Source organism: Somniosus microcephalus, chromosome 8 (genome assembly GCF_052327205.1).
Source record: "Somniosus microcephalus isolate GS21.2 chromosome 8, FLI_Smic_1.0, whole genome shotgun sequence".
NCBI classification, from domain to species: domain Eukaryota; kingdom Metazoa; phylum Chordata; class Chondrichthyes; order Squaliformes; family Somniosidae; genus Somniosus; species Somniosus microcephalus.
This window is the reverse complement of record NC_140994.1, coordinates 132,744,668-132,888,846: the sequence shown is the minus strand read 5'-3', so window position 1 is coordinate 132,888,846 and position 144,179 is coordinate 132,744,668. Positions and strand designations below refer to the sequence as shown.

Below are 144,179 nucleotides of genomic sequence, written 5' to 3'. Positions count from 1 at the left end.
CCACAAACATCTCGAATTTAAAATTCTCATCCTTACGTTCTAATCACTCCATGGCCTCGCCCCTCCCTATCTCTGTAACATACCAGCCAAGGACATTGAACATGTGTTTGGAAAGAGATAGAATTGAGGGATATAGTGAGAGGTTGGGTAGGTAGGGTTTAAGGATATGTTGAGAAGGTAAGTCGGATTGAGGGATCTGATGAGATGGTGGGTAGGTGGGGTTGATATGGTGAGAAGGTGGATGGGTGGGGTTCAGGAATATGGTGAGAACATGGGTGGATGGGATTTTTCTGTAAAAAGGACAGGCTGTTGGGCTCTAATGGCCTTTTCCTTTCCCTAAATATTCTTCTGAGTCTAATCATCTACATTTACAATGGAATCTTACCACACTACAGATTAGTATTCAGTGTGGTTACTTGTTCAAGGTACTCCTGGTAAATGTGTAACGTTGTAGAATTTATCTGACTAAGGACTGGCGCACTGAGGTTTAAAGCTTAATGCAGATCTAGCAAACAGAAACATGCCTTTGTTCAGTCTCCTGCTTTAAACAATAGGCTAATTGTGGTCTGTGGTTTCCTGAGCAGTGACCACAATGAAGAACAGGCTCCCAAGAGCACCATTTATAGCTGAATTATAATTTCAGTTTGGAGGGAGGTGTTGTAGCTGAAAAATGAGTGCTGAATTATCCAGTTCAATTGCATTTTGCAGTTAAAGGGCTGGATTTTCCACTTATGTTCCCAGCAGCCTTTACATTTCTGATGATCATAAAATACTGCAAATTTAGAAAGGGGAAAACAACTGCGCAGCCCATTGAAGTTCATCCCTCCAGCAACCTCTCCCAGTGAAGGATCCATGTATCATCAGTCCAAAATAATGGCACTTTCCTCTGGAGGATCTGATCAATCTCATAACGGGTGCACTCAGGATTCTGAGAAAGACATTCACGCGTTCATCTCTTGCCAGGCAATCAGTCCAGAGAACATAGACCTCAAAGTCCACCACTCAGTCCACTTTCACAATAGCAAAATACTGCGGATGCTGGAAATCTGAAATAACAACAGAAAGTGCTAGAAACACTCAGCAGCTCAGGCAGCATCGAGGAGAGAGAAACAGAGTCAAGGTTTCGGGTCGAGCCCTTTGTCAGAACTCAGTCCACTTTGAAGGGTTTAGTTTTGTTGAAGCTAAAGAATATTTGAGATGCAGACCATGCAAAAGGGGCTCCTCCGAACTGCAAATGATGCACTCCATCAATTTCCTGATGGCGTAAAGGCTTCCTTTATGTGGGACAAACTAAACTGCTGCTATCAGTTTGGTGTAACCAGTAAGCTTGAATGGGACTGAACCTTTGATGCAGTGGTGGCATTCCCGCCTCTGAGCCAAAAGGTGCAGGATTCAATCCCCGCTTCAGACAGTCCAGGCGAGTAGAGACCAGAGCTACAGCTCTGAATTTAAGGTTGACGCCCAGCAGGATACTCACGTCTGATGGGTCTGGGTGGCCCCCTCTCATCGCATGGGTTGTGGGAGCCTGTAAAGCCCTCCTGGCGTATAGGGCCAGCCACCCTATGGGCTGGTATAAAGATGGTTACGGCCGTGGAAGGAGCGTCAACGCTATGGCCCATCAGACTGTTAAACAGCCTGCGAATCCTTCCATTACTTCATACTGTTCTCCAAGGGAAGAATGCAAAGATATGACAACAGCAACTGCATTTATACAGCACCTCTAATGTAGCAAAATGTCCCAAGGTGATTCACAGGGGCGTTATCAAACAAAATTTGACACCCAGCCACATAAGGAGATATTAGGACAGGTGCCCAAAAGCTTGGTCAAAGGAACGTGTTAAAGGAGGAGAGAGACAGAGAGGTAGGGAATTCCAGAGCTTAGGGACTAGGCAGCTAAAGGTACGGCCGCCAATGGCGAAGCCATGAAAATCAGGGGTGCACAAGAGGCTAGAATTGAAGGAGCGCAGAGCTTGGAGGATTGTAGGGCCAGAGGAGCTTACAGAGATAGGGAGGTGCGAGGCCATGGAGGGATATGAAATCAAGGATGAGAATTTTAAAATCGAGCCGTTGCTGGATTGGGAGCCAATGACAGTTTAAGGTGTTTGGCAGAAGAACCAAAGGCAACATGAGGAAAAACTTTTTTATGCAGCGAGTGGTTAGGATCTGGAATGCACTGCCTGAAAGGGTGGTGAAGGCAGAGTCAATTGTGACTTTCAAAAGAGAATTGGATAAGTACTTGAAGGAAAAAATTTGCAGGGCTACGGGGAAAGGGCAGGGGAGTGGGACTAGCTGAAGTGCTCTTGCAGAGAGCCGGCATGGGCTCAACGGGCTGAATGGCCTCCTTCTGTGCTGTAACCATTCTATGATTCTATGATTCTATGATTCTATGACAGCAACAACTAAGTTTCGACACAACCCACAAAATGTTTATCAGTTCAGAAAGACTCGAGCCATGCATGGTTCTACCAGTTATAACAATGGGCACTCTTGCCTGCCATGCCAGCTGCTTTTAAGCTTGAATATTGCTTTTCAAACAAGGGGTCAGTGGCATTGCTGAGAACTGGCCCAAAGTGTAGTTCCAAAGTAACTGCTAAGCAGTCCATTGATTAACTTTACATCAACCCAATCAGAATCTACATTATTTCTCCCTCACCAATCTCCCTCCTTTCACTCCTTTTTTAACTTGTTCGTAGGATGTAGGTGTCGCTGCCAAGGCCAGATTTATTGTCCATCCCTAGTTGCCCTGAGAAGGTGGTGGTGGGCCTCCCCCTTGAACAAGGGTTGCCAACCCTCCAGGAATGTCTTGGAGTCTCCAGGAACTAAAGATTAACCTCCAGGACACTGCTGCAAGCAACCTGGGAGAAAAATCATAGGAGCATTAAAAGTAAAATTGTAATTCGTTTTATTTTTTTTAACACTTTTGTGTATTGGTTATAAACTTATTGGAGATCGGAATTAATGGCTGTTAGACTGACACCAAAAGTTATTCAATTGGGTAACGAAGAGTCTAATTGCTTTTCAATCGATGTGGGAAGGTCGTGCTCCACGAGGATGGTCATGTTGGCCAACCAATAGTAGGAGAGTGGGAGGCGGGGCATTCGGCGGCTGGAGGGCATGCGATGAAACCTCTCAGAATATGTCCAACCAGAGTTGGCAACTCTACTTTGAACTGCTGCAGTTCTTATTGGTGATGTTGCCCCTATGATTGTGTTAGGTAGGGAATTCCAAACTTTTGACCCAGAGGTGATGAAGGATTGCTGATATATGTGTAAGGCAGGATAATGTCTGGTTTAGAGAGGAACTTTGAGGTGATGGCGTTCCCATTGTATTGCTGCTCTCGGCCTTCTCGGTGGTAGAGATTGCCAGGCTGGGACCTGCTGTTAAAGTAACCTTGGTGAGTTGCTGCACTGCATCTTGTAGGTCGTGCATACTGCAATTACAGCACGCCAGTGGTGGAGGGGGTTGGATACTGAGTCCAGTGGCAGGGCCACCAATCAAACAAACTTCTCAGTCCTGGATGGTGTTGAGCTTCTTGAGTTTTGTGGTGGCTGCACCCATCCAGGTGAGTGGTGGGTATTCCATCACACTCCTGACTTGTGCCTTAGAGAGGCTTTAAACAGTCAGGATGGCAATCACTGCAGAGCACTTAGCTTCTGCTCTGTTCTTATAGCCATGATGTTGATATGACTGATCCACTTAATCCTCTGGTCAATGGTGACCTGATATAGATGGTAGGGGACCTGTTTAGTCATTCTCTTGTTCGAGATGGCAAATAAATGGTGTGATTGTTACCTGCAACATATCAGCTCAAGCCTGGGTGATGCCCAAGTTCCACATGGCCTGGTTCATTATCGAAGGAGACGTGAAATGAGCTGAACACTGAAATTGTCAGTTAACAACTCCATCCTGCCCTTATGACTGAGAGAAGGTTGGGCAATGGCACTTCTCTGAGGAGCTCCTGCAGTAGTGTCCAGGGCCTGCAATGACTATCCTCCAGCAACCACAACCATCTACCAGTATGCCAGGTATGACTCCAGCCACTGGAGTGTTTTCCATTTGAGCCCCATTGACCTCAGTATTACTAGGGCTCCTCGGTGTCACACTGAATCCAATGTTGCCTGAATCCAACACAGAGAATGTTCTAGAATGTCTGATTTTTTTCACCATCAATGAAAGAAAGAAATAGAAACATAGAAACATAGAAAAATAGGAGCAGGAGTAGGCCATTTGGCCCTTCGAGCCTGCTCCGCCATTCAATATGATCATGGCTGATCCTCTATCTCAATACCATGTTCCCACTCTCTCCCCATATGCCTTTTGTGTCTAGAAATCTATCTATCTCCTTCTTAAATATATTCAGTGACTTGGCCTCCACAGCCTTCTGTGGTAGAGAATTCCACAGGTTCACCACCCTCTGAGTGAAGAAATTTCTCCTCATCTCGGTTCTAAATGTCCTACCCCATATCCTGAGACTGTGACCCCTCGTTCTAAAGCCTCCAGCCAGGGGAAACATCCTCCCTGCATCCAGTCTGTCTAGCCCTGTCAGAATTTGATATATTGGATTTATATAACATCTTTTATGACCTCAGAATGTTCCTAAATGCTTAAAGCCAATGAAGTACATCTTGAAGTGTAGTCATTGTTGTAATGTCGGAAACGCGGCAGCCAATTTTGCACACAGCAAAGTCCCACAAGCAGCAATGAGATAATGGCCAGAAAATCTGTTTTAGTGATATGGATTGAGAGATAACTATTGGCCAGGACACCGGGGATAACTCCGTTACTCTTTTTCGAATAGTGCCATGTGATCTTTTACGTCCACCTGAGAGGGCAGACGGGGCTTCGGTTTAACCTTTCATTTGAAAAAGGGCACCTCCAAAAAGTGCAGTGCTCCCTCACTATTGGTTACAGAAGGGAAAAAGCAGGTGGCAGTGCTTCCCAGATATACCTAACCATGCCTCTACCTGAAGAAACAACTGAAAGCCTGCAAGTTTCCCTGATCCTGCAAGTCACTGCAGAAGATAGCTTTGACAAGGAGTGGAGGTCACTGGGAGCACTGCGGGTCCGTGCGTGACTTCTGATTTCCATCCAATTGAAACCTCCCAAACCATGCGGCCTCCACCACCTAGAAGGACAAGGTAACAGTGCATGGGGACGCCATCACCTACAAGTTTCCCTCCAAGTCACACACCATTCTGAATTGGACATATATCGCCGATCCTTCATCATCGCTGGTCAAAATCCTGGAACTCCCTCCCTAACAGCACTGTGGGAGAACCTTCACCACACGGACTGCAGCGATTCAAGTAGAAGACCCACCAGCTCTTCAAGGGAAAATAGGGACAGGCAATAAATGCTGATGATGCTCACATCCCAATAATTAATAAAAAGAATGGATGGACAATCAAGGCCTGTGAGCCCATGGTTCCTGGACCAACACTTCCTACAAGTGTTGATTCTCATTGGGAGGGACTGATCAGGGGATCACTCTGTGCAGAATAAGTACTATGTTGTGTGAGAACATACCATATGAATAACAACATATTTATTCACCCAGCATATGTCAGCCATGGCTCAGTGGTAGCACTCTTGCCTCTGAGTCAAAAGGTTGTCATTTCAAGCCTCACTCCGGAGACCTGAGCACATAATCCAGGCTGATATTCCAGTGCAGTACTGAATAAATGCTGCAGTGTCAAGTACTGTCTTTCGGATGAGACGTTAAACCAAGGCCCCATCTGCCCCATCTGATCCCATGGCACTATTTGAGAAAGAACAGGGGAGTTCTCTCCTATGCCCAGGCCAATATTGTTTCCACTGGGAACTTGGCATTGTAATCAGGTGTGAATCTGAAGAGGTCTTCTTCCGCTTCTTGTCTAAGGTCAGGTTGGATGGCTTCACAACCAAACTAAACTGCACAGATTGCGATGGTGCAAAGCCAACGTCACTTCACATGTTGGCTCAGTTAGCAGCACTCTAGAGTCAGAATCAGAAGTTTGGGGATTCAAGTCCATCTTTAAAATTAATTGATGTATTCTCGGGATGTGGGTGTCACTCGCAAGGCCAGCATTTAATGCCCATCCCTAGTTGCACTGAGAAGGTGGGGGTGGGCTGCCTTCTTCCTGTTTATGCAGTTAAGAGTCAACCACATTGGAGTGGGACTGGAGTCACACAGAGAATCATAGAATCTTATAACACAGAAGAAGGCCATTTAGCCCGTCGTGCCTGTGCCGGCTCTTTGAAAGAGCTATCCAATTTAGTCCCATATAGGCCAGACTTGTAAGGATGGCAGGTTTCCTTCCATGAGTGACTAATTAGAATCATAGAATCATAGAAACTTACAAGTCAGAAGGAGGCCAATCTGCCCGTTGTGCCTGTTCTGACTCTTTGAAAGAGCCTTTTGTCCGTAACCATGTAAGTTGCTCAAGTACCTGTCCAACTCCCTTTTAAAATGATTAATGGAAGCAGCTTCCACCACCTTTTCAGGTAGAGCGTTCCAGATCCCAACTACTCTCTGATTGAAACATTTCTCCTCATGTCCCCTCTCGAGCTTTTGCCAATGATTTTAAATCTGTGACCTCTGGTTATTGACCCACTCGCTAGAGGGAATTGTTTTTCTCTATTTATTCTATCTAAACCTCATCTTGAAAACCTCTATTAGGTCACCTCTTAACCTTCTCTGTTCCAAGGAGAACAATCCTAACTTTTCCAACTTCTCCTCATAACTGAAGACCCTCATCCCTGGTAACGTTCTGGTAAACCTCCTCTGAACCATTTATAAGGCCTTTACATCTTTCCAGAAGTGTGGTGACCCAGAATTGTCCACAGTATTCCAACTGAGGCCTAACTAGTAATTTATAAAGTTCTAACATGAACTCTTTGCTTTTAAATTCTATGCCTCTATTTATAAACCCTAGTAACCCATATGCTTTTTTAACCACCTTATCAACTTGCCCTGCCACCTTTAAGGATTTGTGTATATGGACACCAAGGTCTCTCTGCTCATCTACACTTTTCAAAATCGCTCCATTTATAGAATACTGTCTTTCCATATTAGTCCTCCCAAAGTGCATCACTTCACACTTCTCCACATTGAACTCCATCTGCCATGCTTCTGCCCATTTCACCATCCTGTCTATGTCATCCTGAAGTCTACAACTGTCCTCACCAATATCTACTACTTTGCTAAGTTTCGTATCATCTGCAAACTTTATTTTGCTGCTCCCTATACCCGAGCCTAGGTCGTTTATAAAAATTGAGAAGAATAATGGGCTCAAAGCTGACCCTTGGGGAATGCCACTACAAACCACCTTCCAGTCTGAAAAACATCCATCCTCCACCCTCTGCTTCCTGTCACTCAGCCAATTCCGTATCCACACTGCCACTTGGATGGGTTTTTACGACAATCCGACAGCTTCATGGTCACTTTTACCGATCCCAGCTTTTTTTATTTCCAGATTTTTGTTTTAATATTAAACTGAATTCAAATTCCCAAACTGCCATGGCGGCATTTGATACCAGCTTGAAACGTGGCAATACATAACAGAAATCCACGCACACATAATCTCGGCTGATTTTCCAGCGCGGTACTGAGGGAGGGGTGGCTTTTTGGAGGTGCCGTCCTTCAAGTAACTGATGAAAGGTCATCGACCAGAAACGTTAACTCTGTTTCTCTCTCCACAGAGTCTGCCCGACCTGCTGAGTACTTTCTAGCATTTTCTGTTTTATATTTCAGATTTCCAGCATTCGAAGTATTTTGCTTTTGTTAGGCTGAGATGCTGTCCGCCTGTTCAGGTGGACATTTAAGAGATTTTATTTCTGTCTGTCAGCGTTGGCGAATCAGGTAAGTCATCTCTGGTGGTGCTTCTGCCTTGGCAAGACCCACGTGACTTGGCGGATGCCATTCCCAGAGCAATATCTTTCACTCACGGAAGCTGAATTTGAAGCTGATCAGACCCTGGTAAGGGATGAGCTCCCTGTGTTTCTCCATGACTCAACCACTGAAAGCTCAAAGAAGCCTTTGATAACAAGTGATCAGTTGTTGCAGCAAGAAACACTCATGGGTCCCTAACTCTCGAAGCAATAAGTGAATGGTCATTATTATTTGATCAGTCAGGGCCATCATTGTAATCTCTCCTGAGAAGCAGTGGGCTTTGATTAACAGTTTGAAATTGCAGAATCCCACACGACTTTGTTTTACTAAGATCAGTATCATGCGTTGGGTGCAAAAAATATAAAGCTGATAATGCCTGCAATGTTGTCCATGAATATTGCACACACAAACGCACACACGCACACACTCACAAAATATGCAGACAAGAGAAAGAGGCTGAAAAACATTTTCAAAAGCTTGTTTGCAGCCTCACTAACGCAAGCTCCTTCGAGAAACACTTCAACCCACCTACGGAGAGCATGGAAGAAATCTGAAGTATGTGACCGAGGCTCAACTTGAAAAATAAATGATGGATTTTGGCTCTGAACCCTGGCGTTCAACCTAGCTTTGTTTTTTTAAGAGCTTCAGAAATCCATGTGTAGGACAACGCCAAAGTTTAAAAGGAGCAGGAGAGAAGGCAAGCTCAATCGCCAAACATTGGTTACATGATGCCAAGCTTCACTTTGGTTTTAAAAGGGAGACTGAGGGAGATACCTGCTTCACAGCTTCAAGGTCCTGGGGAAGACTGCGTTAGAGTAGGAGATGAGCGGTGTGTCTTCACTACTGTGAAGTTATGCTGCCTTGAGACAATAAAGGTGGCTCTTTTCCTAGAGGCACTGGCTGGGAATTTCCTTGGAGCCACTCTTGCCATAGCTTTACTGGAAGTGTGAGAAAATTTCCGGCCGTTATTTTTGAACTTGTTAGCAATTGTTCTTCAACTGACCGGCTTGCTAGATCACTTCAGGGGGCATTAAGAGTCAAAGACATAGGCTGAAATTTTGCTGGCGCTCAGCGGACAAGGTGGGTGGCGGGTCAGCTTTTAAATTGAAAATGATTGACAGCGGGTCGGGAACACACTGTTAAAATGCACAAACTGGACTTTCCCGATGTCGGGTCTGTCAGAACTGAGCAGATCCAACAGGCAGCGGCGGGAGAGAGCTTGTTTACAGCCACTTATCAATGGCTTTGTTCCCAGGTTTTTGGATTTGACAGGTCGCCCACTGGTTTCCCACTGTGCTTAGACCTCGTCTATGAAGCTGAGGCAGGAGGTCAGTGGCCATTGAATCAGCTGATGAGTTGACAGCTTCAAATGTCAAGTCAAAGCTCCCAGCTGATTGAAAAATGTTCCCTTAGCCACCAGCTTCTCTAAACTGCATTTCCACTACAGATTCACCATGCTGCAAGTCTTTACACAAGTCTCCACCCAGTCTGACCTTATTACCTCTCCCACCATTGACGGATCGCTTCTGTCATCTCTACTTCATCTGCTATCTATTCCATCAGTAATGGTGCACATTATACTTGGGAAAACTTTAAAAGACAGCAAAAAATAACAAAAAGATTGATTAAGAAAGGGAAGATAGATTATGAAAGTAAATTAGCAAAACATATAAAAACAGATAGTAAGAGTTTTTATAGTTATATAAAAAGAAAAAGGGTGGCTAAAGTAAATGTTGGTCCCTTAGAGGATGAGACCAGGAAATTAATGGTGGGAAATATGGAGATGGCAAAAACACTGAATGAATATTTTGTATCAGTCTTTACAGTAGAAGACACTAAGAATATCCCAACACTGGACAAACAGGGGGCTAAAGGGGGGGAGGAGCTAAACACGATCAAAATCACTAAGGAAGTGGTACTCGGTAAAATAATGGGACTCAAGGCGGATAAATCACCTGGACCTGATGGCTTACATCCTAGGGTCTTGAGGGAAGTGGCGGTAGGGATTGTGGATGCATTGGTAATAATTTTCCAAACCTCCCTGGACTCGGCAAAGGTCCCAGCAGACTGGAAAACTGCTAATGTAACACCCTTATTTAAAAAGGGCAGTAGACAGAAGGCTGGAAACTATAGACCGGTTAGCCTAACATCTGTGGTAGGTAAAATTTTGGATTCCATTATTAAGGAGACAGTAACAGGACATTTGGATAATCATAGTTTAATAGGACAAAGTCAGCATGGTTTTATGAAGGGGAAGTCATGTTTGACAAATTTGCTGGAGTTCTTTGAGGAAGTAACATATAGGGTGGATAAAGGGGAACCAGTGGACGTAGTGTATTTAGACTTCCAAAGGGCATTTGACAAGGTGCCACACAGAAGATTATTGCTTAAGATAAAAAATCACGGGATTGGGGGTAATATTCTGGCATGGATAGAGGATTGGCTATCTAACAGAAGGCAGAGAGTTGGGATAAATGTTTCATTCTCAGACTGGCAATCAGTAACTAGTGGTGTTCCGCAGGGGTCAGTGCTGGGTCCCCAACTCTTTACAATCTATATTAACGATTTGGAGGAGGGGACCGAGTGTAACATATCAAAGTTTGCAGATGGTAGGGAAAGTAGTGAGTGAGGAGGACATAAAAAACCTGCAAGGGGACATAGACAGGCTAAGTAAGTGGGCAGAGATTTGGCAGATGGAATACAATACTGGAAAGTGTGAGGTTATGCACTTTGGCAGGAAAAATCGTAGAGCGAGTTATTATCTTAATGGCAAGAAACTGGAAAGTACTGAAGTACAAAGGGATCTGGGGGTCCTGGTGCACGAAACTCAGAAGGTTAGTATGCAGGTGCAGCAAGTGATTAAGAAGGCCAATGGAATGTTGGCTTTCATTGCTAGGGGGATAGAATATAAAAATAGGGAGGTATTGCTTCAGTTGTACAAGGTATTGGTGAGACCGCACCTGGAATACTGCGTACAGTTTTGGTGTCCATACTTAAGAAAAGACATACTTGCTCTCGAGTCAGTACAAAGAAGGTTCACTCGGTTAATCCCGGGGATGAGGGGATGGACATATGAGGAGAGGTTGAGTAGATTGGGACTCTACTCATTGGAGTTCAGAAGAATGAGAGGCGATCTTATTGAAACATATAAGATTGTGAAGGGGTTGGATCGGGTGGATGCGGGGAGGATGTTCCCAATGATGGGTGAAACTAGAACTAGGGGGCATAGTCTTAGAATAAGGGGCTGCTCTTTCAAAACTGAGATGAGGAGGAACTACTTCACTCAGAGGGTGGTAGGTCCATGGAATATGCTGCCCCAAAAAGCTGTAGAAGCTACATCATTACATAAATTTAAAACAGAAATAGACAGTTTCCTAGAAGTAAAGGGAATTAAGGGTTATGGGGAGCGGGCAGGAATTTGGACATCAGTCTAGGTTCGGATCGGTCATGGCCCTGTGGGTAGCGGAGCGGGCCCAGGGGCCGTGTAGCCTGATCCTGCTCCTATTTCATGTGTCTAATTCTGTTGGATTCAGGAGATTGTTCTGTGATAGTGGATTGGCGGTTAGGATCAGATCAGCCACGATCTTATTGAATGGCGGAGCAGGCTCGAGGGGCCGATTGGCCTACTCCTGCTCCTATTTCTTATGTTGTTATGTTCTTATGTTCTCTCAGCTTGGTCCTCAGAATCACACCACGATCAGCCCGAACACCAGCATCACCAGGCACACCAGCAGCACCAACAACAACACCAACCTTCTCTACAATCAATTGATGCTGCACAGGACACAGGGCATCAGCATCCGAGCACAGTGCTGCCCAGGACACCAGGGATAGCCTCACCATGGCCAGATTTACTTCACTTGATGCTGTACACACTGGCTGCCACATGATGCGTCAGGTTGGCACCACCCCACACCAACACCATAAAGTATCCTTACAATGCCCAAGCCATTCCTTTCACACTCATCATCATTGCGGGGAGTACCATTATGTCTCACCATTCACTTCACTAAGCCACTTCCAAAGGTGCACACAAATCTGTCTAAAAACGCAAAGCGTTGAAAATAAAGTTTTCAATGTTTGATAGCACATTACAGAAACTTCACATGAACATTGGCTCAAACACTCAAGTGCCTGCCCTTGGGTGTTGTTAGTTGGTATGATTGGACTAGGATGAGGGTGAGTGTGACGGGTGGCTAGTGAGATGGGGATGTGATAATGTTGATAGAGAGGGATAGGTGGAGGTGCAAGGTAGGTTGGTGTGAGTAAGGATGTGCAGGAGTAGGGTAGGGAAGGCAGAGTGATGGGGATGTGATGAGTGGCACAGCAGGATGGAGTTGAGTGTGGCTTTGCAGTAACGTTTCGTGATCTACTGAGATCATTGAAAGGTTTGCGCCACTGCAGCCTGGTCCTCCTGATGACATCCCTGCTTGTGTCCTCCTGTGCATTGTGCAACCAGGCTGCGTTGGTCTCCTGGGGAGGTCTCTTCCACCCGTTGGAAGGGAAGAGAACCTTCCTGCGTGCTGTGACTCCCTCCATAAGCATATGGAGGGAGTCATGGAAGAGCCTGGGTGCAGCCCTGCACCTCTGTGCAGTGCTTGTCAGTGTTTGCAGCACCTCAATGCTGTAAAACACTGACAGCACAAATGTCAAAATCAATTTGCGCACGGTCCCTTTAAGGAAACTGGCTGATGACGCATCACCAAATGACGTCATCTGACCCGCTTCCTTCAGTTGGCCGGACAATGCGCTGGGAGGGCTTAACAAGCTCAATCAGAGGAAAGTCATGTCGGAGGCCGGGATGCAGATAGGAGCGGGGCCCGGACCCGCCACCGATGTCGCCCACCATGGACCCGCCGAGGTAGGGAAAATCGCAGCTGTAGTGTGGGATAGAGTCACTTGTAGACCAGACTAGGTTAGGGCGGCAGGTTCCCTTCCTTGAATGACATTGGTGAACCAGTTGGGTTTTTATGTCAATCTGGATGTTTTCATAGTTATTTTCCTGGTATCAGCCATAAATTACCAGATTTATCAAATTCAATTTCCCAATTTGCCAAGGTGGGATTTGAACTCATGACCTCTGGATTACTGGTCCAATACTTCCAATACACTACCACTCCTATAAAACATCACCTTCTACAACACAGCATTCCCTCCGTGCTGCATTAAAGTCCATAGTGGGGCCTGGACCCACAACTTCTATGAATCAGAGATGCAAATGCCACTAGTTTAATCAACATGATACAAGTGTGTGGGATGATGTATTTGGAGCTTAGAAAGAACAAGAGTGGAAAGTTCAGAGGAACAATGACCACCAGCTGTTTTTGTTTCCAATGTCATTCCTGCCCAATGTCAGCTGTAATGCCCTCCCCTTCCTGTTGACTAATGTCCATTTCTAAAAACCCTTCCTTCCTCCCCTTTCAACCAAAGTTAGTTTTAAACCTCCTCCCACATTCCAACCTACACATTACTCATGTTAAAATTCTTCATCACTCACTCCTACATTTCTCTGCTGGAATACTCCTCTGGTCATATTAAAGTAGAGACAGGAGCGAGCTCTCAAAGAATGAGTCGAAATATCATGGAAACTCCTCAGACAGAACCATACATGATCACGCAGAAGAAAAATTAGGAGATCTTTGGGAGACTTCCAACACTAATTTAGGTTAGCTGTGCTTTTCATACGTAAACATGCGAATATACAAATATGCGAAAACTAACAGATAGAAAAAGACCTATTCGTCTATTTAGAATTTCCCATATAGTTGTGATGCCTGGTGCATGGTATGCTTTGTTCTATAGTGAATTGTTCTGTGAATACAACCTAGAACCCTGCTTGCTTTAGCTATAGCTTCATGGCCTTGTTCATGAACCTTTAGAGATTGATGCACTAAAACACACCGATCTCTTTATCTCACCACTGGCTTTAACTCTGTTCCCTGTTGGGAGTAAGTATATTTGGCATTTAATCTTGAGGCATATCATCCCCCAACACCTACATCTAAATCATTAATGAAAATAAGAAATAGCAAAGGTCCTAACGGGACACCACTGGTAATTAGTCTTCAAGCAGATCCAAATCCATCGAAAACCACTTTCTGCCTCCGGGCATTCAGTCAATTCTCAGTCCAGCACAGCAGATTATCACTAATTTCAGATGATTCTATCTTGTAGAGAAGCCTCTTGTGAGGCACCTTATCAAAGGCTGTCTGAAAGTCCAGGTAGACAATATCTGCCAGGTTACCCTCATTCACTAACCTGGTGAACTCCAAAAACATTCAATACAATATTGTAAAAATTGGAACTATGTTAGCATCAAACGTGAGAGAAAGTTGGGGTAGTATGATATGTTTGACTCCTGATTTTATTGCCGTTAAAATCCAATCCAGAAAGGAATTATATTTTGGACTGCCCCTTCGAGCTCAGCGAAGGTTTTATCTCCTGTGGGAAGCAGTGAAGGTGATTCACTCTGATGATGTCAGCTAGGAGAAGCTTCTTGGAGTTCATCTGCTTCCTACCACTGTTATCAATGCACTCAAACCCATTCCATTCAGCTGTTTGGTCTTTCCTTTTTGCATTGTCCAACAAGACAGATAATGGGGCTTAGTAATGTTACTAATAGTAACTTTCAAAGGGGAATTGGAGAAATACATGAAGTGGAGAAAATTGCTATGGGGAAAGCCCAGGGGAGTGGCACTAATTGGATTGTTCTTTCAAAGAGCCGGCGCAGGCAAGGTGGGCCGAATGGCCTCCTTCTGTGCAGTAAGATTCTGTGATTCTGTGATTCTATGATTCTTTGAAGCCAGGCTCTTTGAACAATGGCTGATTTACCCAGTGCTCAGCAGAGGACTTTTGCAAGGACATCAACGGGGAGAATGTGGAAAGTCCGGGGAATAACATTGATCCTTGATGGACCTACCTGAAGCACAACAAGTTCATTCAAAAATATGCTATGATATCTGAGAACCTTCCAGGCCAGGTGTTGTACCCTATAAAGAGCCTGAGGAGAAGCTGCTTGTTTTATTGTGTTACATGCAAGGCCCTGTTGAGCGTTATCTTTTGTATCATGTTATAAGTGAAGACCCATACAGTACCATCATTGGTATTAGGAACATAGGAACATTAGGAATAGGAGTAAGCCATTTAACCTCAGGCCCATTCCGCTATTCATGGCTGGTCTGTACCTCAACTCCATTTACCCACTGAAGCTCCATATCCCTTGATACAAGAAAGAACTAGCATTTATTTAGCACCTTCTATGACTTCAGAAAGTTCCAAAGCAGTTTACAGCCAATGAAGTACTTTTGAAGGGAAGTCACATTTGTAATATAGGAAACGTGGCAGCCAATTTGCACACAGCAAGCTCCCATGAACAGTGGGATAATGATCAGATATTATGGGCTAGAAAATCGTTATAGCCAAGGAATGTCCTAATATCTCCTTATGTGGCTTGGAACTCCTGTGAAGCACCTTGGGATGTTTTACTATGTTAAAGGTGCTATATAAATGCAAGTTGTTGTTGTTGTTGTTGTTGTTGCAAGCACCATCACAGAAATGGGCACTTGGCATACAGTAAGGGGCTGAATTACAGTGGTCTGCACTGGGCCATTCACCAAGCAGAGGAGCAGTAACAAAGGGCAGATGGGGAGAGGAGCAGGTCACCACTCTCCGGAGGGAGCGCTCCTGTCGTAGCTCTGCTACACAGAGCACAGTCGAGGGCTTCCAGGCGCCATCCTTTAAAAGAAGACTGACAAGTGGGCACCAGCTATTGCCCTATGCATTGAACTGTTTGCTTCCACACCGTGTCGGACAGTGTAGAGGAGTTCACTTCTAACTTATATGGAGTCCTCCCGCACGGGTTAGATGCAGATTATAACTCCCCCTACAGTGCCCCAACAATTTTCCTCAGCCACAATCCTTACTACACTGGAATCATAGAACCTTACAGTACAGAAGGAGGCCATTTGACCCATCATGCCTGTGCCGGCTCTTTGAAAGAACTATCCAATTAGTCCCACTCCCCTGCTCTATCCCCATAACCTTGCAGATTTCTCCATTTCAATTAATTCTCCATTTCAATTCATCCACTTTTGAAAGTTACTGTTGAATCCGCTTCCACCCCTCTTTTGGGCAGTGAATTTCAGATCATAACAGCTTGCTGCGTAAAAAAATTCTCCTAATTTCCCCTCTGGTTCTTTTGGCAATTATCTTAAATCTTTGTCCTTTGGTTACCGACCCTCCTGCCAGTGGAAACAGTTTCTCGCTATCTACGCTATCAAAACCCTTCATAATTTTGAGCACCTCTCGAATCTCCCCTTAACATTCTCTGCTCTATGGAGAACAATTCCAGCTTCTCTTACTCCACATAACTGAAGTCCCGCATCCCTGGTATCATTCTGGTAGATCTCCTCTGCACCCAGATTCATCGAGTGTGATCATTTTTTCTTGGATTCCCTCACCAGGGCCTCATGCCAAGCATGGATGGGGTGGGGTTAGCAACTGGGTTGAGACTGCCCAAACTCATTTCATGTAGGAACCTTACAGCCCAGCGGGAGAGGAAGCTCTTATTCCTTCAGTCGGGGCTGAATTTGACCCTAACCCCCTGGAAGTGAGAAGACAAAATTCGAACCGGCACTCCTCCCTCAGGACATATCCTGGGTTCTGCTTTGGACGCAGAATGATATTGAGAAGCCTCACCTCAATTATTGTGGATTGTATTGCAAGCACAAAATGGTTGTGGCTGAATCATTTCTTGTCCTTTCTTAAAGGCTTGATTGTCAGAAGACATTTAAATTCTCTGTAAGCCCTTTGTACGATGAAAAAGACTCATTGCAGCTGTGAGAAACACCATTGTACAGAGGCTCTCAGCTGCTTTGACTTGTGTTTTTGCACTGCTGCTGTACAGTTCATGGCCAATTACCTTCCAAGAAACTGGTAATGGTTCAATAGCTTATTGCTACACATAACAAGAGAAGGCATGTGCCACCCAAGCTCTGCTGTATAGCTGCTCTTTGAGAATGGTATTGGAACAGATAGACTCTCAGATTTTTCATGCCGTCATTGCTAAAGAGTCGATTCTCCGAGAGAAGTGTGAGGTGATGCATTTTGGCAGAAGGAACAGAGAGAGGCAATATACACTTAATGGCACAGTTTTAAAGAGTGTGCAGGGACAGAGGGACCTGGGAGTTAATGTGCATAGGTCCCTGAAGCTGGCGGGACATATTGAGAGATTGGTTAGCAAAGCATATGGGATCTTGGGCTTCATAAATAGAGGTATTGAGTACAAAAGTAGAGAAGTTATGCTGAACCTTTATAAAGCGCTGCTTAGGCCACAACTGGAGTATTGCATCCAGCTCTGGTTACCACACTTCAGGAAGGATGTGAAGGCCCTTGAGAGGGTGCAGAGGAGATTTACCAGAATGGTTCCGAGGATGGGGGATCTTAGCTACAAGGACAGGTTGGATTTGTTTTCATTAGAGCAAAGGAGGTTGAGGGGTGATTTGATAGAGGTATACAAGATTATGATGGGTTTGGATAGGCTGTTCCCACTAGTTGATGGTACAAGGACTAGGAGACACAGATTTAAGGTTTTAGGCAAGAGATACAGGGGGTCGTGAGGAAAAACTTTTTTACGCAGCGAGTGTTGATGACCTGGAATTCGCTGTCGACAGAAATGGTGGAAGCGGAGACACACAGGGGGAAAAATTCGGTTGCTTTGTGCCTCCCGTTATGGGGCGCAAAGCAACTAGCACCCAGGTGCAGCGCTGCCAACGCGTCCCGCGAAATTCAGCAGGAGGCTGACGGTGGCGCTAACTGTTAGCACCCTGCGGCCCTGCGCCAATGGCGATGACGTCATCACCATGTGCAGCACCCCGCTCGCGCCCCGGCTGCGATCATCGGTAGCGCCCCCTGACTTACCGTCGGATGCTATGTCTGACGGGGTCAGGGGGGCCTACCTGAGGCTGGGGCGGTGCTATTTAAAGGCAAGGTGCCAGGCGGCCATTTTTGTTGCTGGCCACCTGCCAGCACCTGCCTCTGCTCCTGTCCCCGGCCTCCTTACCCGCCGCCCCCCACCCTCGTGGAGTGCCAGCTGCGGTCTACGAGCCCGGCACTTCTCTTCGGTGCCGGGCTCTTTTGCCGGCACTCCCGATCCCCGGGGGCTCAGCTGGGCCCCAGGTCGCGCTACGCAAGGCCCCTCCCCTTTAAGAAGGAAGGCCTGCAATACCGCGGTGTGACGTGCTGCAGCGAGTGGTGCTGTGGCACATCATGCTGCAATATCCCCTTGCAGCGCCCCAAGAGGAAGGCGGGGCACGGCAAAGTTAGCACCCCAAAGGGGGCGCAACTCAATTTTTCGCCCCCAATGTTTTCAAGGGGAGACTGGATAGGCACTTGAGGGAAATAAACTTGCAGGGCTACAGGGATAGAGCTGGGGAATGGGACTAACTGGATTGCTCTACAGAGAGCCGGCATGGACTCGATGGGCTGAATGGCCTCCTTCTGTGCCGTTATGACTCTATGATTCTATGATTCTATGACTATGAGAGAAGCAGGAGTGACAAAGGACCCGTGACAAATACTTTGTGTTGAACCTCCGTGGCACCTGGGAACATTATGTTAAGTCCCTGACAGAAGTGAGGACCTTATAAGAATGCAAGGAGGTATGGAATGACGAGAGACCATTCGCACTGTGGGGACTCTTGCCAAACATAGGGGTAGAAATTCACCTTGGGCAGCATCGCCAAACAGTTGGTATTGCTTGTGCCGTCCGTTACACAGCCCGCTTGATATTCAGTTCTACTGAAGTCAATGGAAGGGAATATCATGTGGGGAGTGTAACAGGCGGCTGATTTGATAAAGCTGTTTTGCGTTACCGCCCAAGAGGTATTTCTATCCCATAGTGTAGTTAGGAGCACCTCTGCAAAAGGCATCCTTGCCCCAACCAAACAATCATCTGCATTCCGGTTGTGGTAAACTAGATGTTGGGATGTATGTAGAATTCACACATCTGTTCGGGTAAATGGAAATATTGCACACAGACCAGAGATTGTCAGGTTGGACTACTGAGTCAGAAGGCTGTGGGTTCAAGTCCCACTTCAGAGTCTTGAGCACATACAGCTAGGCTGACACTTCAGTGCAGTGCTGAGGGAGTGCTGCACTGTCAGAGGTGCCATCTTTCAGATGAGACGTTAAACCGAGGCCCCGTCTGCTCTCTCAGGTGGATGTGAAAGATCCCATGGCACTATTTTGAACAAGAGCAGGGGAGTTCTCCCCGGTGTCCTGGCCAATACTTACCCCTCAACCAACATCACTAAAAAACAGATTATCTGCTCATTTATCACATTAATGTTTGTGGGACAAAATAACCCCTCGAGTTAAATACTAAGTCCCCCGTGACTGGAGCGTGTGAAGGTCAGGACACTGTCCTCAAATAGAATGAAGTTTCAACAGAAAAAAAAAGATACTATGAGAAACAAAAGCCCAAGTGGCAAATAAGGAATTGGTGCAGGTACTTAGGGGGCTCCCCTAGCCCATGTGTTGAAATCCCCTGTCGACCACGAGGGGATTTTTAAAAACATTTTTAACTGCATTCTATTTTTAAGCTGTTCTATGGTCCCTGTATCACATTATGAGCTGCCTCCCTTCTGTAACTGCAGATTGACAAGTACTGTTAGAGAAAGGAAAATTTATATAGCACCTTTCAGGATCTCAAGATGTCCCAAACTGCTTTACAGCCAATGAAGTATCTTGAAGTGTAATCACTGTTGTAAGGTAGGAAACACGGCAGCTAATTTGCACACAGTAAGCTCCCACAAACAGCAATGTGATAATGACCAGATAATCTAGTGATATTGATTGAGGGATAAATATTGGCCAATAAAGGGGGAGATCGTGAAACTCCCTGGTTCTGAGAGGGTGTAATAGCAGGTATATTTCCCAGGGAAAAGGGCCAGCAGGAATTTGGGGTGCATGCCCCTTTAAATTCTGAAGCGCAGGTGTCATGAACCGATCAGTAGACTGGGCAGAACCGTTAATGGGTAAAAATACAGATGAACATTGGGAAGTGTTCAAAGATGTATTTGGTTCAATACAAGACCTGTACATACCACTAAAGGGCAAGAGCTCTACTTATGTAATTAAACAACCTTGGTCAACAAAAGAGGTGAGAGCATGAAACTAAAAAGCTTATTCAAATACAAAGAATAGTGGAGATCCCATGGACTGGGAGAGATGTAAAGAACAGCAAAGGGATACAAAGAAACTAGTTAGAACTGCAAAAAGGGCTTACGAGAAAAAAAAATTGTGAGGGATATCAAGGACAAGACTAACGGTTTTTAAAGTTCTAATTAAGAGGAAGAGGGTGGCTAAGAGTACTGTGGGCCTCTGAAGGACAGACGTGGGTTGTAATTGAAAATCAGGAAATAGCAGACTTGCTAAGTACTTACAATACTTTGTATCCATTTTCAGAGTAGAGGGAGAGGATAAAGTACCAAAGAACAAAGAAAAGAGGAGGAACTTATTAGATTTAATATAAGTAAAAAACATGGTAATGGAGACAATAATGTGGCTAAAGAAAGAGACATCTCCAGGACCTGATGGTTTCCAACCAAGGGAATTAAAAGAAGTAGGTAAGGAAATTGTAGATGCTCCAGTCATGATCTTCCAAAACTCTCTTGATTCAGAAATTGTCCCCTTGGATTGAAAAATTGCCTATGTCACTCCATTATTTAAGAGATAAACTAGTAAATTATAATCTAAAATTATAGACTTCAAGAGGACATAGACAGGCTGGTGGAATGGGCAGACACGTGGCAGATGAAATTCAACGCAGAAAAGTGCGAAGTGATACATTTTGGTAGGAAGAACGAAGACAGGCAATATAAACTAAAGGGTACAATTCTAAAGGGGGCGCATGAATAGAGAGACCTGGGGGTACGTGTGCACAAATCATTGAAGCTGGCAGGGCAGGTTGAGAAAGCAGCTAAAAAAGCTTATGGGATCCTGGGTTTCATAAATACGTAGAGGTATAGAGTATAAAAGCAAGGAAGTTATCATGAACCTTTATAAAACACTGGTTCGGCCTCAACTGGAGTATTGTGTCCAATTCTGGGCACCGCACCTTAGGAAGGATGTGAAGACCTTAGAGAGGGTGCAGAAAAGATTTATGAGAATGATTCCAGGAATGAGGGATTTCAGTGGATAGACTGAAGAAGCTGGGGTTGTTCTACTTGAAGCAGAGAAGGTTGAGAGGAGATTTGAGAGAGGTGTTCAAAATCATGAGGGGTCTAGACAGAGTAGATAGATAGAAACTGTTCCCCATTGGCGGAAGGGTCGAGAACCAGAGGACACAGATTTAAGGTGATTGGCAGAAGAACCAAAGGCGACATGAGGGAAAACGTTTTTATGCAGCGAGTGGTTATGATCTGGAATGCAATGCCTGAAAAGGTGGTGGAGGCAGATTCAATCGTGGCTTTAAAATTGGATAAGTACCTGAAGGAAAAAAAATTAAATAAATAAAATTATAAAAGATGTAATAGCAGAGCACTTGGAAAACAGTGACAGGATCGGACAAAGTCAACATGGATTTACAAAATGTAAATTGTGCTTGACTGATCTACTGGAATTTTTTGAGGATGTAACTGGTAGAATAGATAAGGGAGAACCAGTGGATGTGGTGTATTTGGACTTTCAGAAGGCTTTCGATAAGGTCCCGCATAAGAGATTAGCGTGTAAAGTTAAGGCACATGGGATTGGGGGCAAGGTACTGACTTGGATAGAGAACTGGTTGGCGGACAGGAAGCAAAGAGTTGGAATAAACGGGTCTTTTTCCGAGTGGCAGGCAGTGACTAGTGGGGTACTGCAGGGATCGGTCCTAGGACCCCAGCTATGCACAACATATATTAATGATCTAGACGAGGGAACTAGATGTATTATCTCCAAGTTTGCAGATGACACAAAGCTGGGTGGGCGTGTGTGCTGTGAGGAGGATGCCGAGAAACTCCAGTATGATTTGGACAGGTTGGGTGATTGGGCAGATGCATGGCAGATGCAATATAATGTTGATAAATGCAAGGTTATCCACTTTGGTGGCAAAAACAGGAAGGCAGATTATTATCTGAATGGCAGTAGATTGGGAGAAGGGGAAGTGCAACGAAACCTGGGTGTCCTTGTGCACCAGTCACTGAAGGTAAGCATGCAGGTGCAGCAGGCGGTTAAGAATGCAAATGGTATGTTGGCCTTCGTAGCGAGAGGGTTTGAGTACAGGAACAAGGATGTCTTGCTGCAGTTGTACAGGGCCTTGGTGAGACCACACCTTGAGTATTGTGTGCAGTTTTGGTCGCCTTATCTGGGGAAGGATGTTCTTGCCATGGAGGGAGTGCAGCGAAGATTCACCAGACTGATACCTGGGATGGCAAGAATGACGTATGAGGAGAGATTGGGTTGATTGGGCTTATACTCACTGGAGTTTAGAAGAATGAGAGGGGATCTCATTGAAACTTATAAAATTGTAACAGGACTAGACAGACTAGATGCAGGAAGAATGTTCCCGATGGCGGGGGAGTCCAGAACCAGGGGTCACAGTCTAAAGATAAGGGGTAAGCCATTTAGAACAGAGATGAGGAATTTCTTCACCCAGGGAGTGGTGAACCTGTGGAATTCTCTACCACAGAAGGCAGTTGAGGCCAATTCATTAAATATATTCAAGAAGGAGTTAGATATATTTCTTTAGGCTAAAGGGATCAAGGGATATGGGGAGAAGGCAGGGACAGGGTACTGAATTTGGATGATTAGCCATGATCTCATTGAATGGCGGAGCAGGCTCGATGGGCCGAATGGCCTACTCCTGCTCTTATCTTCTATGTTTCTATGTAATTTGCAGGGCTACGGGGAAAGGGCAGGGGAGTGGGACTAGCTGAATTGCTCTTACAGTGAGCTGGCATGGGTTCGACGGGCTGAATGACCTCTTTCTGTGTTGGAACCATTCTATGATAACATCTGTGGTGAGGTAGTTACTAGAATCTGTTACTAGCGGCAGAGTGACTGAGCACTTGGACAAATATGAACTGATCAAAGAGCCAGCATTGATTTGTAAAGAGTAAGTCATGTCTAACGAACCTAGTTAAAGTTTTAGAGGAGGTAATTAAAGCGGTAGGTAAGGGAGTTTCTATTGATGTTATTTATATAGATTTCCAGAAGGCATTTAATAAGGATCCACTCAAGAGACTGTTAACAAAAATGAGAGCGTATGGAATTGGAGGCAACCTTTGACATGGGTAGGGAATTGGTTAGGAGGTAGGTGACAGAGAGTAGGGATAATGAGTATGTACTCAAATTGACAGGATGTGGCTAGTGGTGTTCTCCAGGGATCTGTACTGGGGCCTCAGCTTTTCACTTTATTTATGTATGACTTGGATGAAGGAATAGAGAGCCATATATCTAAGTTTGCTGATGACACTAATTTAGGAGGCACAGTAAATAGTGTAGATGGGAGCAGAAAGTTGTAAAGGGACAATGATAGATTAAGTGAGTGGGTAAAACTGTGGCAGATGGAGTTCAATGTGGGGAAGTGTGAGTTCATCCATTTTGGACCTAAGAAAGATAAATCAGTGTATTTTCTAAATGGTGAGAAGCTAGGAACTGTGGAGGAGCAAAGAGATTTAGGGGTCCATGATGCGCTATCAATTACTCATAAAAGACAGAGAGTTAGGAGAGTAACTAAAGGCTTTTATTAGCAAAGAACAGAGCATGCCTCTCGTGGTCGACTGGGTTCCAAGAAGGCAGGGGGCTGCAGGTCAATCACCTTTATACCTGGGCCTGTGGGTGGAGCCAGCCGAGACATGTTGAGGCATGCATAGGTACAACAGTGTGCAACAACAACAACAACAGTGAATAACAATAACAGTGGTTTACCACATTCACCCCTTGTTTAAAATTGAGTCCGGTGGGGTGAAGTGTACTAAAAGTTCGTGTAAGTAAGTCTATCAGGTGGCCTTGTATGACGTCCTGATCGTCGTGGTGGCGGCGGTGATGGTGCAGCATCCAACGTTGAATCTGGCGTCTCATTGAGTGGTTGGGTGGTCAATGACGGGTCCTGGGGCTGCGGCATGCCGTCTAGCGGGGTTGGGTTGTGGGTAGTGGTGGATGGCAATGGTAGTGTTTCAGGGGCACCCAAAGGTGCGAGATCTCGTGTGGGGGCTGTGTCCTCCCGCCCGTCCGGGTACGCTATGTAAGCGTACTGGGGGTAGGCGTGGGTAGTGGTGGGTGGCGAGGGAGGTGTTTCGGGAGCACCCGAAGGTGCGAGGTCTCGTATGGAGACTGTGTCCTCCCGCCCGTCCGGGTACACCACGTAAGCATACTGAGGGTTGGCATGGAGGAGGCTCACCCTCTCGACCAGGGGGTCCGTCTTATGGGACCTCACGTGCTTCCGCAGTAGGACAGGTCCTGGAGAAGTCAGCCATGTCGGTAACGAGATCCCCGATGTGGACTTCCTGGGGAAGGAGAACATTCTCTCGTGAGGGGTAGCATTGGTGGCTGTACAGAGCAGTGACCGAATGGAATGGAGCGCCGCAGGGAGGACTTCCTGCCAGCGAGAGGTCGGAAGGCCCTTAGATTTCAAGTTTAAAAGGACTGCCTTCCAGACCGTCGCATTCTCCCTTTCCACCTGGCCATTCCCCCGGGGGTTGTAGCTGGTGGTCCTGCTTGTAGCGATACCTCTCGAGAGCAAGTACTGCCGGAGTTCTTCGTTCATAAAGGATGAGCCCCTGTCGCTATGAATATAGCTAGGGAAACCGAACAAGGCGAAGAGGTCATTCAGACATTTAATGACCATGGTACTGGTCATGTCTGAGCAAGGGATGGCAAACGGGAAACGGGAGTACTCATCAATTATGTTGAGGAAGTACACATTGCGGTCGGAGGAGGGGAGGGGCCCTTTAAAATCGACGCTCAGCCGTTCAAAGGGGCGCGTGGCTTTGATCAGGCTTGCTCTGTCTGGCCTATAAAAATGCAGTTTGCACTCGGCACAGATTTGGCAGTTCCTGGTCATGGTCCTGACCTCCTCGATGGAGTAGGGCAGGTTACGGGATTTGATGAAGTGAAAAAACCTGGTGACCCCTGGGTGGCAGAGGTCATTGTGGAGGGTCTTCAGTCTATCGACCTGCGCGTTGGCGCATGTACCACGTGATAGGGCATCTGGGGGCTCATTGAGTTTCCCGGGCCGGTACAAGATATCGTAATTGTAGGTGAAGAGTTCGATTCTCCACCTCAAGATCTTGTCGTTCTTGATTTTGCCCCTCTGCTTATTATTAAACATAAAAGCTACTGAACGCTGGTCAGTGAGCAGGGTAAATCGTTTTCCGGCCAGGTAATGCCTCCAATGTCGCACAGCTTCCACAATGGCCTGGGCCTCCTTTTCGACAGAGGAGTGTCGAATCTTGGGGCCCTGGAGGGTCCTTGAGAAAAAGGCCACGGGTCTCCCCGCCTGGTTAAGGGTTGTAGCTAGGGCAAAGTCGGATGCGTCGCTCTCCACTTGGAAAGGGATGGACTCATCCACTGCGTGCATTGTGGCCTTCGCAATATCTCCTTTTATGAGAGTGAAGGCTGCACAGGCCTCTGCTGTCAGGGGGAAGGAGGTGGACTTGATGAGGGGTCTGGCTTTGTCCGCATAGTTGGGCACCCACTGAGCATAGTACGAGAAAAACCCTAGGCATCTCTTCAGTGCTTTTTGGCAGTGGGGGAGGGGGAGCTCCATAAGGGGGCGCATCCTGTCGGGGTCGGGGCCGATGACTCCGTTCTCCACTACACAGCCAAGAATGGCAAGGCGCTTGGTACGAAACATACATTTGTCCTTGTTGTATGTTAGGTTCAGCCGCTGGGCCGTACGGAGGAATTTCTCTAGATTAACATCGTGGTCCTGCTGGTCGCGGCCGCAGATGGTGACGTTGTCTAGATAGGGGAAAGTGGCCTGGAGCACGTTCTGGTCAACCATCCGGTCCATCTCCCGTTGGAAGACTGAAACCCTGTTGGTGACGCCGAAGGGAACTCTGAGGAAGTGGTAGAGACGACCGTCAGCTTCAAAAGCTGTGTACTGGCGGTCCTCAGCCCTGATGGGGAGCTGGTGGTATGCCGACTTCAGATCAATCGTCGAGAACACCCGGTATTGTGCTATCTGATTGACCATGTCAGATATGCGGGGGAGTGGATATGCATCTAGCTGGGTGTAGCGATTGATCGCCTGGCTGTAGTCAATAACTAGGCGCTGTTTTTCGCCAGTCTTCACTACCACCACTTGTGCTCGCCATGGGCTGGTGCTACTTTCAATAATCCCTTCCTTCAGGAGTCTTGCTACCTCGGATTTAATGAAGCTCCTGTCCCCGGCACTGTAACGCCTGCTTTTGGTAGCGATGGGCTTACAGTCGCGGGTGAGGTTAGCGAACAAGGAGGGGGGGGGGACTTTAAGGGTGGAGAGGCTGCAAATGGTGCGCGGCGGGCAATTTAAAAGCTGCTGGCTGCAGACTGTGAGTGGGGGGAGGGGTCCGTCGTACGCTAATGTGACACTCTTAAGGTGGCACTGAAAATCCAACCCCAGTAGAACGGCAGCGCAAAGATGGGGCAGGACCAGGAGTTTAAAATTTTTGTATTCTGTGCCCCTTACTGAAAGGGTCACTACACAGTAGCCACCGATGTCTGCTGACTGGGCTTTGGAAGCCAAAGAGATCCGATGTCGCGTCGGCAGGACCGGGAGAGAGTAACTGCGCACCGTGTCGGGGTGGATAAAACTTTCCATGCTCCCGCTGTCAAAAAGGCAGGTAGTGGCGCGGCCGTTTACCGTAATGTCCATCATGGACCTGGACAGTTGATGAGGGAGAGATTGGTCCAGCGTCACGGAGGCCAGCGTATGGTCGAGCGAGTCGATGTGGTCGTCAGATGAGGCGGTGGTTGAGTCCGGGTCCCCCGTGGTTGAAGTTGGAGACGTCCGAGATGGCGGACAAAATGGCGGCGCCCATGGTCCTGATCCCCACGTGGCTGGGGGAGCCCAAGATGGCGGACAAGATGGCTGCCCCCACGATTCGCACGCGGCGCTGCTGGCATTAGCGGTTTTACCTTTGCAGGCGCTGACATAGTGTCCTTTCTTCCCGCAGCCGGAGCAGGTAGCGTTTCTCGCCGGGCAGCGTGCTCCGGGGTGTTTTGCCTGGCCACAAAAATAACATTTCTGTGCTTTGGACATCGCAGCAGCAGTTGAAGGTGGCGGTCCCATGACCCAAGGTTGTGGCGTCCACGTTGCGGAGCGGTTAGGGGAGAAGGCGTCCATATTCCTGTGGGCCGCGTCGAGCGAGAGCGCGAGGGACACTGCCATTCTCAGGTCCATTTCTCCCTTTTCCAACAGTCTCTGCCGGGAGTAGTCGGACCTTAGACCCGCAACGAAAGCATCTCGGATCAGTCCCTCCGTGTGTGCTGCGGCTGATACTTCTTTGCAATCGCAGTCTCGGCCGAGTAGCCGTAGTGCCTGTAGGAAGGCCTCCACCGATTCCCCGGGCTGCTGTCTGCGGGATCTTAAGAGGTGCCTGGCATAGACCGTATTTACCGGGCGTGCGTATTGCCCTTTTAGCAGATCGATAGCCGCCGCGTAGGTCATCGCGTCCTGGATTATTGTATAAACTTGGTGGCTCACCTTTGAGGCCAGGATTTCCAACTTGTTTTCGTCCAGGGTCACAGTTGAGGCTTGCAGGTAGGCCTCGAAGCAACGCAGCCAATGCGCGAATTTGGTAGCCGAACCCGCTTCTTGGGGGTCTAGGTCCAGGCATGTTGGTCTGAGGGCTCGCAGCAGCTCCTGCTGCTCAGCGTTTGGTGCAGCAGCCTGCTGTTCAGCGTTTGGTGCAGCAGCCTGCTGTTCAGCGTTTGTCGACATTTTGTTTTTGCTAATAAAATTGATGCGCTATCAATTACTCATAAAAGACGGAGAGTTAGGAGAGTAACTAAAGGCTTTTATTAGCAAAGAACAGAGCATGCCTCTCGTGGTCGACTGGGTTCCAAGAAGGCAGGGGGCTGCAGGGCAATCACCTTTATACCTGGGCCTGTGGGTGGAGCCAGCCGAGACATGTTGAGGCATGCATAGGTACAACAGTGTGCAACAACAACAACAACAGTGAATAACAATAACAGTGGTTTACCACAGTCCAAAAACAGAAATTAAATAAAATGGCTAATGGAATGTGGGCTTTAATCTCAAGAGGGCTGCAAATGGGTAGAAGTTACGTTACAGTCATATTAAGATCTATTGAAGTGTTTAAGATGACTAAAAATTTGATAGGTAAATAGAGGGAAACTATTTTCTCTGGTGGGACAGTCCAGAACAAGGATGTGTAACTTCAAAATTAGAGCCAGGCCGTTCAAGGGTGATGTCAGGAAGCACTTCTTCACATAAAGGGTAGTGGAAATCTGGAACTCTCTCCCCCAAAAAGCTGTTGAGGCTAGGGGTCAATTGAAAACTTCCAAACTAAGATCGATAGGTTTTTGTTAGGCTAGGGTATTAAGGGTTACGGAACTGAGGCTGGTAAATAGAGTTATGATACAGATCAGCCACGATCTAATTGAATAATGGCCTGGATTATGTGCTGGAGTGGGTCTTGAACCCACAACTTTCCAACGCAGAGGAGAATGTGCTACCAACTGAGCCACAGCTGACACATTATCACAAGCAATGGTACAACCTAGAGTTGTCAGAAATGTAAATGTCCGACATATAGCATGACCAAAATGTGCACTGCATACTTCTCATTAAACGTGGCACACAAATTCATTGCGCCATTAGCATCGGTGAAGTTAAGCTTATATATTGGCTGTTTGATGTGTGTTCACAGAATCACAGAAACCCCACAGTGCAGATAGAGGCCATTTCGGCCCATCGAGCCTGCACCGACACATATCCCACCCGATCCCCGTAACCCGTACACCAACACATATCCCACCCTATCCCCGTAACCCCACGTATTTAATCCCCCTAACACTAAGGGTCAATTTATCATAGCCAATCAACCTAACCCACACATCTTTGGACTGTGGGAGGAAACCGGAGCACCCGGAGGAAACCCACGCAAACACGGGGAGAATGTGCAAACTCCACACAGACAGTCACCCAAGGCCGGATTCGAACCCGGGTCCCTGGCGCTGTGAGGCAACAGTGCTAACCACTATGCCACCGAATCTTTGAAACACTGTTGTATAACTATCAGGAAAACTGTTCAGGCTGGGGCTATTTTCTCTGGCAAAGAGAAGACGGAGCACTGACCTCGTAGAGGCTCTTAAAATTATGAAAGGGTTTGATAGGTTAGACGTAGAGCAGATGTTTCCACTTGTGAGGGAGTCCCGAAATAGGGGCCATTATTATAAGACAGTCACTAATAAATCCAATAAGGAATTCAGGAGAAGCTTCTTTATTCAGAGAGCGGTGAGAATGTGGAATATGCTATCATGGAGTGGTTGAGGTGAATAGCATAGATGCATTTAAGGAGAAGCTCGGTAAGTACGTGAGGGAGAAAGGAATAGAAGGATATGTTGATGGGCTTAGATGAAGTAAGGTGTGAGGAGGCTTGTGTGGAGCACAAACACCAGCATAGACCTGTTGGGCTGAATGGCCTGTTTCTGTGCTGTAAATTCTATGTAATGTCATTCTATGTTGTGTGGTGTGGCTATGAATGAATAGTTTAAAATTCAAAGCAACAAGAAACAAAAGAGCTTCATTCTTGTCTTGAAGCAGTAGGTGGAATGAAAGGCATGTATTCTGAGAACACACTGGTTGCAGGGAGACAGCTCCCTCTATCTTTACTATGACCTTCTCATTACTAATGCTCTTTTCACAAAAGGAGCTTCACTCAGACTGTTTAAGGGCTCTGTTTTTCTGATCAGCAAAGTCCACATACTATACATTCCTCTGTCCCCCCACGTTGAGGCAAACATTTCAAACGGAGGCTTCTAAAACCAAATGAAGCTGAGTGTTTCAAATAAACAGGTTTAATATCAACATTAAAATAGCAGAGAAAAGAATTTCATGTAAGCGGGTTGGCACGTTATCACACAAAATTGGATAGCTCCCGAAAAAGGACATGGGGATCGCGATGCGTGATTATAGAATCATAGAAAGTTACAGCACGGAAGGAGGCCATTTCGGCCCATCGTGTCCGCGCTGGCCAACAAAGAGCTATCCAGCCTAATCCCACTTCCCAGCTCTTGATCCATAGCCCTGCAGGTTCGAGCATCCCAAGTGCACATCCAAGTACTTTTTAAATGTGGTTAGGGTTCCTGCCTCTACCACCCTTTCAGGCAGTGAGTTCCAGACCCCCACAATCCACTGGGCGAAGAAATTTCCCCTCAAATCCCCTCTAATCTTTTCACCAATTACTTTAAATCTGTGCCCCCTGGTTTTTGACCCCTCAGCTAAGGGAAATAGGTCCTTTCTATCCACTTTATCTATGCCCCTCATAATTTTATACACCTCAATAAGGTCTCCCCTCAGCCTCCTCTGTTCCAAGGAAAACAGACCCAGCCTATCCAGTCTTTCCTCATAGCTAAGATTCTCTACTCCCAGTAACATCCTTGTAAATCTCCTCTGTACCCTCTCTTGTGCAATCACATCTTTCCTGTAATGTGGTGACCAGAACTGCACACAGTACTCTAGCTGAGGTCTCACCAAAGCCCTATATAATTGCAGTAAGACTACTTGGGGGAACCTGCACCCGTTCAATGTAATACAGGCAGCACTCCAACTTCGTGCTGCCTGCTCCTTATAATGATTTCTGTATGCAGTCAGCGCTAACTGTGCTGTTCATTGGCTGCACGCATCAGCAGGAGGCCCAATATCAATAGTAACTTGCACTACTTAAAGCTAGCCTACACCTCTTAAAGGGGAGGTGCATTGTGGCAGGAGCAGGAGCTAGGAGTTGTTCCGCAACTGAATCTGACCTGAGAGACAGTGAAAAATGGCTGACCTTGGGACAGAGTGGGCACCCAGGTTTTCGGATGTTGCACTGAAGGTCTTGGCGGAGGAGGTGGAAAGGAGGAGAGATGTCCTGTATCGTCAAGAGGGCAGGAGGCTCTCTAGGCACATGCTAAGAAGGCAGTGGGAACAAATAGCTGTGGAGGTCAATGATAGGAGTTTAGCCCCAAGGACCTGTATGCAGTGCCGCAAGAAGTTTAGTGACCTCACGTGAGTGGTCAAGGTCAGTGAAAGCATCTTCAAATGCCATATCCAACCAACTGCACCACGAGCCTCAGCCACTGCTCAATTCACCACACCAACAATCTCTATCAATCAGGACTCATAGCTAACATTCCTGGCTTCACCTGACCCTCACACACTTAGCACTGTTGCAACCACACACCCATATCTCACAGCATGCACACTGCCAGCTATTCAACCATGACAGCCACATCATTCAAATATATTGCACAACACTCACTGACACACGCAGAAGATGGTGGCGCACAACCCGAGGCAGCAAGAACAAACCAGAGGGGGAGAGTCACGCCTGTATGATCTAATCCCCATGGAGGGGAAGGTGTTGGCCATTATGGGAAGTGCCATTGCTGAGGCCGTGGGCATCAGCGGGGCTAAATCCATCAAAGATGATGGTATCCTCATACCTAATCCTCCTTCTCACATCTCACTTCCCCCTCATCACCAATTCTCTTCTGACTTACAAGCTGCAGGTAGTGTAAGAACCTAAGAAATAGGAGCAGGAGTAAGCAATTTGGACCTTCAAGCCTGCTCTGCCATTGAACAAGATCATGGCTGATCCTCAACTCCTCCTTCCTGCATATCCCCACATTCCTTGACTCCCTTAAAATCCAAAAATCTATCGACCTCTGTCTTGAATATACTCAACGACTGAGCATCCACAGCCCTCTGGGGTAGAGAATTCCAAAGATTCACAACCCTTTGTGTGATCAAATTTCTCCTCATCCCAGTCCAAAATGACCAACCCCTTATTCTCAGGCTATGAACCCTAGTTCTAGACTCCCCATCCATGGGAAACATCCTCCCAGCATCTAACCTATCAAGCCCCTTAAGAATTTTACATGTTTCAATGAGATCACCTCTCATTCTTCTAAACTCTAGGGAATGTAGGCCTAGCCTACTCATTCTCTGCTCATAGGACAATCCCCTCATCCCAGGAATCAGTCTAGTGATCCTTCGTTGCACTCCCCCTAAGGCAAGTTTATCTGTCCTTAGGTAAAGAGACCAAAACTATACACAGCACTCCAGGTGTGGTCTCACCAAAGCCCTATATAATTGCAGGAAGACTACTTGGGGGAAAAATTCGGTACCTTAGCGCCTCCCGTTAGCACCAGCACTAAAGGGGCTCCAGAGCATTATCCCCGGGGTGAGGCAAATCCAATGCTGCATGCCAAATACCCCCTCCCCACAGTGTCGCCGCTAACAGTTATCGCCAGGTGCCTCAACGTCAGGTGGATCGTGACGTCAGTGAATGTGCAATGCTCCCTGAGCGCCCGATCTGCAAATTTGATTGTCACCACCTACCTTAGCATCTGGGATAAACAGTGACAGGGAGAGCTGGTATGAAGCACCAAGAAGTCAGCTCCAGGGACGTTATTTAAAGGGATCATCAGTAATGATTCACAGCTGTAGGTTAGTGGAATTTCAGTGCTTTCTTAAAAAGAAACTGCTACACTTGGTTACATTAATGGGGGCTGTACAGGCAGTCGGCCTCGCCCACCAGAATCTACAGCGGAGGGAGTGCAGGCAGCAAGAAAGATTGGAACATGTGGCCAGAGGGAGGAGGAGGGCCATCAGGGCTCTCAACAGGAGGCCTTACCCTCTGAGGGTATTCCAACAGCACTTCTCCTACCTCCAATTAAGTGAGGAGCAGTGTATTAGAAGGCTCTGCCACCTCCTGCAACCAGACTTCCAGCCTCAGACCAGGGCAACCATGGCTCTCTGTGGCAGTCAAGGACACCATTGCCCTCAATTTCTTTGCCAGTGTATCCTTCCAGTCTGCAACAGGAGACGTAGCTAACATCTCGCAGTTCGCCGTCCATCACTGCATCCGGGAGGTCATAGATGTTCTCTACAGTAGGAGAAGGGACAATACTTCCTTCCCCATCACCAGAGAGAAACAGGATGAGCATGCATGTGGCTTTGTCGGGATAGCGGGATTCCCCATGGTGCAGGGCGCCATTGACTGCACCCACGTGGCTTTGCGGGCACCTCATAACAATCCTGAGGTCTTCCGTAACTGCAAAGGCTACCGCTCACTTAATGTGCAGTTGGTGTGCGACCACGGACAGCTAATCCTCAATGTGAATGCCCGCTATCCTGGCAGCAGTCACAATGCCTTCATCCTGTGCCAGACCGGTGTGCCAGCACTCTTCCAGCCACCACATCAAGCTTGCGGCTGGCTGGTCGGAGACATGTGCTATCCGCTCTCCACCTGGCTCATGACTCACCTCCACAACCCCAATACTCCTGCTCAGCACTCATATAATGAGAGCCTGCTGCCACCAGGAACATCATCTAACAAACCATCGGGGTGCTGAACCAATGGCTCCGCTGCCTTGACCACTCGGGAGGAGCCCTCCAATACTCGGCTGAGCGGGTGTCCAATTTCGTGGTGGTCTGCTGCATCCTCCACAACTTGGCCATCATGAGGGCCCAGCCCTTGCACCAGGTATTGCGGGACCACCTCAGGAGGAGGAAGAGGAAGAGGAGGAGGATGACGATGAAGCGGATGAGAAGGAGGAGGAACAGGAGCGAGGGAGGAGGCAGCCATTCAATTGGCCTTCTGGAAGGGCGGTCCGTGACCGCTTCATCAGCCTGTGGTTCCAATGAATTAGTCCCAGATCCCCGTTGCTCACCACATCCCCATCATTCCATCCCTGTCGCAGGCCACATCACAGCACAAAGCTGAAATGAGAGACACCACAAAATAATCCAATCTAAATTAATAAATTTATCAAAAATCAGTGAACACATATTTACACCAAAAATATTAACTATTCACTCTGTGCAATCCCTTAGTGCCCCTCGTTACTGTGCCTTTGCCTACTCTCGTGCACCTTTGAAGTGTTGGCCCAGTGGCTGCAGCACGGTGGGTGGAAGGCTGCTGAGTGTCTGTGTGGGAGACTTCAGATGGCCTTGCAGGACGTCCTCGACCAGCTTTGGGCCTGAAGGCCTGGCTGTAGACTGTATCACCTCAGCATGGGGGGCAGTAGTCTAGGCTAGCTGGATGACAGGCAGCGACAAGGGCAATGGTGGAGTGGCAGTGGTGGGAGCAGGAATGCTGTCATCCTGAGAGAGAACAGCAGGTTCCTGCTCCACTGACCCACTGCCACTCCCCCGGGGCAGCACCTTAGCATCCTTAGCAATCTGTTGGAGCTCAGATTTCTGGCCTGCTGCGACATTGTGAAAGCCTCGGTCGATGGTGGTAGACCCAGTCACAATGACAGCAGTCAGAGCTTGCGTGGCATCAAGCTGAGACTGCATGAGAGCAGTCTGAGATTGGACGCCACCAAGCATAGACTGAATTACAGCACTAAGATGTTGCATCGCTTCCACCTGTGCTGCAATGGAAGCTGCAAGATCGTCCATCATACGCGGCATCAGGTCTGGGTCACCACGGTCTCTGGGAGTCTACCATCCTTTGCAGACTGGAAATGATGGGCTCCATGGTGTGTGCAGAGCTCTGTGCAATGTTGGAGGCTGACTCCTCCATGCTCCTTATCATTGCAGAGAGGCTCTCGGGCAACCTTGACATTGCACCTATCATCTCCGTGTGCATGCCCATCACCCTTCTTCTAAACGCCTCCCCCTCGAGGTCCTCATCTGAGTCCTGTGCAGCAGAACTCGCACATGAACCCGTCCTCCTGGGAGCTGACTCCTAAGCTATCCTTTCCCCCTGGCCTTGCTGCAGCCCACTTGTCCCCAGTGCCTCACCCTGTGCAGATCCCGCTACTACACTAGCCTCTAAAGAACACGTAGTGCCAGTATCTGAGCTGGTGCATGCGGGTGAGACATGCAGTGACGCGGTGTGTTCTTCCTCCTCCTCCTCCTCCTATTCTCCTGCCTCGCTCTCTACGGTGCCCTCAGGGACAGGCTGCTCAGGTGCTTGCTCAATATCTGGAAGCATAAAGGCACAGGAGTCGGCTTAAGGTGAGGGCAGGAGGGCAGGAAGGGAGAAATGCTTGCACACAGCATGATTAGCTGGAAAGTGCGAAACATTTGTGGGGTGAGGGGGAAGTGGGATTTGAGAAGAAGGAGTAGGGATGAATATACCGATGTTGTCCCCAAGGGGTCAACATCACCGGTGGCCACAGTGCTCACCACCTGGCACCCAATAATCTACAGCACTCTATTATCCAGCGCAGACAGTGGTTGGGTGTCGGCTTGTCCCCCGCCTGTGCGCTCCTGCTCCCTCCTGTTGTGAGTCACCTTGGCCTGCAAGAGAAAAGAAAGTGTGTGAGTGAGTGTGTTTGGGTGATGTGCCTGTCATAGTTGAATAGCTGTCACTGTGTGCGAGGTATGAGGTGTGGGTGTGAGTGTTGGTAGGTAGAGATTGTTGGTGGGTGAGTGCTCGGGGTGTGGTGCTTTGGGCAGTGTGTGAAGACTGTGGTTCAGATGGTTTTATGTATCATTTGTTGAAGCATTGACTCACCCTGACCACCCAAATGAGATAGTTAAATTTCTTCCTGCACTGTGTGCGGGTCCTGGGGACCACAATGCTGCCCGAGACATGCTGGGCTACCTTCCTCTATATATAATAACAACAGAAAATGCTGGAAAATCTCAGCAGGCCAGGCAACATCTGTGGAGAGAGAAATAGAGTCAACGTTTCAGGTCGAAACCCTTCGTCAGGGCTGAAAAAACACCAGAAATGAAACAGATTAAAAGGCCAGTTTGGGGGCTGGGAAATGGGGATAAAAGAACAAAAGAGAAGTGAAGAGACATTAAGAGGTATTCAAAACCTGACAAGATGGTGATAGAACTAGTAAAGAGACAAAAGACGGCTCTAGATTAGGTGTGAAATGCGCTGGCAGAATGAGAGACAGCTGCCATGTCGGAGAGAATAAAAGGGGGAAGGGCACAAAATAAAGGTGTGGATAAAAAATATATGTAAAAACGTAATGGGGCCCTCTACATGCTGCGGAAGACTTGCGGTGAGGGCCTCCTGCCACTTGTCGGGTAGAGCACTGCCCTCCGTCTCTCCACAGCGAACACCAATGCTTGATCGCAGAATCTGCAGGCTCTTTCCCTGGGGCATGGATCTGCCATGAGTACAGCTGCTTTACTCCTCCTGCTCCTTCTCCTTGACCTGCTGCTGCTTGCTGAGACAGCTGCACAGCCAGCAATGCTGAGAATGAGGTTCTGCAGCATCAATGAACCTCTCTTTTAAGTATTAAAAAATCCTGTGGCAATCATGACTTGCGATTAGACTGCACCTGATATTGGTCCACCCTTTGAGTGTAACACCAATGAGCTTGGGTTTATAAAGACTTTAATTAGACTCCAATCATTTCTTTGAGAAGTGAGCATGTATTTTGCGTGCAGTCTAAAGCATTAGTGCCTGGCGCTAATTCTCCAACTTTTCTAATGATACCGCCCATTCCTGGGCTATAATGAATTTCTAGCCCCTTCACTCTTATAGTCCAAGCCCTTTGTAATAAAGGCCAGCATACCATTTGCTTTCCTAATTGTTTGCTGTACCTGCATGTTAACTTTCTGTGATTTGTGTACAAGGGCACCCAGGTCCCTCTGAACACCAACATTTCCCAATCTCTCACCTTTTAATATATATATTCTGCTTTTCTATTTTTCCTACCAAAGTAGATAACTTCAAATTTCTTCACTATTATATTCCATCAGCCACATTTTTGCCTACTCACCTAACCTGTCTATATCCCTTTGCAACCTCTTTGTGTCCTCCTCACAGCTTACTTTCCCACCTAGCTTTGTAATGTCAGCAAACCTGGATATATTATACTCGGTCCCCTCATCTAAATCATTTCTCCTCTCCCCTCAGCACAACTCAAACCTTGTCCCTTTTTCATTTCAGATGCCCAAGAACTGCAACCTGACCAGGCAATGGTGGAAGAGATGGAAGACAGTGACGATGAATACACACCATCACTTGATTTCACACTCTCAGCCATCAGCTAAGATACTAACTCTGCACGTATCTTAGAGGATGTATACAAGTGGGATCTGCACATGGTGAGACACCGGGCACAAGTCCGCTGCAGCCAGGGCAGGGGGCAAGGATAGCGCAGGTGCCAGCTCGCCAGAATGCGAGGTCGCACACGAGTTCTGTTGCAGAAGGCGCAGATGAGGACTTTGATGGGCTAGGCTACAGACAAAACTATTGGGTGCCTGCCAGCAAGCCTGCATTTAATGTCAAGAAGCATAGAGGAGTCCAGCACCAACTTGGCATAGGACTTTGCACCGAGCTTGGAGCCCATCCTTTCCAGCATGGAACTGGTGGCCAACTCTATTAGCGAACTTGTGGACCCAACCATGATACAGCATCTGCTGGCCGATCTCTCATCTTCCATTGCAGCACAAGCTGTTAGGCAGCCACCAAAGTGCTGCAGTGGAAGCTCCAACTGCTGCCATCATGGCTCTGGATACTAGTGTTCAAACAGGCTTCTGGGGTGTCACAGCAATCCAGCAATCTGTTCTGCAATAGATTACTAGGATTGCTGAGGCGCCGGCCCGGGGGAGTGGCAGTGGCCTCATGGAGGACGAACCTGCTGTCCTCTCAGGATGACAGCATTCGAACTCCCACAACTGCCACCCCGCCAATACCCTTGCTGTTCCCTGTCAGCCAGCCAGCCCAGACTGCTGCCACCCATGCCGAGATGGTGCAGTCTGAGTCAGCCAGCCAGCCCAGACTGCTGCCGCCCATGCCGAGATGGTGCAGTCTGAGTCAGCCAGCCAGCCCAGACTGCTGCCGCCCATGCCGAGATGGTGCAGTCTGAGATGGTGCAGCTACTGGGGTAACACCTCATAGGAGCACTATGACAGGCTAAGGCACACGGAAGACAGACACTATGGGCTACAATTTGGGCCTTTGCGCCTCCTGTTAGCACCTTTGGCGCGGTGATATCAACGCCTCCCGCTAAATTTGGTGGGAGTTTTGTGGCGGCGGTAAGACAATCTCCTGCGCCCAGAGATCATGACATCATTGCCGTGCGCAGCGCCCCAGTTGCGCCCCAGCTGAAAAATTCTCTCTCGTCCCCTGCTTGTGCGCCTGCCATTAACAATGACAGGTAGAAGAGGCAGCTTTCAGTCGGATGTCCCTGGAGGAGCGCTAGTTATTTGTATCCTTTCATGGGGGCTGTACTGGCACTGGACCTCGCCCTCCAGCTTCAATGTCAGAGGTAACTGAGGCACAGAGAAAGAGTGCAAAATGTGGCCAGAGGTAGGAGGGCCAACAGGGCTCTGAACAGGAGGCCTTACCCACCCAAGGTATTCCGGCTGCAGTTCTCCTACATGAATTTCACTGAGGACCAGTGTGTTAGAAGGCACCGCTTCAGCAAGGACATGGTCACAGAGCTCTGCCACCTCCTGCAGCCAGACCTCGAGCCTCAGATCAGGACCACCACATCTCTCTCAGTGGCAGACAAGGTCACCATCGTCCTCAATTTCTACACCAGCGGATCATTCCAGTGTGTGACAGGCGACATCTCCAACATCTCCCAGTTTGTCGTCCATTGCTGCATCCGCGAGGTCACAGATGCTCTGTACAGAAGGAGAAGGGATTACAATTCCTTCCCCATGACCAGAGTGAAGCAGTGCGAGCATGCATGTGGCTTTGCCAGGATAGCGGGCTTCCCCATGATGCAGGGAGCCATTGACTACACCCACGTCGCTTTGCAGGCACCTCATAACAATCCTGAGGTATTCCGTAACCGCAAATGTGCAGTTGGTCTGCGACCACACATGGCGAATCCTAACTGTCAATGCCCGCCATCCTGGCAGCAGCCACGATGCCTTCATCCTGTGCCAGACCGGTGTTCCAGATCTGTTCCAGCCACCACATCAAGCTTGCAGCTGGCTGCTGGGAGAAAGGACTATCCACTCTCCACCTGGCTCATGACTCCCCTCCGCAACCCCAACACTCATGCCCAGCACTCAGATAATGAGAGCCATGTTGCCACCAGGAACATCATTGAGCAGACCATCGGAGTGCTCAAGCAATGGTTCCACTGCCTTGACCATTCGGGAGGAGCCCTCCAGTACTCGGCTGAGCAGGTGTCACTTTTCGTCGTCATCTGCTGCATGCTGCACAACTTGGCCATTATGAGGGCACAGACATTGCCACCAGGCTTAGCCGCACCACCTCAGGAGGAGGAGGTGGAGGATGAATGGATGGAGGATGAGGAGGTGGAGGATGAGGAGGTGGAGGATGAGGAGGAGGAGGAAGAAGAGGAGCAGGAGGAACAGGAGGACCAACAGCAGCGACGGAGGAGGCAGCCACTCAATCGGCGTTCTGCAAGGTCGGTCCGTGACCGCCTCCTCAGACTTCGTTACCAGTGACTTCGAGCCCTCTTTCCGGTTGCTGAGCACGTCACCATCATTCCATCACTTTGTGATTCCATACCACACCCCAGAACTCAAATGAGACACAGCACCAAATCTGCAACATTCCAGTAATAAATTTATCAAAAACCATTAACCACATATATGCAACAATATTGACTAATCACCCTTGTACAAACCCTTGCCTCTCCTTTTTACAGCCCCCTTTCCTAATCTAGTGCTCCTACGTATAAATTGACTGCCACTATAAATTCAAATCTTTCTTTCTTTCTTTCTTTACGTAGTGTCTCCCTAGTGGCTGCAGCAGGGCTGGTGGAAGGCTGCTGAGTGTCGGTGCCAGAGACTACAGATGGCCTTGTAGGATGCCCTCGACCAGCTCTGGGCCTGGAAGGCCCGGCTGTAGACTGCACCACCTCAGGCTGGGTGGCAGCAGTCTGAGCTGGCTGGATGAGAGGCAGCGACAAGTGCAATGCTGGAGTGGTAGTGGTGGGAGCAGGAATGCTGTCATCCTGAGAAGACAGTAGGTTCCTGCTCCACTGACCCACTGTCACTCCCCCGGGGCAGCACCTCAGCATTCCTACCAATCTGCTGGAGCACTGATTGCTGGCCTGCTGAGACACAATGAGATCCCCGGTGGACTGTGGTGGACCCTGCGATGATGGCAGTAGTCAGAGCTTTCATGGCATCAAACTGAGACTGCATGAGAGCAGTCTGAGACTTGATGGCAGTAACCATTGATTGCATTTACAGCACTAACACGTTGCGTCGCTTCCACCTGTGCTGCAATGGAAGCTGCCACATCGCCCATGACACGCGTCATGAGGTCTGGATCTGCACGGTCTCTCTGGGAGTCCACTATCCTCTGCACAGTGGAAATGATGGGCTCCATGGTGTGTGCAGAGCTCTGTGCAATGTTGGAGGCGGACTCCTCCATGCTCCTTACCATTTCCGAGAGACTCTTGGGCACCCTTGCCATTGCACCTATCATCTCGGTGTGCATGGCCATCATCCTTCTTGTGAACGCCTCCCCATCGAGGTCCTCATCTGAGTCCTGTGCAGCAGAACTCATGCGCGAACTTGCCCTCCGGGGAGCTGGCTCCCAAGCTACCCTTTCTCCCTGGCCTTGCTGCAGCCGCTCGGATATATTAGTAGGGAGGTGTCTGATTGTGGACTTAGCAAATAGCACCCTTTGGCAGGCTGAGGAGATAGAGATAGAGGAACTGGGGTAGTGATCCCAAGATTCAGGGAGATCTGTGTGATCACAGAGGTAAAAGGATATGGCTTGAAAGAACTATTCCGTAATTTATGCCTTAAGGTACAACAGTAGAGAAAGCGAACGAGGTGGCATTCGCCAAACATAAACATGATTGTGGAAGAATGAAAGGAGTGGTGGACATGCAGGGACCTGACCTGCTCCATTCACTAAAACAGTATTGTTTTCCCCGGGAAGCAAACGAGCACATTAGAATGGCAATAGACTCGATCCTTCAGCAGGGTGTCTTGCGCCCAATATTGTGAGTGCCTAGCATGACTGAAAGCTAGCTTGTACCTCTTAAAGGGGAGATGCATTGTGGCTGTTGGTGGAGCTGAGATCATTCTGAGCATTGTGCTGTGGAAGAATCAACCATGCTGACCATGAGATAAAGCGTGCATCAAGGTTTCCTGAAGCTGCACTGGAGGTCTTGATGGAAGAGGTGGAAAGCAGATATCCTGCAATTGTTCCCAGGAGTTTTTCGGGGGCAGGCCTTTAATGGGCTGTGCGGCCCAATCAAAAGTCCGTGCGTGCGTGTTTTTCTCAATTTAAAAGCCGCTCACCGGCTGTGTGGAACCCCTGGAGCGCTGCGCAGCTTAAAGGGATAATTGATGTCCTCAGAACATAAGAATTAGGAGCAGGAGTAGGCCATAGGGCCCCCCAAGCCTGCTCTGCCATTCAATAAGATCATGGCTGATCTTCGACCTCAACTCCACTTTCCCGCCAGATCTCCAGATCTCTTGATTCCCCTAGAGACCAAAAATCTATCTATCTCAGCCTTGAATATGCTCTACAACTCAGCATCCACAGCCCTTTGGGGAAGAAAATTCCAAAGATTCACAACCCTTTGAATGAAGAAATTCCTCCTCATCTCAGTCTTAAATGGTCGACCATTTATCCTGAGACTATGCCCCCTAGTTCTAGGCTCTCCAGCCAGGGGAAACAATCTCTTAACATCTAACCTGTCAATCCCCCTCAGAATCTTGTATGTTTCAATGAGATCATCTCTCATTCTTCTAAACTCCAGAGAGTATAGGCCCAATGTACTCAATCTCTCCTCATAGGACAATCCTCTCATCCCAGGGATCAAGCTAGTGAACCTTTGTTGTACCGCTTCTAAGGCATGTATATCTTTTCTCCATTAAGAAGGCCAAAACTGTGCACAGTACTCCAGGTGTAGTCTCACCAAAGCCCTGTACAATTGTAGTAAGACTTGCTGGGCGAGAAAGTCATTATAGCCCAGGAATGGGCGGTATCATTAGAAAAGTTGGAGAATTAGCGCCAGGCACTAATGCTTTAGACTGCACTGTGTGTGGGCCCTGGGGACAACAGTGCTGCCCGAGATGTGCTGCGCTACCTCCCTCTACATGGTGTGGAAGACTTGTGGCGAGGGCCTCCTGCCACTTGCCAGGTAGTGCACCGCCCTCCATCTCTCCACAGCGAACACCAATGCCTCAAAGAAATGATTGGAGCGCTAATTCAAGTGTTAAAGCCCAAGCTCATGGACGTTACACTCAAAGGGTGGATCAATATTGCGTTCAGTCTAATCGCCATCAGCCATCTAATCAGTCATCATTGCCAGCGGCTTTTTCCAGTTCTTAAAGGGGAGGTTCATTGATGCTGCAGAACCTCATTCTCAGCATTGCTGGCTGTGCAGCTGCCTCAGCATGCAGCAGCAGCTCAAGGAGAAGGAGAAGGAGCCGGAGGACTGAAGCAGCTGTACTCATGGCAGATTCACGCCCCAGGAAGAGAGCCTGCAGATGCAGTGATCAAGCATTTGAGGCATAGGTGTTCGCTGTGGAGAGACGGAGGGCGGTGCACTACCTGGCAAGTGGCAGGAAGCCCTCGCCACAAGTCTTCCGCACCATGTAGAGGGAGGTAGCACAGCACGTCTCGGGCAGCACTGTTGTCCCCAGGACCCACACACAGTGCAGGAAGAAATTTAATGACCTCATTCGGGTGGTCAGGGTAAGTCAATGCTTCAACAAATGCTACATACCACCATCTGAACCTCAGTCTGCACACACTGCCCAAAGCACCACATCCCCAGCACTCACCCACCAACAATCTCTACCTACCAATACTCACAGCCACACCTCACACCTTGCACACAATGACAGCTATTCAACTATGGCAGGCACATCACCCAAACACATTGCTCCACACTCACTCACACACTTTCCTTTCTCCTGCAGGCCAAGGTGACTCACAACAGGAGGGAGCAGGAGCGCACAGGCGGGGGACAAGCCGACACCCAACCACTGTCTGAGCTGGAGGATAGAGTGCTGCAGATCATTGGGTGCCAGGCGGTGGGCACCATGGCCACCGGTGACGTTGATCCCCTTGGGAACAACAACAGTATGTTCATCGCTAGTCCTTCTCGCATCCCACTTCCCCCGTACCCCACAAGCGTTTCGCACTTTCCAGCTAATCATGCTGTGGGCATGCATTTCACCCTTCCTGCCCTGCTGCCCGCACCTTAAGTTGACTCTTGTGCCTTTATGCTTTCAGATAATCCGCAAGCACCTGAGCAGCCTGTCCCTGAGGGCACCAGAGAGAGTGAGGTGGAAGAAGAGGAGGAGGAGGAGGAGAAAGACACCATGTCACTGCATGTCTCACCCACAGGCACCAGTTCAGATACTGTCACTACGCATTCTTTAGGGGCTAGTATAGTAGCGGGATCTGCACAGGGTGAGGCACCGGGGACGAGTGGGCTGCAGCAAGGCCAGGGGGAAAAGGTAGCTCAGGGGCCAACTCCCTGGGAGGCGCGTTCGCGCACGAGTTCTGCTACACAGGACTCAGGTGAGGACCTCGATGGGGAGGCGTTTAGAAGGAGGATGATGGGCATGCACATGTAGATGATAGGTGCAATGGCAAGGGTGCCTGTTGACAATGGTAAGGAGCATGGAGGAGTCCGCCTTCAACATTGCACAAGAATCTGCGCACACCATGGAGCCCATCATTTCCAGTCTGCAAAGGATGGTTGACTCCCAGAGAGGGCATGGTGACTCAGACCTGATGCCACATGTGATGGGCGATCTGGCAGCTTCCATTTCAGCACAGGCGGAAGTCACGCAACGCCTTAGTGCTGTAATGCAGTTTATGGTTGGTGCCACTCAATCTCAGTCTACTCTCATGCAGTCTCAGCTTGATGCCACGCAAGCTCTGACTGCTGCCATCATGGCTGGATCAACCACCGTCCACTGGGTCTTTCACGGTGTCGCAGCAGGCCAGCAAACTGTGCTGCAACAGTTTGCTAGGGATGCTGAGGTGCTGCCCCACAGGAGTGGCAGTGGGTCAGTGGAGCAGGAACCTGCTGTCCTCTCTCAGGATGACAGCATTCTTGATTCCACCACTGCCACTTCGCCATTGCCCTTGTCGCTACCCGTCATCCAGCCAGCCCAGACTGCGGCCGTCCATGCTGAGGTGGTACAGTCTACAGCCCCTTCCAGGCTCAGAGCTGGTCGAGGGCATCCTGCAAGGCCATCTGTAGTCTCCCACACGGACACTCAGCAGCCTTCCACCTGCCGTGCTGCAGCCACTGGGCCAACACCTCGTAGGAGCACTGGAGTAGGCAAAGGTACAGTAATGAGGGGCACTAAGGGATTGCACAAGGGTGAACAGTTAATATTTATGTTGTAAATATGTGTTAACTGATTATTGATAAATTTATTAATTCAGTTTGGATTATTTTGTGGTGTTTCTCATTGCGCTGTGATATGGCCTGTGACAGGGATGGAATGATGGGGATCTGGGGCTAATTCAGTGGAACCGCAATCTGAGGAGGCGGGCAGAGACCGCCCTTGCGGACAGCCGATTGAGTGGCTGCCACCTCCCTCGCTCCTGTTCCTCCTCCTCCTCATCTACCTCTTCCTTCTCCTGAGGTGGTCTCGCAATCCCTGATGGCAAGGACTGGGCTGTAATGATGGCCAAGTTGTGCAACATGCAGCAGAAAACGAAAAAATGGGACACCCACTCAGCCTAGTACTGGAGGACTCCTCCCGAGCGGTCAAGGCAGTGGAACCGTTGTTGATTACCCCGGTGATCCGAGCGATGATGTTCCTGTTGGCAGCATGGCTCTCATTATATGAGTGCTGGGCAGAAGTGTTGGGGTTGCGGAGGGGAGTCATGAGCCAGGTGGAGAGCGAATAGCCTTTGTCTCTGACCAGCCAGTCGCAAGCTTAATGTGGTGGCTGGAAGAGTGCTGGCACACTGGTCTGGCACAGGATGAAAGCACTGTGGCTGCTGCCAGGATAGTGGGCATTCACACTGAGAATTTGTTGTGTGTGGTCGCTCACCAACTGCACATTAAGTGAGTGGTAACCTTTGTGGTTACGGAAGATCTCGGGGTTGTTATGAGGTGCCCACAAAGCCGTCAATGGTGCCTTGCACGATGGGGAATCCCGCTATCCTGGCAAAGCCACATGCACGTTTGTCCTGCTTCTCTCTGATGGTGGGAAGGAAATGTAGTCCCTTCTCCTACTGTAGAGCGCCTCTGTGACCTCCCGGATGCAGCAATGGACGGCAAACTGCAAGATGTTCACTATATCTCCTATTGCTGACTGGAAGGAACCACCTGCGAAGAAATTGAGAGTGATGGTGACCTTGACTGCCACTGAGAGAGCCGTGCTCATCTTGATCTGAGGCTGGAGGTCTGGTTGCAGGAGGTGGCAGAGTCCTGTGACCACCTCCTTGATGAAGCGGAGCCTTCGAATACACTGCTTCTCGCTTAATTGAAGGCAGGAAAAATGCTGTTGGAATACCCTCGGAGGGTAAGGCCTCCTGTTGAGAGCCCTGATGGCCCTCCTCCTCCTTCTGGCCACATGTTCCATCTTCCTCGCTGCCTGCGCTCCCTCCGCCGTAGATCATGGAGGGTGAGGTCGACTGCCCGTACAGCCCCCATTAATGTAATGTAGCAGCTTGACATGTTGTGAGAATAAAAAGCACTAACCTGAGAGCTGCGGCTCATTACTCCTGATCCCTTTAAGTAGTGCCCCTGGAGCTGTCGGGGCGAGGTGCTAAGGCAGGGGGCGCTAATCAATTTTGCAGATCGGGCGTCCAATGAGCATTGCATGTAGCAGTGGCGCTACGGAGGTGCCGGATTTGGCATGCGTTGCTGGATTCGCCTCGCCGCAGCACTACTGCCTCAGAGCCCCGTTAGCACCTCCAGTTATGCGCTAACTGGAGGTGCTAAGGTACCGAATTTCTCCCCCTGCGAATTTTGCAGGGAGCAAGGGAATCAAAGACAGAGGTGAAAGCGCAGTTAAACGAATTGACAATGGCAGAGATGTCATAATGAGTGGGGGGGCCAGCACTGGGGAATTGAGGAAGAGTAAAGTTATAGGGTGAGTTTTTCCTCATGGACAGCTGGTAAAAGTTGGGTGTCATTAAAAACCCAACTCAGTCACGAGCGTGGTGTAGGAGGCTAGGAGGATGTGGGTAGTAAAACAGTTAAGGGAGTGATCAGATACACAAAGGCAAAATACTGCAGATGCTGGAAATCTGAAATATAAAGAGGAAATGCTGGACATGCTCAATGAGTCAGGCAGCAGCTGTGGAAAGTCGATGACAGTTCTGATGAAAGCCGGTGGATTGTCACTAAAAACCCAACTAGTTCACTAATGTCGTTTAGGAACGGAAACATGTCGTCCTTGCCCGATCTAGCCTATCCAGTCCCATCCACAGGTGGTTTGACTTGCAGTTGCCCTCCAAAATGGTCTAGCAAGCCACCCATTTGCATCAAGCCACTACCAGCAGTTCAAGAAGAAGGCCCACCACCACCTCAGGGCAACTAGGGATGGGCAATAAACACCAGCCTTGCCAGCGCCATGTATGTGGCATATAAGGTGGGTGTCAGAGCAGTTCATTATGGTTGAACACTATGAGGTGTGCAACAGAAAGCTTCCTGAAATCCAGAAACTAAGCTGTGACCGGAGTTACCCGTTAGCTCCCGTTACCAGGACAATGTTGCGCATGCGCGTTGCTCTAGAAATGGCCGGCAGAGCCATGTTGGCATGGTGCCCAGGCTGCAGGAGCTGGCTCAGCTCATTGCCTATAGACATCTTCTTTCACCCCGTCCCATTTTCCTTCCAGGTCTGACAGTCTGTACGGAGCCGGTGAAATTGCCTGGTCACTGGCGGCTCCCATTCTGCATCCTCAGGCCACAACACGTCACCGCCTCCTGAGCCCACGTGCAAGTATGGTGTGCAGCAGCTGCCATAAAAACAACACGCTGACCATTGCGCGAGAATTCGAACCAAGTCTAAGGCGAGTCCGTGGTTTCTGGAACTCAGGATCCAAAAAATGCAAGGAACGTAGAAGAGGGACGAGGGGGGAAAGAGCAAACAACCGCTTACACCTGCAGGGGAATCAACAATACAACAGTTATAACTGCAAAATTTGTATAGGAGAATGATTGTCAGAATTGGCAGCTTTAGATAAAGGGCCATTTTCTTCCTGTTTTAAAGTTATTGCACTCTTTTTCTTTCTACCCCCTCGTCTCCTTTCATTCTTTGATCTCCTCAGTTGCACAGCACCATCTGTTTGCATCGACAGGAGGCATGGATTTGAGATGAGGTATAGATTTTCCTTGGCAAGTACAATGAAATATATGACAGAAACACAAACAATGTATGATGGTTGTATTACAGATGTTTGTAATCTACCACATTGAGTCAATTGGAAAGCAAAAGGAGTCCAAAATCCAAACTACTTTTTCTCCTTCAATGACTTTTGAACTCAGTTGTTGAACATCAGACCCACAACCCACGCATGCAGAAATCCTTATTTTATTTTCCTTCATGTGATGAGAAGTGCAAGGCGCCTATTTCTTATGTTCTTATGTCAGTAATCGGTTAGTGACTGCCGAATGTGCTTCCTGTCTGGGAGCAAAGGTCGTAGAATGCGCTTTCTGTCCAGGAGCAAAGGTCAGCGTGGGGTCGGGTCATTGTTGCTAATAGGATAGTGGAAATCTGGAATTCTGTCCCCCAAAAGGCTGTGGAGGCTAGAATCAATTGAAATGCTCAAGACTGAGATTGATTTATTTTTCTTGGGTACGGGTATCAAGGGATATGGAGCAAAGGCTGGTAAATGGAGTTGAGGTACAGATCAGCTATGCTCGAATTGAATGGCAGAACTGGCTTGAGGGGCTGAATGGCGATCGGGCGGGCTGTACAATGGCCCGTTTTATGCCACTGTTGAAATTTAAAATGAAGCCAACCAGATTCCCACACAAAATTGTACGCACATCAACGATTTTCATCGTGGAATGGGAGCAACACAGACAAGGCAGGATTTATTGTCCAGCTCTCATTGCCCTGAGAGCAGGTTGACAATGATGGCATGTCTACATGGTTTATTAGGTGCTTCCTCTCGTCTCCTGCCGAATGTACTGAAGGGAGCGATCGGGAGAACCCGGAGGAAATTCTCGGTGCATAAATCCTATGGTACGCTCACTGACTGAGGCAATGAGCGGCAGATTGAGAACCCGTCGTCACTGTCGACCTGCAACTTACAATTTAATCTTTCAAATATATCACATATAAGGAAAAGCTGACGTGAGTTGCTAGTTGCCATTTCATCGACAATATAACACATATTTCTGGTCGGCCATTCCTTGTATGGAGAGGATGGACATACTTGGCAAACAAAGTTACAAGTTTCACCCTCTCGCACTTCTGAATGAAACGGCTCCCTTGAGCTAACTGGAGAAAAAGGCGTCAGTTTAGACATCATGCTAGTTGACACTTGCAGTTATATTGTAAGTTGTAACAAGTTTAAGGCAGATTTCAGAAAGATTTGCCAGAAGGTTGAGATCTCGTCTGGATTTGCTCAGACCAGAAAGTATTGCACCTTGTTGTTCCTATAGTTTAAAGAAAGGCTTCAAGAAGAATTGCCAACTGTACACAGTGCCCTCTGGCTCCATCGAGGGGGTCCAGCTCTGGTCGGCAATGTCAATGGTAACGCACGGCATTTCCTGAACTTGCTGCAGCAGGATTTTTCTGACCTGCCCCATGATGTGCCTCAATAATTCCGAGACTCGATGTTAGCGAAACAAAACAAGGCTTTTATTAACTTAGAAGGTAACACGCAGTGGAGAGAGGTATCTTCCATCTGGAGGTCTGCAGTACTGGATATGAGGCCAGACTGAGCTTGCTTACATAGGGGCCAGGTATGGGCGGAGCCCTACACACAATACATTACAATATACAATACAATGGTGAGGAGACGGAACTGAGGTAAGGGAACTGAAACCTGAAACCAACCACAGTCACAGGCAGTGATGAATGGAATATTTCATCACATTCACCCCTTCTATAGATTTAGTCTGCTCAGGGGTTTGATAGTCCTCTGTGACCGACGTGGCTGTTGTGGTGTCGCGGGTGTCGGCTGGGTGTCCCCGGTGGCCTCCTGGGTCTCTGCCGGGGGTGCCGCCAGGGTTGTTGAAGGGGTAGTTGGTGGGGGTGCCGTTGGTCGATGTTCTTCCGGGGGTGATGAAAGAGTAGTGGGTGGGTGAGAGTCGCTCTGATCGTTGTTGTTGCTATTGCCGTGGTTGTTGTCGTTACCGGCTGGGGCGACGCCTTTTATGGACACGGTGTCCTCCCTTCCGTCGGCGTGCCGGACATACGCGTATTGGGGGTTGGCGTGGAGAGGGTCCGTCTTGTGGCCCCTCACATGCCTTCGCACGAATACCGGACCTGGGGTGGAGAGCCATGACGGCATGGATACGCCTGAGGTGGATTTCCGGGGAAAGACAAACATTCGTTCATGAGACGTGGCATTAGTGGCAGTACACAATAGCGACCGTATCGAATGGAGCACATCTGAGAGGACTTCCTGCCAGCGGGAGATAGGGAGGCCCTTGGTCCTTAGAGCTAGAGTGACTGCTTTCCATACTGTCCCGTTCTCTCGCTCCACTTGACCGTTACCCCGGGGGTTGTAGCTGGTGGTACGGCTCGTGGCGATCCCCCTGGACAGCATGTACTGGCGTAGCTCTTCACTCATGAAGGACGCCCCCCTATCCGTATGGATGTAGCTCGGCATACCGAACAGGCAGAACAGGCTGTTGAGGCATTTAATGACCGTGGCGCTGGTCATGTCTGGGCAGGGGAAGGCGAATGGGAAACGGGAGTATTCGTCCACGCTGTTCAGGAAGTAAACATTGCGGTCGACTGACGGGAGGGGGCCCTTGAAATCTAAGCTGAGCCGCTCAAAGGGCCGTGTAGCTTTGATTAAGTGGGCTCTATCTGGGCGGTAGAACTGAGGCTTGCACTCAGCGCAAGTGCGGCAGTTCCTGGTCAGAGACCGAACTTCCTCAATCGAGTAGGGTAAGTTACGGGACTTTATGAAGTGGAACAGCCGCGTGACCCCTGGGTGGCAGAGGTCGTTGTGGAGGGTCTGTAGCCGATTCCCGGTGGCGCTGGCACACATCCCTCGTGAGAGGGCGTCAGGGGATTCGTTAAGGGCCCCTGGCCGGTAAATGATGTCATACTCGAAGGTGGAGAGCTCGATCCGCCACCTAAGAATCTTATCATTTTTAATCTTCCCCCTCTGTTTATTATTGAACATAAACGCTACCGACCGCTGGTCGGTAAGTAGGGTGAAGCGTTTGCCGGCTAGGTAGTGGCGCCAGTGGCGCACTGCCTCCACGATGGCTTGGGCCTCCTTTTCTACGGAGGAGTGTCTGATCTCGGGCCCTTGGAGGGTCCTCGAGAAGAAAGCTACGGGCCGCCCCGCCTGGTTGAGGGTGGCCGCCAAGGCAAAGTCAGACGCATCACTTTCCACTTGAAAGGGAGTGTTCTCGTCCACTGCCTGTAGCGTGGCCCGCTCAATATCCTGCTTAATGCTTTTGAAGGCGGCGTGGGCCTCAGCAGAGAGCGGAAAAGAGGATGCTTTCAAGAGGGGGCGGGCTTTGTCGGAGTAGTTGGGGACCCATTGGGAATAATAAGAAAATAACCCCAGGCACCTTTTCAGGGCTTTGGGAGTGTTGCGCAGGGGCAGCTCCCGTAGGGGGCGCAATCGGTCGGGGTCTGGTCGATTTCTCCATTCTCCACCACGCTGCCTAGTATGCAGAGATGCGTGGTGTTGAAAACGCACTTGTCCTCGTTGTAGGTGAGGTTGAGTTTTTGTGCGGTTTTCAGGAACCTCTCGAGGTTCGAGTCGTGATCCTGCTGGTTGTGACCGCAGATGGTGACGTTGTCGAGGTAGGGGAAGGTTGCCTGCAAGTGGTGGTCATCGACCATGCGGTCCATCTCCCTCTGGAAGACCGAGACCCCATTCGTCACCCCAAAGGGGACTCTGAGGAATTGGTAGAGGCGTCCGTTCGCCTCGAAGGCGGTGTACGGGCGGTCCTCTGGTCTGATAGGGAGCTGGTGGTACGCTGACTTGAGGTCGATGGTGGAGAACACCCGGTATTGGCCGATTTGGTTCACCATTTCTGATATGCGGGGTAGCGGGTAGGCGTCTAGTTGGGTGTACCTGTTGATCGTTTGGCTATAGTCGATCACCATCCGTTTCTTCTCGCTACCCCTTACCACTACCACTTGGGCGCGCCACGGGCTGTTGCTGCGTTCAATAATGCGCTCTTTCAGGAGCCTGTCTACCTCGGTCGCGATAAACTGCCTGTCCTCCCAGCTGTACCTCCTGCTTTTGGTCGCTATTGGCCGGCAGTTAGGGGTAAGGTTCGCGAATAGCGAAGGCGGCTTTACCTTCAGGGTAGCCAGACCGCACACTGTGAGGGGCGGCTGGGACCCACCGTACTTGAGCGTGATGCTTTGGTGGTTGCACTGGAAATCCAGGCCCAAGATCACGCTCGCACATAGATTCTTCATGATTAATACTTTAAAATTATCGTATACAGTTCCGTTAATGGACAATTGTACCATGCAGTAACCCAGAATGGTCGATGTCTGGGTTTTATCAGCCATAGAGATGGTACCCTGAGTAGGGACCACCTTTAGGGAGAGTTGTTGTGCCAGTTCAGGGTGGATAAAACTCTCCGTGCTTCCACTGTCAATTAAACATTTAACCCGGCACCCGTTTACCTCGATGTCCACCATTGATTTGGATAGCGGGTGCGGCCTGGTCTGGTCCACTGTGACCGATGCCACTGTAGGGCCCTGATCGAGACAAGATGGCGTCCACGCTGTCTGCTCATGAGATGGCGGACCCCACGAGGTCGGGCAAGATGGCATCCAAGATGGCCGCTCCCACGGCGCACACGCGGCGGTGGCGGGTTTTCCGGCGGGGTTCCCTCTGCACACCTTCCCGAAGTGCCCCTTCTTACCGCACTTAAAGCAGGTGGTGCCTTTCGCCGGGCACAGGTTTCTGGTGTGCTTTGGCTGCCCGCAGAAGTAGCAGTTGGGTCCCCGACGTGTCGCGGCTGTCGTAGGGCTTCTGGGGGGAGAGCGGGGCCCCGACGGTGTCGGGCTGCCGGGCGGGGAAGATGCCTTCCAAGATGGCGGCACCCTTGGTGCACACGTGGCGGCGTGGACGGCGCGGGCTGAAGAGTAGGCGTCCGAGTTTCTCTGGGCCACATCCAGGGATCGCGCGGTGTCCGCAGCCTGTTTCAGGTCCAATCCCGTTTTTTCCAGCAGTCTCTGCCGGATGTAAGTGGAGCTGAGGCCTGTGATAAAGGCATCGCGAACAAGCTCATCAGTGTACACTGCGGCTTTTACATCTTGGCACTTGCAGTCTTTGCCAAGCATTTTCAGGGTGCCTAGGAACTCCTCCACTGATTCCCCAGGTCGCTGTGCACGAGTAGCGAGCAGATGCCTAGCATACACCTCATTCGTAGGCTGCTGGTAATGCGCCTTTAAGATGTCGCAGGCGGCCAGGTACGTGTCGGCGTCTTGGATGAGGGGGTAAACCCGGTGGCTTACCCAATTCCGCAGAATTCCGAGTTTCATACTCGCAGCGTCTGTAGCGTCTTTGACGGCTGCGGAATTGTCCAGGAAGAATTCCATACACATAAACCAGTGTCCGAAGCGTGCTGATGCGTCCGAAGCATGCTGGTCCAAATCCAAACGTTCGGGTTTTAGGAGTTGATCCATTGTGTTGAAAAATAAGTTAATAAAATTGATGTGCCTCAATAATTCCGAGACTCGATGTTAGCGAAACAAAACAAGGCTTTTATTAACTTAGAAGGTAACACGCAGTGGAGAGAGGTATCTTCCATCTGGAGGTCTGCAGTACTGGATATGAGGCCAGACTGAGCTTGCTTACATAGGGGCCAGGTATGGGCGGAGCCCTACACACAATACATTACAATATACAATACAATGGTGAGGAGATGGAACTGAGGTAAGGGAACTGAAACCTGAAACCAACCACAGTCACAGGCAGTGATGAATGGAATATTTCATCACACCCCATCAGCAAACAGAGGAGCCCCACAGGACTTCCAAATGCTGGTTCACTTGCATTTGCCACTCATGGTCAATGTGCCAGCTTTCTGTTTCTTTTTACAGTAACAGTTAGTGTATGGAGCCTTCACTGATACTTTTCCCTGTTGTGGTATTTGAGAATCTGGCATTACCATTGCTGTTAGATCCGTGGTTCAGTGGATAAATAATTATACGGATGCTGTACTTAAACAAACAACAGGTCTTTACTGGAGGAGGGTCATCTCTAGACTGGAGTACAGAGGCATGCGCACAGCTTATATACCGGTGTGGTTACTGCCGGTACTACAGTATACAGGAGCTGTAAAAAGTAGTTCTGATTAAAGCACATACACTACAATTCCTCCCTTTTTAGATTAAGAATACCCCCTTAATATTCAAATAACAATTACATTTTTACATTTACATTCAATAACAAAAAGTCCATTTATAGATTCAGTCTTTGGGGCGGCTTCCTGACCCTTTCGGGATAGCGCCTTTCCGGAGGTTCTTGTTCTTGGTGCAGAGGCGGTTCTGACCCCTTTTCATCGGGTAGTTCATCGGGTTCCACTGCTACTGGGTCTGAAGTAGATGCTACCGGTATGTCGGGTTCATCCCCAGGTACTCGAGACATGGGGTTGACGCCTTCCTGTGACGCTAAGATCTGATCGACGTGGCGTCTCACAATGTTCTCCCCGACATCCACTGTGTACATTAATGGCCCCTGCCTTGTACATATCGTTCCGGGTTACCACTTCTCTGTTCGATAGTCACGGGCCAAGACTGGTTGCCCTACATTAAAGCTCCTTGTCGGCTTCTCGTTGATGTGCTGGAATTGTTTGTCCTCAACATTTCTTCGCACATTTGGTCTGAGCAAATCCAGACGAGATCTCAACCTTCTGTTAAAGAACATCATGGCCGGGGTCTGGTTGGTAACTGCATGTGTCGCGTTTCGGTAGGCTAATAAGAAATTGTCCATCTTATGCTGTAGTGGAATTTCCTCATTGCACATGGCCTTTATCGCCTTCTTAAAGGTTTGTACGAACCTCTCAGCCAATCCATTGGTGGCTGGATGATACAGGGCGGATGTGTAATGCCTTACCCCATTCCTTTTCATGAATTTTTGGAACTCGTCGGACACAAACTGTGGTCCATTATCAGAGCAGATCTGCTCTGGCAAACCGTTTCTGGCAAATATGGTCCGTAGGACTGCAATCGTTTTCTCTGTAGTGGTTGAAGACATCTTTATCACCTCAGGCCACTTTGAATGAGCATCCACTGCTATTAAGAACATTGAGTCCATGAATGGACCAGCGAAATCAATGTGCACCCGTTGCCATGGAGAGGAGCGCCGCTCCCATGGGTGTAGAGGGGCATGTGGTGGTGCATTTTGGACCTTCTGGCATCCTAAGCAGCTCTTAGTTAGGTCTTCGATTTGTTGATCGATTCCCGGCCACCACACATAAGCCCTAGCAAGGCTTTTCATTTTCACTCCCCCCAGATGACCTTCATGTAGCTCCTTTAGCACTCTCTCCCTTAACTTGGGTGGAATCACCACTCTGGATCCACACATCACTGTCCCCTGGCATACTGACAGCTGTTCTCTTTTGGATGAGAATGCTGGCAACAGTGAGTCACCATGTGTTGGCCATCCCCTCACCGTCAATTCATGTACCCGTGACAGCGTCAGATCATTGCGGGTCTCCTTCTCTATATCCGTGTTTGTTACTGGCAATCGTTCAATTATCGACGAATAAAATATCTCGATAGGGTCCACTGCTGGTGCTTCCTCCACCGTAGGCAGTGGCAGGCGCGACAGCCCAGTGTTCCCATGCTGTTTCGTGCCTTTATATTCTATTTCATATTGATTCGCCCCTAGAAACAGGGACCATCTTTGTAACCACTGTGCAGTCATTACTGGCACGCCCTTCTTAGGATTAAAGATGGAGACAAGTGGTTGGTGGTCAGTCAGCAAGGTGAACTTCTGCCCATGCAGATAATGGTTGAATTTTTTTACTCCCCATACTAGGCTGAGGGCCTCCCTGTCAATCTGGGCGTAGTTGCGCTCGGCTGAGGTTAGTGACCGAGATGCAAAGGCCACTGGCCTCTCCAACCCGTCTGGGAATTTGTGCGACAGCACCGCTCCAATGCCGTAGGGTGATGCATCACATGCCAAACGAATTGGTAGTGCTGGGTTGAAATGGGCCAACACCTCTTTTGATGTGATCAATTCTTTACACTTCTGGAAAGCTCGTCTACGTTCGTCATCCCACTTCCATGGTACCCCTGTTTGCAGTAGGGTGTTCAGCGGGTGTAGTACCGTAGACAAATTTGGTAAGAACTTGTGGTAATAGTTTACCAGCCCGAGGAACGACCTCAGTTGTGACACATTTTCCGGTGCTGGAGCCTTGACTACTGCCTTAATCTTGTCAGGGGGCTTATGTAACCCCTCTTCATCGATGACGTGGCCGCAATACGAGATCTGTTTCTGGAAAAACTCGCACTTGTGGCGATTAGCTTGTAGCCCATATTCCTTTAATCTGGCGAGCACCTTCTCCAAGTTAGCGAGGTGATCACCGTCATTTTTACCCATGACCAAGATGTCATCCAAATAACACTGGGTCCCTGGAATCCCTTGCAGGACCTGATCCATCGCCCTTTGCCAGATAGCCGGAGCCGAGGCTACTCCAAACACCAGCCGGTTGTATTGATAGAGACCTTTATGGGTGTTGATCATAAGGTAATGTTTCAAAGCTTCTTCTACCTCCAGCTGCAAGTACGCCTGGGCTAGATCAATTTTGGTGAAGCGTTTACCACCAGATAGCGAGGCGAAAATATCCTCAATTCGTGGAAGCGGATATTGCACCGTGTGAAGGACTGGGTTCACTGTCACCTTAAAATCCCCACAGATGCGGATCTTCTTTGGTTCCCCAGGCGTATTACTTAATGACCTCTTCATTACAGGGACGATGGGTGTAGCCCACTCGCTCCAGTCCACTTTGGACAGTACTCCTGAATGTTCCAACCCTTCCAGCTCTGCTTCAACCGCTGGTCTGATCGCATAAGGCACTGGTCTGGCCTTCAGAAACTTTGGGCTTGCATTTTCCTCTATTTTAATTGTTGCTGTTATTCCTTTTAGTGTTCCTAATCCCTCCTGGAACACTTCTTTTGCGTCAGTTAGCATTTTTGACAGTCGTCCAGGTGTGACGTCGTCATCCTTTTTGGCCTCCACCTTCAGTGCCTGTATGGAATGCCAATCTAAATGTATCTTCCGGATCCACTCACGTCCTAGCAGTGGTGGTCCTCCATTTGGCAATACATATATATCCATTTTAGGTATTTCCTGACCTTTATATGTCACTTTCACCCTTATTTTTCCTTTGGGGTAGACTTTTTGCCCTGTATACGTCTTCAAGACAATCTCTGTAGCTTTCAAGGGTATGTGTGAAAATAGCCACTTGTAGTCTCTTTGATTTATGACTGTTAGAGCTGACCCTGTGTCCAATTCCATTTCCACTTGGACTCCGTCTATCTTGATTGTAACCCAGATAGTCTGGTGATCCTCTATTTCGGTTACATTATGTAGTTTCAGACATCCCAGCTCCTTGCTTCCGGAGTCTGTGTCACTTTTCTGTTCGTCTGAACCACTGTCCATCACCTGGTGTACCTTTTTGTACTTCTCCTGTGGAGATTTCTTACTGTTGGTTTTCTTCCCAGACCTGCAGACCCTTGCTATGTGTCCTGCTTTCCCACACTGTCTGCACACTTGGTCCTTGAACCAATAATCTTTCTGGTCATGTGTTGTTCTGCCGCAGCGATAGCACTTCCCTGTTCCATAGGTCATTTCGTTGGTGCCGTATTCTTGCGGTCTCCGTTGTATCTCTGCAGCGCCCCTTGCGGCTGCTTCGTGTGATACTGCCATACTGAAAGCTTTGTCCAGCGTAAGGTCCTTTTCTGATAGAAGCCGTTTCTGGGTTCCTTCACTTTGTAGCCCACACACAAACTTGTCCCTTAACGTGTCTGCTAGTCCCGCTTCAAACTGGCAGTATTTCGATAGCTTACGCAGTTCTGTTAGGTACTCAGCATTGCTTTCGTCTTTGTGTTGGTTCCTTTTATGGAACTTAAATCGTTCTGCTATCAGCAGCGGTGTGGGGTTTAAGTGGTCCTGTATGATTTCCACTATGCTTTCAAAATTCTTGTTTACCGGCTTCTCTGGGGTTATTAGATTTCGCAGTAATCCATAAGTTTTTGCACCCATGGAATTTAACAGAACCAGTGCTTTATTAGCATCTGGTACTTCATTCGCCCTGCAGTACACCTCAATACGTTCCATATATGTCGCCCAATCTTCGACTTCATTGTCGAACGTAGAGATACTGCCACTCTTCGGCATCCTTGGTTGTGCGTTAACTATCACCAATGGCGCCTCCCGCGCTTCCCCTTCTTCTCCGCTGGCACAAAATGGCGTCTCCCGCGCTTTCCTTCCTTCCCGCGCTCGCCCGTCTTCTCCGCTGCGGCTTCGCAAAATGGCGTCTCCCGCGCTCTTCCTTCTTCTCCGCGGCTCAATAGCGCCTCCTGCGCTCTCCCTGCTTCTCCGCAGCTCAATGGCATCTCCCCTTGCTTCGCCCCGCGGACCCTGATCAGCCCGTGATCCCTGGCTGTGCTCTGCGCGTTCTTCTCTTGATATTTGTCGACGCCGCTCAGTCTAGAACCCGGCTGTTTCTTACCCTCTCTCTCTCCGGTTTTTGCAGCATTTTTCCACGACGCTGCTCCGTGATCAACCCCCGGCTGCGCCCTGCTCTCTTCACCCTTTTTCTTACCCCGTCGACGCTGCCCGGCTCTCTCTCTCTGCCGTCGGTCGGCTCCAGCCACCGCTGCTCGGGAAGGGTCTGCTCAGGACCTGTCGTCGGTCTCTTACTGCTCGTTGTGGCTGGGGAACCAAGCCCGGCTCTCCACAGCCTCCCCAGCGAAGTTGGATCTCTGCCTGACGGCTGGGCGGTTGCTCGCGGTCGACGCCCGTGTTCCTGGACTCAACTATTTTTTTTTTTTCTTTTTGTTTAATGTTGCAGGTAGATTTGCATCAACACTCGTCGCCACTGTTAGATCCGTGGTTCAGTGGATAAAGAATTACACGGATGCTGTACTTAAACAAACAACAGGTCTTTATTGGAGGAGGGTCATCTCTAGACTGGAGTACAGAGGCATGCGCACAGCTTATATACCGGTGTGGTTACTGCCGGTACTACAGTATACAGGAGCTGTAAAAAGTAGTTCTGACTTAAAGCACATACACTACAATTGCCATCACCGGTTTGGCCAGAATTACGAGCAATAACAGGGTGCAAAACAAAAGCAAAACATTTTCCCAGTGCAAAATTATTTCCATGGAACAACATCAACAGGAAATACTCCAGGCAAAAAGGGGAATTAAGAGCACTTTCCCCAAAGCATACAGTATGTCCACTGGTCATTAGCTCCTGACTTGCATCATTTTTAAATCCTTCTCAACCTTAGTGACAGTCTAAAGTCTTGGGCCTTCACCTGGGTTTGTCACAATTAAAAAAAAATCATTCTTGGGATGCAGTCATCGCTGGCAAGGCCAGCATTCATTGCCCATCCCGAGTTGCCCTTGAGAAGATGGTGGTGGTGAGCTGCCTTCTTGACAACTGCAGTCCGTGTGGTGAAGTTGCTCCCACAGTGCTGTTAGGCAGGGAGTTCCAGGATTTTGATCCAGTGACGATGAAGGAATGGCAATAAATGTCCAAATTAGGATGCTGTGTGACTTGGAGGGGAACTTGGAGCTGATGGTGTTCCTATGCACTTGCTGCCCTTGTCCTTCTAGGTGGTAGAGGTCACGGGTTTAGGAGGCACCGTCAAAGGATCCTTGGAGACTTGCTGCAGTGCATCCTGCATATAGTACACACTGCAGTCACGGTGCGCCAGTGGTGGAGGGATTGAGTGTTTAAGGTGGTGGATGGGGTGCCAATCAAGAGGACTGCTTTTTCCTGGATGGCATCGAGCTTCTTGGGTGTTGTTGCAGCTGCACTCATCCAGGCATGTAGAGAGTGTTCCATCACACTCCTGACTTGTGTCTTGTAGGTTGTTCAGAGGCTTTGGGGAGTCAGGAGGTGAGTCACTCACCGCAGAATAACCAACCTCTGACCTGCTCTATTAGCCATGGCATTGATGTGACTACAATTACAAAAAACTGCTAATAGTTAACTGGTGGTAAACAGTCTCATGTCTCACTTGGTGAGAACAAGTTCAAATGAATTTCAAATTGTTGAATCAGCACAGTATTTGATGTCCCATTGACATTTCTTCTCAGCGTGTTGCAGTTCTTACATTTTCCCTCATTTCTTTACTTCTGGGAGGAAATTTGATGTAAGCATTCCAGACACGCAGAGTACGATCCCAGGATGCAGTAATGTACTGGAGATAGAGTACAAAAGTGTTTAATAGTTAATCGGAGGGGAGATTTAATAGAGGTGTTGAAAATTGCGAAGGTTTTTGCTAGATTAAATAGGGAGAAACTGTTTCCACTGGCAGATGGGTCAGTAACCAGATGCCACAGATTTATGATAATTGGTAAAAGAACCAGGGGGGAGATGAAGAGATTTTTTTTTACACCGTGTGTTTTTATGATCTGGAATGCACTGCCTTAAAGGGTGTCAACTCTCTAAAAGAGTTATCAAAATTAGTCCCACTCCCCTGCTATTTCCTCATAGCCCTGCAATTTTTTCCTTTTCAACTATATATCCTATTCCCTTTTGAAAGTTACTATTGAATCTACTTCCACCACCCTTTCAAACAGTGCATTCCAAATCATAACAACTCGCTGAGTAAAAACAATTCTCATCTTTCTCCTGGCTTTTTTGTCAATTATCTTAAATCTGTGTCCTATGGTTACTGACCCTCCTGCCACTGGAAATAGTTTCTCCCTATCTACTTTATCAAAACCACTCATAATTTTGAACACCTCTGTTAAATTTCCCCTTAACCTTCTTTGCTCCTAGGAGAACAATCACAACTTCCCTAGTTTCACCACATAACTGAAACCCCTCATCCCTGGTGCCATTCTAGTAAATCTCCTCTGCACCCTCTCCAAGGCCTTGGCATCCTTCCTAAAGTGATGGCCAGAATTAGCAGAGGTCTAACCAGTGTTTTATAAAGGTTCAGCATAACTTCCTGGCTTTTGTACTCTATGCCTCTATTTATAAAGTTAAGGATCCTGTATGCTTTTTTTAACAGCCTTCTCAACTTATCCTGCCTCCTTCAAAGATTTGTATATATGAGCCCCCAGGTCTCTCTGTTCTTGCACCCCCTTTAAAATTATGCCATTTAGTGACAGCTGTGGCTCAGTTGGTAACACACTTGCCTCTGAGTCAGAAGGTTGTGGGTTCAAGTCCCACTCCAGGGACTTGAGCACATAAAGTTAGGCTAACACTCCAATACAGTGCTGAGGGAGTGCTGCACTGTCGGAGGTGCCGTCTTTCGGATGAGACGTTAAACCGAGACCCCGTCTGCTCTCTCAGGTGGATGTAAAAGATCCCATGACACTATTTTGAAGAAGAGGGAGTTTCTTGGAGACTTCGAAGGGGAGTTATCCCCGGTGTCCTGCCAATATTTATCCCTCAATCAACATAACAAAAAAACAAATTATCTGGTCATTTTCACATTGCTGTTTGTGGGAGTTTGCTGTACGCAATTTGGCTGCCACGTTTCCCACATTACAACAGTGACTACACTCCAAAAGTACTTTCATTGGCTGTAAAGCGCTTTGAGATGTTCGGTGGTTGTGAAAGGTGCAAGTCTTTCTTTCTTTCTATACTGGCTCTCCTCATTTTTCCATCCAAAATGTATAATTTCGCACTTCTCTTCATTAAATTTCATTTACCCATTTCACCAGTCTGACTATGTCCTCCTGAAGTCTGCTACTATCCTCTGCACTGTTTAGTGTCTTCTTCAAAACTTTGAAATGATGCTGCTATACCCAAGTCCAGATCATTAATATATATCAAAAAAGAGCAGTGGTCCTAATACTGACCCCTGGGGGATATCAGTGTATACTTCCCTCAGTCTGAAAAACAACCATTCACTACTACTCTCCTTTCTGTCTCTCATCCAATTTCATATCCATGCTGCCATTGCCTCTTTAATCAAATGGGCTTCAATTTTACTAACATGTTTTTTAAGTGGTACTTTATCAAACGCCTTCTGAAAGTCTATATACACAACATCAACTGCACTACCTTCATCGTTATTTCATTGAAGAACTCAATCTTAAGTTAGGCAGATATGATTTGCCTTCAACAAATCTGTGTTGACTGTCGTTTATTAACCCATGTACTGCCAAGTGACAATTATGTCTCGGTTTATTGTCTTGAGAAGTCTCCCACCACCGATGTTCGGTTGACTGGCCGGTAGTTACCTGGTTTATCTCACCCCTTTTTTGAACACGCCTGTTAAAATTCCCCTTAATATTACCCGGGAGTATTTGATGGTACAGTGTAGAGGGAGCTTTACTTTGTAACTAACCCCTGCTGTACCAGACCTGGGAGTGTTTGATTGGACAGTTTAGAGGGAGCTTTACTTTGTAACTAACCCATGCTGTACTGGACCTGGGAGAGTTTGATTGGACAGTTTAGAGGGACCTTCACACTGTATCTAACCTGTGCTGTACCAGACCTGGGAGCGTTTGATTGGACAGTTTAGAGGGAGCTTTACTTTGTAACTAACCCATGCTGTACCAGACCTGGGAGCGTTTGATTGGACAGTTTAGAGGGAGCTTTACTTTGTAACTAACCCATGCTGTACTGGACCTGGGAGAGTTTGATTGGACAGTTTAGAGGGACCTTCACACTGTATCTAACCTGTGCTGTACCAGACCTGGGAGCGTTTGATTGGACAGTTTAGAGGGAGCTTTACTTTGTAACTAACCCATGCTGTACTGGACCTGGGAGAGTTTGATTGGACAGTTTAGAGGGACCTTCACACTGTATCTAACCTGTGCTGTACCAGACCTGGGAGCGTTTGATTGGACAGTTTAGAGGGAGCTTTACTTTGTAACTAACCCATGCTGTACCAGACCTGGGAGCGTTTGATTGGACAGTTTAGAGGGAGCTTTACTTTGTAACTAACCCATGCTGTACCAGACCTGGGAGAGTTTGATTGGACAGTTTAGAGGGAGCTTTACTTTGTAACTAACCCGTGCTGTACCAGACCTGGGAGAGTTTGATTGGACAGTTTAGAGGGAGCTTTACTTTGTAACTAACCCATGCTGTACTGGACCTGGGAGAGTTTGATTGGACAGTTTAGAGGGACCTTCACACTGTATCTAACCTGTGCTGTACCAGACCTGGGAGAGTTTGATTGGACAGTTTAGAGGGAGCTTTACTTTGTAACTAACCCATGCTGTACCAGACCTGGGAGCGTTTGATTGGACAGTTTAGAGGGAGCTTTACTTTGTAACTAACCCGTGCTGTACCAGACCTGGGAGAGTTTGATTGGACAGTTTAGAGGGAGCTTTACTTTGTAACTAACCCATGCTGTACTGGACCTGGGAGAGTTTGATTGGACAGTTTAGAGGGAGCTTTACTTTGTAACTAACCCATGCTGTACTGGACCTGGGAGAGTTTGATTGGACAGTTTAGAGGGAGCTTTACTTTGTAACTAACCCATGCTGTACTGGACCTGGGAGAGTTTGATTGGACAGTTTAGAGGGAGCTTTACTTTGTAACTAACCCGTGCTGTACCAGACCTGGGAGAGTTTGATTGGACAGTTTAGAGGGAGCTTCACACTGTAACTAACCTGTGCTGTAATTGCCCTGGGATAATGGATGCCAGAAATAGAAAAGTGTTCTATTCCCAACACTGACACCCATCGTTGCTGAGCAAAAAATGCACAAAAAAGAGTCATAGAAGGGGTAAGTATTGGTCCTGAAAGGGCCGGGTTACCTGGGTTCTCTCAGGAATGTGGATGATGGAACGGATTGAATCAGTGTGTCCAATGTTTCTCTGCACTTGTACGAAAGATTCGGGGTCATAAACTCTGAGGAAATATTTATTAGCGATAATTAAACAGAGCTGAAAAGGAATTGTAAAAAGATCAAAAGGACGTCCTTCAGAAAGCTTGGTTCAAACTCAATAATCTAGAAGAAGAGCTCTTCGACCTGTGCCTTTAGGACCACATATGGCCCCCAGCTGAAGGCACGACGGCCAATGGTGCAGCGATGAAAATCGGGGAGGTGCAAGAAGCCAGAATTGGAGGAGCGCAGAGATCTCGAAGGGTTGTAGGGCTGGAGGATGTTACAGAGATAGGGAGTGGCGAGGCCATGGAGGGATTTGTAAACAAGGATGAGGAATTTAAAATTGAGGTGTCGCTGGACCGGGAGCCAATGTAGGTCAGCAAGCACAAGGATGATGGGTGAATAAGACACTTTGATAGCATGACAGATAGCTTGTGTGCCTCTGGGAATTAACCATTTGTGAACTGAAGCTAACTTCGTAGTAAGCTTATCATATAAATTCAAGCAAAAACAGTTCAGCCCAAATCAGGAAAAAGCTTACAAATGTTACATACGAGTTAGGAGCAGGAGTAGGCCACTCGGCCCCTCGAGCCTGCTCCGCCATTCAATAAGATCATGGCTGATCTGATTACTCCACATTCATTGAATCATAGAAAGTTACAGCACGGAAGGAGGCCATTTCGGCCCATCGTGTCCACGCCGGCCAACAAAGAGCTGTCCAGCCTAATCCCACTTCCCAGCTCTTGGTCCGTAGCCCTGCAGGTTCGAGCATCCCAAGTGCACATCCAAGTACTTTTTAAATGTGGTTAGGGTTCCTGCCTCTACCACCCTTTCAGACAGTGAGTTCCAGACCCCACAACCCTCTGGGTGAAGAAATTTCCCCTCAAATCCCCTCTAATCTTTCCACCAATTACTTTAAATCTGTGCCCCCTGGTTTTTGACCCCTCTGCTAAGGGAAATAGGTCCTTTCTATCCACTTTAATCTAGGCCCCTCATAATTTTATACACCTCAATAAGGTCTCCCCTCAGCCTCCTCTGTTCCAAGGAAAACAGACCCAGCCTATCCAGTCTTTCCTCATAGCTAAGATTCTCTACTCCCGGCAACATCCTTGTAAATCTCCTCTGTACCCTCTCTAGTGCAATCACACCTTTCCTGTAATGTGGTGACCAGAACTGCACGCAGTACTCTAGCTGAGGCCTAACGAGTGTTTTATACAGTTGAAGCATAACCCCCCTGCTCTTGTATTCTATGCCATGGCTAATAAAGGCAAGCATTCCGTATGCCTTCTTAACCACCTTATCTACCTGGCCTGCTACATTCCCGCCTACCCCCGATAACCTTTCAACCCCTTGCTTATCAAGAATCTATCTACCTCTGCCTTAAAAATATTCAAAGACTCTGCTTCCACCACCCTCTGGAGGAAGAGAGTTCCAAAGACTCACGACCCTCTGTGAAAAAAAAATTCTCCTCATCTCTGTCTTAAATGGGCGACCCCTTATTTTTAAACAGTCACCCCTAGTTCTAGATTCTCCCACAAGAGGAAACATCCTCTCCACATCCACCCTGTCCAGACCCCTCAGGATCTTATATGTTTCAATCAAGTCACCTCTTACTCTTCTAAACTCCAGCGGATACAAGCCTAGCCTGTCCAACCTTTCCTCATAAGACAACCCGCCCATTCCAGGTATTAGTCTAGTAAACCTTCTCTGAACTGCTTCCAACGCATTTACAGTTAAAGGGCAGAAAGTCGCAGGCTGGGAGAGGGGAGTGAGCAATTTCCAGAAAAGTGCCACAAGCGTGCACAATCTGGAAAGTCTCCTGACACATTTCCTTCTGTCACTTAATTTTAGCAAAAATTTGGCATAACAGTTACATTTTATAATCAAATCTACATTTTTGCTCAAATGAACTGAGGAAAATGTAGCCATCCATTCCTAATCCCAATTAAATATTCAGGAACTGCCTTTTTATGCCCCCTGCAATTTCCATAAGGTGCTGATTCATCCTAGGGTATGCTTGCACTGAAGCTGATGACTCCCTGGTACCTTGCCCAACTGGTCATTCTCCATGTGCGAGTCTAGATAATCATAGTGATCGAACACATCACAGCGGTGCCCCATTCCACCTTCACTGATGTGCACTCGTTCCAGGGGCTTCCAGGGTATGATCCCCATTGCCAGCCCAGACCAGGTGTTGAACCGGACTCCCTGGATGGGGCTGTGAATGTACTGACTAACCCATTTGGTGGATCTTGACTATTCATTTCTAACCACACGCCTCTGAAACAGGCAGTGAGTATAACGTACTAACCAATGAAACAGTCAAATTGAAATGTTACTATAACATGTCCTGGTATAGTTCTTAATAACAGTGCTAATCCATCAAGTCTTACCTCATGATTTCCTGAATCCCAGCTATAATGCAGCCATTGACTTGATCGATGCAGAGGCAATTAACTGCTCCGTACGTGACCAGGATCTGCTCACATTGTGTTCCATCTTCACTCTTTTATAAATAAACAGTCACGTAACTGATGAGAAACATTCACACGATCAGTGTCCTGTAACTGTTCACACAGGGCGGTTACAGTGCTGTGCCAGTTTTGAAGACCATCATTTCACAGGTAGCCCACAGTAGGTTGAAGAAGAGGTGTTCCATGTATTGCCCATATCTGCTCACACTCAAGTGCCAGCCTTGACTCAGTGGTAGCGCTCTTGCCTCTGAGTCAGAAGATTGTGGGTTCGAGCTTCACTCTGGAGCCTTGAGCACATAATCTGGTCTAGCACTCCAGTGCAGTACCGAGGGAGTGCTGCACTGTTGGAGGTGCCATCTTGTGGATGAGTCAGTAAACTAAAGCCATCACAGGTGGATGTAAAAGATCCCATGGCATTATTTGAAGAAGAGTAAGGGATGGGCAAAAGACCAGAATTGGAAGAGTGTAGAGATCTCTGAGATTTTAGAGCCAGAGGAGGTCACAGAGATAGGGAGGGGTGAGGCCATGTAGGGGTTTGTACACAAGGATGAGAGTTTTAAATTCGAGATGCTGGTGGACTGGGAGCCAATGTAGGTCAGCGAGCACAGGGGTGATGGGTGAATGGGATTTAGTGTGAGTTAGGATACGGGCAGCAGAGTTTAGAATGAGCTTCAGTTTACGGAGGATGGATGGTGGGAAGCCAGCCAGGACAGCATTGAAATAGGTGAGTCTAGAGGTAACAAAGGCATGATTGAGGGTTTCAGCAGCAGATGGACTGAGGCAGGGATGGAGACGGGCGAGATTACGGAGGTAGCAGTCTTAGTGATGAAGAGGATACGGGGTTAGAAGATCAGCTCAGGGTCAAATAGGACAGCGATGTTGTGAACAGTGTGGTTCAGCCTCAGACAATGGCCAGGGAGAGGGATGGAGTCGGTGGCTAGGGAATGGAGTTTCTGGCAGGGACCGAAGACAATGGCTTCGGCCTTCCAATATTTAATTAGAGGAAATTTCTGCTCATCCAGTTCTGGATGTCAGACAAGCAGAGTGACAAATCAGAGGCAGTGTAGGGGTCGAGAGAGGTGATGGTGAGGTTCGAGAGGATTAACCTGGAGTCTCCAGGAATTAAAGTTAATCTCCTGGACACAGCTGCAAGAAACCCCTGAGAAAAAACATGGAGGCATTAAAATTTATCTTTTGAATTTTCTTTCAACTCTTTTGTTTATTAGTTATGAAAATAAAGGAGGTGGAAAAAAAGGCTGCCAGATCCATCCAATCGGCTAATGAAGAGTCACTTTCCAATTGGTGTGGGAAGGCGGGCTCTACGAGAATGAACGTGTAGCGTGACCAATGGAGGGAGCGTGGGGGTGGGGCGACTGGAAGAGGGAGGTCATATGATGAAACCAGAGTTGGCAATTCTAGGTTTAAGGCTCATTGTTGGGACATTGTAAAGGCATCTGCCAATGCAGTGACTGACCTAGGATACTGACACAGGGGGAAAAGAATAGAAAAACTGCTCAAGAGTATATTTTGCAACCAATGCTGTTCTGTATGAACTGCTTGTACTAAATCTTCTGTGGGGCCTTTTGTTTATCGTCATGCGAACCGCATTACCTGGTAATCATTTGTTTGCTAATAACACAACCTTTAGTCCATAGCAACCAGATGATCATTTATTGCTGTGCATGTTGTGGGATTCGAGCAGCCGTGAAACAATGGACAGCTTTTCATGGCTCTTGTTTCAAATTGATTTTTGGCCTCTGGGATGTCTCCATTTCTTCTTGTTTTCCTTTTCTTGCATAAATCTAATTTGCTTTGATTCCCAGTCATTGATTCTGTCCCCTTTTTCATCTCTGTCATTGACCCCTTTTGTTTCCCTTTGGGAGTGGGGAAGGGTGATGGAGCTGAATGAGTACAGGGGGAGGGGGAGGGGGAGGGGAGGGGGCCGAATGAGTACAGGGGGAAGGGGCGGGGGCCGAATATGCACAGGGAGTGGGGGAGGGGACTGAATGAGCTCAGGGAGTGGGGGAGGGGACTGAATGAGCACAGGGAGTGGGAGAGGGGGTGGGGGAGGGGGAGGGGGCTGAATGAGCACAGGGAGCGGGGAAGGGGGCTGAATGAGTGGTGAATGGGCTGAGGAGCTGAAATAAGGACAGAGAGAGCTCTAGAAAGGAGGGGAAAGCCAGACGAGAGGCAGCCACACATTGCTTGATAAGCTTTGTTGCCTGTTGGAAATGTGGACCCTTGGGCAATTAAATTCCTTTGAATATATTGGTTAATGTATTTGTGTCACATTTCTGTGTACTCGAGCAGATAGCCAAATCAGTTTATAGTGCGCAGAGGGATTTCATGGAGACAGGTGTTTAGAAAACTAGCTACGGATTTAACCAGAGTAATGAAGATGTTTTGCACTGACCACTACTCACCGCTTTGGGCTGTAGGCAAGATCTAAAATGGCGCCATCACAGGCCAGCTCTTGCACATCGCTGCTCTCACTGGGTGCAGTGTTGGGGAATGTGTCGTACAACACACCCGCTTGCAGATCCCACACACACAGTCTCCTGTCCCACCCCCCAGAGATCTGGCAAACATCAAACAACAGGAAAAAAACAGAGGCAGTAAACAGCAATGTTCCCTCTAATTGTTTTTTTGTGCACAGTCCCTTTAAATTGCTGCATGGCCCATTCACATTTAGCACGTTGGCGGTTATTACAATACAAAAGCCGACGAGCGGCCTGCGCGTGGCCTCACAGACACTGCGTATCCGCGCGGCTGCGCAGCTTTCGAGGGAACATTAGTAAACAGTCACATCTGCATCAAGGCAAACATACAGTTTTGTTTTCATACAGGATTCAGTGGCAAGAGATCCCAGGGTACAGAGTAAAGCTCCCTCTACAGTGTCCCATCAAACTCTCCCAGGGTAGTTACAACACAGGTTAGATACAGAGTAATGCTCCCTCTACACAGTCCCATCAAACACTCCCAAGGCAGGTACAGCACGGGTTCAATACAGAGTAAAGCTCCCTCTACATTGTCCCGTCAAACACTCCCAGGGTAGTTACAGCACGGGTTAGATACAGAGTAAAGCTCCCTCTACACTGTGCCATCAAACTCTCCCAGGGCAGGTACGGCACGGGTTCAATACAGAGTAAAGCTCCCTCTACACTGTGCCATCAAATTCTCCCAGGGTAGCTACAGCATGGGTTAGATACAGAGTAAAGCTCCCTCTACACTGTCCCATCAAACACTCCCAGGGTAGTTACAGCACGGGTTAGATACAGAGTAAAGCTCCCTCTACACTGTGCCACCAAACTCTCCCAGGGCAGGTACAGCACGGGTTCGATACAGAGTGAAGCTCCCTCTACACTGTGCCATCAAACTCTCCCAGGGTAGTTACAGCACAGGTTAGATACAGAGTAAAGCTCCACCTACATTGTCCCATCAAACACTCCCAGGACAGGTACAGCACGGGTTCGATACAGAGTAAAGCTCCCTCTACACTGTCCCATCAAACACTCCCAGGGCAGGTACAGCACGGGTTCGATACAGAGTAAAGCTCCCTCTACACTGTCCCATCAAACACTCCGAAGGCAGGTACAGCACTGGTTCGATACAGAGTAAAGCTCCCTCTACACTGTGCCATCGGACACTCCCAGAGCAGGTACAGCACAGGTTCGATACATAGTAAATTTCCTTCAACACAGTCCCATCAAATGCTCCGAAGGCAGATACAGCACAGGTTAGTTACAGAGTAAAGCTCCCTCTGCACTAACCCATCAGGCAATCTCAGGGCAGGTACAGCATGGGTTAGATACAGAGTAAAGCTCCCTCTACACTGAGTTTTACTGGTGCGGTTTTTTAAAACAAAGTGATTTCACACTTGTTTAAAAAGAAAGGTTACAGGCTGCAGACATTTGGGGGCCGATTTTCCTGCAGGTGTGGGGAATTGTCGGGTTCCCCGAATGTCGGGGTTTCCACACGAATGTAAATGGGTCTGCCAGATTGATGCAATTTTCCCTCAATTGGCCAATTCATTTCCAGCATGTGGGAACCCTTGCTAATTGACTATTTCCAGTCAGAAAGTCGCAGAGTATGATGTCATAATTCGTGGTGCTTTTAAGGTCCACAGCAAGCATTGCTTCCTCTGCAGGCTTCCAAATGAACCATACAGGATGGCAGAGGAGCCTGCAGCAGCTGTGGCCAGTGCCAGACCCCGAGCTGCCTCCAAATTCGACGAGGCTTCACTGCAGGCATTATTGGATGGGGTCAGGGCCCACAGGGAGATCCTCTTCCCTAGGTCAGGGAGGAAGAGGCCTCCCACTGAGATCAAGGCTGCATGGATGCAGGTGACAGTAGATGGCAACTCGCTGGGAGTCACCAGAAGAACCTAGATACAGTGTCGGAAACGATTCCATGACGTTCACCATACAGGAAAAGTATGAAGTTTCCATCACCCTCAATCTGATCCCCATTGCCTTTCCTCACCAGCACTCAGCTTTAGCACTCTCTTCCTCCACATCCCACTTCACAGTCACATCTATGCACCCTTACCCATTCCCTCTCTCTCTATGCTCGCATTCACATAACTATTCCACCATGCAGCCCTCACACTCCCTCTAACTCTGATGCTTTGAACACAACTGACAACACACAGGGAGGGCCCTTGGTCTTGCAGCCTCACACCATCTTTGTCTCCCTCTAAGTATCTAAGCTATGCAATCTCTACACTCACTCCTTCATTCTCACTCAAACTCCACTTGTCTCCCTCATTGCAGGAAAAGAGAGCTCACAACAACAGAGAGCGAGCCAGGACTGGAGGAGGCCCACCGTCAATAGCCCACCTGACCCCCTGGGAGGAAGGAGTGCTGGAAATTGTTGGGGCTGATGTGGCTGCGGAAGCTGGGGAAGGAGAGACGGGGCAGTCCCGCAAGCTGGTGACAGAATAGTTTTCCATCTCTCTTATTGACATAGCATGAGTCGCTGTTAGGATTCTGCAGCTACATCATTTGGACTTATGAACATCTGCAAAATCCAATGTGCATGTAACCTTGGCATCACATCCCTAACTCTTTCCTTTACTCCCCCACAGGACCATCCAGAGCCCCCGTCCCCACTGCGGAGGAGGAAGAGGCTGAGCAGCCAGACTCCGCAGAGGAAGCTCCAACCTCTGAGGGCGCAGCGTCAGCAGAATTCAGCGCACCCAGCACCAGCGCAGACACTCACACCTCGGTGGGACCTTCGCGAGATAGAGTAGTGTTGTCACCTGGTGTATCAAGTGAGCATCAGCAGATGGTGGAGACAGGGACAGCAGTGGAGAGTCCTCGTCGGAGGGCGCAGGAATCTGCCAGCTCGGCTCAGCTGCATGTTGACCCTCTGCCTCTGGGTCCATCTGCAAGAGAAGAGGTGATGGATCTCCATGACAGATGCAGGAGTCTCTGGCAGGTTTTGTCTCCAGGGTCGCTGCGAGTGTGGAGCGAATGGAGGAGGCCATAGCGACCATGAGCAGAGCCTTTGTGCATGAACGCATCACCACGGAAAGGATGGCAACCTCCGTGGAAAGGATGGCTACAGTAGAGGAGAGGATGGCTACGGCCATGGAGGAGGTAAGTCGCTAGAGTGTTGAAAACATGGTGAGTGTTCAGAATAGACTGACATCTCTGGAGGAGCAATGGTCAGCTATTGAACAGAGAAACCAGACCTTCATGGCAGGCCCTCTGAGTAGGACTGCCATTGTAGAAACGGGTCCCCATGGCCCCCCTGATGTGCAGCAAGCTGCTCTCAAGCCACTTGCAGGCACTGAGGGGGACCTGACCCATGAAAGGGAGGTTGGTGGCAGACCTCAAGGAAGTGGGGGCTCCTCTCCAAGCGTTCACACTCCCATGCCACTGCAGAGCCCTCGGTCAGAGCCCCGCTGGACTCCACACCCAACGGAGATAGAGGTCTCAACCCCTGCACAGCCGCAGGAGCAGCAGACTGCTTGCGAGCCCTCACAGGCTTGCCATCCCAGAGGATGCCCGCCAAAGGTGTCGAGACAGGAGCAGCAGGAAAGTGAGTAAGGGGCCTCCACATCTGCTGAAACCACAGGGGAACCACTACGTAGGAGCACGTAGGAAAATAAAGCACTAATATTCACAAGGGTAGTCACTTGGGTGAAATGTTGTGTTTATTTGAAAAATGCCATCAGCTGGTTATTGTAAATAAAATTTCTGATGGCAACTTCTGCAGTTGTGGCGTGTGTCATTTCACGAATGGGGCTGGAGGTCCTCTAATGCCAAGAGGGGAAGGAAAAAAAGGCCTCCCATGCTTCTGGTAGGTGCCTCAGTTGAGGAAGCGCTGAGTGAGGGTGGCGAGAGGGGCTTCCCAGGATCTCACACTGGAGAAGTGTGAGAGGCTCCAACCTTCCACAGCTGTGCCTAAGCCTGGAACAAGTTGCCCCAAGCCTGAAACAACAAGGTCCTGCAACCTGCAAATGATGTCTGATTAAATCTCTTCTTTCCTGATTGACCTGCAGCTGATAGTCAGCAATCCGATATTGTTCACGCCAGGTTTCATCAGCGGGGTTCCCACCAGGCGTGTTTAACGTGGGGAAAGGCTGAAAATAGCAAGGGCCCCTTAAAATGGCATTATAAATGCCAATTATTGGTGATTAAGGTGCCTGAAGACCACTCCCGCCTGCTGCGGGCGGGACTGATTCGGGTCGGACAGAAACGCCTGGGTGAAAATTGGACGGGGCGGGGAATCAGGCGGTGGGGGGGGGGGGTCGCGACCCCCTATATTTGCGATTTCCCCCCCCCCCACACCTGAAAGTCCGCCTGACGGCTCCAGGAAAATCAGCCCCTTGAAGTCTATGCATTAAAACCAGGCATGGAAGCTGTTACCCACGTCAATCAGGGACAATAGGAGAGTCATTGGGCTGGATTTTAATTCAGGGACGGGTTGGGGTCGTGTGATCCGCATTTCGTGTTATCCACACGAATCTAAATTCATGTGGGAGATTGATGCGAATTTAACGTAATTGGCCAATTGAGTTCCAGCGTGTGGGAACCCATGGCAAATGAATTTTTCCAGTCTGAAAGTCGCCTCCGATGACGTCATCATTGCTGCTGCATTTAAGGTCTGCAACAAGCCTTGCTTCTTCTGCACACTGCTAACCCTTTGGCCTTTGCTGCTACAGGGACCTGGAGGCAGAATGGCCAGTGAAAGTCCTAGGTCTGCTCCAAGATTTGATGACGTTGCCCTGCAGGCTTTAGTGGAGGGAGCAAGAGCTCATAAGGAGGTGCTCTTCCCTTTATCAGGGAGGAAGAAGCCTCCCCAGCAAGTAACCCGCAGAACCTGGATACAGTGCAGGAAGAGATTTCATGACCTTCTGCGCACTGGAAAAGTGAGTATGAATTTCCCATCACCCTCAATCTGATCCCCATTGCCTTTCCTCACCAGCACTCAGCTTTAGCAATCTTTTCCTCCACATCCCACTTGACACTGACATACATGCACCCTTGCCCATTCCCTTTCTCTCTATGGTCACATTCACCTAACTATTCGACTATGCAGCCCTCACACTCCCTATCACTGTGATGCTATGAAAACAACTGACAACACACAGTTGGAGGGCCCTTGGTCTTGCCACCTCACTCCATCTTTGTCTCCTTCTAAGTATCTATGCTATGGAATCTCTACACTCACTCCTTCATTCTCACTCAACCTCCACCTGTCTCCCTCATTGCAGGAAAAGAGAGCTCACAATAAGCGAGAAAGAGCGAGGGCAGGAGGAGGGCCACCCTCAGTAGCCCACATCACCCCCTGGGAGGAGGCGGTCCTGGAGATCGTAGGAGTGGAAGACGATGCGCAAATGGGGGACGGACAGAGGGGTGCATCACAGCAAGTTGGTGACAGAATAGTTTTCCATCTCTCTCATTGACATTGCATGAGTCACTGATAATGATTCTGAAGCCCTAACAGATGGACTAATGATCATCTGCAATATGCAATGTGCATGTAACCTTGGCATCACATCTCTGACTCTTCCCTTTACTCCCCCACAGGACCATCGCAAGCACCCATCCCCACTAGCCAGGAGGAAGAACCTGAACATCAAGACTCCTCAGAGGAAGCTGCAACCTCTGAGGGTGCAGCGTCAGCAGAATTAAGTGCACCCAGCACCAGCGCAGACACTCACACCTTGGTGGGACCTTCAGGACATAGAGTAGTGTTGTCACCTGGTGTATCACAGCTCACAAGTGAGCATCAGCAGGTTGTGGAGACAGGGACAGCAGTGGAGAGTCCTAGTCGGAGGGCGCAGGACTCTGCCAGCTCGACTCAGCTGCATGTCGACCCTCTGGCTCTGGGTCCATCCATAAGATCAGCGGTGCTGGAACTCCAGGAACAGATGCAGGAGTCTCTGGCAGGTTTTGTCTCCAGGGTCACTGCGAGTGTGGAGCGAATGGAAGAGTCCATTGCGAACATGAGCAGAGCTTTTGTGGAGTCATTGGCGCATGAACGCATCACCATGGAAAGGATGGCAACCTCCATGGAGGTGATACGTCACCAGAATGCAGAAAACATGGTGAGTGTTCAGAATAGAATGACATCTCTGGAGGAGCGATGGTCATCTATTGAACAGAGAAATCAGATCTTCATGGAAGTCCTTCTGAGTAGGACTGCCAGTGCAGATACGGGTCCCCATGGCCCCCCTGATGTGCAGCAAGGTGCTCTCAAACCACTTGCAAGCGCTGAAGGGGACCTGACCCATGAGAGGGAAGTTGGTGGCAGACATCAAGGAAGTGGGGGCTCCTCTCCAAGCGCTCACACTTCCATGCCACTGCAGAGCCCTCGGTCAGAGCCCCACCAGAGTCCACACCCAACGGAGATAGAGGTCTCAACCCCTGCATAGCCGCAGGAGCAGCAGACTGTTGACGAGCCCTCACAGGTTTGCCACCCCAGAGGACGCCCGCCAAAGGTGTCGAGACAGGAGCAGCAGGAAAGTGAGCAAGGGGCCTCCACATCTGCTGAAGCCACAGGGGAAGCACCACGTAGGAGCACGCGTAAGAGAAAGATACTGCACAAATAGTCACAAGGGTGGTCACTTGGGTGAAATTTGATGTTTTATGTGGAAAAGCCATCAGATGAATAATGTAAATAAAACATCTGATGGCTACTGCTGTAGTTGTGGCATGTGTCATTTCGCGAATGGGACTTGCACATTGAGGGCTTAGGATTACTTGCAATTGTCAGTATGGTGGTCAAATTGCTAGGAATCAGCTGGTTCTTGGTCATTGTAGTGTCCGTGTGTAGATAAAGACACTGAAGACAGGAGTTGGTTCATAGGTATTTACTAAGCAAGTCTGGGGGGGGGGTTTATAAAGGATATACACAATACACAGGCTTATATAGCCCAAGTGGCAATTACCGGCATTACGCACACCTGGGGCTCTTAAAGGCACATACACCATAATTGCTCTTAAAGGCACATACACCACAATTCCTCCCCTTCTAGCTAACTAGTACATCATATTTTAAGTAATTATTAATTACATGTTATATGCAAAATAATATACATTGCTGTATTAATTAATTATAAGTTAGTCTCTCAGGAGGCTTCCTGACTCGGTCCGGATAACGCCTCGGGGGTGTAGTAGTTTCTGGTGGTGTAGTAGGTTCTTCTGGCAAGGCTGATTCGGCTTGAAGGCCAGTGTCAGGTTCATCGGGCTCCAGTATCACCGGATCGGAGGTAGATATGGGTATCTCTACTTCATCGTTAGATGTATAGAGTGGTGGTGTAGGTTGTCCCTTTTCGGATGACTTGATGATTTGGTCAGCATGGCGCCTTATTATGCTGTCTCCGATGTCCACGGTATACATCAGTGGTCCTAATTGTGTGCAGATAGTTCCAGGCTGCCATTTCTCGGTACGGTAGTCCCGGGCCAAAACCGGTTGGCCTATCTGGAAGGCCCTAGTTGGCCTTTCATTCATGCCCTGAAACTGCCGGTTCTCCACGTCCCTTCGGATGTTGGGCTTGACCAAATCCAGCCGGCACCTTCGGTTTCTATTGTAGAACATCATGGCGGGAGTTTGGTTAGTAACCATATGCGTTGCATTCCTATATGCAAATAAGAAGTTATCCACCTTGTGCTGAAGTTTTATGTCTTCATTACCCATGGCCTTGATGGCCTTCTTGAAGGTCTGGACAAACCATTCAGCCAATCCATTGGTGGCGGGATGGTATGGGGCGGACGTGTAGTGCTTTACCCCATTGTTCTTTAAGAACTTTCTGAATTCTTCGGACACAAATTGCGGTCCATTATCAGAACATATCTGCTTCGGCAGCCCATTCCTGGCAAATATGGTCCTTAATACTGTGATGGTTTTTTCCGTGGTGGTGGAGGACATCTTTATTACCTCCGGCCACTTGGAGTGTGCATCAACTGCGATTAAGAACATTGAGTCCATAAATGGACCAGCAAAGTCGATGTGCACCCTTTGCCAGGGAGATGAGGGCCACTCCCATGGATGTAGAGGGGCCTGTGGCGGAGCATTTTGGACCTTCTGGCATCCTAGGCAGCACTTGGTCATGTCTTCGATGTCTCCATCGATACCTGGCCACCATACAAACGCCCTAGCTAGGTTCTTCATTTTCACTCCACCCAGATGCCCCTCGTGAAGCTCCTTTAGCACTTTATCCTGGAGTTTGGGTGGAATCACCACTCTGGATCCACACATCAAGGTTCCTCGGCACACTGACAGCTGTTCTCTTCTTTGCGAGAATGCTGGCAACAGTGGTTCGCCATGTGCTGGCCATCCCTTCACTGTTAAATCGTAGACCCGTGAGAGAGTAGGGTCATTTCTTGTCTCCCTTTCAATGGCAGAATTTGTCACCGGTAGACATTCCACTATGGTAGAGTGGAATATCTCTACTGGGTCTACTGTAGGTGCCTCTTCTATCGTTGGCAACGGTAGGCGTGATAAATCGTCAGCATTCCCATGCTGTTTTGACCCTTTGTATTCAATGTTGTATTGGTGTGCCCCTAGAAAAAGGGACCACCTCTGTAGTCTTTGTGCCGTCATAATGGGGACACCTTTTTTAGGGTTGAATATGGAGATGAGGGGTTGATGGTCAGTCAGCAAGGTACATTTTTGTCCGTGTAGGTAATGGTTGAATTTCTTCACTCCCCATACCAGGCTGAGTGCTTCCCTGTCTATCTGGGCATAGTTACGCTCAGCTGAGTTCAATGAGCGTGACGCAAAAGCTATCGGCCGTTCCGAGCCATCAGGGAATCTATGGGACAGTACCGCTCCTATGCCGTAAGGGGATGCATCGCACGCCAGTCTGATTGGTAGTGATGGGTTGTAATGAGCCAAAATTTTCTCAGATGTGATTAAGTCTTTACATTTATGGAAGGCACGTTTACAGTCTTCGTTCCATTTCCAAATCACTCCTGTCTGTAGAAGATCATTAAGAGGGTGTAGAATAGTTGATAAGTTCGGTAAAAATTTATGATAGTAATTTATTAATCCCAGGAATGACCTTAATTGTGAAACATTTTCAGGTGCTGGGGCTTTTATAACTGCTTCAATTTTTTCAGGTGACTTATGCAACCCTTCCTTATTAATTATGTGGCCACAATATGATATCTGATTTTGGAAAAATTCGCACTTGGGGCGATTTGCTCATAGGCCCCGTTCTTTCAGCCTAGTGAGCACCTGCTCCAAATTGGCAAGGTGCTCGTTGTCGTTTTCTCCTGTTATAAGGATGTCGTCTAGGTAGCATTGAGTCCCCGGAATCCCTTGCAGGACTTGCTCCATAGCTCTTTGCCAGATAGCTGGAGCTGATGCTATTCCAAAAACCAGTCGATTGTACTGGTACAGGCCTTTGTGTGTGTTTATTGTGAGATACTTTTTAGAGGTCTCCTCAACCTCCATCTGTAGATATGCCTGTGCCAAGTCAATTTTTGTGAAACGTTTCTCTCCGGATAGTGAGGCGAAAATATCTTCTATCCTCGGAAGAGGATACTGTACCGTGTGAAGGACCGGGTTTACAGTCACCTTAAAGTCCCCACAGATGCGAATTTTTTTCTGTTCCTCAGAGTTATTTTTCAATGTTTTTTTCATGACTGGAACGATGGGTGTTGCCCATTCGCTCCAATCTATTTTGGATAATACGCCTGCCTTTTCCAAATTCTTCAGCTCTGCCTCGACTGCCGGACGTATTGCGTATGGCACCGGTCTTGTCTTAAAAAATTTTGGAATTGCTGTATCTTCCACTTTTATTGAGGCGGTGATGCCTTTCAAGGTTCCTAGTTTCTCTTGAAACACTTCTTTGGCGTTGGCCAAGATGTCTTTTAATCGTTCAGGTATGATGTCATCATTGTTTCTTTCCTTACTGGTCACCGTCAGTGCCTGAATGGAGTGCCAGTCTAAACGTATCTTCCTTATCCATTCACGTCCCAACAACGGTGGACCACCATCTTGTAGAATGTATAAATACAACTTTTGTATTTCTTTGCCGTTGTATACCACAGGCACCCTTATTTTTCCTTTGGGGTAGACTTTCTGCCCCGTATATGTTTTTAAGATAATGGATGTGTCTTTTAGAGGTATATGCGAAAATAGCCTCTCGTAATCTCGTCGATTTATTACGGTTAGAGCTGATCCTGTATCTAGCTCCATTTTAACTGGGGACCCTGCTATTGTGAGGGTAACCCAAATGGTTTGGTAACCCTCTTTGGCAAGTACATTATGTAATTTGAGACAGCTTAGTCTCTTGTTTCCGGAGTCGCTATCGCTATTCTGGTCTTCGGAGCTATTGTCCGTCATCATTTGTACCTTCCTGTACTTTTCTTTATTGATTTTTTGTTTTCTGTCAGTGGATTTATTTTGTCCAGATTGGCATACCCGTGCAATGTGTCCAATCTTACCACATTGCCTGCATGCTTTGCCCTTGAACCAGCAGTCCCTCTGGTTATGGGTGGATCTGCCGCAGCGATAACATCTTCTGAACTCCTGTGTCATTTTATGGGTGCCGAAGTCCTGTGTCTCTTGTTGTATCTCTGCAGCTCCTTTTGCTGCTGCTTCGTATGATACAGCCATACTGAAAGCTTTGTCCAATGTTAAATCTTTTTCAGAAAGCAGCCTTTTTTGTGTTCCTTCACTTAAGAGACCGCAAACAAATTTGTCTCGAAGATAATCCGATAGTCCTGCTCCGAATTGGCAGTACTTTGATAGCTTTCTTAATTCGGTTAGGTAATCAGCGTTACTTTCATTCTTGTGTTGATTTCTCTTGAAGAACTTGAATCGTTCCGCTATCAGCAGCGGTGTTGGGTTTAAATGCTCCTGCAGGGTATCAACAATTTCTTTAAAAGTCTTGTCCTTTGGTTTGGCTGGAGTGATTAAATTTCGTAACAGCCCGTATGTCTTCGCGCCCATTAAGTTCAGAAGTACTGAAGCTTTTTTTTCATCTGTTATTCCATTTGCAGTGCAATAAACCTCTACTCTTTCCACGTATGTGGTCCAATCTTCTATTTCGCCATCAAAAGCCTCAATATTACCAGATTTAGGCATTTCAGAAAAGATATGGCGCTTCCCGCGCTTTTTTTTTCTCTCTGTAGCAACGATATGGCGCTTCCCGCGCTTTCCCGCCGCTGCTACTGATAACAACGCTGTTTTACTGTGGTTTCCGTTTATTCACTGTTGGAGACTCGTTCCCGACGGAGGTCTAAACACTGACCTGCTTGCCGCGCCGGCCGTCTCTCGAGTGCACCCTCCCAGTCCATTATTGCTTGCCTCCGATTTCGCTGCCTGTCTCAGCTGTAGAGCCCGCCGCTGGAGCTCCAGCCTGACGCCCAGGAAGGATTAGCGCAGTACCTGTCACCAGCTTGGCCAGCTGGTGAAACCACAGTTTCTCTTACTTCCTTGAGTCTTCTGGACGCTGGAGGAATCGATGTCCTTGAGGTGCTGCCGAATTGCAGGTAAGTCCGTTTCCACTTCGTTGCCACTGTAGTGTCCGTGTGTAGTTAAAGACACTGAAGACAGGAGTTGGTTCATAGGTATTTACTAAGCAAGTCTGGGGGGGGGGGTTCTAAAGGATATACACAATACACAGGCTTATATAGCCCAAGTGGCAATTACCGGCATTACGCACACCTGGGGCTCTTAAAGGCACATACACCATAATTGCTCTTAAAGGCACATACACCACAGTCATTGTCGATGCTCAGGTAAGAAACTGCAAGGCAAAAGTGCTTGAGTGGCTAGGCTAAGCAAATCTGACCAAGATGAGTGCGTTCCTTGCATCCCGGGTAGCTATGTTCTCACGTACTGCTGCCACTGGTTGATGGGCCTCTGCAAGATGTTCATTTTCGCTCTCCTCCTCCTCCTCCGCCTCCTCCTCATCTGAGGATGATGTGTGAGGAGCCACTTGATCCTCAGGAATCTGCAAGCCACGACGTTGTGCCATGTTGTGAAGTGCACAGCAAACCACGATGATTCTGGAGACCCTGGCTGCTGAGCACTGCAGGGCTCCACCTGATCTCTCCAGGCATCTGAAGCGCATCTTCAGCAAACCGATGTTTTGCTCGATTATGGTTCTGGTGGACATGTGGCTGGAGTTGTAGCTCTGCTCAGCTTCGTTGGATGGCCTCCTCAACGTCGTCATTAGTCACATCCTCAGGGGATAGCCCTTGTCTCCAAGTAGCCATCTGTTAAGTTCGTCTGGCAGACTGAATAGCGGAGGCACACAAGACTGGCGCAGTATGAAAGAGTCATGGCAACTGCCAGGGTACCTGGCACAAACATGCAAAATTTCCTTCCTGTGGTCACACACCAGCTGAACGTTGAGGGAGTGGAAGCCCTTGCGGTTGACAAAAATACCTGGATTGCGATGGGGTGCCTTAAGGGCCACATGTATGCAGTCAACGATGCCCTGCACCCTTGGAAAGCCTGCCAGATTTGCTAATCCAACCGCACCCGCCATGATACTTGCTTGATCCTTGGTGAAATGGATGTGATTGTGCGCGATGGCAAAGAGGGTATCGGTTACCTGTGTAATGCATTTGTGTGCGGCCGCCTGGGAAATGCCGCTGATGTCTGCTGCTGATCCCTGGAAGGAGCCTGAGGCAAAAAAGTTGAGTACGGTGGTGACTTTGACGGCCACTGGTAAGGGTTGTCCACCTGGTTCTCTGGGCTGCAGGTATTGTTGCAGCATTGTGCAGATGTCACCCACTACCTCTCGCGAAAGTCGGAGCCGCCTTTGGCACTGCTGCTCAGACATGTTGAGGTAGCTGACCCTGCATCTGTAGACCCTGTTTGGGGGATATCTCCTGCGCCGACGGGCTTCCATGCGCTGGCCCCTTCTGGCCTGTGCATCTTCAGGTGGGTGAGCAGCAGCTTGGTGCTCCTGCTGGTGCTGCTGCTCTTGGTGCTCCTGTTGTTGCTGCTGCTGTTGGTGCTGCTGCTCTTGGTGCTGCTGTTGTTCCTGGTTCTGCTGGTGCCGCGGCTGGTCTTCTTCCTCATCTAATGCCCAGAAGGGAAGGAAATAAATGGCTCCCATGCTTCTGGTATATGCCTCAGTTAAGGAAGCGCTCAGTCAAGGTGGTGAGAGGGGTTTCCCAGGAGGTCACACTGGAGATGGGTGTCAAGCTCCAAACTTCCACAGCTGTGGTTATGCCTTCTAAAAATTCCCCAAACCTGAGACTACAAAGTCCTGCCACCTGCAAATGATGGATGATCAAATCTACTATTTAATGGTGGAGCTGCAGCTGATAGTCAGCAATCCAAGTGTGCTCCCATCAGGTTTCACCGTCGTGTTTCAGAACAGGCGTGTTTCACGTGGGAAAATGGTTAAAATCGCAAAGGCATATCAAAATGGCATTATAGAGCCAATTTAGTGCTTGTTATGGGCCTTAACGGCCTATCCCGCCTCTTGGAGGCGGGTTGGAGATGGGACCACTGGACACAAATTATTTTAAATTGCTTGGAGGCGGGGTTGGGCCCGCCCTCCAGTTTATGCAGGGTTGGGCCCGCCCTCCAGTTTATGCAAGTTTAACCCCCCACACACCTCCAATCCTGCCTCCATAGCCCAATGAAAATCCAGCCCATTATCTCAGTTTTGGTGCTCCCGGTAAACATTCACACCTTGGAATGTCTCTTCCCATTGAGCATTGCATGATACTAGTTTCAAAAGGGGGTGGGACACAGCATCACCTTGACTGGCTGCTCCTCTGGTCAACCATTGGACAGGGAATGGGGTCATTAACCAAGTCATCACTTTCTGTGGAAAATTAAACAAGAGAACAAAGACCCACGTGTTGTGAGATCCATTCGACCAGTTCAGTAAAAGCTGGAAAACCAATTGGTGACTAAAAAGAGATCGCTGCGAGGGAAGCTATGGCCAGGCTCAGATGGAGAAGTTATTTTGTTTAAGTCAAGCAAGGTGATTTATTGTTGTGGGGAAGTGCAGCGTGTTCATTAGTTTTGTATTATATTCAAAGACAAATTGTACTGATTGAATTGAGAGCCAGATCATAAATGTTGCTCTGTAGGTTAACTTGCTGTGCAATAAAGCAGCTTAATGAATAGTAGCTAGCCTATCTTGGTCCGCCTTCAAAGAGCTTGGCGACACATGTGCAAGGTACACATATCTGATACAGGTCACAAGAGGGTAATATTGTTAAATTCCCTGTGATAGGCTATTGTATCAGTAGATATTGGGCAGTGTGAGTCAACTCCGGGATGTGGGAGCCGCTTACGGGGAGTGACTGATGCCGCTGAACATGGTAAGTTATGTACAGCAGTATTTGAATTTATAACACTCTTCCTGCAATTTGAGATCAAGCACTCCCAAATCAGACGCAGGACAGGTTAGAGGGAGAATAAAGCTTTCTCTCCGCAACCTCAACACTGTGCCTCAATCCTAACATCAGTACAGTGCCTCAGTATGACATGTTCCATTCTGTTACACCCGTCATCCTGAGATTGCCAATTTAGCAGCAACTGCTGCATAAATCGGGACAGTTTTGGGCCAAAGGTCCACGTTGGATTGAGACTGCTTCAGCCCACTTCCCTTTGGACACTCACATCCAGCAGACAGAGGAGATTTCAATCCCATCAGTTTGAGTTGGTTATAAATCCAAGGCCCAAAGAACAGAGGTTTGTATCTAACCCACTGCATCACCCAGTCTATCCTTTTGGGGTTTCTAAGAAGTTGAATCATTGAGAACCACCCCGCATGGTCCCCATGTAATTAAACTCTCTCTGAAGTCCCAGGGTCCCTTACATCCAACAACAACATCAATAACTTTACTTACATAGCGCCTTTAACGCAGTAAAATGTCCCAAGGCACTTCACAGGTGTGTTATCAAACTAAATTTGACATCGAGCCAGGTCTTTCATCATTTCATAGGAGGGAGATGCAATGTGCAGCCTGTCCCTTTCCAACACTACTATCTCCTAATTCAGAAATTGCTGTACTTTGAATTTATATGCATATTTTAAACAATTCTTTGATCTTATCGTTGGTCTAGGTTTCATGTTGGAGGGGTTGCAAGGAGTGAACTCACCAGGTAGTCAGTGTTGTAGCCCCAATCTCTTCCAACCAGAGCAACTCCTCCCACAGGCTGAACATGGTGAGACAACACCTTCTTACAGACAAACCCTACAGTAGAAAAAGACAGCAGTTAGTGTGGGAGAGTGTGCTTATCTGTGTAGGAGTGTGTGTGTGTATATAGTGTTTATAGTGTGCATGAGTGTGTGTGTGTAGGAGTTTGTTTGTAGTGTGCAGGAGTGTGTGTGTGTAGGACTGTGTGTGTGTAGGAGTGTGTGCTTGTGTGTAGGAGTGAATGCTTGTGTGTGTGCTTGTGTGTGTGTGTAGGAGTATATGCTTGTGGTGTAACATCAGATAAAGGCTCTGTAGGGTCAAACTCGGATTCCTCTAAAAACCCAGCTAGGCAGCTGAAGGCAATTTGCAGATGACACCAAGTGGGGGGTATAGTTAATACTGAGGAAGATTGTGGCAAAATACAAGAAGACATTAATAATTGGAAAATTAATTTCAATATAGATAAGAGTGTGGTGGTGCACTTTGGTAGCAAGAATAAGGAGGCCACATACTCCTTGGAAAATAAGTGCCTAATGGGGTAGAAAAGCAAAGGGATCTAGGGGTACAGATACACAAATCACTAAAAGTAGTGACACAGGTTAATACAGCCATAAAAAAAGCAAACAAAACACTGGGTTCATTTCTAGAGGGATAGATTGAAAAGCAGAGAATTTATGTTAAACTTATATAGAACCTTGATACACCAAGTGGGGGGTATAGTTAATACTGATGGGGGCATGGTGGCATAGTGGTTAGCACTGTTGCCTCACAGCGCCAGGGACCCGGGTTCAAATCTGGCCTCGGGCGACTGTCTGTGTGGAGTTTGCACATTCTCCCTGTGTCTGCGTGGGTTTCCTCCGGATGCTCCGGTTTCCTCCCACAGTCCAAAGATGTGCGGGTTAGGTTGATTTGGCTATGATAAATTGACCCTTAGTGTTAGGGGATTAAATACGTGGGGTTATGGGGATAGGGTGGGATATGTGTCAGTGCAGGCTCGATGGGCCGAAATGGCCTCTATCTGCACTGTGGGGATTCTGTGATTCTGTGAACCTTGACTTGACCATACTTGGAATACAGTGCACAGTTCTGGTCTCTATATTATGAAAAGGATATAGAGGCACTGGAGAAGGTGCAAAAAAGATTTACAAGGATGATACCAGAACTGAGAGATTATAGCTATCAGGAAAAATTGAACTGGCTGAGGCTCTTTTCTCCAGAAAAGAGAAGACTGAGCAATGACCTGATAGAGGTCTTTAAGATTATGAAAAAGTTTGATAGGATAGACGTAGGGAAAATGTTTCTACTTGTGGGGAGACCAAAACTAGGGGCCATAAATATAAGATAGTCACTAATAAATCCAACAGAGAATTCAAGAGAAACTTCTTTACCCAAAGAGTGGTTAGAATGTGGAACTCGTTACCACAGGGAGTAGTTGAGGCGAACAGCATAAATGCATTTAAGGGGAAGCTAGATAAAGACATGAGGGAGAAAGGAATAGAAGGGTATGTTGATAGGGTTAGATGAAGTAGGGTTGTGTGGAGCATAAACACCGGCACAGACCTGTTGGGCCAAATGGCCTGTTACATAGAAACATAGAAGATAGGAGCAGGAGTAGGCTATTCGGCCCCTCGAGCCTGCTCCGCCATTCAATGAGATCATGGCTGATCATCCAAATTCATACCCTGTCCCTGCCTTCTCTCCACATCCCTTGATCCCTAACAAATATATCTAACTCCTTCTTGAATATATTTAACGAATTGGCCTCTACTGCCTTCTGTGGTAGAGAATTCCACAGGTTCACCACTCTCTGGGTGAAGAAATGTTCTGTGCTGAACATTCTATATAATTCTATGTGAGACCAATGGTTTAAAATTCTCATCCTTGTGTTTAAATCCCTCCATGGCCTTGCCCCTCCTTATCTCGGTAACCTCCCTCCAAGATCTCTGCGCTCCTCCAATCCTGACCAATGGTTTCTGAAACCAGCACCTTTTAGTTCCATGGGTGCTGATCACCTTCCAGTACTTTGGCCAAGTGGCCACTATGAACGCGCAAGCATTGACTGCCAGTATCCATAATCTATTCAACCATGTAGGGCATCATGGCGGAGCTTAACCCTGCGCTCATCCAAAGCCACATGCACACCTCCAGCAGGGGTCACTGCAGCAATAACCCAAATGGGACTTCCCCACGTCCAACCTAGGGTCTCTGATGTCCAACAGTAGGAACTTTACTGACACGTTGGTTGCGATCAGCTAACTCAGTCCAGGCCAGGTATTGAACCTGGGACCTTTCTGTTCCATATGGCTCAGCTATTCATTAGGTAAAGCGACTCGGTCATCAGCTGGAGGCGAAACCAGTGCCTTTGGGCAGCTGGCCAGAACCAATTCTGAGTGTCGGATTGTTGGCTTTTCGTATGTGTCATGATAATTCTGTTCTAGCCCATTTCTCAGCCGTTTCCTTTACCTGAGACACGATTAGTGACTGAACCATTCTCCTCTTCAAGTGGAGAGTATTGTCTGTCAACAGTTTGCTCCAACAAGATTTTGGATCTCTAGAAAAAAGCCAAAAAGAAATCGTTCTTCCAGTTGCATGAAGTGAATTTCATTTTGTGCCTCAGATCCTAGATAAGTGTAATTAACTTCCTCCTTTAACTTCCTGCAACACCAATCCTGCAACCCCAGTGTGTAGTCGCCCGGAGTCACTGCGGTGCTGCAGCCCTTTCTCCGACTAGGCTTCCTTCCATGGCATGTCTCCGCTGGGAGTCTGGGATTGGTGTGGTTACCCTTACGTTCCGTATTAAGACAGAATGGGGGTAAACTTCAGGAATGCCAACCCCCCCGCACCCCTCACCCATTGCCGGGTTAATACCCTGTGGTTAATACACTGCAAATTGTGAGGTCCAAGGATGGTGCTGCGGGAGGAGTCTGCACAGTAGATGCTGAAAGTTTCTGGTTTGTGCTAAGTGGTTGGACTCGGGATTGGCAACCTCAGAGTTGGGATCGGGAGCTTCGGGGGAGGGGGGGTTGCCTGGGGGTCGGGACCGGGAGCGGCGGTGATCAGGATGGTGTCTGTGGGAAGTAATTACCTTTTTTAGTATGCGACGTCTGGGTTGGTTTCCGCCCCCCGCCCCACCCCGAGTGCGCTGGTGTTGGCACTGGCTGCCTCAGGACAAACCAAAGTTGCAGCAGGGACCTGAAGCAGGCGTGAAACCCCTTATATGCAGATGCAGAGGTCCAGGTGTGGGTTAGGGACACATCTTGGAATATTAACCTGGGGCGAGAGGCGAGTGTTGGGCCAGACGGGGAGAGCAGCAAGCTCGTCTTAACTCGCCAACGTGAGGACCTGGGCCATTTTAACTCCTGGGCCTCATTCACATGGTCCAGGCCTGACTCCCTGGCGTCCTGGCCAATATTATCCCTCAGTCAACATCATTAAAACAGAATATCTGGTCATCATCACATTGTTGATTGTGGGACTTTGTTGTGCGCAAAGTGACTGCTGTGTTTCCCTACGTTGTAACACTTCAAAAAAAGTACTTGATTGGCTAGAAGCGCTGTGGGACATCCTAAGGTCTTGAAAGGCTCCATGCAAGTTTATTCTTTCTCTCTTTCTCGTTCTCTTACTCTCTCAGTAAATCTGTGAGCCTTCCCTGCTGCCGACCCTCTTCCCCAAGGCTGCTCCATCCTCACTCATTGCTGCACTGTTCGGCTGCTCCCTGAGAGAAAACATGAGCCCCATTAATGAAGGTCAATCATCACTGCCCCAGGACATCGCTGCAGGAGTTCCTCAGGGCAGTGTCCTAGGCCCAACCATCTTCAGCTGCTTCATCAATGACCTTCCCTCCAACGTAAGGTCAGAAATGGGGATGTTCGCTGATGACTGCACAGTGTTCAGTGCCATTCACAACTCCTCAGATAATGAAGCAGTCCCTGCCCGCATGCAACAAGGCTTGGACGACATTCAGGCTTGGGCTTGTGAAGGAATAGTCATGATCCAGAGAAATACACGATACTATGAACAGATTTCTAATATTATTAATAAAAGACATACTGGGTTTAAAAGACACAAGTCTCAGCAGACAGGCTGTAAACAGAAATACAGGCTTCTGAGATAAAGATCAGTTGATAACAAAGTTGTAAACAAGCTTTGAAATGGGAATTAGTTAAATATTCTAAAACAATGAAAGATTGAAGCAAACCATTGGTGCTTCCGAAGAGTCTAGAGTTTGGGTGTAACACAATGGAAGACCAAAGTGAAGTGTGAAGAGCTGACATGATAAAACAGAAATACAAACATTAAAAGAGGCATGTGCCTTTGAAATATAACATCAAGAAAAGAAACATCTGCTGGTCAAATAGTTTTATGTTAAACTTGGAAAACAGGAACCATAAGATTTAATATGCAACCAATTGAGATAGCTAGAAAACAAGTAAACACACAGTTAAAGTGGTTTTGATTTACATATAGTAAAAACCATACCAACAAGACTTTGAAGATATAACTTCAATAGAGACACCAAGCAATTGCATTGTGTTTGTGTTGAACATGGAGAATAAGGAAAGACACAATGGGGGAAAAATTCAGCTGGTTTGCACCTCCCGTTAGCGCCTTAAGAGGGTGCTAATGAGGTGCAACGCAACTAGCGCCCGGGCGCGGCGATATCTGCACCTTTCGCGAAATTGACCGGACATTTTGCGGCGGCGCTAAACAATACCGCCCGATCTCCTGCGCACGCAGATCTTGATGTCATTCGAGAGTGCAACACCCTTGTACTGCATAACCTTGCAATCCTCAGGACCCAGCCAATGCCACCAGGCATTGGAGCACCAGCAGAGGAGGAGGAGGAAGATGAGGGGGATGATCATCAGCAGCACCTGTACAAAGTGGAAGGGCCGTCCGTCAAAGGCTCATAGCAAGTCGCTTCTAGGCCCCTTCTGAGGAAATGGCTTCTGCCATTCAAACAACCTGAATGAAACCATCCCGCAACCCCTAAGCTGGTCAAGGCAACAATGATTGCAAAGACCAAACATGTACATTTTCAATACAGAAACTTATTTATTTTACAAACTCTGTGGCCTAGAAATTCAGTGGGCTGTGCCACCCGTTAGCACCTTAGGGCGATAAGTGGGTCGGAAGCCACTGGTCACGCCTCCCGCTAAATTCAGCGGGATGCTAGTGGTGGCGCTAGCCATTAGCGCTGCGCCGCTACCGATGATGTCATCGGTGTGCGCAGTGCCCCGCTGATGCCCCGGCCGCGATATTAGGAAGCGCCCCCTGATTTACCGCCGGATGCTATGTGCGACCGGTTCAGGGGGGCCTACCTGCGGCGGCAGAGGCACAAATTAAAGGAGAAGTGCGGGGCGGCCATTTTTGTTGCTGGCCGCCTGACAGCACCTCTCTGCGCTGCCATCCCCGGCCTCCTAAACCCCACCCCACCCCCCGTGGAGTGCCGGCTGCGTTCCAAGAGCCCGGCACATCTCCTCGGTGCCGGGCTCTTTTGCCAGCACTCGCGATCCTCGGGGGCCCAGCTGGGCCCCAGATTGCGCAGAACAAGGCCCCTCCCCTTTAAGTAGGGGAGGAAGGCCTGCAGTGCCGCAGCGCGACGTGCCGCAGTGTGTAGCGCTGCGGCACGTTGCGCTACGATATTCAGTCGCAGCGCCCCAAGAGGGATGTGGGGCGCCTCCAATAGCGCCACGCTTCCCTCTGGGGCGCTCCAACTGAATTTCCGGTGGGCGGCCGTGAATGCTTCCGGGGCGCTACTTCTGGCGCCCTGGCGAGGCTGGCGCCCCAAACGGGCCTATAGTGAATTTCTAGGCCTGTGTGTCTCATTTCCGCAGGACAAACTAATAGAAAGAAACACAAAAAAAAAGTCATTAACATAACTGTCTCTCACAACCTGGAGACAATGTCCAAAGCAGTTAAAAAAATTTGACCACGAACCTCGGCCTTTAATAAAACAATGAACAACATTTTGTCACACCTCCTACTTTTTTCCCATCGAGGGTGATCTCCTTCCCGTGCGCACTTCCCACCTTCCCACCCTGCCGCTCCTCCGTAATCGGACCCCAGTGGCTGCAGCAAGGCTGGTGGAAGGCTGCTGATTGTCACAACCTGAGACTGCAGATGCCCTTGAAGGACGGCCTCGACCAGCTCTGGACCTGGAGGGCCCGGCTGCAGACTGCACCAACTCTGCATGGGCGGCAGCAGTCTGTCCTACAGGCAGAGTCAAGTGCAGTGGAGAAGTGACAGTGGTGGCAGCAGGAATGCTGTCATCTTGAGAGAGGACAGCACATCCCTGCTCGACCGACACACTGGCAGTCCCACGGGGCAGCACCTCAGCATCCGGAGCAATCTGCTGGAGCACAGATTGCTGGCCTGCTGCGGTGCGGTGAGAGCCCTGGGGAAATGTGTCCGAACCAGCGACGATGGCAGCAGTCAGTGCTTGCGTGGCCTCAATCTGAGTCTGCATGAGAGCAGTCAGAGATGGGGTCATGGCAGCCAGTGACTGAATTGCAGCACTAAACTTTTGCGTGGCATCCGCCTGTGCTACAGCGAAGTGCTCCACACTCCTTGCCAGTGATTCAATGGATTTGGGCACCCTTGCCACTGCAGCCATGAGCTCAGTGTGCCTGTGCTCCGCCTGGGCGCTCATTTCAGTGAGGACCCGCTCCTCCTCTGCGTCCAGTACAGCAGGACTCAATGGCATACTCTCCCTCCGGGGAGAAGGCCCCCAAGCTTCCCTACCCCCATCACATTGCTGCAGCCCGCTGGGTCCTGGAGCTTCACCCTCATCAGACCATTCCCCCCTGCTCCCCTCCAGGGAAGGCGTTTCCCAGTGTGGGCATGGGCTTCCTCGGGAGAGGGTGGCGCTGATGCTCCGGCTTCCTTTTCCTCCTCGCCTTCAGCTTCACTCCCACTGGCAGCTTGAGGGCCCGTCTCCTCACCTGGTAAATCACCATCTGAAAGCAGGGAGGTACAAGAGTGGCTTTAGCGTGAGGACAGGGTGGCAGCAAGGGAGGCATGAGTGCAGCGATTTAGTGATTTGGATTGAAAGTGTCAAAGGCTGGTGTTGTGAGGAACAAGTGGAAGGAAAGAGGACAAAAAGGTGATGTCCTTACCATTGCTGTCCAGAACGGGGTCGGCGTCTCCAGTGGCGACTGGACAAATCACCCGGCTTGCCACAATCCTGTGGATGGGCACCTCATGATCGCTGAAGGGTTGCAGCTGAGGCCGCCCTCCACCGGTCCATTGCTGCTGTCTCCTATTATGAGACAGCTTGGCCTGCAAGAAAAAGGACAGCGTCTGAGTAAATATACAGCCATGGTCTTGCCTGAAATGCCTCCCATAGGTGAATAGCCCTTACTGTATGCAGCCATGGTCTTGCCTGAAATGCCTCCCATAGTTGAATAGCCCTTACTGTATGCAGCCATGGTCTTGCCTGAAATGCCTCCCATAGTTGAATAGCCCTTACTGTATGCAGCCATGGTCTTGCCTGAAATGCCTCCCACAGTTGAATAGCCCTTACTGTATGCAAAGTGTGCAATGTGCGTGTGTGTTTGATGAAAAGGCCATAGGTGTTGGATGAGTGTTGGGCCTTGGGGCTTTTAAGACCCTCTGACCATAAAGTGAGGTTGAGATGGAGGGGTGGAGAGGTTTTGAAAAAAAGACACTCGCCCTGTCGACCCAAGTGAGGTCGTTGAACTTTTTCCTACATTGGAGATGGGTCCTCGGCACCATGCTGCTTGAGGTGACTCTCTGAGCCACCTCCCCCCACACTCTTCTATACTCGCATGGCAAAGGCTTCCTGCCACTCTCTGGGTACAGAATGGATCTTCTGCGCACCACCGCGTCAACCAGAGCCTCCAAGGCCCGCTCGCAGAAGCGCTGTGCTCGCTCCCTGGCCCTCTCCATAGTGTTTGGCTGCAAGATTTAGCCACAGGTCTGCCCAGGCCGAGATTTAAGGCTCCAATGAGCAGGGTGTGGCTGCAGAGCAAGAACGACCCTCCCTTTAAGAACTGGCCGACGCCAGTGTGTCTGTGTTCAATCGCTAAGTGGCAGCACCTGCGCTGCGCCCACCCTCTGAGGTAACGCCTCGCACCTCGACTTTAGCGCCTTAAGAGAGGTGTGTAGTGCCTGATTTAGCACTCCAATCACCTCCAGGGGCGATAAAAGCCAAGTTTGCCGTCGGAGGTGATAATTAGCGCCAGGCACTAAACTTTGCGCACGGCTGCTAATGGCGCCCCAAACAGAGCTATACCGAATTTCTCCCCCAATGTCTGCAAAAAAGCAGTTAAGCCAAAATTAAGAATTGAATGAAGAATCTTCGGTAAGAATGACATCAAACAGAAACCATAGCTGTCGTTGTTTTTATGATGGTTTTTGGAACACTCAAAAGTAGAGAAATAATTATGCATGCAATAGTTGAATTGATTTAACATAGAAAGCATTCAAACAGAGGGATCAATAAAGACAATTAGCTGACATCAGCAGAGAACATCAAAGAAGAAACCAAAGCCAAAAGGGTATAAAAGTAAGACCTTTTTAACAGAAAGTCAGAACACGCTGAACGGGCAGGGCATTTCTCAACTTTCCAGAGGCATCTCTGTAAGTTTTTAAACTATGAGTCTTGGGTAAATCAAAGTGATTGATTTTTGGTGGATGTTCTGGATTTAGAAATAAGAAATAAGAGATGTTCTGGATTTAAAAATAAGAAATAAGAAATGTAACGATGTTCTGGATTTAGAAATAAGAAATAACAAATGTTCTGGATTTAGAAATATAACGAAGTAAAGATTTGAGAATAAGGATCTCTGAGAAATAAGAAATGTAAGCTAATTGTACTTTGAATTGTTAATGTTGCGACTGATTCAACAGATGTTAACTGAATGCCGGCTCTTAAATAAAACTATATATTTCTATAGGTTATTGACCAACATTCATTACAAGCCCACTGACTCCCACAGCTACCTGGACTACACTTCCTCCCACCCCGCCTCCTGTAAGGACTCTATTCCATTCTCCCAGTTTCTCCGTCTCCGCTGCATCTGCTCCAACGATGCCACCTTCCATACCAGTGCTTCTGACATGTCTTCCTTTTTCCGCAACCGAGGATTCCCCTCTACCATGGTTGACACGGCCCTTGACCGTGTCCGTTCTATCTCCCGCACTTCTGCCCTCACCCCTGCCCCTCCCTCCCGGAACCACGATAGGGTTCCTTTTGTCCTCACCTTTCACCCCACCAGCCTCCACATTCAACGTATCATCCTCCGCCATTTCCGCCACCTCCAAAGTGATCCCACCACCAAATGCATCTTCCCCTCCCCTCCCCTTTCAGCATTCTGTAGGGACCGCTCCCTCCGAGATACCCTAGTCCACTCCTCTGTCACACCCAGCACCCCTTCCCCTTCGCCTGGCACCTTCCCGTGCAAGCGCAGGAGATGCAACACCTGCCCTTATACCTCCCCCCTTCCCACTGTCCAGGGCCCCAAACACCCCTTCCAGGTGAAACAGCGATTTACTTGTACTTCTTGCAAACTAGTATACAGTATTCGCTGCTCATGATGTGGTCTCCTCTACATTGGGGAGACCAAACGCAGATTGGGTGACTGCTTTGCGGAGCACCTCCATTCAGTCCGTAAGGATGACCCCGAGCTTCCGGTCGCCTGTCATTTTAATTCACCGCCCCATTCCCACTCAGACCTCACCGTACTCGGGCTCTTGCATTGTTCCACATAAGGTCAGCGTAAGCTCGAGGAACAGCACCTCATCTTCCGATTAGGCACTTTACAGCCTTCTGGACTCAGTATCGAGTTCAACAATTTCAGATCATAACCTCGGCCCCCATTACATTTTTACTTATATTTTTTATCTACACCTTTGTTTTGGCCCTCCTCCCCTTCCTTTTTTTCTCTCCCACATGACAGCTGTCTTCCATTCTGCCAGCGCATTTCACACCTAATCTAGAGCTGTCTTTTGTCTCCACCAGTCCTATCACCATCTCGTCTCATTTTGAATACCTCTTAATGTCTCTTCACTTCTCTTTTGTTCTCTCCCAGCCCCCAAACTGGTCTTTTAATCTGATAATTTCTTCAGTCTTGACAAAGGGTTTCGACCTGAAACATTGACTCTATTTCTCTCCACGGATGTTGCCTGGCCTGCTGAGCTTTTCCAGCATTTTCTGTTGTTATTATATATTTCTAGAATTGTCTCAAAGAGTGAATCTGTATAGACTCGCGAACCCACAAATTCTGTACACTCTTTTGTAAGGAGTTGCAGAAATCTGGGGTGTATTTCAGACCCATTAAATATCCGGAAGGTTACAGTCTAGTTCAACTTATACAAAATACTATCCGGAGAACGGTAACATCTTTAGTCGTTCATTTCCTTTGGGGAGAGATAGCCTGAACCTTTAGACCCATTTAAGTGACTTATGGAATTCGGCTATCTCTAACTTAAGTTGAGGGTGAACATCTGGGGAATACGCCTGATCTGGAATAGCCCAAAAGGGCTAGGACTGTAATTATCCCTTCAGGCTGATAAGTGGCAGGTAACATTCACGCTGCAGAAGTGCCAGGCAATGACTATCTCCAACAAGTGAGTCTAACCACCGCCCCTTGACATTCAATGGCATTACCATCGCCGAATTCCCCAGCATCAACATCCTGTGGGTCACCATTGACCAGAAATTTAACTGGACCAGCCATGTAAATACTGTAGCAACAAGAGCTGGTCAGAGGCTAGGTATTCTGCGGCACGTGTCTCACCTCCTGACGCCCCAAAGCCTTTCCACCATCTACAAGGCACAAGTAAGGAGTGTGATGGAATACTCTCCACTTGCCTGGATGAGTGCAGCTCTAACAACACTCAAGAAGCTCGACGCAATCTAGGACAAAGTAGCCCACTTGATTGGCACACCATCCACCACCTTAAACATTCACTCCCTCCACCACCAGTGTACCGTGGCTGCAGCGTGCACCATCTACAAGATGCACTGCAGCAACTCACCAAGGCTTCTTCGGCAGCACCTCCCAAACCCGCGACCTCTTCCACCTAGAAGGACAAGGGCAGCAGACGCATGGGAACACCACCACCTCCAAGTTCCCCTCCATGTCACACACCATCTTGACTGAGCAGTATATCGCCGATCCTTCATTGTCGCTGGGTCAAAATCCTGGAACTCCCTACCTAACAGCACTGTGGGAGTACCTTCACCACATGGACTGCAGTGATTCAAGAAAGCGGCTCACCACCACCTTCTCAAGAGCAATTAGGGATGGGCAATAAATGCTGGCCTTGCCAGCGACACCCACATCTCATAAACGAATAAAAAAAAAATCAGTCGTAACATTGTAAATGCCGAAGCACTAATCGATCCCTCCCTTTCAGTGGTAGTAAATCAAAAGGCAGCGCTTCTACTGCTACATGTCTTCGGAAATTTGAGCGTGATGTGGTGGTGTCACATGGGCAGGCAGTAATACTACTCTAACTCTAGCCCACCAATCAGAGTAAAACCTAACCCCCAAAAGTCCTAATTGGTCAATGAAGTTTCACGATAGGGAAACGAACATCGGAACTCAAGTCACGATTGTACCGACTGCCCGCTTTGAATCTGACAAAAAAAGGCAACCCATCTCTGGGTGCTCTCTCACCCTTGTCTTATCCTGCTCTTGTATCTTTTTTGAAGGCATCATCTTGAGGATACTAGAAAGGGAGTCATCAAAGCCCCAAAGGTAAATATTGCCATTGTCAGCAGCAAGGACCAGCAAATCCAGCTCTTCCACAAACAAGGACCTGCAACCCATAAATTCTCAGTGAGACGTCAGGCTACCATGAGCATTCATAAATACACAGCGGCTATGAGTCAGCCAATCACATTGCCTTCCTTATTTTGCTGCCTGTTTTTTCTCCCCCATTCTGTCACCCTCACGGTCTCACTCACAAAACATGCCATTTGGAAGTATCAGTTTTGCTCAGTTGGTAGCACTCTTGTTCCGAGAAATCTGCGCTCCTCCAATTCTGGCCTCTTGTGCACCCCTAACTTCCTTCGCCCCACCATTGGTGGCAGTGCCTCCAGCTGCCTCAGCCCTAAACTGTAGAATACCCTCCCTAAACCTCTCACCCTCTGTATCTCTCTTTCCTTCTTTAAGGCACTCCTTAAAACTGACCTCTTTGACTAAGCTTTTGATCACCTGCCCTAATATCTTGTGGTTTGGTGTCAATTTTTGTCTGATTAGACTTCTGTGAAGCACCGTGGGATGTTTTACTGTGTTAAAGGCACTATATAAATACAAGTTGTTGTTCTTCCTCAGTTAGAAGGTTGCCCCATTATGGACCTGGACACATAATCTAGGGGCAGAACTGAGGGAGTGCTGCTCTGTCGGAGGTGCTGTCATTCAGAGAAGACTTTAAATCGAGGCCCCTTTTGCTTGGTCAGGTGGATGCAAAAGATCCCATGGCACTATTCGAGGAAGAGCAGGGGAGTTCTCCCCAGTATCCTTCCTCAACCAAATTAACCGGTCATTCATCTGATTTGTAGTTTGTGGGAGCTTGCTTTGTGAAAATTGACTGTGCAAATTTGCCTCCATTACAGCAGTGATTACACTTTAAAAATAAATCATCTGAGGACAGGAGAGGCACTGTATCAATGCAAGTTCTTCCTTAGCTCATCTTTCTTAGCTTTTTAAACAACTCGAGGGTATTACCATCCATTACTTTAGCCAGTCATCTATTCCGCATTTTATAGCTCTGTGAAGAACTTGCTCCCTAGACTCTGGTTTGTAGGGTGGACAAGGAAGTGATGATAGGCATGTCCAGAGCCCATACCAATTCCCTTCTCACATTTGAGGCAAAGTTTGGACATTACACAAAGGTGCTTGTGGTCCATATGAAGAACTTGCATTTATATAGCGCCTTTCATGACCTCAGGACGTTCCAAAGTGTTTCACAGCCAATGAAGTCCTTTTGAAGTGTAGTCACACAGAAACACGGCAGAAAATTTGCCCAAAGCAAGCTCCCACAAACAGCAATGAGATAAATGACCAAATAATCTGTTTTAGTGATGTTGGTTGAGAGATACATATTGGCCAGGATACCAGGGAAAACGTCCTTGCTCTTTTTCAAATGCTAGCATGGGATCATTTACATCCACTTGAATGGGCTGACGGGGGTACTCGGTTTAACATCTCATCCAATAGACGGCACCTCCGACTGTGCAGCACTCCCTCAGTACTGCACTGAAATGTTAGCCTAGATTATGTGCTCAAGTCTCTGGAATGGGTCTTGAACCCACAAACTTCTGACTCATAGGCGAGAGTGCTACCGACTGAGCCAAGGCTTACACCTATGGAGAGCACACACCCCTTTACCTGGTAAAGCTAGGTGGCTGCATGGGTTTCTGCGATGCTGTGACTCCAAATGATTCCTTTTCCCCACTCGGGGCCATGTCTACAGGATGATGGGATGAATGGGCTTTGCGACGACTGGCGTTCCTCGCCGCTTTGGTGTTGCTGCACCCGTCCTTTCCTTTGGACTGTGTTTCAAACATAGTGAACAATTCGTGACTGAAGAGGGGAGGGATGGTGGGGAGAAACACCACAGCAGCTGATTAGTGACAATGTGGATTGTACCAATGATTAAGAGCTCAATGAAGATGAATTTCAGAAATAATCTGTAGGGGACAAGCTTAGGAAAAATACTCCAATAAACCATGTAATGAACGGCTTTACACTAGGAGGCCCAGAGAATCAGTGGTCTGGTGTCAAGGGTTGTTATCCGCTGGTACAATTTCTAACAAAGGATTCAGAGTGACAGTGTACTAAATTATAATGGCCCAGTGAAAAGTGGCCTGCGCTCCTGCTCGACCTCAATCTGGCAACTGGTGCTGGAAGTGTGAACTTCAGGATTCTAGGAATTGCTAGATGATAAAAGACCCACAGTTCATCCAGTTCACCTTCTACTATCCTGGTATAATGATATTGTGGCGGAGCCACTAAAGGACTCAGATCGTTTGTATATAATTCCCTTTAACAACATGTTAGCTACAGCCTGAGTCTGTATCTTTATTTATACTGTTTACTTGTACAGAGCGTGATTACTTTAACAGCGCGGGTAAATGCGATTCATCACGTGATCCCCCACTGGCGGGATGAACGTGATGACGTCATGACGTCAACCACGGGACCGCCCGAGCAGTCCTCGTGGAGCCTCTGAACTGAGCAGACCTACACTCGATGTTCTCCTGTAGTTACTTGTTTAAACCTGTTAGTTTCCATTAAACTTCGTTTTGTTTGATCGCCTAAGCGGACCTCAGTCTTTGGATAGGAACTAGACATTCCTACAATATAATGATAATGAAGTTGTGTAATCATAGCAGTCAAACTCTATCAATTAATCTACAACAGACCCAGTGGGGGAGAGCTTTGGGAACCAAAGTCACCTGTTTCTCCCAAACATGCTACACTCAAATTACTCATATACTGTATTCCAAATTCTTATTTTTCTGAAAGAAATCGATCTAATTTGAACCTGTGTTGTGATGTTCTCCTTCATTATCAAGCCTCACACTCAAGGCTTACAGTTGAAAGATGCCCAGTTGGTTAAAGTGTTTGAGGGGGTACCCCAGTAAACCCCGTCAAAAGGGGTAATTAGCACAAAAAAAATCATGTTTCAGCGTGAACTCTGACCTGTACAGGAAGTAAGATGACTGTTGTCTTTCCCATTTTATAATCGTCCCGTCACTGTGTCCACTGAAAAGGAGTATCGGCTCCTTCTGGGCTAGGGAGGAAAGGGCACACGATGTGATTAAGACAATAGTTTTATTAATTAGAATTCACTTAACAGGGCACCCTCCCTTCTCACTGGGTAAATGTCCCACCCAGTGCGGTACTGTGCCAAACAGCCCAAGAAGCTTCAAGTGAGTTAGCCTCCGCTGGCAGTGAGCATGTTACAAAATAAATGAAGGAGAAGAAAAAATTTGCATTTATATAGTGAATTTCACATCCTCAGGATGTCCCAAAGCACTTTGCAGATAATAAATGTACTTTTGAAGTGTAGTCACTGTTGCAATGCAGGGAAACACGAAAGCCAATTTGCGCACAGCAAGCTCCCACAAACAACAATGAGGTGAATGACCAGTTAATCTGTATTTGGTTATGGTGGTTGAAGGATGAATGTTGGGCAGGACAGCAGGAGAACACCTGCTGAGGGGAGAAAATTGGCACCTCCAACAATGCAGCACTCCCTCAGCAATACCATGAATTTGCAGCCTAGGTTATGTGCTCAATATCCTTCAATGTCTTCTAAGAAAAGGAAAGATTAGCCAGTGTGCCCTCTCGTGACCATTATATAGTAGCGTGGATGTGTGGTCAGGTATTTTTTTAAATTATTCGTTTATGGGATGTGGGTGTCGCTGGCAAGGCCAGCATTTATTGCCCATCCCTAGTTGCCCTTGAGAAGGTGGAACCGCTGCAGTCCGTGGTGAAGGTACTCCCACAGTGCTGTTAGGTAGGGAGTTCCAGAATTTTGACCCAGCGATGATGAAGGAACGGCGATATACTGCTAAGTCAGGATGGTGTGTGACTTGGAGGGGAACTTGGAGGTGGTGGTGTTCCCATGCGCCTGCTGCCCTTGTCCTTCTAGGTGGAAAAGATCGCGGGTTTGGGAAGTGCTGCCGAAGAAGCCTTGGCGAGTTGCTGCAGTGCATCTTGTAGATGGTACACACTGCAGCCACGGTACGCCGGTGGTGGAGGGAGTGAATGTTTAAGGTGGTGGATAGGGTGTCAATCAAGCAGGCTGCTTTGTCCTGGGTGGTCTCGAGCTTCTTGAGTGTTGTTGCAGCTGCACTCATCCAGGCAAGTGGAGAGTGTACTTGTGTCTTGTAGATGGTGGAAAGTCTTTGGGGAGTCAGGAGGTGAGACACTCACTGCAGAATACCTAGCCTCTGACCTGCCCTTGTTGCCACAGTATTTATGTAGCTGGTCCAGTTAAGTTTCTGGTCAATGGTGACCCTCAGGATGTTGATGGTGGGGGATTTGGCAATTGTAATGCCGTTGAATGTCAAGGGGCGGTGGTTAGACTCTCGCTTGTTGGAGATAGTCATTGCCTGGCAATTCTGTGGCGCGAATGTTACATGCCACTTATCGGCCCAAGCCTGAAACTCGTCTAGGTCATGCTGCATGCAGGCATGGACTGCTTCATTATCTGAGGAGTTATGAATGGCGCTGAACATTGTGCAGTCATCAGCGAACATCCCCATTTCTGACCTTATGTTGGAGGGAAGGTCATTGATGAAGCAGCAATGGACTCAGTTTACGATGACTTCCATGGATAAATTGTCTGATGATACTCACTATCTAGCCTCATACATGACGAATGATGACTTGGGCAAGGCACTGAGGTCTGCTTGTGCATCCTACCATAAAACTGCGCATGTCCTGAACTTAGCCTCATTGCCCAACCACAAGACAGCTGGTGGGAAATGGAAACTCTTCTGAGGTTGGGACTGAGGCACATTGCTGGGGCAGAGTAGAGCAAGCTTTATTCTGCATCTGACACTGCTGCCTTTGATCTGGTAGTGTTGGATGTTTACACTGGGTAGTTATCATGGGAACGTGCTCCATTCGCAGCATGAACATCACTCATTTTTATCAGGACACATTGAAATTCCAAATAATCAGGATGAAAGTGTCAAGGCAATTATCCATAAGTTTGCTGATGACATGAAGAAAGGTGTGATGCTGCAAGGAATTTGGATAAGAAAAAAAGATTGCAGGCAGATGTAGATGCACTGGAGAATCGGCCTCTGTTGGGGGAGATGTTGTTTAATACAGAATAATGTAGCGTGACGCACTTGGGTAGCGACAACTCCAAGAATGTGTATGCCATGAAGCGTTGCTTGCTCAAGTCTGCTGAATGAGAGAAGGACCTGGGGGTTATAGTGTACAATTCATTAAAGGTCAGTGCAGTGAGGTCATTGTGCATGAAATAATAGGGTATTAGAATTTATTGCCGAATCAGTTAAACTTAAACCACAATATTCTTTGTATAAACAAGACTAACAATCCTTTCTTTGTACAAGTCATTGGTCAGACTGCATCTAGAATACCAAGTTTAGTTTTAGTCCCCTCACATTTAAGGGAATAAAGATGGCCTTAAATAGCTTCAGATGAGGGTCACACGATTCATTCCCAGAGCAGGTACAGAATGGGTTAGATACAGAGTAAAGCTCTCTCTACACTGTCCCATCAAATACTCCCAGGGCAGGTACAGCACAGGTTAGATACAGAATAAAGCTCTCTCTACACTGTCCCATCAAACACTCCCAGAGCAGGTACAGCATGGGTTAGATACAAAGTAAAGCTCTCTCTACACTGTCCCATCAAACACTCCCAGAGCAGGTACAGCATGGGTTAGATACAGAGTAAAGCTCCCTCCACATTGTCCCATCAAACACTTCCAGAGCAGATACAGCACAGGTTAGATACAGAGTAAAGCTCTCTCTACACTGTCCTATCAAACACTCCCAGGGCAGGTACAGCATGGGTTAGATACAGAATAAAGCTCTCTCTACACTGTCCCATCAAACACTCCCAGGGCAGGTACAGCACAGGTTAGATACAGAGTAAAGCTTCCTCTATACTGTCCCATCAAACACTTCCAGAGCAGGTACAGCACGGGTTAAATACCGAGTAAAGCTCCCACCACACTGTCCCATCAAACACTCCCAGGGCAGGAACAGTGAAGCAAGAAGAAAGAACTTACATTTATATAGAGCCTTTCACAACCTGAGGATGTCCCAAAGCGCTTCACAGCCAATTATGTACTTTATGTAAAAGGCAGTCACTGGTGCAATGTTGGAAATGGGCTGTCAATTTGACACAGCAAGATCCCACAAACAGCAACACTATGCAACCAGAAGAACCACCTTGTGCAAGTGAATGCGAGGCAGCTTCCCACAGTGACCATTTTAAGGCTGTCCTGTGTGCCCACACTCGTTCACCCAGAAAGGCCAATCTCTGGGTGGCTCCTAGGAGATCAACGTCATTCTCTCCAGCCATGGCTGATGATATCTGTATAGTTCACCAGGACTTCAACTGAGTGTCACTATAATGAGGTCCATTCTTCCACAAGAGACCTGAGAGAGCACACTACTGGAATTTTGAAAGCATCCTTCCAGAGTTTGGATTGGTCTGGAAGAGCTAGAATCATAGAAGCTGTCCAATTAGTCCCACTCCACTGCTCTTTCTCTATAGACCTGCAGTTTTTTCCTTTTCAATTATATATCCAACTCCCTTTTGAAAGTTACTATTGAATCTGCTTCCACCACACTTTCAGGCAGTGCATTCCAGATCTTAACAACATTTTTTGAGGATGTAACTGGTAAAATATATAAGGGAGAACCAGTGGATGTGGTGTATTTGGACTTTCAGAAGGCTTTCGATAAGGTCCCGCATAAGAGATTAGCGTGTAAAGTTAAGGCACATGGGATTGGGGGCAAGGTATTGATTTGGATAGAGAACTGGTTGGCAGACAGAAAGCAAAGAGTTGGAATAAACGGGTCTTTTTCCGAGTGGCAGGCAGTGACTAGTGGGGTACTGCAGGGATCGGTCCTTGGACCCCAGCTATTCACAATATAGATTAATGATCTAGACAAGGGAACTAGATGTAATATCTCCAAATTTGCAGACGACACAAAGCTGGGTGGGTGTGTGTGCTGTGAGGAGGATGCCGAGAAACTCCAGGATGATTTGGACAGGTTGGGTGATTGGGCAAAAGCATGGCAGATGCAATAGAACATGGATAAATGTGAGGTTATCCACTTTGGTGGCAAAAACAGGAAGGCAGATTATTATCTGAGTGGCAATAGATTGGGAGAAGGGGAAGTGCAACGAGACGTGTGTGTCCTTGTGTACCAGTCGCTGAAGGTAAGCATGCAGGTGCAGCAGGCGGTTAAGAAGGCAAATGGTATGTTGGCCTTCGTAGCGAGAGGGTTTGAGTACAGGAACAAGGATGTCTTGCTGCAGTTATACAGGGCCTTGGTGAGACCACATCTTGAGTATTGTGTGCAGTTTTGGTCGCCTTATCTGAGGAAAGATGTTCTTGCCATGGAAGGAGTTCAGCGAAGGTTCACCAGGCTGATACCTGGGATGGCAGGAATGACGTATGAGGAGAGATTGGGTTGATTGGGCTTGTACTCGCTGGAGTTTAGAAGAATGAGAGGGGATCTCATTGAAACTTATAAAATTCTGACAGGACTGGACAGACTAGATGCAGGAAGGATGTTCCTGATGGTCACAGTCTAAGGATAAGGGGTAGGCCATTTAGGACAGAAATGAGGAGGAATTTCTTCATCCAGGGAGTGGTGAACCTGTGGAATTCTCTACCACAGAAGGCAGTAGCGGCCAATACATTAAATATATTCAAGAAGGAGTTGGATATATTTCTTAAGGCTAAAGGGATCAAGGGGTATGGGGAAAAAGCAGGGACTGGGTACTGAGTTTGGATGATCAGCCATGATCGCATTGAATGGCGGAGCAGGCTCGAGGGGCTGAATGGCCTACTCCTGCTCCTATCTTCTATGTTTGCTATGTAAAAACAATTCTCCTCATCTCCCCCATCTTCTCTTCCTCTTAGGCAGTCCCTCGGAACTGAAGATGACTTGCTTCCACATTAAAAATGAGCTCGCAGGTGGCTGATTAGTCCAATGCGGGACCTACAGTCTCTGTCACAGGTGGGGCAGACGGTGGTTGAAGGGGCGGGTGGGTGGGGTGCTTGGGTTGACGTGCGCTCCTTGCGCTGCTTGCGCTTGCTCCCGGCGAAGAGACTCGAGGTGTTCGGCACCTTCCCGGATGCTTCTCCCCCACTTTGTGCGGTCTTGGGCCAGGGATTCCCAGGTGTCGTTGGGGATGTTGCACTTTTTCAAGGAGGTTTTGAGGGTGTCCTTGAAGCATTTCCTCTGCCCACCTGGGGCTCTCTTGCTGTGCTGGAGCTCCGAGTAGAGCGCTTGTTTTGGGAGTCTCATATCGGGCATGCGGACAATGTGACCCGTCCATCGGAGCTGATTGAGCGTGGTCAGAGCTTCGATGCTGGGGATGTTGGCCTGAGCAAGAACACTGACGTTGGTGCGCCTATCCTGCCAATGGATTTGCAGTATCTTGCGGAGGCAGCGTTGGTGGTACCTCTCCAGTGCTTTGAGGTGCCTGCTGTACATGGTCCATGTCTCTGAGGCATACAGCAGGGCAGGTATCACTGCTGCCCTGTAGACCATGAGCTTAGTGCTGGATTTGAGGTCCTGGTCTTCAAACACGCTCTTCCTCAGGCGGCTGAAGGCTGCACTGGCACACTGAAGGTGGTGTTGGACTTCGTTGTCGACGTCTGCCCTTGTTGACAGTAGGCTCCCGAGGTATGGAAAGTGGTCCACGTTGTCCAAGGCCTTGTCGTGGATTTTGATAATCGGGGGGCAGCATTGTGTGGCGGGGGCAGGTTGGTAGAGGACTTTTGTCTTACGGATGTTTAGTGTAAGGCCCATGCTCTCATATGCTTCGGTGAAGGTGTTTACGATGGTTTGGAGTTCGACCTCCGAGTGAGCGCAGAAGCAAGCATCGTCTGCATAATGTAATTCGACGACAGAGGATGGGACGACCTTGGATCTGGAGGCGACGGAGGTTGAACAGTTTCCCGTTTGTTCTGTAAATGAGCTCCACTCCAGTGGGGAGCTTACTGAGGGTGAGATGGAGCATTGCAGCAAGGAAGATTGAGAAGAGCATTGGTGCGATGACACAGCCTTGCTTGGGGGCAGGGGGATGGGATACAGAGGGGAGCTGAAATAGGGGGGGATGTGCTGCCAATTATAGAGAAAAAAACAAGTCAGCTTGGTAGACAGGGCAAATATATAAGGGCAAGGCTGGATGGCATCTATTTTAATGCAAGGAGTCTTGCAAATAAGGTGGATGAACTGAAGGTGTTGATAAACACATGGGAGTATGATATTGTTGCTATCACGGAGACATGGTTGAGGGAAGGGCAAGATTGGCAGCTCAATATTCCGGGGTACAGAATCTTCAGGCGAGACAGAGGGGGAGGTATAAGAGGAGGGGGTGTCGCAATATTAATTAAGGAGTCAATTACTGCAGTAAGGAGGGATGATATATTAGCAGGGTCCTCTAATGAGGCCATATGGGTGGAGCTTAAAAACAAAAAGGGGGCAAGCACTTTGCTGGGAGTGTACTATAGGCCTCCAAACAGTCAGGGGGAGATAGAGGAACAGATATGTAGGCAAATCTCAGAGAAATGTGCAAATAATAGGGTAATAATAATGGGGGATTTCAACTTCCCCAATATTAACTGGGATAGTCAGAGTGTGAAAGGCTCAGAGGGTGTAGAATTCTTAAAGTGCATCCAGGAGAGCTTTTGGAGCCAGCATGTAGAAAGTCCTACAAGAGAGGGGGCGGTACTGGACCTAATTCTAGGGAATGTGGCCGGCCAAGTGGAAAAAGTACTAGTAGGTGAGCACTTTGGTGATAGCGACCATAATATGGTAAGATTTAAGGTGGTCATGGAAAAGGACAGGGATGGGCCGGAAATAAAGGTTCTAAATTGGGGGAAGGCCGATTTTAATAGGATAAGGCAGGATCTGGCCAAAATGGACTGGGATCAGCTACTTGTAGGAAAATCCGCATCGGAGCAATGGGAGGCTTTCAGAAGGGAGATTGAGATCATACAATGGCAACATGTTCCCGTAAAGGTCAAGGGTGGTTCCAAAAACCACAGGGAACCTTGGATGTCAGGGGATATACGAGAATGGATTAGGAAAAAAAGGAGGGCTTTTGGTAGATACAAAAGGCTAAAGACGGAGGAAGCCCTAGAGGAGTACAAAAAGTACAGGGGGATACTTAAAAAAGAAATTAGGAGATCAAGGAGGGGCCATGAAATAACACTGGCGAGCAAAATAAAGGAAAATCCGAAGATGTTTTATAAGTATATTAAGGGTAAGAGGATAACTAGGGAAAAAATAGGGCCCATTAGGGACAAAAGTGGCAATCTGTGTGTGGAGCCGGAAGATGTAGGAGGGGTTCTAAATGAATTTTTTGCATCTGTTTTCACTATGGAGAAGGACGATGTAGACATAGAAATAGGGCGGGGGGACTGTGATATGCTCGAACATATTAACATCGAGAGGGAGGAGGTATTGGCGGTTTTAGCTGGCCTAAAAATGGATAAATCCCCAGGTCCGGATGAAATGTATCCCAGGCTGCTGTGTGAGGCAAAGGAGGAGATTGCGGGGGCTCTAACACATATATTCAGGACCTCTCTGGCCACAGGGGATGTGCCAGAGGACTGGAGAACCGCTAATGTAGTACCATTATTCAAGAAGGGTAGTAGGGAAAAACCGGGGAACTACAGGCCAGTGAGCCTAACATCAGTGGTAGCAAAATTATTGGAAAAAATCCTGAGGGACAAAATTTGTCTCCACTTGGAGAGGCAAGGATTAATCAGGGATAGTCAACATGGCTTTGTCAAGGGAAGATCATGTCTGACTAATTTGATTGAATTTTTTGAGGGGGTGACTAGGTGTGTGGATGAGGGTAACGCAGTGGATGTGGTATACATGGATTTCAGTAAGGCCTTCGATAAAGTCCCGCACAGGAGACTGGTCAAGAAGGTAAGAGCCCATGGAATCCAGGGTGCCTTGGCACATTGGATACAAAACTGGCTTAGTGGCAGAAAGCAGAGGGTGATGGTCGAAGGTTGTTTTTGTGACTGGAAGCCTGTGGCCAGTGGGGTACCACAGGGATCGGTGCTGGGTCCCTTGCTGTTTGTGGTCTACATTAATGACTTGGATATGAATGTAAAGGGTATGATCAGTAAGTTCGCGGATGATACAAAAATTGGTAGGGTGGTAAATAGCGAGGAGGGTAGCCTCAGTCTGCAGGACGATATAGATGGGTTGGTCAGATGGGCGGAACAGTGGCAAATGGAATTTAACCCAGAAAAGTGCGAGGTGATGCACTTTGGGGGGACTAACAAGGCAAAGGAATACACAATGAATGGAAAGACCCTAGGTAAGACGGAGGGTCAGAGGGATCTGGCTGTGCAAGTACACAGATCCCTGAAGGCGGCGGAACAGGTGGATAAGGTGGTAAAAAAGGCATATGGGATACTTGCCTTCATTAGCCGAGGCATTGAATATAAGAGCAAGGAGGTTATGATGGAGCTGTATAAAACACTGGTTAGGCCACAGCTGGAATACTGTGTGCAGTTCTGGTCGCCACACTACAGGAAGGATGTGATCGCGTTAGAGAGGGTGCAGAGGAGGTTCACCAGGATGTTACCAGGGCTGGAGCGCTTCAGCTATGAAGAGAGACTGGGCAGATTGGGTTTGTTTTCCTTGGAGCAGAGGAGGCTGAGGGGGGACATGATTGAGGTGTACAAAATTATGAGGGGCATAGATAGGATGGATGCTGTGGAGCTTTTTCCCTTAGTAGAGGGGTCAATAACTAGGGGGCATAGATTCAAGGAAAAGGGCGGGAGGTTTAGAGGGGATTTGAGAAAGAACTTTTTCACCCAGATGGTGGTTGGAGTCTGGAACTCACTGCCTGAAAGGGTTGTGGAGGCAGAAACCCTCACAACATTTAAGAAGCATTTGGATGTGCACTTGAAATGCCATAGCATACAAGGCTACGGGCCAAATGCTGGAATATGGGATTAGATTAGGCAGGGCTTGATGGCCAGCGTGGACACGATGGGCCGAAGGGCCTCTATCCGTGCTGTATTACTCTATGACTCTATGACCCCGGTTCGTACGTGAATTGGGTCTATGGTGGAACCGTTGGTCAGGATCACGACTTGCATGTTGTCGTGAAGCAGGCGGAGAATAGTGACAAACTTTTGAGGGCAGCCAAAAAAGTTTGTCTCCCCCATAGTTCTTTGGCAATTACCTTAAATGTGTCCTTTGGTTACTGACCCTCCCACTGATGATTACAGTTTCTCCTTATTTACTCTATCAAAGCCTATCATAATTTTGAACACGTCTATTTAATCTCACCTTAACCTTCTCTGCTCTAAGGAGAACAATTCCAGTGTCAATAGTCTCTTCGCATAACTGAAGTCCCTCATCCCTGGTAGAATTCTAGCAAATCTGCCCTGCACCCTCTTCAAGGCCTTGACATCCTTTCTAATGTGTGGTGCCCAGAACTGGACACAGTACTCCAGTTGAAGCCTAACCAGTAATTTATAAATGTTTAGCATAACTTCCATACTTTTGCACTCTATGGGCTGAATTTTACCAGCCCTGAGGAGGCGGGTTTTGAGGCGGGACTGCTGGGAAAGTCAAAAAGAATGGGAGCGGTTCCCGAACCCACTCCCAACCCGCCTCCAACTAATCTTCCCGGGAGTCGGGTCCATGATTTGCACAGGGACCCGACGCCTAGCGGCAAGAATAGGATTATAGCCACTTAACTGCCTGTTAACAGGTAGTTTACAGGCAGTTAAGAGGCTTTTTCCAATTTTTAGACTTCTGCTGCGGGCTTCCCGACGTTGGGGAATCCCGCCAGGGTAACTGAGGCGTGCTGTGGGTCTGTTGTTATGTTGGTGTATATATGACTGCTGCAGAAGTGTTGTGAAGGATGCAATGGGACACTGCTTCTCATAGCTGAACAGTTGCTGTTCATGTGATTCGCTCTGGGGTTTTCCTGTGACTAAAATGAACAATGGTTTAAAAAAAGCACCTGAATTGAAAACGAGTTGCTTTCCAGCAGCAGGGGCGGTTGATGGCTACCGTGCTATATGCTTCAGGGTATGATGTTTTGTATTGTATGTTTTGTATTGTAATTTTTGAGTCTTACTGTAGATGTTTCAACTTTGAAGGTTACAAGTGTGATTTTTCAACCCGTAAACATTTTATCACAGCCTTCGGTTGCCAAGTGACGGGATCTTTGCTGTTTCTGTTTTTAACTTGGACACTCTCTGATCTACCATTCTTTAAATAGTGTGCAGCTGGAAAAACATGCTATTGTTCCTCCTAAGCTGCAAGGGTGCGTGGCCATGCAGCAATCCGGAGGTCCCGCGCAGGCCGCTCACAAGCTGTAAGATGCCGCGCAGCAAATTTAAAGGGACCGCACGCAGAAAAAATTTATAGGGAACATTGAACTGCTCCACTGTTAGTCTGACATCATGGACAGTAGTGAATACGGCGCATTGTTAATTTGAATCATCATACGTGGCTCCGGGTAGCCCTTACACTTCTGAGTCAGAAGTTTGTGGGTTCAAGCCCCACTCTGGAAAATGGAGCCCATAATCCAGGCTCTGACACTCCAGTGCAGTACTGAGGGAGCGCTGCACTGTCTGAGGTGCCATCTTTCAGATGAGACGTTAAACCAAGGCCCCATCTGCCCTCTCGAGTGGACGTAAAAGATCCCGTGGTACTACTCCAAAGAGCAGGGGAGTTCTCCTGGGTGTCCTGGCCAATATTTATATCTCAAGCAACATCACTAAAACTGTTTATCTGGTCATTATCACATTGCTGTTTTGGGATCTTGTGTGCAAAATGGCTGCTACTTTTCCTACATTACTGTAAAACAGTGACACTTCAAAAGTACTCAACTGGCTGTAAAGCACTTTACCTGATGTCGTGAAAGGTGCTATAGAAATGCAAGTTTTTATTTCATTGTCATGGTTTCAGATGCTGAACTTAAATAATTATTCCTTTCAATTGGAATTATTCGTAGTTAATTCATTGTGAACAAGGCCTGCAAAAAAGTAAATGCCTTCCATTTTGAGAAGGAGGCTGCTGCAGTGGCTTAGACACTCGCCTCTGAGACCTGCATTCAAATCGAGCCCAGACTCGGATTTATCTCCGTGTGCTAGCAGTAACCTGCGACATCTGTTTGGCAGGTTGTAGTGCAGGGTGTTTTACAGTACTGATCTCTCAAAGCTTAGAATCATAGAATGATTACAGCACGGAAGGCAGGCATTCAGCCCGTAGCCCTGCAATTTTTTTTCCCTACAGGTACTTATCTAATTCCCTTTTGAAAGCAGTAATTGAACCTGCCTCCATCACCCTTTTAGTCCGTGCATTCCAGATCATAACCACTCGCTGCGTTTAAAAAAAAAAGTTTTCTTGCGTTGCCTTTGGTTCTTTTGCCAATCACCTTGAATCTGTGTCCTCTGGTTCTCAACCCTTCTGCCAGTGGGAGCAGTCTCTCTATTTACTGTCCAGACCCCTCATGATTTTGGACACCATGTTCTCTTCTCATTCTTCTCTGTTCTAGGGTGAACAATCCCAGTTTCTCCAATCTATCCACGTAACTGAAATGCAGGTTTTTATTTCATTGTCATGATTCCAGATGCTGAACTTAAATAATTTTCTTTCAATTGGAATTACTCGTAGCTTAATTCATTGTGAAGAATATTTTCTGCACCCTCTCTAGGGCCTTCGCATCCTTCCTGGAGTGTGGTGCCCGGAATTGGGGACACTACTCCAGTTGAGGCCGAACCAGTGTTTGGTAAAGATTCATCATAATTTCCACGCATTTGTACTATATAACTCTATTCCTGAAGCCCGGGGTCCGGTATGCTTTTTTAGATGCTTTCTCAACCTGCCCTGCCACCTTCAACAATTTGTGTACATATACCCCCAGGTCTCTCTGTTCATGCACTCCTTTGGGATTAACCCTTTAGTTTATCTTTCCTCTCCTCATTCTTTCTGCCAAAGTGTATCACTTCGTACTTTTCTGCGTTGGGTTTCATCTGCCACGTGTCGTCCCATTCCGCCAGTCTGTCTGTCCTCTTGCAGTCTATCACTGTCCTCCTCACTGTTCACTATACTTCCATGTTTTGTGTCACCTGCATATTTTGAAATAGTGCCCTGTACATCCACGTCCAGGTCATTGATATATATCGAGGGGGGCAGTGGTCCTAGGGCCGGCCCCTGGGGAACACCGCTGTGTACCTTCCTCTAGTTTGAAAAACAACCGTTCAACTCTACTGTTTCCTGACACTTAGCCAATTTCGTATCCTTGCTGCCACTGTCCCTTTAGATGATTACTACGACTGGGTGGCAAGGGATAGCTGCAGGTAACTTGAATTTTTGGATAGGTGCATTACAGAAAAGTAGTTACCGTTACACTATACTTCCAGGTATGAAATTTATGCATGGCAGGCTTTGGCTGCACACTCATAGGAACAGGAGTAGGCCATTGAGCCCTCGAGCCTGTTCCGCCATTCAAAGAGATCATAGCTGATCTGTGACTTAACTCATACTCGCCTTTGGCCCATATCCCTTAATACCTTTGGTTAACAAGCTGTTAATCTCAGATTTTAAATTAACAATTGATCCAGCATCAATTGCTTTTTGTGGAAGAGTTCCAAACTCCTACCACCCTTTGTGTGTAGAAGTGCTTCCTAATTTCACTCCTGAAAGGTCTGGCTCTAATTTTTAGACTATACCCCCTAGTCCTAGACTTCCCAACCAACGGAAATAGTTTCTCTCTATCTATCCTATCTGTTATAAACTTATAAAATTCTAACAGGACTAGACAGACTAAATGCAGGAAGGATGTTCCCGATGGCAGGGGAGTCCAGAACCAGGGGTCACAGTCTAAGGATAAGGGGTAAGCCATTCAGGACAGAGATGAGGAGGAATTTCTTCACCCAGAGAGTGGTGAACCTGTGGAATTCTCTACCACAGAAGGCAGTGGAGGCCAATTCATTAAATATATTCAAGAAGGAGTTGGATATATTTCTTAAGGCTAAAGGGATCAAGGGATATGGGGAGAAGGCAGGGACAGGGTACTCAATTTGGATGATCAGCCATGGTCTCATTGAATGGCGGAGCAGGCTCACGGGGCCGAATGGCCTACTCCTGCTCCTATCTTCTATGTTTCTATGTTTCTATGGTGAGTATCAGAGGTAAGGAAATGTTGGGAAAGTCATTTTAATGTGTTTAGATTTTTCTGTAGGTGAAAAGCCTTGAAGAGTTTGGGCTGGATTTTACTTACTGAGATGAGTTGGGGACGGGACTGCCGACTTCCGGTTTCTAGTCCCGCCCCCAGCGACGTCTGACAAACAGATGCTATTTTTCCCTGATTGGCCTTGTTAAGCCCGCCCTGTGGGCTTGCTGGCCAATTAAGGGAAAGCCGGTGTCAGATGACATCAGTTGATGACGTTTCATCTGCCGGTTTTCTTAAAGGCATATGCAACACACTTGTTTGACAGATGATTTGACAGTGTTTGACAGCATTGAGGTGCTGTCAAACACTGACAATCACTGTCCAAAGGTGAGCCCGTTCACCCAGGCTCTCCAATTACTCTCTCCTTAGAATAAAACAGATGGCAGCTGAGATTGCAGAAGCCATCTGTCACTTCTCCCAATGAGATGAGGCTACACAAACACTTCAAAGCTTGTCACTTGCAGAAACATCTAATCACAATAAAAATTACTTTCATAACATTTCCTTACCTTTGATACTAACCATTGTCACTTTACATCCTTCACACCACTTCTGCAGCTGTCATCCAAACACCAACATAACAACAGACCCACAGCACGCCTCACTTACCTTGGCGGGGTTCCCTGACGTCAGTGGAAAAATTGGGAAAAGCCTCTTAACTGCCTGTTACCTACCTGTTAACAGGCAGTTAAGTGGCTATAATCCTCTTCCTGCCGCTCGGAGTCGGGTCCCTATGCAAATCGTGGACCCTGTAAGTGCAGGATTCTCAAAATTCCCGCACTCCCCAAATTATGGATCAAGGGGCCCTGTTTGGACAAGTTATTAAAAACAGGGTACCCAAAATGGCTTCTGCAGCCTCGTGACCAAACCGACAGGATTTTTAAAGCAAGGTTCTGCAGACAAGCAGGCCCAGAGACGAAACTTAAAATGCAGGAATCTGTGAAAAGGGATTCTCTGGAGCCAGCCAAACAAAGCAAACACAGAATACGCATTCATTCGACTTGAAACAAATCAAGCTAGAATGGGCTTACAATCAAGGCCATTAGGTTTCTGCATATTTAATCGGTAACAGCTCATAGTAGCCATCAAGTCAGGATGGGGACAATTAAGTCTTATCCATGACAAACAACCAGGGCATCAGGGCCATTAGACCCGGAGACAACCACTCCAAAAGTCGTTAAAGTAAATGGTTGTAATCATTTAAACAAGCCCGCCAAAAGTTAAACAATGTACTGACCTGATTTGGTGCGTAGATAAGGAGTTGAAGAATGGGTATAATTGTTGGCCCATCAATGGTAATTGTGGTGTGCGCTTCGCTTAGCTCCCTGATCGCTTGCTGGAGGCCTCGGCCTGCTGCCGCTCGTACTCGCGCCCTGGCCTCGTGGCGGGCTCTCTTCTCACTCCCCGCGCTGCTCAACAACCAAGGATGCCCATCACACCGGGGCCAAACGCGGGAGGAGAATGAGACCCGAGTTCAAAAATACACAGGACACACAGGCCACAAACGGGCAGATGAGACGAGACGAGACGAAGAAGAAGGTAAACCGATAAAAGCAGAGAAGGGCAGCGAAAGACGCATTGGGAAAAACCAAACGCCTAGTTATAAGCTGGCATTTGGTGAATAAGTTGGCATTGCATGCATGAACATTGCGAATAAGCAGGTGTTCGAAGAATGGGTGGCAGCGCTCGTGATGAATAAACTAGCATTCAAAGCATGGGTAGTAAAATCTTTTAGACGATAAAACCCGCCAATCGACTCCGTTCGTAACATTACTGCCGACGACCACCCGAGGGAGAAGAAGAAGAAAACCCATCGCGACGAGACGACGATGGTAGCTGAGGATAAGGGAGGGTGCTTCACATCAACAACTTCAGCGCCGCGCCCTGAGACCACATGGCGACGGGATACCCCAAAGGACAGTGGGAGCGGACCTCAAAACTCATAACTGTTTAAGCAACAGGTTTTGGATCGGTGAGCATGAATTCCTGGCCCCTCATAGCTTAATCTAGTTAGGTATAGGGGGTGGGATAAGGATAAGGGGATTGTTTAATGTAGTTGTTTTCCCTCGATGTGCCGTGTGTTCCCCATTCCCATATAAGTGTAATTGTTTTATGCCTGTAATTTTCATGCCAGTAATTCTCATAAGATTGTTCTATTCTGCTTTGAATAAAATTTTGGTTTTCTTGCACCAAACCACTTGTCTACTCGATTTTCTATATCGCCGCCTGTACCTAAGTCCGGTGTCTAGAACCCAGGGGTGTGGAGCGATTCGAACCGCTCAAAGGGGACAGCCAGAGGCGAAGCTGGCTGGGCATGGCACACCACCCCCTACAACCCGACTCCCAGTTAGATTGTATGAAGACAGGTTGGGAGCGGGTTCGGGACCCTCTGTTCCTGTTGTGCTGTACTCACTATAAGTCAGGCACTCCATGGGCTGCTTGCTTCGTAACACCGTGAGGCAGCCCATCTTGTTGTACTTCCACACCGTCACATCTCTATGCTGCCTGCTGGAACCTGCCACGGAAAGATACGCAAGGATTAGAGAGCCACTTTCCAGTTTCCTTACCTTCTTACTCTTCTCCTCTCCCGCGGGTGTTGACTCATCCCAGGGTACAGTTCACGGAGTGGGGGTAGAGGGGGCAAAGGCAGGCCTCCAGTATCTCACCCAAGCAGCCATTCTTCACGTGTGTTGCGCAGACAGTCAGGCCGGAATTTTCTTTACCTTGGCGAGTCCGGTACGGGTGCTGGCCATGTCGGGTTCCGACCCCGCTGCTGGCTCCATCCCGCTGTTGAAAATGAACTTGCCTTAATGGGGCCTAGTAAGCCCGCCCAGCGTGTTACCTGGCCCAATTAGATGGAGCAGGTCTGGTGACGTCATTTATAATGCGCCTTCAGCCAGGATCTTTAAAGGGACCATGGCCACATTACATTTGAAGTTTCATCTAACTTAATGCTGTCAATGCACTACAGCATTGGAGTGCTGCAAACACTGACAATGACTGCACAGAGGCAGAGGGCTGCACCCAGGTTCTCCCATGACTCCCTCCATGTGCTTATTGAGGGAGTCAGAGCACGCAGGGAGGTACTCTTCCTTTCCGATGGGCAGAAGAGACCTCCCCAGGAGGCCAAGACAGCCTGGTTGCACATTGCTGAGGAGGTCACAAGCAGTGATATGGTCAGGAGGACCTGGACGCAGTGCCGGAAACGTTTCAATGATCTCAGATTCGGAAACATTAGTACAAAGCCACAATCAACTGCATCCTGCTATGCCTCTCATCACATCCCCATCACTCTGCCTTCCCTACCCTACTCCTGCACATCTTTACTCACACCAACTTACCTTGCACCTCCACCCATCCCTCTCTCTCTATCTATATTATCACATCCCCTCACACTCCTCATCCTAGTGCAATCATACCAACTAACAACACACAAGGGTAGCCACTTGGGTGCTTTATCCAATGTTTATGTAAAGTTTCTGTTAATGTGGTATCAAAAGTAAAAATCTTTATTTTCAACACTTTCCGGTCTTGGACAGATTTGTGTGCACCTTTGGAAGTGGCTTAGTGAATGGTGAGACATAACGGTACTCCCCGCAATGGTGATGAGTGTGAAAGGAATGGCTTGGTCATTGTAGGGATGCTTTATGGTGTTGGTGTGGGGTGGTGCCAACCTGGCGCATCATGTGGCAGTCATATGGGTGTACAGCATAAAGTTAACTAAATCTCGCCATGAGGAGGCCATCCCTGACCTCCCGGGCAGCAATGTGCTAGGGTACTGATGCACTGTGTCCTGTGCCGCATCAGGTGATTGCGGAGAAGGTTGGTGTTGTTGTTGGTACTGCTGGTGTTGGGGTTGATCGTGGTCCGATTCTGAGGACCAAGGTGAGACAGTATAAACGGCACCCATGCTGATGGAATAGATGGCAGGTGAAGTACAGATGGCAGAAGCAATCTATCAATGGTGAGAGAATTCTTCCAATGAGGTGACACTGGATGGAGACTTTGCTCGAAACACTTGCAGCCTGCAGAATCTGTGCTGGAAATGGAATGAGCAACAGCTTCTGCCTGAGGAAAGTGATCATCTGTCAGGTGGGAGCTTTTACTGTACATTTGATGCTGTCAAGTAATCAGCTGGAGCAATGGCCACTGAACTCTCACCTTAGGTTGACAGACGTGCTTCCCGAGCAGCGTGAATCCTGTGGCCATGCAGGGAAAGTTAAAAAGTGAAAAAGGCTCTTACGTGCATGTCAACTACCTCATACTGATTTCAATTGGGTCCCCCGCCGCTGCCGGTCGGTCGGCTCTGCGATGACAGACGCGCCTGGGGGAAAGGCGTGTGGGAGCGAGATGACAGCGGATTCCTGACCCGCTGTCAAAAATAACAACTTTCCCACCCGACCCGCCACCGATTGTGCCCACTGCCACCCCAGAAAATTCCGGCCTCAGTGTTTTCAGGTTATTGAACCACGTGGATCAACACCAGCTGAACCTGAGCCGAATCCTGACCAACCCCCCCCCCCCCCCCCCCCGCCCTCCCCACCGATATTCACACAGGTTCACCTTCTGACAGAGGCCTCCTACAGAGACTGGGAGCAGGGACCCTGCTTGATTCTTCTGCTCCCAAAACCCTGATGCACTGAGGCTAATTGTAGCACCATATTGTAACCTCAGCACAGACTGAGGAGTGAACCTGGGGGCCGAGGCCCTGTGTGATCTGTATGGGTCAGTAATGCAAGGACGGAGAATATACCAACCAAGACAGCTGAGTGGGGCGGCAACTTATTTAATCTACTTATGAATTACATTTTTTTATGAAGAAAACCTTTTTTTTTTGGACCAACTTGTCGATATGACAGCTTGAATCAGTGATAGGAGCACTTTTATCTCTGGGCCTAAAGTTTCTGGTTTCAAGCTCCACTGCAGGACTTGAGCACATAATCCAGGCTGACACTCCCAGTACAGTACAGAGGGAGTGCTGCACTGCCAGAGGTGCTGTCTTTCAGATGAGACGTTAAACCGAGGCCCCGTCTGCCCTCTTAGGTGGACATAAGAGGTCCCACGGCACTATTTCAAAGAGCGGGGGAGTTCTCCTGGCCAATACTTATACCTCAACCAACATCAATAAAACAGATTATTGGGTTATTTATTTAATTGCCGTTTGTGGAACCTTGCTGTGCGCAAATTGGTTGCTGCGTTTTCTGACAGCAGTTTAAATATAATTCATTGGATGGGAGTCACTTTGGGACATCCTGAGGATGTGAAAGACGCCAAATAATTGCATGTCCTTTGTCTTTGATTTTTCTTGAAGGTGAGAGATCTTAGTGCTGGGGAATAGAACACGTTTCACATCAGTAACATCAGGGTGGGGGGGGGGGCGGGTTGGTATTTTAACCCACTTTGCCTGGCATTCAGTCTTCATGCCCCATTCCTACTGGCCACCATTTTAACTGCTCACTGCAGTTCGGCAGATGAGACGCTCGCCGGAAGCAGCCCGGAGCCTCATAAATTTATGCAGATCGGGGGTCTCGTTACGTCCACGGGACCCCGGTTGCCTTTTAACTCGGACCTGAGCGGGGAAGCCGCTGCAGATTTCCCGCTAAGTGACGGCAGGTCAGAATCTGTCGGGAGGACAAAGAGGCTCCAAACAGGTAAGTGGATATCTTTCCTTTGTGAGGCCAGGAGGAGGAGGGGCCTCATTTACCAAACTCAGTCGTGGCTTCCTTTGTCCCGGGACTCCCCTCTTCCCCATTCCCTCTAGTGAGATTCTCCCAAAACCCCCTCACCGTTACTTACTTTCTTGCCTGGAAAGCCTTCCTTTGGTGTAAACCAGCGGCCTCCCAGCATCGGGACATCCACTCGTGCCTGTCCACCCGCCGGCCTGCCCGCCAGCCAGCTACCTCTTTCCTGCCAGTTTTGGGCAGGCAGATGAGGCCAGTGAGTTATAATCTCACCCCGGGCCTGAAATCTGGGCCTGCGTGTGGGTTTGCACTCAGCCCTGACCCCCTGTCCCGAAACTCGCTGGGAGTTAAGACAACTCATTAGTGTCAGCACCAAGCAGCGCAGGAAGCTTCACCCAACTATACCTGACGTGCTGACACTGCAAAAGTTCCATTTCAGACTCCATCCCCTTGAAAATATTCAGGAAGACATCTTTTGCTATCTTTCGAAGGACAAAGAACTGCTGACTGAGTTGAAAGCATTGCTGGAAAAACCATTGTTGAAAGTGTGGTGACGTAAATCCTTACCAATCACGTGATTGGTCTCCGGGATACAGACCAGCTGATGCAGCGGTTGTCCAATCTGATGTGTTTGGAAAGTTTCAATAGACTCGGAAACCTGGAAAAAGAAATTGGGACAACACTCAGGCATTGTGCTATTGAGGGGACGGGTGCGTTCCAGCAATAGGATCTGGGTTAACGTTCAGCTGAGCAGAAAGGTTAAAAGTCTCTTTGATGGGTGGCATGGGTGAAATGAGCTTGGCAAGTCTCAATGAAAATCGCAAAGAACCTCACCCTACAAGCAGGCAAAAAGAGTATTTTGAGAACCGCAGCGAAAAAGGATGAGAGAAAGAAAAGTAACATAAAGGACAAGAGTACCTGAGTGAGAACATAGGCCAGTAGTAAGGACAGAGAAGGTTAGAGTGAATAGCAAGATTACATTTTCCCATTACATTCTCTGGCTGCATTAAGCAGGTGACTGATGCCATCTTTTCTAGAGCAGACATTTTCATCCCTATGGAGAATCAGAAGCAGCAGGATAGAGCTCTGGGAATGGCAGAGATTGCAGGATTCCCCCAGGGCTAGGGCTCCATTGACCACACTCACATCGCCCTGTGGCCCCCTTCATAAATTGCAAGGACTTCCACTCCATTCGTGTGCAACTGGTGTGTGATCACCAGCAGCGTGTCATGTAGGTCTGTGCCTGCTATCCTGATAGCTGCCATGATATTTTTATATCGTGCAAATCCTCCACCCCATCCCCCCCCCCCTCCCACCCCTGCACAGCAAGTGAGAGGCTGGCTGCTTGGGGACAAGAGCACACTTGGCTCATGACTCTTCTCATTAACCCACACTCATTGGCAGATCTGCGCTACAATCAGATCCATGGGTCAACTGGAGCCCCCATCAAGCAGACCACTGAAGTCCTCAAGCAACGAGTATGCTGCCTGAACAGGTCTATTGACTTCCTGCAAGAAAGCACATAAGGGGTGGTCCTGTATGATAGTGGTTTAGCTATATGCTACATAACTGGGAGTGTTTGATAGGACAGTGTCAGGGGAGCTTTACTCTGTATCTAACCCGTGCTGTACCTGCCCTGCGAATGTTTGATGGGTCAGTGTAGAGAGAGCTTTACTCTGTATCTAACCTATGCTGTACCTGCCCTGCAAGTGTTTGATGTGTCTGTGAAGAGGGAGCTTAGCTCTGTATCTAACCCGTGCTGTACCTGCCCTGGGAGTGTTTGAAAGGGTAAGGGAGCTTAACTGTATCTAATCTATGCTATACCTGCCTGGAGAGTGTTTGATGAGACCGTGTAGAGGAAGCTTTACTCCGTATGTAATCCAATTGGAGAGAGATAAGAAATCTCTTGACACCTACAGAATGTTGGAAAACTGTACCTTTTTGCTATGTAAGCTTTGGCAATATGGTTCTCTGTAAACTTTCATGCCAATAAAGCATTTGAACGGAAGACTTGAATTTATATACAATCATAAGATTGATGCAGCACAGAAGGAGGCCATTTGGCCCTGCGTGCCTGTGGCTGCTCTTTGGTAGCGTTATCTAATTAGTTCCACTCTCCTGCCCTTTCCCTATAGCCCTGCAAATATTTTCCCTTCAAGTATTTATCGAATTCCATTTTGAAAGTTACTATTGAATTTGCTTCCACCACCCTTTCAGGCAGTGCATTCAAGATCACAACAACTCGCTGCGCAAAGAAATGTTTCCTCATGTTGCCTTTGGTTCTTTTGCCAATCACCTTAAATCTGTGTCCTCCGATTACAAACCCTTCTGCCACTGGAAACAGTTTCTCCTTATTTAATCTGTCAAAACCGTTCATGATTTTGAATACTTCTATTAAATCTCCTCTTAACCTTTTCTGCTCTAAGGAGAACAATTCTAACTTCTTAAATTTTAAATCTGAGATTGATAGCTTTTTGTTAACCAAAGGCATTAAGGGATGTGGGCCAAAGGTGGGTATAGAGAGTTAGGTCACAGGTCAGCCCTTATCTCATTAATGGCGGAACAGGCTCGAGGTGCTGAATGGCCTACTCCAGTTCCTATGTTCCTATGTTCTCCAGTCTCTCCACATAACTGAAGTCCTTCATCCCTGGTACCATTCTAGTAAATCTCTTCTGCACCCTTTCTAAGGCCTTGACATCCTTCCTAAAGTGTGGTGTGAACACAATATTCCAGCTGAGGCCTAACCAGTGTTTTATAAAGGTTTAGCATAACTCTTTGGTTTTGTACTCTATGCCTCTATTTAATAAAGCCAAGGATCCAATATGCTTTTCTAACAGCCTTCTCAATTTGTCCTGCCACCTTCAAAGATTTGTGTACGCACACCCCCAGGTCTCTTTGTTCCTGCATCCCTTTAAAATTGTATCACTTAGTTAATATTACATTTTGGTAGGAAGAATGAAAAAAGGTATCAATTCACACTTTTCTGCATTAAATTTCATCTGCCATGTGTCTGCCCATTTCACCAGGCTTTCTATGTTCTCCTGAAATCTGTTACTATCCTCCTCATTGTTTACTACATTTCGGAGTTTCTTGTCATCTTAAAACTTTGAAATTATTCCCTGTATACCCAAGTCCAGGTCATTAATATATATCACGGTGGCATAGTGGTTAGCACTGTTGCCTCACAGCGCCAGGGACCCGGGTTCGAATCCGGCCTCGGGCGACTGTCTGTGTGGAGTTTGCACATTCTCCCCGTGTTTGCGTGGGTTTCCTCCGGGTGCTCCGGTTTCCTCCCACAGTCCAAAGATGTGTGGGTTAGGTTGATTTGGCTATGATAAATTGACCCTTAGTGTTAGGGGGTTAAATACGTGGGGTTACGGGGATAGGGTGGGATATGTGTCGGTGCAGGCTCGATGGGCCGAAATGGCCTCTATCTGCACTGTGGTGATTCTGTGATTCTGTGAAAAACAGCAGTGGTCCTAATACCGACCCCTGGGGAACACCACTTTATACTTCCCTTCAGTTTGAAAAATAACCATTCACCTCTGCTTTCTGTCCCTTAGCCAATCCACACTGCCACTGTCCCTTTAATCCCATGGGATTTAATTTTGCTAACAAGTGGTACTTCGTGAAATGCCTATTGAAAGTCCATATACACAACATCAACTGCACTAACCTCTAACCTTCTCCGTTACTTCTTTATATACCACCTTATCACATCTCACAGAAGCATCCCAAAGCACTTCACTTTTGAAATGCAACCAATGCTGCTATGTACCCAAATGCAGGAGCTATTTTGCATTCCGTAAGATCCCACAAACAGCAACGATGGCTGAATGAGCCGATAATCTGTTTTTAGTGATGTAGGTTGAGGGATGAATATTGGCCAGGATACCGGGGAAGAACTCCTCTGCTCCTCTTTGAATAGTGCCATGGGATCTTTTATATCTAATTGAAGAGGCAGGCGGGGCCTTGGTTTAACATCTCATTCAAAGGACATTACCTCCAACAGTGCAGCGCTTCCTTATTAACATACCAGAGTGTCTGCCTGGATGATTTCCTCAAGTCCTGGTACAGAATCTTTTGAGCCACCGGTGAGCGTGCTACCAAATGAGTCAATGAAGGGGGAGGGGAGAGAATTGAGGGCCGGTGATATAATTTATTAGGCTACATGACGAGGAGGGTAGGATGTATACGATTTATAGGATTGAAGCAGTGGGCCGAGTTGATAAATCAAATGTTTACCATGAGGTGGTGTGAGAGCGCAGTTTGGAAAGGATTCTCTCCTGCGTTCCCTCTCTCAACTGGCCTCTACTCAGAGTTTCCCAATGGCAGCACAGCTGTGATCATGGACTTAGCAGAGTTAGGGAATCACAGGAGTGAAGCACGGCCCTCCGTCCATGTGGCTGCGCGGCCACAGTGCACCACCTCTCTTACGGGTCCTTCCTCTTCCCTGTATCACGTCCAATTCTGGGCACCACACTTTAGGAAGAATGTTAAGGCCTCAGAGAAGGTGCAGAGGATATTTACTAGAATGGTGCCAGGGATGAGGGACTTCAGTTATGTGTTGAGATTGGAGAAACTAGGATTTTTCTCCTTAGAGCAGAGCAGGTTAATGGGAGTTTTAATAGAGGTTTTCAAAATGATGAGGGGTTTTGATAGAGTAAATAAGGAGAAACTGTTTCCACTGGCAGGAGGGTCGGTAACCAGAGGACACGGATTTAAGGTAATTGGCAAAAAATCCAGGGGGGAGATTAAGAGATTTTTTTTTTTACACAGTGAATTGTTATGATCTGGGGTACACTGCCTGAAAGGATGGTGGAAGCAGATTCAGAAGTGACTTTTATAAAAGAATTGGATAAATATTTGACAAGGAGAAATTTGCAGGCCTCTGGGGAAAGAGCTGGGTAGTGGGACTAATTGGATCGCTCTTTCAAAGAGCCGGTACAGGCACGATGGGCCGAATGGTCTCCTTCTGTGCTGTCTGATTCTATGATTTTTCCTCACATGCAGGGGGTGAAATCCATCTTGGGAGGTAGTGCAAAACAGGCGAGAGCGAAGCTGCTGCCCGTTTTACACTCTGCCTGATTTTCTTTTCAATTGACTTCAATGGCAAAAAAATAATCAGGCAGAGGATAAAACAGGCAGCCAATTTGCTATCGCACATTTTGCGCAACCTCCTAAGATGGATTTCACCCCGCAGTTTCTTGCCTATTTAACGGGTAGCTCACCTACCCAAGAGTTAAAATTATTTTACTTCAAAATTGAATATAATAATGGTCACAGGAGAGCTGTGAACAGTGGAAGGTTTCCCTTAGAGACCCAGTAGGTAAGAGGATGGTACAGGAAACTTTGGTTTATCCGGAGGTTGTATGTCCGGTATACTCGATCTAACGGCAAAACTCAGGAGCCGTTTTCTGTAAGTTTTTTTAGATCTCGTTCTTTTTTTTTCCCAGTCAGCCACTACAAGGTCTGTAGCTATAGCAACAGCTTCAGCTAGAGACACTTGCAGCTGCAGCCGACTCTTTAGAAGCTGTTACTAAGCAACAGTGTTTGTTGTCAGATACGGAGATGAAAACCTCCGTATGCTTCAACATTAACTTTGTATGTCCGGCAGTTTTGATAGATCGGTAACACGCCGGTCCCGTCGGTGCCAGATATCACAAAGTTTCCTGTACTAACCCGTACAGGCTGGTAGGCCCCAGTTTGTGCTGTTAGGGTGGCAGTGGTGCAATTGGGCTCAACCCCCAGCCTAGGAAGGGCATAAACAGGCAGACTCCCCCTTGCTTATTACAAGCCCCCTTGAAATGTAAGGTTGCCATCTCTGGCTGGACGTATTCCTGGAGGTTTCATGACATGACCTCCAGCCCCCCGCCTCCCGACCTCACGCTCCTGCCATTGGTCGCCCAGCCTCAAGGCACCCCCACCGTTCCCACGCCAATTGGAAAGCAAACAGACTCTTCATAACCCGATTGAATGATTCTTGACTGTCAGTCAAACAGACTCCACCCCCCCATCTCTGATATTTTTATGGCTAATAAATTTAAGTGTTCAACGAAAATGAAAAAAGCATACCATTTTTTTAATGCCCCCTATGATTTTTCTCTTGAGCTGCTCCCAGCACAGATTAATCTTAAATTGTTGGAGACTCCAGGATAATCGTGGTGGGTTGGCAACCCTATTGAAATGTCAGCTTGGCTGAGTGGAGTTGTGGGTTCAAGTCCCACTCCAGAACTTGAGCACATAATCTAGGCTGACTCTCCAGCGCAGTGCTGAGGGAGCGCTGCACTGCCGGAGGTGCCGTCCTTTTGGATGAGATGTTAAACTGAGGCCCTGTCTGCCTGTCATCGATTCCATGACACTATTTCAATGAAGAGCAGGGGTCCTGGCCAATATTTATCCCTCAATCGACAACACTGAAAATAATTGTGGTTTGCGGGACCTTGCCGTATGCAAATTGGCTGCTGCGTTTTACTACAAAACAACAGTGTCAAAAGTACTTCATTGGCTGTGAAGTTCTTTGGGACATCCTGAGGATGTGAAAGGCTCTATATAAATGCAAGTTCTTTCTTTCTTCCTGCTAGAAAATGTATGTGTGTGCATGCTGGAGGAAGACAGATGGGGCTTGGCTGTGATGCCGCCCATAGTTGAATAACTGCCAACGTTTGCAGCCTAGGCCACTTGAGAGAGGAATTGGAGGGTCCCCGATACCCCAGAAAGAGTCTGTGCCTTTAGGGGAAGAGGAGGAGGGAGGGAGAAAGGTGGTCTACAAAATCAACAGTGATGGTCCCATCAGTTGGAAATTCTCCACAAGTCCCTGAATTATTCCAACGAGGAAAGGAATGGGCACACTCACAATCTCTCCAGAGCTTGGATCAAAGATGGAAGGGGACAAAACGCCACTGCAGATCCAGACAGAGTTCACGCAGGGCACAAAGCAGAGGCTGCTTATAAACCCGGCAAAGTGTGGGAGTTTCAGGATCAGCTGTCCATCCTGCGACCAGACTTTCACACTTTTATCAAAGGAGCCAGTCACCAGCCTGTATTGGGTTGAGAGAGCTCGTTAAAGTTAAATGTTAATATCTGTGTGGACAAACATGGCAACATTGTAAAGTCAGTCCAAATAACACCATCCTTTTACCATCCTACGAAAATCCTCACCTCACTCAGTCTTCCCCATTTCCTACAAATTTTTCAATCATTCTTGGGAAATGGGCATCGCTGACAAGGTCAGCATTTATTGGCCATCCCTAGGTGCCCTCGAGAAGGTGGGAGTGGGCCTTCTTCTTGAACCACTGAGGTCCGTGTGGTGAAGGTAGTCCCACAATGTTGTTAGGCAGGAGTTCTCGTGTTTTGACCCAGCGATGATGAAGTATTAAAAAGGGTTTGAGAGACAAAATCATTGTCATCAGCCGATGATTGTCAGAGCCCCTAAAAGTGTCTTCCGCACCTCTTCATTCATCATGCATGATAGTAATTCCTCTACTGGGGAGGACTTTCGGCCTCCTGTAAAAGTTGAATATTGGGCACTGCACACTGATTTTATGGCCTTTACCAAGATGGTGGGTGGCGCACTTCCGGCTTGCAATGAGTGTACACTTCCTGCCCGCCACATTGGAGGCTTAGGATGCTGTTTAGTGCCTGAAAAACGGAGACTGCACGGCCGAATTTCTCAGCCCAAATCTTATGTTTTTTGAGATATCCCAAACTAAAATATTAGCAATCAGGAGGCACACTCTGCGGCTTTCAGCAGTGAGGTTTCACTGCAGCCCTTACCTTGTGCTCTCGTATTCCTGGACGACCATTAGATTCGTGATTCCTGCATCGTGAGCACTTGGGTTGCAGTAAACAACCTGCAGAGTTTTGCTGTTCGGATATGAGCTGGTGTTATAAATGATGAGTTTCTTGTCATACCTGGTCAAACAAGAGAAGTGGAAATGTTTGTCAGTCCGAGCGTGAAAAAAAAAACCTTTATTTGAGATAATTGGCCCACTCTCAGTGCCTCTGTCACCTTACCCCAGCTTCCTTTAGCTTTACAGGGAGGGGTGGGGGAACATAGGAACAGGAGGAGGCCATTCAGCCCCTCTATACCGTTCCGACATTCAATCAGATCATAGGTGATCTGCACCTCAAATCCATTTACTCGCATTTGCTCTAGATTGCTTGATAACCTTACCTATAACAAATCTATTGATCTCAGTCTTGAAAGTTCCAATTGAACCCCAGCACCCACAGCCTGTTGGGGGAAAGGGTGCTTTGTGTGAAGAAATGCTTCCTGATATCAATTCTGAATGGCTAGCTCTAATTTTAAGATTATGTTCCCTTGTTCTTGATTCCCCCACCAGTGTAAATAGTTTATCCGTATCTACTCTATCGAATACTTTCAACATTTTCAACACCTCGAAAGATCACCCCTGGGGTTAAGATGTGATTTAAATTTAAGTTCTTTCTTTTGATCAAATGCCCAGTTATTTATCAACTTCTTTTGCCTGGTATTTTAATGGCAGTGTTGACCCTAAACAGTCCCACTTCACTCTGATTATCTCGATATATCTTTACTCTTCTGCCCACACTACTAGGTTCTGTAGTGTCATGGTGGTATTTCCTCTTCCTGTGCATGCTTCTTTTTATGGACCGTTTGCATTTGACTAGAATATTGCTCGATGAAATGATGTACTTCCAATTCACTCTGCATGAGCTTATAACCAAAACAGCAACTTGACTTCAAATTAAGAGCCCTGTTGGTCATTTAATATTTGACCAAAGCTTAGCTTCAAAACATAATATGTACATATGAACAATGATGGACAGAAAAAGACCCTCTGGTCCATCCAGCCTGTCCCACACTCTCCACCCCAACCCCCACCCTCACACCATGGGATCTCCTGGGACCCCAACCCCCACCCTCAAACCATGGGATCTCCTGGGACCCCAACCCCCACCCTCACACCATGGGATCTCCTGGGAGCCCAACCCCCAACCTCAAACCATGGGATCTCCTGGGAGCCCAACCCCCACCCTCAAACCATGGGATCTCCTGGGAGCCCAACCCCCACCCTCACACCATGGGATCTCCTGGGAGCCCAACTCCCACCCTCAAACCATGGGATCTCCTGGGAGCCCAACCCCCACCCTCAAACCATGGGATCTCCTGGGAGCCCAACCCCCACCCTCAAACCATGGGATCTCCTGGGAGCCCAACCCCCACCCTCACACCATGGGATCTCCTGGGAGCCCAACCCCCACCCTCACACCATGGGATCTCCTGGGAGCCCAACCCCCAACCTCACACCATGGGATCTCCTGGGAGCCCAACCCCCACCCTCACACCAGAGCACTCGGGGGAGGAGCAGCAGAGGAGAGGAGTTGGTGAGCCCGGCTTAAAAGCCCGCGAGCACCGAGGCCCGAGACCAGAGCACTCGGGGGAGGAGCAGCAGAGGAGAGGAGTTGGTGAGCCCGGCTTAAAAGCCCGCGAGCACCGAGGCCCGAGACCAGAGCACTCGGGGGAGGAGCAGCAGAGGAGAGGAGTTGGTGAGCCCGGCTTAAAAGCCCGCGAGCACCGAGGCCCGAGACCAGAGCACTCGGGGGAGGAGCAGCAGAGGAGAGGAGTTGGTGAGCCCGGCTTAAAAGCCCGCGAGCACCGAGGCCCGAGACCAGAGCACTCGGGGGAGGAGCAGCAGAGGAGAGGAGTTGGTGAGCCCGGCTTAAAAGCCCGCGAGCACCGAGGCCCGAGACCAGAGTACTCGGGGGAGGAGCAGCAGAGGAGAGGAGTTGGTGAGCCCGGCTTAAAAGCCCGCGAGCACCGAGGCCCGAGACCAGAGCACTCGGGGGAGGAGCAGCAGAGGAGAGGAGTTGGTGAGCCCGGCTTAAAAGCCCGCGAGCACCGAGGCCCGAGACCAGAGCACTCGGGGGAGGAGCAGCAGAGGAGAGGAGTTGGTGAGCCCGGCTTAAAAGCCCGCGAGCACCGAGGCCCGAGACCAGAGCACTCGGGGGAGGAGCAGCAGAGGAGAGGAGTTGGTGAGCCCGGCTTAAAAGCCCGCGAGCACCGAGGCCCGAGACCAGAGCACTCGGGGGAGGAGCAGCAGAGGAGAGGAGTTGGTGAGCCCGGCTTAAAAGCCCGCGAGCACCGAGGCCCGAGACCAGAGCACTCGGGGGAGGAGCAGCAGAGGAGAGGAGTTGGTGAGCCCGGCTTAAAAGCCCGCGAGCACCGAGGCCCGAGACCAGAGCACTCGGGGGAGGAGCAGCAGAGGAGAGGAGTTGGTGAGCCCGGCTTAAAAGCCCGCGAGCACCGAGGCCCGAGACCAGAGCACTCGGGGGAGGAGCAGCAGAGGAGAGGAGTTGGTGAGCCCGGCTTAAAAGCCCGCGAGCACCGAGGCCCGAGACCAGAGCACTCGGGGGAGGAGCAGCAGAGGAGAGGAGTTGGTGAGCCCGGCTTAAAAGCCCGCGAGCACCGAGGCCCGAGACCAGAGCACTCGGGGGAGGAGCAGCAGAGGAGAGGAGTTGGTGAGCCTGGCTTAAAAGCCCGCGAGCACCGAGGCCCGAGACCAGAGCACTCGGGGGAGGAGCAGCAGAGGAGAGGAGTTGGTGAGCCCGGCTTAAAAGCCCGCGAGCACCGAGGCATACCAAATCAACAGCGGGGAGAGAGGTAAAAAGTAATTAGAGTGTGACGTCACCGGGGAGCAGGTAAGTGATTGGTTGGTGAGTATTTCTCTTTTTTAAACTTTAACTCTGTAGTTTATAGTTACTAGGGTCTTTTCTGGTGTAGCAGGTACTGTTGGTAGACTACACAAGCGCCTTAGAGATATCCTTAATTGGTGATAGTAAATTAATCTAAATTAAATAAGGGGTAAGTCATGCCAGGAGAGCCCAGCCCCGTGATGTGCTCCGCCTGCTCTATGTGGGAATTCAGGGGCACTGCCCCTGATGACTACGTGTGCAGGAAATGCATCCATCTGCAGCTTTTAACAGACCGCGTTGAGGAGCTGGAGCTGCGGGTGGATGGGTTGTGGAGCATTCACGAGGCTGAGAAGTTGGTGGATAGCACGTTTAGTGAGTTGGTCACACCGCAGGGAAGGGCTACACAGGAAGAAAGGAAAGGGGTGACCATCAGGCGGAGCAATAGAAGTAGGCAGGTAATGCAGAAAACCCCTGTGGCCATTCCCCTCTCAAACAGGTATACCATTTTGGATACTGTTGGGGGGGATGACCCACCAGGGGTAGGCAGCAGCAGCCAGCTTCCTGGCACTGGGGGCGCTCCTGCTGCCCAGGAGGGGAGGGAAAAGAGTGGGAGAGCAATAGTGGTAGGGGATTCTATAGTAAGGGGAACGGATAGGCGTTTCTGTGGCCGTAGACGTGAATCCAGGATGGTTTGTTGCCTCCCTGGTGCCAGGGTCAAGGATGTCACTGAGCGGCTGCAGGGCATTCTGGAGGGGGAGGGTGAACAGCCGGAGGTCGTGGTCCACATTGGTACCAACGACATAGGTAAAAAGAGGGATGAGGTCCTGCAGCAAGAATTTAGGGAGCTAGGGGCAGGGTTAAGGAGCAGGACCTCAAAGGTTGTAATCTCTGGATTACTCCCGGTGCCACGTGCTAGTGAGTATAGGAATAGGAGGATAGAACAGATGAATGCGTGGCTGAAGGGATGGTGCAGGAGGGAGGGCTTTAGTTTCCTGGATCACTGGGTCTGCTTCTGGGGCAGGTGGGACTTGTACAAGTCGGACGGTTTACACCTGAACCAGAGGGGAACCAATATCCTTGCGGGGAGGTTTGCTAGCACTGCTGGGGGGGGTTTAAACTAACTCGGCAGGGGGATGGGATACAGAGTGGAGCTATAGTAGGGGGTGAGGTACAGCCAAATACGGAGGAAAAAACAAGTCAGCAGGGAAGGCAGAGCAAAGATGTGAAGGCAAAAGGGAATATGGCAGGGCTGGAATGCATTTATTTTAATGCAAGGAGTCTTGCAAATAAGGTGGATGAACTGAAGTTGTTGATGAACACATGGGAGTACGATATTGTGGCTATCACGGAGACATGGTTGAGGGAGGGTCAGGACTGGCAGCTGAATATTCCGGGGTATAGAATCTTCAGGCGAGACAGAGGGGGGGGTAAAAGGGGAGGGGGTGTTGCAATATTAATTAAGGAGTCTATTACTGCTGTAAGGAGGGATGATATATTAGCGGGTTCCTCTAATGAGGCCATATGGGTAGAACTTAAAAACAAAAAGGGGGCAAGCACCTTGCTGGGAGTGTACTATAGGCCCCCAAACAGCCAGGGGGAGATAGAGGAACAGATATGCAGGCAAATCTCAGAGAAGTGCGAAAATAATAGGGTAATAATAGTGGGGGATTTCAACTTCCCCAATATAAATTGGGATAGTCAGAGTGTGAAAGGCTTGGAGGGTGAAAAATTCTTAAAGTGCATTCAGGAAAGCTTTTTGAGCCAACATGTAGAAGGTCCTACAAGAGAGGGAGCGGTGCTGGACCTAATTCTATGGAATGGAGACGGGCAGGTGGTGGACGTGTCTGTAGGAGAGCATTTTGGCGATAGTGACCACAATTCGGTGAGATTTAAGGTGGTCATGGAAAAAGACAAAGACGGCCCGGAAATAAGGGTTCTAAATTGGGGGAAGGCAGATTTTAATAAGATAAGACAGGATCTGGCCAAAGTGGACTGGGAGCAGCTACTTATAGGAAAATCCACATCAAAACAGTGGGAGGCTTTCAGAAGGGAAATAGAGAGAGTACAACACCAACATGTTCCTGTAAGGGTCAAGGGTGGGACCAACAAGCAAAGGGAACCTTGGATGACAAAGGACATACAAAAATGCATTAGGAAAAAAAGGGGGGCTTTTGGCAGTTACAAAAGACAAAAGACGGTGGAAGCCCTAGAGGAGTATAAGAGGTGCAGGGGCATACTTAAAAAGGAAATTAGGAGGGCGAGGAGGGGCCATGAAATAACACTGGCGAGCAAGATAAAGGAAAATCCTAAGATGTTTTATAAGTATATTAAGGGCAAGAGGATAACCAGGGAAAGGGTAGGGCCCATTAGGGACCAAAGTGGCAAGCTGTGTGTAGAGCCAGAAGAAGTAGGTGGGGTTTTAAATGAATTTTTTGCCTCCGTGTTCACTGTGGAGAAAGATGATGTAGGCATAGAAATCGGGCAAGGGGACTGTGACATACTTGAACATATTAGCATCGAGAGGGAGGAGGTACTAGCGGTTTTAGCAGGCCAAAAAGTGGATAAATCCCCAGGCCCGGACGAGATGTATCCCAGGCTGTTGTGTGAGGCAAGGGAGGAGATTGCGGGGGCTCTGACACAAATTTTCAGAACCTCTCTGGCCACAGGGGATGTACCAGAGGACTGGAGAACAGCTAACGTAGTGCCATTATTCAAGAAGGGTAGCAGGGATAAACCAGGGAATTACAGGCCAGTGAGCCTAACATCTGTGGTAGGGAAATTATTGGAAAAAATTCTGAGGGACAGAATTAGTCTCCACTTGGAGAGGCAAGGATTAATCGGGGATAGTCAGCATGGTTTTGTCAAGGGTAAATCATGTCTGACCAATCTGATTGAATTTTTCGAGGGGGTGACTAGCTGTGTAGATGAGGGAAATGCTGTGGATGTGGTTTACATGGACTTCAGTAAAGCTTTTGACAAAGTCCCGCATAGGAGACTGGTCAAGAAGGTAAGAGCCCATGGGATCCAGGGGGCCTTGGCGCGTTGGATCCTAAACTGGCTGAGTGGCAGGAGGCAGAGGGTGATGGTCGAAGGTTGCTTTTGTGACTGGAAGCCTGTGTCCAGTGGGGTACCTCAGGGATCGGTGCTGGGTCCCTTGCTGTTTGTGATCTACATTAACGATTTGGATGAGAATGTAAAGGGTATGATCAGTAAGTTCGCGGATGACACGAAAATTGGTGGGGTGGTAAATTGCGAGGAGGAAAGTCTCAGGCTACAGGATGATATTAACGGGTTGGTCAGATGGGCGGAAAAGTGGCAAATGGAATTTAACCCGGAAAAATGCGAGGTGATGCATTTTGGACGGTCAAATAAGGCAAGGGAATACACAATGGGTGGTAGGGCCCTAGGAAGTACAGAGGGTCAGAGGGACCTTGGTGTACATGTACATAGATCCCTGAAGGCAGCGGAGCAGGTAGATAAGGTGGTTAAAAAGGCATATGGGATACTTGCCTTCATTAGCAGAGGCATAGAATATAAGAGTAGGGAGGTTATGATGGAGCTGTACAAAACGCTGGTGAGGCCACAGCTGGAGTACTGTGTGCAGTTCTGGTCGCCTCACTATAGGAAGGATGTGATTGCTCTGGAGAGGGTGCAGAGAAGATTCACCAGGATGTTACCTGGGATGGAGCGCCTTAGCTATGAAGAGAGACTCTACAGGCTGGGGTTGTTTTCCTTGGAGCAAAGGAGGCTGAGGGGGGACCTGATTGAGGTGTACAAAATGATGAGGGGCATAGATAGGGTAGATAAAGAGGAACTTTTCCCCTTAGTAGGGGGGTCAATAACAAGGGGGCACAGATTCAGGGTAAGGGGCAGGAGATTTAGGGGGGATTTGAGGAGGAACTTTTTCACCCAGAGGGTGGTTGGAAGCTGGAACTCACTGCCTGAAAGGGTGGTAGAGGCAGGAACCCTCACAACATTCCAGAAGCATTTGGATGAGCACTTGAAATGCCATTGCATACAAGGCTATGGACCAAATGCTGGAAAATGGGATTAGACTGGACAGGGATGGATGGGCGGCGCAGACACGATGGGCCGAAGGGCCTCTTTCTGTGCTGTAAAACTCTATGACTCTATGACACCATGGGATCTCCTGGGAGCCCAACCCCCACCCTCACACCATGGGATCTCCTGGGAGCCCAACCCCCACCCTCACACCATGGGATCTCCTGGGAACCCAACCCCCACCCTCACACCATGGGATCTCCTGGGACCCCAACCCCCACCCTCACACCATGGGATCTCCTGGGAGCCCAACCCCCACCCTCACACCACGGGATCTCCTGGGACCCCAACCCCCACCCTCAAACCATGTGATCTCCTGGGAGAGGCGAAAAAAGATAAAAACCTGGCCAATTTGGGGGGAAGATCTGGGAAATTGCTCTCCGCCCCAGAAGGGTGATCAAAGCTAGTCCAGGAGATCACTCTGGCCCCGATAATTCTATGCAGTGCCTACTTTTTGTATGAGGTGATCGGTGCCCCAGCCAGAAACATGTCCTGCTCTCGCTTGAAGGAATTCAGCGAAGCGACATCCAATCCAGTGGCTCTCCTCTGCACCCTTTCCAAAGCCTCAATAACACCCACCATTTGAGGAGACCCAAACTGGACACAGTATTTTAACTGAGGCCTGACCAAAGGCAAAACGGTATGCTTTGTCTTACAGTCAATTGTCCTATAAATGCACCCCAACACCCTATTCGCTCTAGCTATCGCTTCATATGTAATGCTGTTAATTCACTGGAGGAACAGTCTCCTGAATTAGTCAGAAGCCATGTTACACTACAGGAGAACAGCAATGTCATGGGAACACCGTCACCTCTGAGTTCCGCTCCAAGTCACAGCCCCTCCTGGCTTGGACATATATCGCCATTCCTTCATCACCGCTGGGTCATCACCATTGAGTTTCCTACCCAACACCGTCATGGGAGCACCATGACTACCGGGCATTTCGAGGTGTAGGTCCACCATCACTTTCTCAGGGGATCTAAGGATGGGCAATAAATGTCATCCTTGCTAATGATTCCATGCCTGTGAAGCCCTGGGACAGTTTACTACATTAAAGGTGCTATATAAATGCAAGTTGTTGTTGTCACTGAACACACTCGGGGAGATCCCTGGTTCTTGTCAACCTGTGCTTAAGGTCTCTGGGCTTGGGTAGGTGGTGAGTCTCAATATGAGGAGAGAGGGTGTACTTCATACCAGGCAAATGCAGACTCTGCTTCTGTACATTTCGCCGTGCTATGACTTCAAGCCTCTTAAGCAAGATGATTGGTATCAGATACTCAAAACACTCATTGCCTTTATCTATCCTTGTTTTACAGGTACTCACCCAACAGAATATATCCGTGTATCAAGGCAGACTACAGATGACACAATGTCCTTATGCCTGCGGACAGTGAAGCTCTTCTCCAAATCTAACAAGTGACCAGAATCTTTCTTGTCATCCAAAGCAAAGACCCTGAGCTGGTTTTTGAATCCGCAGATGAGCTGATGCCTCCGGTGATTGATTGCCATGCAAAATATAGACATGTTTAACTGGAAGTGAAAGCCAAAGTGAACAGAAGCAGGGGTTGCATCGCTAAACTACTCATTCGTTTGCTGTTTATGGAACCTTGCTGTGTGTAACAGTGACTGCACTTCAAAAGTAATTCATTGACTGTTGAGTGCTTTGGGACATCCTGGGGACATGAAACTTGCTATGTACATGCAAGTTCTTTCTATCTTAAATCAGTACACATTTGCACCAATGTTTCCTTTTGTGGCCATGCAGCGCTCTGCAGCTCGCGCGCAGCCAGCTCACCGGCTTTAAAATAGGAAAAACGCACATACGTTTTGAATGGGCCGCGTAGCCCCTTAAAGAGGCACCCAAAAAAATTAAAGGGAACATTGATGTGCACCAATCAAATTATTAATGAATATTCATTCAGATGTTAGCCATGGCTCAGTGGTAGCACCTTCGCCCGAGACAAAATTTCATGGGTCCAAGCCCCCCCTGCCAGAGATGCCATCTGTCAGACGAGACCTTAATCTGAGGCCGTCTCCTCTTTCAGGTGGATGTAAAATAATCCATGGCAGTATTCATAGCTTAGCAGGGGAGTTCTCCCTGGTGTCCTGGCCAATATTTATCCCTCAACCAATATCACTAAAACAGTCATTATCACATTGCTGTGTGTGGGAGCTTGCTGTGTACAAATTGGCTGCCGCGTTTCCTACATTACAGCGACTACACTTCAAAAGTTTTCCTCCTTATTCTTAACTTCCTTATTTTTAATAGTGACCTCTGGAATTTGAACTCTTCGTCATTGTTCACCTGGGTCAATTTAGCCAATCCTCTTGAAAACTTGGAATAAAAGTCATAACAACAATTAAAAACATCCAAGGATGATGGTGGAAGGCCCAGGATGCAGCTCTTACCATAATCCGGTCAAATACGGTGGCCCCGACAGTCCACACTACGATAGTCCCATCATTCGATGCTGAGAAAAGGAGCTTGGGTTCAACCCAATACAAGAACTGCGTGACCATACCCGTGTGTTCAAAGACTGAAAAGGTCAGTTGTCCAGTCTCCAAATCCCACCATTTAATAACACCATCTGAACAAAGACATGAGAGAAGTGTTCGTTGAACAAACATAGCACAATGATTACGCTCCATATTCCTTTCCCAGAGTTTTACATGGGAAGAGGAGTAGGCCATTCAGCCCCTCGAGCGTGTTCCACCATTCAATTAGGTCATGGCTGAACTGTACGTCAATTCCATTTACCCGCCTTTGCTCCTTATCCCTCGATACACTTACCTAACAAAAATTTATCAATCTCAGTGTTGAAAGCACAGATTGACCCAGCATCCACAGCCTTTTGAGGGATAGTGTTCCAGATTTCTAAGTACCCTTAGTGTGGAAAAGTGCTTCCTGATGTTTGTTCCTGAATGGCTTAACACTAAATTTAATATTATGTCCCAATTTTTCGGTCAATAGAAATAAAAATGGGGAGAAGTGTAAAACGTGCTGCCAACTCGCCATCAACCGTTGTACACTATTGCACAAGATCTACCCCAATGAGTCTACTACTGACACAGTTTCACACACTGGGAACAGCAGTGTCCCATGGTTGAAGTAGATGAAGGTAATTGCGGTAGGATGGCCAGGGGCTACACAAAGACTACTCTCGTCTAGGAGTGTCATTGCGCTGGGCAGGAATGTGACAGCAGGTGTGGATGGCAGTATTTTCCCCATCTTCATGCACATATCAACCACTGTAGGGAGGCATTGTGGAGCAGATGAAGAGGCTCTCGGTGGATGGGCCTCAATGGATTGTTTAGGGTTCCTTGCTATTTTTCTCACCCCTTCCCATAATGGTTATTCTACTGCTGGCCATTTTGCTTTCTTTTCCCTCGACTGTTAGCTTGCTCTGCATGAAGCAGAAGGGAGTAATCACTGCGAAAACAAACGGTTACTAGACGATAGTCTTTCCGCAAACACTGTGACTAAAGTCCTGTGCTGTCAGGAAGCCCATTAAATTGACCTTGTTTGATTGAAATGAGAGGAGATAGCTGTGTTTACGCTTGTACCTCAATAGGTTGCTTATCTCACCTGGGTTACTGCCAGTCCATTGTACATTCTTGTTAAAAAGTCCCCCTAGTTCTCTGCCCATCACCTCTTTGGATGTTTTTGTACAGCCGTGGCTATTATTGGGGTGGGGGTGAGGACAGGATGCGAGGGGAATTTTATATTCCTCTATTTGTCGCATTTCTTCCCCTGAAATTCTCTGGCTTAAGTCTTCATTGTGATTAGCAGCAGCAGTGGTTTCTTCGATGTTCCACATTATTTCCGTTCCCCTGTCCTGCAGCTGGTGAATCCTTTAGTGGGCACAGCTCCATCAGGACTTCTTCGTGGGTAAGCAGAGACAGTGAAGGGGTGGACTTCCTGATTGCTCAGTGCGGGTGCTAAACATGGCATTGCCAGATTCCTGCCGGCACTATTTGAGGACAGGTGTGAACCAGGATCGGCTAGTTTAACTGTTCCCACCAAATCGATCCCTGAGTGTAGATAAGCTAGTCAACAGTTGGTTGGGATAAAGCCGTGTCCAATCCTGTTCTCATTGCACTTGCGTTCTCTGATCTCAGCTGATTTCTCCCCGCCTTTGCCTGGGGGTGCTGAGGCCAACTGTTGCACCTAACTACTAGCCCAGCTGAGATCAATAAGGCAAACCCAAGAAATTCACGTCAACTATGGATTAAATAACTTCAAACTTAAGATGTGGACAACAGCTTTACATGACAGGCCCAGATAAAGAAAGATCTTTGGCCTTTCCAGGATGTCTAACCCATTACTGCTTTAGCCTCTGTCTGAGATGTAGACACAACCTCAGTTTAACATCTCTTCTGAAGGACAACATCTCCAACAATGCAGCAGTACGGAGTGCCAGCCTAGATTGTAAACTCAAGTTCTGGCATTGGGGCTTCAGCCCACAACCTTCTGACCGGCTGAAGCAAGTTGACACTCCGCTCACCTTTTCTTTCTCTTTCCAGAACCTCATCAACAGATGGAACATTCCCTTTGATTGTTTGGCTAAACTGGTAAAGTGGTGTACCAAGGACTGTAAGGTTCGCAAGAATTTCAGAAAATTTCTACAGCCCCTGAAGATTATTTTTGATTAAAGAAAACCTGGGTGGAATATAACTTAAAAACCCAGGGTATCAAAATGGCTGTCAGGCCTCATGGCAGAAGACAAAGACAGCCTCTCCCATCGCTGGCTGACAAAGGATTTGAAAAAAATACCAGCCTGTGTGAATTTGTTGAAGTACTTGAAACTGTCAATCAACTGCAGTTTAGGAAGTTTCACTCACAGGACAAAGGGTTGTTTGTTTATAAGCCCTCTACAATGTTGACTCAAGGGCTTAAGTACTTAAAGCTGTCAATCAGTTGCGGTTGGGCGGTGACCACAGGACAATGGATTGTTTACAAACCACTTGAGTGCTGTTGACTGAACACTTAAGGGTTCAGTGGGACATTTCAAACTGGTCGCAAACCAGTTAAAATGAATGGGTAACACATTCAAACCCATTACAGTCAATGGGGACAGATCGATCCCTTTTGTATAGCCCAGATACATCCAGATTTGGGCGCGAAGACAATGGCTCCCAATGAGGTATAAAGATAGCCCCTCAGGAAGCCATTCTCTCTCTCTGCTGCCTCGCCTCCGTGCCCTGCCTACAAAGGGGAACAGCTCAACAGCCTGCCCAAAGAAGTGGAATACCAGCAGTTACTTTTGAATTACTGGGGTATCTCTACTTCGGGGTGGTGAAGAATCCAAGACAGACCGCAGGGGCATGGAGCAGGCATTTACTGGTGAGCATAAAACTTTCTGGCCCTGTACAAGGCAACCTAGATAGGTATTAGGGGTGGGAATTAAAGGGGGATTTTGTTAAATTGTAATTTTAGTCAATTTTCCCTCGATGTGTCCGTTTCTCCTCCCCTATTAAGTAAAAGTGTGCTGTAATAAGCAAAAGTGTGCATTAAGCAAAGGTGTACTGTATTAAGCAAAGGTGTGCTGTATTAAGCAAAAGTGTGCTGTATTAAGCAAAGGTGTACTGTATTAAGCAAAGGTGTGTTATATTAAGCAAAGGTGTGTTGTATTAAGCAAAGGTGTGCTGTATTCATCATTATTTTCAATTTATTCTTATTTTCAATAAATACTGGTCTTCTTTGCACCCAACCATGAGTCTCGTTTTGTCTACATCACTACTGAAATAAGTCCGGCGGTCAGAACCAGAAAAAGGGGAGGAATTCGAAGCCACACGGGGCTCTGGAGCAGCTCAGATACTTCTGACTGGCCAGAGACAAGAACCCCAGTACCCCCCCCCCGCCTATTTTCTACAGGACACAGTCAGAATTCTTTGTTCTCCTCTGTGCTGTACTGTGTGACTAAATCAATGATAAATGGTGGGTGAGATGGTAAACAGAGGGTGAGATGGTAAACAGCGGATGAGATGACATCTCAGCTCAGTCCAAGGAAGACTTGCAATTTACTTTGTGTCAGCTGTGGCTCAGTCTTGTCTCTGAGTCAGAAGGTTGTCGGTTCAAGTTCCACTCCAGGGACTTGAACACATAAATCTAGGCTGATACTCCAGTGCAGTGCTGAGGGAGTGCTGCACTATTGGAGTTGCCGTCTTTCAGATGAGACGTTAAACCGAGGCCCTGTCTGCTCTCTCAGGTGGACGTAAAAGATCCCAAGGCACTATTTCAAAGAAGAGATGGGGAGTTATCCCCGGTGTTCTGGTCAATATTTATCCCTCAATCCACATAATAAAACAGATTATCTGGTCATTATCACGTTGCTGTTTGTGGGAGCTTGCTGAGTGCAAGTTGGCTGCCGCGTTTCCCACATTACAACAGTGACTACACTCCAAAAAGCACTTGATTGGCTGTAAAGTGCTTTGAGACTTCTGATGGTCATAAAAGGCGCTATATAAATGCAAGTCTTTCTTTCTTTATAAGCAGCCATATAATGACGAACACTCTGTTAAAATATCCCAATTGTCAGCTTGGCACAGTGGGTGGCACTCTTGCCTCTGAGTCAGAGGTTCATGGGTTCTAGGTTGATGCTTCAGTGCAGTACTGAGGGAATGCTGCACTCCTGGAGGTGCTGAAATCTGGATAAGATGTTAAACTGAGACTGCATCTGCTTGTTCAGTTTGATCCTATGGCACTATTCAAAGAAGAGCATGGTGGCCGTCCTGGCTAATATTTCTCAATCAAAAGCACTAAAATGGATTAACTGGTGATTCACCTCATTACTGGTTTTGGGACCTTGTACACCTGTTGTCACGTTTGTCTATATTACACAGTCATTGCACTTCAAAACATTAATCATTGGCTGTGAAGCACTTTGGGTCATGAAGGGCACTAAATAAATGTAAGTACATTTTTTTTTGCAACCTGTGCTACGAGTGATTTAAAATATTGAGATTTACAGCAGTAACCTGCTTAGCACTCTTACCCTCAAAGCCGGTCAGAAACTCTCTTCGAGCCAAATGATATCCCAGGGCACTCACTGAACGGTTGTGGCAGTCTGGGACTGTCAGATGCTTCTGCATAGACATCTTGGGTCAGATCTACAAAAGGGACGCACGGCGAGCAATCAAGAGAGCCGGATGATCCGTGTGATGTCTCTGGTTTGGGTTCTAGCTCAGTAACATCTTAGAACTCTTCTGCCCCAGCTTAGTCTCACAAGGGACATCGCAGAAAAATCTCTTTGAAGTCACTTCAGCTGCTTAGCCAAGCTCGGAAGCACACACAGCAGAGAGTGCTGGCTCTCCCTCTGTGGAACTGGTCTCACTCCAACCCACTCCCCTGTGTCAGATGATGGGATAAGAGGCCAACAGCCCCGACTCAACAGCGCAAAAACATAGATAGCTGCACAGTTTTAAAAACTTCCCGATGAAGGGTCCCAGACCTGAAACGTTAACTCTGTTTCTCTCTTCACGGATGCTGCCTGGCCTGCTGAGTGTTTCCAGCGTTTTCTGGTGTTATTTCAGATTTCCAGCATCCGCAGTATTTTGCTTTTGTATTAAAAAACTTCCTGCTCTGCAACCATGGAAACAAGACGCCAAGTCAGGTGACTCAAAGTCAATAACACGGGCCTCACGCCAGCTTTTAATTCCTCAGCGTCAATTACATCCAGCCCTGAAAAAGGAAATGGTCCTTTGTAAAATAAACTTCGAAATGGAGACTATTGCAACATATTGGTGAGTCTGATCGCAAAAAATAAAATCATTATCACAGGCTGTTGACCCTGACTTCCTTCCCACTTAGCAACATTGCAAAACTACCATTCGTATATAAATACAATAAAGCAGAGAGACGCATGATTCTAATGAAAGTGTTATAGAATGCACTAATCTATTGTAATTATCATTTTCATTCATAATTTGCAAAATTGAGGCATTTTCATCCAGGTTGCTCTTAAATTAAAAAAAGACAAAGATCCACTTTGAGCTCCACACAGCCGCCCCCCGCCCACCCCAACTCCAGCTACTGTTGTCTCGGGTTAAGGTAGAAAGTCCACGGGGAAGGTTCTTGGCTCAGACCTGAACAGATCCCAATCAGAACGACATTCACCCAACAGTTCCAGATTTGTTTATTTTTTTAATCCTATGTTCAGCCCCGGTCTCCAAACCTTAAACCTTTAAGTTTTTCAAACCAGATTTTTCGGTGAAATTCGCAAGTCCAACTCCATCTCCAACCCCATTCCCACCCGCGCCCCACCCCAATAAACCCTTTCCTTTGACGTATTAAAGGAAACCTTGGCAAGCTTATGGAATACTGCAAAATTTACTGATTTGGGAAATCTGTACAATAATGGAATATTTTGAATGGGAGTCAAAGATCGCCGGTCAAAAGGAAGATTCACCAGCAACCAGGGAGATTTGACATGCTTGGGAAGGGAAAACTATGAAAAATAAATCATTTGGTTGAAATGTGTCTGGTACAACGAGCATTTTTTGTTCTCCGCTGTTGAGGTGTGTTTTGACCTGCACGTTGGCTTTTCTTGATGCATTCTTTAATCTGCCCATTTTGCTTCCAATGGCTGATTCTAACTTTGTTTTCCAGTCAGATATTGGAATCCCTGTAAACATGGGAGTACTGCAGGAGGAAGAGCCAGATTAAGACCCAAGGAACTGTAGTGATCAATAGCACGTCATTCTATAGTGGACACTAGTTGGAGCTGTAGAGCTGTACATAGCTGTATGTATAAGACTACACTACCCAGCTATATATTATATTAAGACTACATTACCCATGAGGCTAGGCTACCCACAAGGCAGCAGTCAAGATGGAAGCCTTTACAAGATGGTGTACAAGTCCACATGTGCTCAATAAAAATAACTAGCAAAAGCTAGCTGTGTTCATAATAAGAATGTCTATTTATTAATGAACATAACATGGTACCAGGGTGGTGAAGATCTGCTGAAAATTGTGAAAAGCGACATGGAGAATTTGAAGACACCAGAGCGTTTGAAACTCACAGAAAAAATCGACTACAATTGGCAGACTTTTAAACAGCAATTCGAACTCTACATTGCAGCCATCGGATTCGGTACGAAGCCAGACGCAAGGAAGATAGCGTTGCTGCTTACGGTTGCAGGCCCACAGGCAATAGAGGTATTTAATACATTTGTATTTAATCCAGCGGAGAACAGAGACAAATTAGACGATGTGCTACAGAAATTTGATGCACATTGTTCTCCCAAAAAGAATGAGACGTATGAAAGATACATCTTCCGTTCTCGGACACAGCAACAAAATGAGACTTTTGATAGCTTTATAACTGATCAGAAACTGAAAGCACAGACATGTAATTTCTCTGAGCTCAAAGCATCCATGATTCGTGACCAGATTGTGTTTGGTATTCATGATAAAAAAGTCAGGGAACGTCTGTTGAGAGAAACCAAACTAAATTTGGAAAATGCGGTGAAAATATGCCAAGTCAGCGAGCTAGCTCGAAATCACGCGAAGACTTTCAGTGAAATCAATAATGATGCGAATGTAATGAGTGATAATGCTGCTGTCGGTGCTGTGTCCTACAAGGGGAAGAAACGTGGGCAGAACAGAAATGAAAAGCAATCGGAGGATGAAATTTTTAATTGTAAACGCTGTGGTTACAAATACCAGTTAAGACAATGCCCAGCGTTTGGAAAAATGTGCACAAAGTGTAATGGAAAGAATCGCTTTGCCAAACAATGCTTTTCAAAAGTAAAAATGATGCAAGGGCAACGAGTTAATGTGATTGAGGACACTGATTTAAGTGAGACATTTTTTGTAGGAATGGTGTCATGTGACGATATCAAAAAAGATACAGAAAATGTGCAGCCCTCAGAAATAGACAATGCTGAACATAAAGTTAATGCAGTAAAAGAGGACAAATGGATGATCCCACTGCAGATAAATGGAGCATTAGTTACATTGAAACTGGACACTGGGGCAAAAGCAAACTTAATCAGTATGAGTGACATTAACAATATGAAAGAAAAGCCCAAAATACAGAAAAAGTCAGTACTACTGAAGGACTATAATGGACAGAAAATAGATAGCTTAGGTGTATGCAGACTTAAAGTGACAGTCAAAGACAAAGTGCATCATCTAATGTTTTCTGTTGTGGCTGAAAGGCTTGATTCACTATTAGGTGACAAAGCTTGTGAGGACTTAGAACTGGTCAAAAGAGTCTACCGTATAAACTGTGCCATAAGCAGACCAGATGACTCGGTGGATTCTGTAGTGAATAATTTCCAGGATGTGTTCAAAGGATTTGGAGTTCTACCATTCACTTACAAGATCCAGCTAAAGCAGGATGCTCAGCCAGTGGTACATGCTCCACGAAGAGTTCCAGCACCCCTGCGTGACCGGCTCAAGAATGAACTGGACAGAATGACCACACTAGGAGTCATCAGGAAAGTCGAAGAGCCAACAGACTGGGTTAACTCCATGGTATGTGTAAAGAAAAAGAACAATGATCTAAGAATATGCATGGATCCAAAGGACTTAAATGCAAACATAAAACGTGAACACTACCAGATTCCCAAGCGAGAAGAAATCACCAGTGAAATGTCAGGTGCCAGATACTTTACAAAGCTCGATGCCGCACAAGGATTTTGGCAACTAAAACTGGATGAAGAGAGCACCAAATACTGTACCTTCAACACACCATTTGGCAGGTATTGTTTCCTCAGAATGCCTTTCGGGATAATATCTGCATCTGAAATCTTTCATAGAGTGATGGAACACATAATTGAAGGTCTGGAAGGAGTTCGGGTCTATGTTGATGACATCATCATCTGGGGCTCCACACTGAAAGAACACAATGAGAGACTGACTAAAGTGCTACAGAGCATACGCCGGAATGGACTGAAGCTCAACAAAGCCAAGTGTCAGTTTGGCATCCAGGAAGTCACTTTCCTAGGAGATAATCTATCTGGTAAAGGAATAGAGCCAGATATGGAAAAAGTAAACGCCATACTCAAAATGCCCCGACCCACTGACAAAAAAGGAGTGCTATGCATCATAGGGATGATAAACTTCATTGGAAAGCTCATTCCTAACTTGTCAGCCAAGACAGCCTGTCTGCGAGACCTGCTACATAAAACAAATGAGATCGCATGGACAGAAAGACATGAACAAGAGTGGATAAACCTCAAAACAGTGCTGACAACCACACCTGTACTCACCTTCTTTGACCCAACCAAAAGTATCAAAGTGTCAACGGATGCATCAAAAGATGGCCTAGGTGCGGTCTTGCTACAAGCAGAGGGTGAAGATTGGAAGCCTGTTGCCTATGTCTCCAGGTCTATGACTGATACTGAGTGTCGATACGCCCAGATTGAAAAGGAATGTCTAGGCTTGGTAGTTGGACTAGAAAAGTTTCATGGCTACATATATGGACTTCCCACCTTCACAGTTGAGACAGACCACAGCCCTCTGGTTGCCATCATAAAAAAAAACCTGAATGAGATGTCTCCAAGGATTCAACGACTCATGATGAAGCTGCAAAGATATGACTTTGAACTGATCTACACACCAGGCAAATACATAGTGTTAGCAGATGCACTATCCCGAGCACCCACAATGAGTCATGTGAGCTCTACTGAAGAAGACGTGGATGTTCATGTGAGTATGGTCACTGCTGCGCTGCCCGTGTCAGACACAAAATCAAAGCAAATAGCAGAAGAAACAGTAAAAGATACAGTATTACAAACAGTAATAGAGAACATTCATCATGGTTGGCCAAAAGGTTCCTGTCCAAAATATTTTCACATAAGGTCAGAATTGAGTGTCGCAAGTGGACTATTACTAAAACAGAACAGAATAGTCATTCCACAGGCTCTACGTCAAGACATGGTCAAAAGGATTCATGAGGGACACCTCGGAATTGAAAAATGCAAAAGGAGGGCAAGAGACACTGTTTATTGGCCTGGCATAAATAAGGACATTGAGAACATGATAGGCAAATGTGAGACATGTCAGAAACACCAAAACAAACAAGCAAAGGAACCAATGATAGTAGCTGACATACCAACAGCAGCATGGCAAAAGGTTGGTATGTACCTTTTTCATTTAAATGATAAAGACTATCTAATAGTGATTGACTACTATTCTAACTATCCTGAGATGGCGCTGCTCTCAAGCACCACAGCAAGCAGTGTCATAATGCATGTGAAATCCATCTTCGCCAGACATGGAATTCCCAGGATTGCCATTAGCGACAATGGTCCGTGCTTCAACTGTAAGGAGTGGCAACAGTTTGCAGCACATTATGACTTTCAGCACATCACATCCAGTCCTTTGTATGCTCAGTCAAATGGTAAGGCAGAGAAAGGTGTTCAAGTTCTCAAGCAGCTACTGAAGAAAGCGACAAAAAGCAAGTCTGATCCTTATCTCGCCCTGCTGAGCTACCGAGCCTCACCTTTAGACTGTGGTTCTTCACCTGCTGAACTACTAATGGGTCGCAAGTTGCGCACCACGCTACCCTACTGTGCAAAAGAACAGCAAAGTGAGGAACTGAGACAGAGACTTCAACTGTTAAAGCTGAAACAGAAATCATTCTATGACAAGTCATCCAAAACTCTAAAACCATTGACAAAGGATGATGTTGTCATGATTGAGGATCCAGATGCATGGAACAGGA

At 47.9% G+C, this 144,179-nt stretch overlaps 1 protein-coding gene across 1 annotated transcript; it reads right to left on the bottom strand.

The window, feature by feature from the left end:
* Nucleotides 1-58,195: 58,195 nt before the first annotated feature.
* On the bottom strand, nt 58,196-139,141 carry LOC147113801 (uncharacterized). Its single transcript, XM_085996165.1, has 16 exons — nt 138,498-139,141; nt 133,912-134,090; nt 132,827-133,032; nt 124,540-124,677; nt 123,620-123,803; nt 117,331-117,421; nt 113,496-113,597; nt 97,820-97,910; nt 96,503-96,697; nt 94,787-94,928; nt 85,602-85,689; nt 83,101-83,195; nt 67,977-68,131; nt 65,473-65,583; nt 63,009-63,102; nt 58,196-59,483 (listed from the first exon to the last, which is right to left on the bottom strand). Exons 1-16 carry the CDS (start codon nt 138,598-138,600, stop codon nt 59,376-59,378), a joined length of 2,082 nt encoding a protein of 693 aa, XP_085852291.1. The 5' UTR covers nt 138,601-139,141; the 3' UTR covers nt 58,196-59,375.
* Between the last annotated feature and the right edge of the window lie 5,038 nt (nt 139,142-144,179).

Coding starts and splice junctions, on each gene's coding strand:
- LOC147113801 (XM_085996165.1), bottom strand. CDS start 138,600: ATGTCTATGCAGAAGCATCTGACAGTCCCAGACTGCCACAACCGTTCA. Junction 134,091..138,497: donor GTTTCTGACCGGCTTTGAGG/GTAAGAGTGCTA, acceptor GTCTTTGTTCAG/ATGGTGTTATTAAATGGTGG. Junction 94,929..96,502: donor CAGCCACCTAGCTTTACCAG/GTAAAGGGGTGT, acceptor TATGGGTTGCAG/GTCCTTGTTTGTGGAAGAGC.